The sequence below is a fragment of the Pongo abelii genome, chromosome 23 (genome assembly GCF_028885655.2).
Source record: "Pongo abelii isolate AG06213 chromosome 23, NHGRI_mPonAbe1-v2.0_pri, whole genome shotgun sequence".
Taxonomy (NCBI): Eukaryota; Metazoa; Chordata; class Mammalia; order Primates; family Hominidae; genus Pongo; species Pongo abelii.
This window is the reverse complement of record NC_085929.1, coordinates 38,583,785-38,688,040: the sequence shown is the minus strand read 5'-3', so window position 1 is coordinate 38,688,040 and position 104,256 is coordinate 38,583,785. Positions and strand designations below refer to the sequence as shown.

Sequence of the window (104,256 nt, the reverse complement as noted above, 5' to 3'; positions counted from 1 at the left end):
TGAAAACTAATTTCATTTTTTAAATTGGTATTTCTCCACTTACTAGTGAGATTGTATATATTTGCATGTATTTATTAGCTATTCATATTTTTTCTGTGAATTACTTGATATCCTTTACCAATTCTCTAATTCATTTACAGATATTCTTTACATATTCTATATATTTATTATTTGCATATGAATAGCAAGTATTTTTTCTTAAAGTCTATGTCTTGCCTTGTAACTTTATGTTGTCTTTTATTGTACGGAAGCTTTAATTTATATTTAGTTAAATTGTTTCTTTTTTTCTTATGACTTCTGGGTTTTGTGACTTACTTTCAATTGTCTTTTTAGGGTTTTGTTGTCTTGTTTTGTTTGAAATGACATACTGAAATCCTACATTATATTGCAATTTACTTTTTTCTCTTTATACTGCATTGTGGACATTACTAAGCCTAACTAATGTAGATCAAATGTATTTATTTTAATTTCTGCCTAATTTATAATATTGAATGTATTTCCTTAGCAATTCCCGCTTTTTCTTTTCTTTCTTTTTTTTTTTTTAAGACAAGTTCTTGCTCTGTCACCCAAGCTGGAATGCAGTGGCACTATCATGGTTTGCTGCAGCCTCCAATTCCTGGGCCCAATGATTCAGTAAGGCAAGAAATTAAAAGAAAAAGAAAAACTTCTGGGCCAAAGAAATCCTGCCTCTGCCTTCCAAGTATCTGGGACTACAGGCACATGCCACCACACCCTGTTTTTTTCAGAGATGGGATCTTGCCATGTTGCCCAGGCTGGTCTTGAACTCCTGACTTCAAGTTACTCACCTCAACCTCCCAAAGTGCGGGGATTACAGGCATGAACCACGGCATCCAGCCAACAATTCCCCTTTAGATGAACATTCAAGTTAAGTACTCTTTGCCACCACAAATAGTGTTGTAGCAATCATCTTTTACACTGGATGGTTTCATTTCTACAGGACAGAATCTTTGTAGTGGTATAACTTAGCCATAGCTATGTTTACTTACACTTTTAATAGATACCGATTAGTTACTTTCCAAAAAGTTGAAGCAATTCACATTCCTATCAACAGGGAACAAGTAGGAGGACCGTTTCCCCTGTAGGCTCAGTAGCAACAAAAGTTGTTGCTTTTTCAAAAAAAAAAAATACATATTGCTAATTCCCTTGGTGAAAAATCTCACAGGAGTGCTAACTAATCAGTTATTTTAACTTCAATGAGTTGCCTATTTATAACCTTTTCCTATTTTTCTATCAAGTGGTTTAAGGTGAGGAACATTCTTAAATAAAACAGGAAACCTAAAAATAATAAACACATTTTGTATATCAAAAGGCAGTGCAAATGAAATTGAAAATGTGGAGTCCAAAAGATATTACAAAACACGAAAAAAAAGAGCTCCCATAAATAAATGAGAAAGAGACAAGTAAGCCCAATTGTTGAACTGCATTTGGATAGGAAGAAACACACTTGGGCTTCCCTGCTATATATATAGATATATATATATGTATACATATATATAGATATATATATCGATATATATGTATACATATATACACACACATATATGTATACATACATACACACACATATATGTATACATACATACACACACATACATATATAGTGTGCATATATAGTGTGTGTATATATATAGTGTGTGTGTATATATATACTGTGTGTGTGTATGTGTGTGTGTGTGTATATATATATATATATATATAAAACCTCCTTGGAATAGACAATGTCTTCATACAGAGGACACAAAAATTACCAATCATAGGAGAAAAAAGCAATATACTGGACTACATCAAAATTGAAAACTTCTAGCTAACAAAAGTCACCTTAAAGGAAGTGACCAAACAACCCACGAAATAACTGAAAATACTTAGAGTACGCACACGTCTGACAAAGGAGTTGTATCCAGAATAAAAAGACCAACAGGCCAACTTTAAAACTCAAAAAAAAAAAAAGACACTTGGAGAAGAGCTTCAAGGTGACTGACTAGAGGTGCCCAACATTCGTCTCCTCCACAAAGAAGGAGCAAAACAGATAATCACACGTCAAATAGAGCATCTAAGAGAGAATGCTGGAATTCAGCAGGGAAGTGACAGGAACCATCCGAGGTACAGAAGGAGAGAAAAGCAAGACCAGATGAGCTCCCCAGTACAGGGGAAAAGGTAAGCGAGAGATTCCCAGGGGTCCACATTCCCACCACAGATTCCTGTAACCCTGGCCATGGGAGAGCCCCTCAGCTCTTGTGGGCCCTGAGACAGCATAGGATGCTGCCTGTACTTGTCCACGTGATGGCATTGTTCCAGCAAGGGAGTCATGCTGGGTACCACATACACACTTTAGATCCAAGCAGCTCCAGCACGTGCCATTTTGAGAGCCCAGCCCCCATGAGGATTGCCTCTTGCCCTGGGGCCCAACAGGCCTGCATCTCCACATCCCTAGAGCCCCCCTGACATCTCCCCTTAACCACTTGGAGGGCTACAGCAGCATGATGCCAGCTAGACCAGCGGTGTGACTGGGTCTCCAGCACTCTAGCCCACACAAGAATCCTACACCCCAGGGAATGGGCAATGCAGTGCACCAAGGAGGCTAGCTCCATGACAAAGGAAACCCAAGTGCATGAGCCTGAGAGCCACCTGCCTGTGGCTGCTGCCACTGACAGCAACCCCACGTCCCACCCCTAGCAGCAGGGCTGACACACAATTGCACGTACCTTCATTGTGTCTGGGAACCACCCCACCCAGATGCTGTCCCAGGGCTTGAGGGAAGACTTGCCCCACTTGCCACCGCTGCACTTCCAGGCAATCACCTGGGAGCCTGGGGATTGTTCTGCCCCACCTCTTGCCATGGGCACAGGCATCAGGAGGCCCGCAGCAGACCCAGCGCCACACTGTGACACAGGCTCATACAAAAACCCCTCCCTGGGATGCCCCTACCCCCAGCCCCCACTGCAGCTATGAGGAAGGAAGCTCTGGCCACTCCCCCTGGTGGCATCTGCTCATTATGGAGTCCACACACCCCTCACCCTCGCCCCCACAGGTAAGGGGACAAGTGACATCCTGTGACCAGCAGCAGGATCCCTGGAGGACACCAGCATCTTGGGTTTGGTTTTCCCACCAACCATCATGCAGTCATGGGGATGAGTTTATCAGAGGGCATTTATGCCACTAGGAGGAATTTTCATGGACAGGGATACGTGGTCTCCCTGGGGGAGTTGACTCAACACTGATTGCTTGATGATACCATGGGGTGATGCAGAGAGTACCCTCTCCCTCCAGGGAGAAGCTGGTTACCCTAGAGTGCAGTGTCCTGGGAACCTTCCCATTAACCTAGCCCTGACTCCGGGAGTTTCAGCCCCATCTTCCCAGGTCTTGCCCCAATTGGGATGGACCTGGCCAGTGAGGCCCGGCTGGTCCCCCTCAACAAAATGGAAGCTCCATCCTTGATCCCTGGACCCCTCAACCTGGTTTTACATTGGGTGGGTCAGGTGGGATAATGGCTACCATTTCCTTATGCAAATGGGGGACATGAGAGAGTCTCCAGAGTGTGGTCCTTAAATACCTCCTCCTACTAAGGGAAGTGGGATCAGTGGGGGATCCCAGGCCTGGGGCAGGAAAGGGACATGACAAGACAGGACCTCTCATCCTCTGAGAAATCAGGAGCCACTGAAGCTTCCGGAGCAATGAAAGAAAATGAGGTGCCCCCTGAGGAGGTGTTCAGTGGGCAAATGTTTATGTTTCGTAGCCACATCGTGATCACCAATTCAGTATAACCGCAGTGGATCCCACATGTCAGATGTCCTCACATGCTGGAGCTCACTCTGGCTGTATGTTGTTCTGTTCACCCTGGAGTATGGCCGAGCACCAGATTGTCCATTATCAAAGTGGTGAATAAAAGGGAAGAATCTACATTTCTTCTTTTTTTCCAAAGCAGGAAGCACACTCCTAGGTTCATAGCTGCTGGGCCCTCCCTTCACTGACACACTGCAGCTCTCACAAGAAGAAGGTGAACGGAAGCCTCAACCCTCTGTCTTCCTTCTCATCTGAAGCACAAAGTTATCGATCATCAAACACAGCTAACGTCACTAAAAGAATGATGAACATGGGTGGCTTTGCTGGAAGTAACCACATGTCCTAGGAAGCAGTTATGCCAATGTCCAGCCTGAACCCCACTGAGCCTCTTGATGCTAGAACAATTTTTCAGGAAAAGAGAAGCTAAACGAAGCACTGGGTTCCTGCTCAGGGAGGCGGTGGCTGCATCCTGACCGTGGGAAGGTCTCAGGACCAGCTCTCCGCTCCTGCCACTCCTGCCTTGCCAGGAAAAGCCTGACAGCAATTTGGGAGACAGCTGCAGATAGAATGGGCCTAAAAACACATTCACCACTGATAACATCAAGTATTTACTCCACATAGAAACTAAAGTTAAATCCACAAATACGTAACGCACCACAAAGTCAACTAAAAATATACACAATGAAATTCACAAGACATTTGGTGAGACCCTTGTTAACTGTTTTTCGTGTCAAGAAATCATTGATTCTCTCCATTTAAGTTTGTGATGGCTTTCGCATTTGCTTCAAACTATTGTCTGAGGGAATCGTTTACTCTGTTGTGGGTGAGTCAACATTATTTGAAAATCAAAAATTATGGGGACTCGGTGATGGGAACCTTGGGGATATTATTATTCTTTTGTCTCCCTATTGTTGTGTTCAAAGATCTTCATAATAAAATGTACAACTTATAAAGAGGTTGAAGCTTGGGGACAGCATCCAGGGGTGGAGTGGACCCTGGCAATGTGCCCAGGAGGTCCATGGAGATGAGGGAGACCTGGGTGATCCCCTCTCCCATGGGCTTGACCTGTCATGTTCTGGAAATGGATCATGCAAAGGTGGAGGGACTGAGATGCCTGAAATTCAGTTCAGCTCACGGCTGGGGCAGGGATGGCTGAGACTGAGCTCCATAGGGGCTTTCTTTCTGCTCATTGTGGAAAAATCCCCCAGACCTTGCATCTCTTGTCCTTGCCCTTGCTGGGCCACATCGCTGCTCTGGTGAAGGCAGCTGCTGTGTCCCTGATGAACAAGAAACAGTGGGGGTCCCAGGCCCAGGCATTATGGATTAACCAAAGCAACCAAGGCCTCTGAGAGGCCAAACTCCCCACTATCAGGGACTCTAAGATGAGGGTGTCTCTGAATGAGAATGCAGGTGCACATGGTGAGGGGTTGAGGGGACTGAACAATGGGAGGGAGGTACAGGGGGAGTGGGGCCTGGCAGGATGGGGTTGTTTGGGGCAGTTGAGACCCCTTGGATGCCTGACCTTGCCTGTAGCCCCAAGGTCACACTCACCCTGCCCTGACCTTATGTGACCCAGCCCTGACTCTAGTCCAGAATAAGACTCTGACAGACTCCCCCCGACAACCACAGGATGCACATTCTGTGCCTGGGATGGTGCCTTTGCTCATTTGACCGGATCCTCCCCTCACACAGGCTGACCATCACAGACTCAGCCACATACCAAGCACAAACTCACTCCACCCCAGAGCCTGACTTTAGAATTAGAAACTTTATGGTTGAGATCTCAGCCATGTGCTGGTTAACTCTGGACCTCACCCATGTGATTACAACTGATCATCTGTGTGCCTCAGTCTCCTCCCGAGTCCCAGAGCTAGTGACATGAACACCAGTATCTTGTAGGAAGAAGGCACTGAGGTCCCAGAAGGAAAGTGAGGTACAGAGACCAGGCTTAAGTGACAGGAAGCGGCAGCTGTCTCAGCTGTTTTGGAAGCCTGAGAACTGATTTCCTGGACCTAAAGTAAGGGATGCTGGCCTCATGCCCCCTCAGGCCAGGACCCTGCACTGCCTGCCTGTGGCCATATTTAGACAGCATATGGCCTCTGCTGGCACTGTCTGGGGACAGCAGAAAAGAGTACTGGAGAGTGGACGTGGGAAGATTCTATGTAAAATTCAAGAAAAGTAAACTTTCAAAAGAGCCCGTGGGGCCCTCCCAGGCCTGCCAGGCCAGCTCGCAGCTCCAGGTGGGGACCCCAAGCATCTCAGAGCCACAGAACAGCCACGGCAATGTCCCCTGGGAAGCAGCACCACTTGCCACTTGCTTTGGCTGTGACCTGCATCTCGGGTCTGCTCTCTGTGCATCTTGGCTAGAAGACAGCTGGGAAAGAGGCTACACTCTTCTCCAGGGAGAGGGGCCCAGTGGAAACTGCATTAACCAGGCACACACCAGCTGCCCAACCTGCTCAGGAACGGCATGGGCCACATGCCTGACCAAAGGCCTCTCCCCAAACCCTCTTCTCCCTTGGAGACCAGGACCCTGGAGTCGCTGTCTGGAGATCTGGCCAATGGACCCCAAGGTTGTTTGTGGTTCCCTTGGAAGAAGAGGCAAAGGGCCTGAATGCCTGCAGCACATGCCCAGGGGCTAGACAAGGACACTGCCCTGGAGAGGGCTTCCTTCAGACCCTGCTGTGGGGCTTGTCACTCTCCATGCCTTCTCTGCTGCTTCCCTGCTTGACTTCAGCCTCACAGCATGTGGGGTATAACTGGCATGAAGGGCAGGAAGGTGAGGAGGAGGTTCCTAGGCAGGTGCATGGCTGCAGCACAGAGAGACCAGTGCTCACCAGGCCTGGTGCTTGGCATACTCAGGGGCCTGGAGGATGGGTGCATGGAGTTGGTTTGTGGGAAAAATGAGGCCTTGTTGTGGCAGGGGATGGGGAGCCGCCTGGGCCTGGCCTTCGGTCTGGTAGAGATGAACACCTCAGGCTGTGCAGTACCTGGCCCTCAGTCTGTCAGAGATGAATACCCCAGGCTGTGCAGCAGCTTCAGTGTCATCCAACACCACACTGCCTAGGCAACACCTGCCCACAGTGGCTTGGACAAGATGCCCCTGTCAGCCCCTGGGCTGTAACTCAGTGGGCCAGCATCTGCCCAAGCCACAACTCCTGGGAGGGGCTGGCCATTGTCCCTCCTGACTCAGTTGCTCTCAGCTCCCTACTGTGCCATCGGGTGCTCTCAGGACAGATGCTTCCAGGACAGGCTCTTCTACAAAAAAGGGGCTACCTGCTGGGCCTGGAGTCACACCATAGACAAGGAGGCTTTTGGACACCTAGGCAGGGTCACTCTGCACACATCTCATGAATGAAAATCCTCATCAGAAAATACATCACCGTTCCTCCAGGATGTGACTGTTTCTAGAGAGGGCCTTGTCTCTACCTCCTACTCCCTCCTCCACATGCTACAAGAAATAGAAGCAGCAGCATAAGAAAATGAAGAGGAACAAGAAAATGATGATAAGGAGAAGAAAAGAAAAAGAACAGGCAAGGGAATCAGGAGGCCTATTATAGCTTTTGTCCCCTCCCTGATTCATGAAATTTAAAAAAGCCCAAGACTATCCCAACAAAAAACAAGCAAAAAGATACACAAATAGTCACTACCCAAACTTTGTTAATAATGACACAATGCTGCCACTCACGCCTGGCTCAGGACCTACCAGGAGGAGGGCGCCCTCCAGATTCTGCAAGAGAAGCGGAGGAGACTCCTCCTTCCCCAGGCTGCGCCTCTACTGCTGCCACAGAGGCCCACAGCTTCCCACCCACCCCAGGCCAGGCCGAGCCGGGCGGGTCAGCCCTGCAGTGCTCCTACCCACCTTCCCAACCTCCAGACTTGCTGCTGCTGCCACCACTAGCGCTGATGCCAATACAACCACTGTTCCTGGTGCCCTCAATCCACTGGTCCACCCTACAAGGCTCCTACCATCTGGACACCACAGCAGCCCTGCCCTTGCCCAGGCAGCAGCCAGCCGCCCTCCTACTGCTCTGGTGCTCTGCAGTCTCCATTGCTGCTCTCCTACCGCTCTGGTGCTCTGCAGTCTCCATCGCCACCACCAACCACAGCAAGGTGAGCTGCAGTGCCCCCAGCTCCAGCCTCCAGCATGGAATAAGTGGCTCCTCCTCCTGGCATGGAACAACTGGGCAGGCAAAGTCAGATAAGCCTAGAATAGGATGCAGAGAGTGGTCGCATTAGAGTCTCACCTTGTCATGCTGGCCACTGGGTGGCAGGGGCCGGTTTTAGCAAAGGCACTCACACCTACCCTCCAAAGTCCAGCCTCCCTTTTTGGCCCAAGTTCACCAGGAACTAGGGCCTGGGGTGGGGACTGGAGACACCACAGTACAGTGTCCAGGCTTCCCACTCCACACGAACCGCTGGGCCCACCCTGGCTGCGCTCCTCAGGAAGCAGAAGCAGCAGAAACTCAACCCCAGCCAGCCCTCCCCACCCAAGTGCCAGTACCCGTTCCTGACACCTCCACCCACAGGGCTCTGTCACTCCCTGATGTCCACTACTGTGTGCCCAGGGGTCCCAGACGGTCTCAGCAACACATGGTGAGAGGGTGCGCGCCTGGGAACCACAGTGAGTCTAGGGGCCGGGCCGTGCTCAGGATCCCCGCAGAAATGCTGTGTGCTGGCTAGAAGCAGGAGGATATGGCCCTCTAAAGACTGGAGTCCCTCTCACCTCCTCTGACCACCGCTGTCACTGACACCTCCGCTGCCCGCCACCAGGGGGGCAGTGCAGCCCTCGATAGCTCCCCCAACCCTCCCCCACAGCCGGCAGTGTAGCACCCGATGGCAACCCCAACCCGCCCCTGCCTCGGACACTGCAGCACCAATGGTGCCCGCAACCCACCCCCTGCCTTGGGCAGCGCAGCCCGGGATAGCGCCCCAACCTGCTCCCTGCTGTAGGCAGTGGCTGTAGACAGTGTAGCCATGGGTAGCGACCCCAACCAGACCCCTGCCGTGGGCAGTGATGCCCCGATATGGCACCCAAATCGCCCCCTATCGCGGGCAGTGCAACCCTGGATAGTGCCCCTACCTGCTCCCCACCAGGAGAAGCAGCCCAGGACAGCACCCTCAACCCACTTCCTGCCTCCAGGCAGTACAGCCACAGATAGCACCCAAACTTACTCCCCACCTCGGGCAGTGCAGCCACAGACAGCTCACCTAAACCACCCCCTGCCAAGGGCAGTGTAGCCCCCCATAGCACACCCATCCCGCCCCTGCTGCAGCCAATGCAGCCCCAGATATCACACCCACCCGCTCCCTGCTAGGCAGTACAGACCCCTGATAGCACCCAACCCACCCCTCCACCACAGGCAGTGTACCTGGCCCTCAATAGTGCCCCCAACCAACCCCCACCCCCACCCCCTCTCCATGGGCAGTCCAGCCCCGGTACCAATCCCAACAACCCCCCGCTACCTGTCTCAGTGTAGCCCCCAGAGAGGGCCCTCAACAGCCCCCTCCGCACTGCCAGCAGTGTAGCACCCTATAGTGACCCTAACCCATCCCCCACCACCAGCATTGCAGCCCCATATAGTGCCTCCAACCCGCTCCCCACTGTGGGCAGTGCAGCCATGGATAGTGCCCCCAACCACCTCCCAGATGCAGGCAATGATGCCCTGGATATCACACCCGCCCCCATCCACCACAGGCAGAGTAGCACAGGATAGCAGCACCCACCCTCACCACCAGCAGTGATGCACCCACTAGCCCCCCACAACCTGTCCCCAACAAGGGCATTAGGGCATTGCAGCACCCGATAGTTCTACCAACTCACCACCTCCCCTCGGCCGCGGGCAGTGCATCCCCAGATAGTGCCCCCAAAACACCCCACTGCCGCAGGAATTACAGCTTGGGATAGCGCCCCAACCCATCTCCAGCCATAGGCAGCGCACCCCCGGATAGCGCCCCCACCCCACTCCCCTCAGCGGGCAGTGACGCCGGAGATACCACACCCAACCAGCCCCCCAACACGGGCAGTGACGCCCTGGATAGGGCCCCCAACCTGCCCCCCACGCCACAGACAGTACGGCCTGGGGTAACGAACCTATTCTGCCACCTTTTCACCATTCTGGCTGCGCTGTAGTCACCCTCGCGGCCACCAACCGCAGCAGCGAAGCGAGCCACTGTAGGTTCCAGCCTCCAGCATGCGCGGTAGATGACTCTAGCCTCTGGCATGCGCGGCAAGTGGCTCCTCCTCCTCCTCCTCTAAACCCGGCATGCCGACGCAGATGAGCCTGGAAGGGCGAGCCGCCCCTCTTGGCATCCTTTACATACTGAGTTTAATGCAAATGAAGTTTCTGAACTACATAGTCTGATCGGATGAGAGAAACCTCTAGGCCTACTCTGATTGGACTTTGTTATCATGTTCTGATTGGTTATCCTAAGACTTGCTCTCATCCAGTCAGAACATGAAAATAAAGCGCAATCAGAGTAGACCTGGAGGTTTTTCTCTCATCCAATCTGAACATATAGTCCAGAAACCTTACTTGCACAACCTCTCTCTTGTGTGTGTGTTTGGTGGGGGGGGGGGGGGGGGGTCTTGCCATTCCGGGCACTTCTGCGTCTGCCAGCCCATGTGCTCCATGCCCAGATTAGAGGAGGAGTCACCTGTCCCACGCTGGAGGCTTAAAAGCCTGCAGCAGCATGGCTCGGCTCGCTGCAGTTGGTGGCGGTGAGGGAGACTAGACTGCAGCCAGAGTGTAGAAAGGTGGCGGGGTAGATGAGCTATCCAGGGCGCACTGCCTGCGGCAGGGGGCGGGGAGGGGGACAGGTTGGATGCACGATCGATCGGGAGCTGCACTGCCTGAGGTGGGAGGGTGGGCGGATTGAGGGCGCCATCGTGGGCTACACCCCGGTGGTGGCAGGCGTGTTAGGGGCAGTATTGGGTGTTGCACTGCCTACAGCGCGGGAAGGTTGGGTGCTTTATCGGGCGTCATTTCCCGCAGCCGCGGGGAGGCTTGTTGGGGTCGCTATCCGTGGCTGCACTGGTCGCGCTGGAGTACGGGTTGGGGGCGCTGTCTGGGACATTAGTGCCCATGGCGGGGAACTTGTTGCCTGTGATATCCGAGGCGTCACTGCCCTTGGCTGGGGGGCTGGTTGGGGGCTCTATCTATGGGCTACACTGCCCACAGCCAGGAGCGTGTTAGGGGCGTTATCGGGGCGGACTGCCAGTGGCGGGGGTGGGGGTGCGGGTTGGGTGCTATCGGGGGGCTGCGCTGCCTGGCAGGGAGTGGGTTGGGTGCGCTATTTGGGGTTGGACTGCCGGCGGTGGTTGACTCAGTGGGGGGTGCGGGGCAGGGGGGATGGGTTGGATGCACTATAGGGAGCTACACTGCCCGAGGCGAGGGGGAGATGGGGGCGCCATCGTTGGCTACACCGCCTGTAGTTGGGGGCGTGTAAGGAGCAGTAGTGGGTGTTGCATTGCTCATGGCGGGGGAGGGTTGGGTGCGTTATCCCGGGCGTCATTTCCCGCAGCGGCTGGGACAGTGGAGGGGCTTGTTGGGGGCGCTATCCATGGCTGCACTGGTCGCCGCGGGGCACGGACTGGGGGCGCTACCTGGGACATCAGTGCCCATGGTGGGGAACTTGTTGGGTGTGTTATCCGAGGCATCACTCCCCATGACTGGGGGCTGGTTGGGTGCGCTAGCCATGGGCTGCACTGCCCACAGCCAGAAGCGTGTATGGGGCATTATCGGGGGCGGACTGCCAGTGGCTGGGTGGGGAGGCGGGTTGGATGCTATGTGGGGTTGTACTGCCCGGCAGGGAGTGAGTTCGGTGCGCTATCCGGGGTTGCACTGCTGGCGGTGGGTGGCAGATTGGGTGCCCTATCGCTGCACTGCCGCGGCGAGTACCGGGTTGGCGGCGCTATCCTGGGCTACACCGCCGGTGGCGGGGGGGCGTTTTAGGGGCGCTATCTGGTGCTGCACTGCCCGCGCAGGGGTTGGATTGGGTGACCTACTCCAGGCGTCACTGCCCAAGGCTGGGGGCTGATTTGGGGCGCTATCCCGGGAGTCATTTCCTGTGGCGGGGGACTGGTTGAGGGCGGTATCCGTGGCTGCACTGCCCACAGCACAGAGCGGGTTTGGGGCGTTATCGCGGGCTGCGCTGCCCGTGGCAGGGGGCAGGCTGCCAGCACCATCGGGTGCTGCATGTACTAGGCACGAACGAGTTAGGGGCGCCATCTGGGACTGCACTGCTGGTGACGGGCGGTGGAGGCGTCAGTGACAGCGGTGGTCTCCAAGAGAGGAGCGGTCCTCCTCTTCCCGGCCACCTCCTCCTGTTTTTGCCCAAGTGCGGCGGGCGCACAGCGTTTCCTGAGCGCGGCAGGGGCCCCAGCCCCGTGGTGCTTCCTGGACCCGCCTCTTCTTGCTCTGTGTTGCAGAGACCGCCTGGGACCCCCGGGCACGCAGTAGTGGACACCACGAGGCCACAGGGCCCTGTGGGTGGAGGCATCAGGAACGGGAACCGGCACTTGTGTGGGGAGGGCTGCCTGGGTTGGAGTTTCTGCTGCTCCTGCCTCCCGAGGAGCGCAGCCAGGATGGGTGCAGCGGTTCCTGTGGAGTGGGAAGCCCGGGCACTGTGGTGTCTGCAGTCCCCACTCCAGGCCCCAGTTCCTGGCCAGCTTGCGCTGAAATGAGAGGCTGGACTTTGAAGTGTGGGTGTGAGTACCTTCACTGAAACCGGCCCCTGCCACCCAGTGGCCAGCATGACAAGGTGGTGCTCTAATGCTACCACTCTGCATCCCGTTCTAGGATTTTCTGGCTTTGTCTGCCCGGATGCCCAGTGCCCTAAGAAGGAGCCACATGCCACATACTGGAGGCTAGAGCCTGTGGCACCATGATTTGCCTCCGATGGAGGTGGCTGAATTAGGCTTCCCAGAGACTGTGGTGTCCCAGTCCAGGATCTGTCTATGTGCTGTATTGTGTGGCCACTGGGACTTTGCAGACACAATGCTGATAAGGGGCCTGAGGTGAGAGACAATTCTGGGTTTTCCGCATGGCTCCAGGGTGGGGTCTTTATAAGGTAAAGAGGAAGGCAGGAGGAGAGTCACAGTGAGAGGAGGAGATGTGGGGATGGAGGGAGAGAGAAGGAGGGAGGAGTCCAGGAAGAGGAAGACAGAAAGGGAGGGAGAGAAGAAGAGCAGGAGAGAGATCTAAAGATGCTGAGCTCTGGTTTTGTAGTTAGAGGAAAGGGTCAGGAGCTGGGGGCGTCCTCTAGAAGCTGGAAAAGTTCTGGAAATGGATTTGTCTCAGAGCCCCCGGAAGGAGCCCGGCCCTGCTGGCACCCTGATCTTAGCAGCCCAGGCCTCATTTTGGACTTCCGACTTCCATACCTGGGAGAGAATAAATGTGTGTTGTTGTTTTCTTTAATTTTTTAGTATTTATTGATCAATCTTGGGTGTTTCTCGGAGAGGCGGATGTGGCAGGGTCATAAGATAATAGTGGAGAGAAGGTCAGCAGATAAACACGTGAACAAAGGTCTCTGGTTTTCCTAGGCAGAGGTCCCTGCGCCCTATAGCAGTGTTTGTGTCCCTGGGTACTTGAGATTAGGGAGTGGTGATGACTCTTAACGAGCATGCTGCCTTCAAGCATCTGTTTAACAAAGCACATCTTGCACCGCCCTTAATCCATTTAACCCTGAGTTGACACAGCACATGTTTCAGAGAGCACGGGGTTGGGGGTAAGGTTATAGATTAACAGTATCCCAAGGCAGAAGAATTTTTCTTAGTACAGAACAAAATGGAGTCTCCTATGTCTACTTCTTTCTACACAGACACAGTAACAATCTGATCTCTCTTTCTTTTCCCCACATTTCCCACTTTTCTTTTCGACAAAACCGCCATCTTCATCATGGCGCGTTCTCGATGGTCGCTGTCTCTTCAGAGCTGTTGGGTACACCTGCAGAAAGGCTGTCACTTCACACTTGGAAGATTGCACAGTGGCCAGGCAGAGGCGCTCCTCACATCCCAGACGATGGGTGGCCGGGCAGAGGTGCTCCTCACATCCCAGACGGGGCAGCCAGGCAGAGGTGCTCCTCACATCCCAGACGGGGCGGCCGGGCAGAGGCGCTCCTCACATCCCAGACGATGGGTGGCCGGGCAGAGGCGCTCCTCACATCCCAGACGATGGGTGGCCGGGCAGAGGCGCTCCTCACATCCCAGACGGGGTGGCCGGGCAGAGGCGCTCCTCACTTCCCAGACGGGGCGGCCGGGCAGAGTCACTCGTGACAGCAGCCATGGGCAAGTCAAACAGGAGCCGTGGGAGAGACTCACCCAGGATGCCCCTCGGCCCCTCCCTGGCCCCACCCACAGTGATACAGGCCTGACTGCTGCTGGTGCCCCCACTTTTCTAACTCCCTACAGAGCAGGGACCATGCAAGAGGGGCTGGGTGGGGCTGGGCTATGTTCTCTGTCTCCACACCTTCCTCTCAGAGAGCAGCTGGAGCCCCAGAACCTGGGAGCCTCACAGAGAAAGTCCTGATGTGGGACCTGGTTTTCCACCCGAGACCCAGGATCCAATAAAGAAGTGTTTCTATAAATGATGCGTTCTCCAAAGAAGGCCAGTGACTTTCTGTGCCAAGTACCTGAGAGAATCGCCATGTCCTAGAACTGCCAGGCAGCCCTAGGTGCACAGGTCACCTGTGCATGTGTCAGAGACCAAATCCCATCAATACTGAGGCCTTGGTTAAGACAGGTCCTCCCTTTTAGTTGTGAAAAGATGCCTGGCTTCAACATTGAGAAAACCAACTCTCCTTGACCAAATGCTTTGCATATTCTCATAGAAATAAGGGAACACTGGTCAGGCACAGTAGCTCACACCTGTAATCTCAGCACTTTGGGAGGCCAAGGCAGGCAGATCATGAGGTCAGGAGATCAAGACCATCCTGGCTAATACGGTGAAACCCCGTCTCTACTAAAAATACAAAAAATTAGCTGGGCATGGTGGTGGGCGCCTGTAGTCCCAGCTACTCAGGAGGCTGAGGCAGGAGAATGGTGTGAACCCGGAAGGCGGAGCTTGCAGTGAGCTGAGATCGCACCACTGCACTCCAGCCTGGGCGACAGTGTGAGACTCTGTCTCAAAAAAAAAAAAAGAAAGAAAGAAAGAAGGGAACACCTATTACCCTCCTTGCACTGCTTCCTGCAGAGCTCAGATACTGTCTTTCACAAGCATCCTGAGCCACCTGCCGGCCTTTGTGTGTGTTTCCTTCCTGGCTTCCAATTTTTTTACGCCTCTGAACCTGCTGTAAGGTGAAGAATCGAGGTGGGCCCCAAATGTAAGACCTCATGAATTTGACGGTGCTACAGTGTCCTGGACAGTCCGGCTCTCAGGGCTGGAGCTGGGTAGAGAAAAGAGGACATTCCAGGGGCCAGGGGCAGGGGAGCTCCAGGCCAAGAGTAGGATTTCAAGGCTAAAGAAACAGAGGCCGTGGTGGGTGGGTAGACGGTCTTGACCAGGGTAGGGACAGAGGGTGCGTCTGAAGGCTCAGCCAGGGACAGCTTCATCCAGGAAGGAGGCAGCAATTGGGGGCCAAGCTGCAAGGAGGAAGAGGTGGGGAGAGAGAATGTAGAAAGGTGTTCAATGACCAAATGCCTGCTGGCCTGTTTCCTCAGGAGACACCCCTGGGAGTCTGGGAGTCTCTCCCCCTGGGCTACTATCCCACTGGGTGCCAGGAATCCCCCCTTACGCACACTAAGAACCCAGAGTGAGTGTCAAATTATATGTTAGCTAAGAAATGAAGAGAGGAGCAGGATTTCTGATTGGCAATGAGGATATTTATTAAGGGTTTACTGGTACAGGGAGAAGGGCTGGATGATTTGGGGTGGGAGGGGATCCCTGCTCTGGGATCCTGCAGCTCCAGGCCCCCATGGGTGGGGCGAGTGTCAGGGGCCTAAGAACATTCTTCAGGGGCCTCTGTCTTCTCCACAGTGCTCTCTTGTGTGTGACCTTACAGCTGTAGCTGCTGCGGGACCTCCACTGGTCGGGTGTCAGGCTCAGGTCGCTTCTGGCTGTGTACTTGTTGCTCTGTTTGGAGGCCTTGGTGACTTCCATACCCTGGGTGATGGGTGCTGTTTGCCTTCCAAGCCACCGTCACGGCTCCCGGGTAGAAGCCACTCATGAGACACAGCAGTGTGGCCTTTTGGCTTGGAGCTTCTCAGAGGAGGACAGGAACAGAGTGACCGAGGGGGTGGCCTTGGGCTGGCCTGTGGGGTGGGTGAGAGGCAGGAGGTCAGCATCCTGTTGTGTACCTGGGAGCCCCTGACCTCAGTGTGTGAAGAGGGGTTAGGCCCCCCCAGTGCCAGTGCAGGACCCCTCAGACATGGTCCACAGTGTCTCAGAAGAGTGTCACACAATGTTCCTAAAACAAATCTCTGTCATTCAGGGAACCTCCGAGCCTGTCCCCTGCCCATCGCCTGTTCAGAAATCCTTTCTAGGCCTTGGGCTTTTGTACAGACAACAGACCCTCAACCGCCTGCCGTTGCCTGCCACGCATCATCCTGACGCAGTCCGGCTCTGGCTGTGTTCTCTGAGCTCTGTGAGCCTCCTGTTAAATTCAGTCTGGGGACTTTTCTTACCTGACACAGCTGCTCTGGGTTGGAGGAGAGTGAGTCTCTCACCTAAACGCTCTGTTTGTTCCCAGATCGGTCTCTCCTGAGCCTCTGCAGTGGGGTCAGGGCCTTTGCTCACCCAAGTCCCACTGTCTGTCCAGGGTTCTCTGTCTGTGGAGTCTGTGTTAGAGACCCTCTGTGTTTAGGGCTGATCTACAGCTTTTCTGCCTTGGGATCTGCCTGTCAGATTTGAATTCAGGAGTTCTTGGTTCTAGGGGTGCCTCCCACAGAGACTCAGCATCCACCTCCCCGAACAGCATGTCCTTCTGTGACCCTTTGCCCGGCTGCTTCATGTCCACAGCCTTCCTCTCTCTCCTGACTGGGCTTCCTGAGTCCCAGGCCAGCACAGAGCTCTCTCCCTGGGAGCCCATGGAAACCTGGAGAGGGCCCTGCACCTCCTACCTTGCTCCTAGCCTGGATCTGGAGTCCCACAGCCCAAAGGACTAGGCCCTGAGACTCTGACTTTTCTTCCCCAGTCTCGGCTTTGAGGGTTCCAAGTCCTTCTAAAGTCTTGCAGGTGGTCACTCCCTCAAGCATCTCATTCTGTCTTCTCCATGGGATGAGGCCTCAGTTTCCCCTGCATAAATTTCATTAGGCAGACAGAAGCCCAGATGGGCGAGGACAGAACAGAGCAAGTTTTAGGGAAGCAACCTGGCCCTGACAGACAGATGGACAGACAGATGAACACCCATAGGTCATCCGGCCTAGTGCCATACCTCTGAGGTCAGAGGTGAAGGGGTCACGGTGACCCACTGAGGCAGGCAGGGATCTGAACAGGGAGGGGAGAGATCTTTGCCCAGGGCCTGGGCTCCTCCAGGGTCTTTCTCCCTTGAGAAATCCTCACCACAAGCCAACACGAGATACAGAAAAGAAGAAAAATAGAAAATTTCTCAGTACCTTAGGGAGAGCAGGGAAGGAGAGGGAAGAAGAGACTCACCTAGGACAGTCAGCCAGGTCCTCCATGAAACACCCCACACTGTGACACAGACTCACAGAAAATCTACTCCCTAGGACCCCCTACGCCCCCCTCCCCAGCCCCCACTTGCAGCCGTGATTCAGGAAAGCCAAACCACTGACCCCGGTGCGCATTTGCTCAGCAGAGAGTCCACACGTACCTGCCTGCCCTTCTCAAGCTGAGATGGGACAGTTGACCCCATGCATGCAATGACAGGACATCTGGAAATGCAGAGGCCAAGGAAGTTCGTGTCTTGATCAGGTTTTGCCTTTGACTGTGGCCCAGGAATCGGGGGAATGAGCTCTTTGGAGGGCATTTGCTTCCCTAAGGAGGGAAGTGGCATGAAAGGGGACAGGGATTCTCTACACTATAGGGTTGTAGTAACCCTGATCTCTTGGTGTGACCACAGAGCAAGAGCAGGGAGGCATCCTCAGGTGTCCCCAATGCCCCAGAGAAGGGGCAGCTTGGCCCAGAGTCAGCAGCCATGGGAACGTCCAATCTGACCACAACCACAACTCCAGGGGTCTCCCTTCCATCCTCCCTGGTGTTGTCTTAGTTTGGGATGGGTCTCACCAGGTGCTAGTAAGAAAGTCCAGCCTCAACCTCCAGGGAGAAGTTGGAAACAAGCCCCTATCACACTCTCAGGGTCTCATGTCCATTTTTGGTGTGTTTGGAGTGTCTGACTCAAAAGGACTGTGTGAGTAGCAGCTGGAGTGTGATCTCTAAATCCCGCTTCCAACCCAAATGTCCATCAATGATAGACTGGATTAAGAAAATGTGGTACATATGCACCATGGAATACTATGCAACCATAAAAAAGGATGAGTTCATGTCCTTTGTAGGGACGTGGATGAAGTTAGAAACCATCATTCTGAGCAAACTAACACAAGGACAGAAAACCAAACACTGCATGTTCTCACTCGTAGGTGGGATTTGAACAATGAGAACACTTGGACACAGGGTGGGGAACATCATACACCGGGGCCTGTCGTGAGATGGGGGGACAGGGGAGGGATAGCATTAGGAGATATACCTAATGTAAATGACGAGTTAACAGGCACAGCACTCTAACATGGCACATGTATACATATGTAACAAGCCTGCACGTTGTGCACATGTACCCTAGAACTTAAAAGTATAATAATAAAAAAAAAAAATGAAGTAAAAAAAAAGAAAAAAAAAAAGAACTTGGCTTCTGGACTGTGGGTGTGAGGAAAGAAAAGCTCTTTGCAGCCAGCACTGTGCCTTTAACCACCCTCTGGGTGAGTCCGGGGCTGTGCAGGGTAGGCATTTTCCTGGATATGGGTATGAGAATGATTTCCTTTTATAACATTAATGATGGGACCCATATCTTTACATTCGCTAAGATTTCTGCTGCAGAGCCACGGTGCCCATTTTATGCTCTTGCAGATTCAATTATCGATGACCAAGGCTTCCTGAGTCTCTATCCTGTGATTAATCTTGGCATTGACAAATCTACAGTTTCTCCTGAGCAGGGCAAATAAACTTTTAGCCACACAACCATTTAGACAATCACTTTATGCTCAATGCTAGAAAGTTTTCTGCTTGCTACAACATAATGGAACAAAGTTACAGCAGAAAAATATGGAACATCTCAAACCATGAATGTCAATTAAGTAGATTAAGAAGAAATTGCCTTTTAAATACTAAAAAGTATTGTTACAGTTGTCCTTTGGGTTTTATGGGCCGTGGCTCCGTGTCCCTCCCACACCTGAGTGGCTTTTGCTGCCTCTCTGTGCCCTGGCTGCCTCACCCTGCACCGTGCTACTGTCTCATTGACATCACATCTCTTCTGCAAATCTATCTCGCTGTCTGTCTGTTCCTTCTTCCCTGGAGCAGCTGAAAGGATCATCTTGTGAATTTGACTCATTTCCTAAGTCATTCTTACACTCTTCATGTTGTATCCAGCCTGGTTTTGGCAGAAAGTTTTTCTCACCAGAGGATACACCAGGGCTGAACTCTGTCTTTACATGTGGATGTGGACTGACCCAGAATCCAGCAAAGAGCAAACCCCAAATGATTGCTTTATGACCGGATCCAATTCATTCCAATCACGTAAAGTTAACCTGGCTCCCTACACACTGTCTCCCAAGCCTTGTTTTCTTGCTCAGACACTGAATCCCGAGGAGTGATCTCGTCCCACTGTACATCATTTTTTAATAGACCTAAATGTAGGTCTTTTAAAAATATACATACAAAGAAAACAAATCTTCATTTAATATGTGATACACTTTAGGAGGGGGAAATAGATTATATTCAAGTTATTTGAAATTTGAAAACAAAGCTGTTATTTTATGAATTAAGTACAAATTAATCACTAACCTGGCCATTTCCATGACACCTGCAGATTCATCAGTTCTCTGGGTCAAGACCTGAGTCTCAGCCTGGAGGACATTATGTTAAGCAAATAAATCAGGTCTGGAAAGATAAATACCGCGTGTTCTCACTCCCATATGGGAGCTAAATGAAAAATGCTGAGCTCACAGAAGCAGAGCATAGAATTGTGGGTATAGAGGCTGGGAGGGTAAGGGGCAGGGGAGCTTGGGGAGAGGTTGGTTATTGGATACAGAATTACAGCTAGATGGGAGAAATGGGCTTTGGTGGAGGCTGGGAAGGGTAAGGGGGAGGGGAGCTTGGGGAGAGGTCAGTAATTGGATATAAAATTACAGCTAGAGGGGAGAAATGGGCTCTAGCACAACTGTGGGGTAAATATGGTCACTTACACATGATTGCATATTTTCAAAAAGCTAAGAGGATTAGGAAGGCTCCCATCACAAAGAAATAATAAATGTTGGCCGGGCACGGTGGCTCACACCTGTAAATCCCAACACTTTGGGAGGCCGAGGCGGGCGGGTTACCTGAAGTCAGGAGTTCAAGACCAGCCTGGCCAAAATGGTGAAACCCTGTCTCTACTAAAAATACAAAATATATATATATAATATATATATAAAAAAATAATAATAATTAGCCAGGCATGGTGGCACATGCCTGTAATCCCAGCTACTCAGGAGGCTGAGGCAGGAGAATTGCTTGAGCCCAGGAGCTAGATGTTGCAGTGATCCAAGTTTGTGCCACTGCACTCCAGCCTGGCTGACAGAGCAAGACTCTGTCTCAAAAAAAAAAAAAAAGAAAGAAAGAAATGTTTAGAGTGTGCTAATTATCCCGACTTGATTATTACACACTTTATGCATGTATCAAAATATTACTGTGTGCCATAAATATGTACAATTATTCCATGTCAACTGAAAGTAAAGAGGAAAAAAAAGTAAACCAAAACAAGACCTGAGTGTCTCAGAGTCCTCTAATCCCATGAGGAATCATACTTAAAGCTGACCAAAATTAGGTCTTTATTTTTAATTATGCAAAAAGAGAAAATTCCTTTAATATGTGCCAAAGGGGATAGGGAAAATGATAAGATTATATTCAAATTATTTGAAATTCGAAAACAAAGCAGTAAAGATCCCACTACACAGAAAGGCATGAAAATGAAAAGATTCGGGGTTGATTCAAATGGAAGAAAGCACAACTCACTTCACAGGTAACAATTTTTATTTGAGAACACAGGTTTCACAAGAAAATCATCTTTTTTTTTTAATTGTGACTTTTATCTTAACAGTCTGTGAAGTACTCGAGGTCCAAGAAGTTTAATGGTCACTTGTCAAAACAGTCATTATTCAATTTTTTTCCTATGAATTAACTTTTTTCAAAACCAGAAGTAAACCAATGAAAATAAGTAAAAATTACCTCGAATTTCCTCAATTACCTTTGAGTCCGATGTATATGAATTTAAACCATTTTGTAAAACTGCAAATCCAATCATACTTAATACTTTAGGTTTCCAAGCAAAGCTTGAAGCCTACAACGTATTACAGGAATTATCTTTACTGACAACTGATGGAAACATCTCTAAAATAAGCTTTTGAAGTTAGTACACTAAGCCTAATTTAATCTAAAGGCAATTTAATCTTACCTTCATATGAAAGAAAAATACACTGTCAGGATGAAGGATTTACTGAAGTTACCATTAACTGGAGAAATATCACCAGTAAAAACCTAATTCCCTGTTATAATTAAATCAAAGCCTCATTAGGTTAGAGGGTGTGGAAGGGCGTGACCCAGTGGGAGGTGGGAATCTCACCAATAAAAGGCCGTCGTGTGCCCCTTCCCCACAAGACCTGAGCTCCCAGTGGAAGCAGCTGCAGGACAGAGGAGCTTCCAGCAGAAGAGGTGAGCCTATGCCTGTGTGTGTGTTTTTCCTCCTTAGATTTCTAGAAATGGGGATTATGACTTGGGGGGATGAATGAGAGAAATTCGTAATTAATGAATTCAACAAAGGCCGTCTGCCTCAGAGTTGAAAACCAGTCACCCTGGACCCCCAGTCTAGGAGTGGTGGCAGTCAATTTGGTATTCATTTCCAAGGCTGGAGAAGGATGTGATTTTTTTTTTTTTTTTCGGTGAGGCAGGGGCTTAACTCTGTTGTCCAGGTTGGAGTGACCTGGTATGATCTCTGCTCACTGCTAATTTTTCTATTATTTGTAGAGACGGGGTCTTCCTGTGTTGCCCAGGCTGGTCTCAAACTCTTCGGCTCAAGGGATCTTCCAGCCTTGGCCTCGCAAATTGCTGGGATTACAGATGTGAGCTACTGCATCCAGCCCCTCTTTTTTTTTTTTTTTTTTTTTGAGATAGTGTCTCACTCTGTTGCCCAGGCCGCAGTGCAATAGCAGGATCTTGGCTCACTGCATCCTCTGCCTCCCAGGTTCAAGCAATTCTCCTGCCTCAACCTCCCAAGTCTCTGGGATTACAGGCGTGTGCCACCACGCTTGGCTACTTCTTTTGTATTTTCAGTAGAGATGGGGTTTCACCCATCAGGCTGGTCTCGAACTTTTGATGACCTCAGATGATCCACTCACCTTAGCCTCCTAAAGTGCTGGGATTACAGGCATGAGCCACCGGGCCCGACCTCCCAGCCCATAATTCTTATGTTCATCAATCAATCTCTTGCTCGGGCTCCCCAGGAGGAGGTGAAATGACCCCAGCTTGCTGTTCCTCACATGGGTGCTGCCATGTCACTGGCTCAGGCTCAGCTGCTGGGTCACCAGGAGAATGGACCCTTCCTCCACCTCCGCTCAGAACACAGTGATGATTCGTGACTTTCTTTCCCAATAGAACTTCAAATCTCTGAAGATGGGGGGTGGGGGGATGTGCTTGAGTGTTTGTACTCATGGTCTTGTTCTTGGAGTGACAAAGCTGGAACACAATACCTCTATGAATGAAAAGGTTGTCACTTGTCACAACTAACAGGCTTTCACCTCACGGAAATTTTCTTCCCTTGTGTACTTTTCCCCTGGCAGTGGACATGGCTGCACTCTTCCAAGAAGCAAGCAGCTGTCCCGTCTGCTCAGACTATCTAGAGAAACCAATGTCCCTGGAGTGTGGATGCGCCGTCTGCCTCAAATGCATCAATTCACTGCAGAAGGAGCCCCATGGGGAGGATCTACTTTGCTGTTGCTGTTCCACGGTCTCTCAGAGGAACAACCTCAGGCTCAATCGAAAGCTAGAGAGGCTGGTTTCCCACATCAAGGAACTGGAGCCCAAGCTGAAGAAGATTCTGCAGATGAACCCAAGGATGCGGAAGTTCCAAGGTAAGGAATCTGTATACCCTGCCCCCTTCCCAAGAACAGACCAAGAAAAATCATTTGTGCCACTGGCCCCTCATTCCATATGGGGATTAGCTGCTGTCTGGCACCTAAAATTGAGATGCTTCTTCATCAGATTCTCAGCCCTGACAACACATAGAAACACCTGGTGATGTCAAAAACAGAAACAAACAAAAACCCGATGTCTATGTCATGGGTTAGACAAGGGATTCTCTAAACTTAGTGTGCTCAGATTACCTGGGGATCTTGTTAAAATGCAGATGCTGAACTGGGAAGTCTCAGGATTGATCCCGCTGGCTTAGGGACTTTGCTGAGTAGCAAAAATATAGATCAACTGAATTTGAATTTCTCTCTAGCAAAGGTTCCCAGGACTCTGACATTAAAATGGGCCTGGTAATTCTAATGCACGGCGAATATTGGCACCCATTGTACAAACGACCTCACCCCAGGGTTGGGAAGAGTTTGGAATGGAGCACCTATGGTGTTTGTTTCTGTGAGTGTGGGGAGAGTTTCAGACAGTGGTCTCCTCATCCATGCGCCATCGGCTTCAACAGTGGTCCTGGCTACAGAAAATACTATCACTCTCCATAACTCTGGAGAAAAGGGACATTTACATGAAGAGATTATGGTCAGCCTGGGCACAGAATTACACCTATAAATGGTAGTGGGCCACTATGATGTCCCCAACACTGGTAGCTTCTGCCCTGACATCCATGATCTCTACTCATCCACCTACCCATACCTGACTGTGTCTCAGCCAAAATATGGAGGACAGATTCACCCTGTCCAAGTCATGTTTGGAACCCTCTTCCTCCTTCCTTATCCATGTCCATTCATTTCATTCCCTAATTCACCGTCAAACAACAATCAATCTCTTCAAGTCTTACTGTAGTCTATAAAATCTATATTGGTGATCATATCAGTTTTTTGACTTAAAGGATCATACGTTCTGTAGATTTTTTTTTCAGAATGTTCTGGACAATTAATTTTCTCTAGGCCAGATCACACTGCCTCCTTCCTCTGTCATCACATTGTCAGCTGCAAATATATCCCATCTGCTGTCAGAACTGTGCACAATTAATTTGTTGACAGACATGGAAAACAAAGGCCTGGAATCATGCTCTAGATACTATTTAAATTGAAGCAAAAAAATGTGGAAACAAACATCATTTAATATCGACCACTTGCATTGTCTTACCATTTATTTGTTCACGCATCAAGGTGGTAGAAATGGGGTCATGGTGTCTGCCTTCAGAGACCCTCCACTCTAAATGAAGAAAAGTCCGATGAAGCAAACACGTGACATAAAGTAAAATAATTGCTACTGTGAATAAGAGTCGGGTATTGCCACAAAGCATACCTATGAGAATTTGAACTAGTCAGCGAAGTTACCTCATGAAGTTTGGATTTTGGGGGAAGAAGAGAATTAAGGAAACTAAAGTCAAGAGATATTTGGGCCTTTGAAGTAGAGGAGAGGCATGGGGTTGGCTTCTGTCGATTTGCTGAGCAACTTTTTTCCTTTTCACAGTGGATATGACCTTGGATGCCGACACAGCCAACGACTTCCTCCTCATTTCTGACGACCTCAGGAGCGTCCGAAGTGGGCGCATCAGACAGAATCGGCAAGACCTTGCCGAGAGATTTGACGTGTCCATTTGTGTCCTGGGCTCCCCTCGCTTTACCTGTGGCCGCCACTACTGGGAGGTGGACGTGGGAACAAGCACAGAATGGGACCTGGGAGTCTGCAGAGAATCTGTTCACCGCAAAGGGAAGATCCAGCTGACCACAGAGCGTGGATTCTGGACTGTGAGTTTGAGGGATGGAAGCTGCCTCTCTGCCAACACGGAGCCGCTGACTTTCCTCTTCGTAGACCGCAAGTTACAGCGAGTGGGGATTTTTCTGGATACGGGCATGCAGAACGTTTCCTTTTTTGATGCTGAAGGTGGTTCCCATGTCTATACATTCAGGAGCGTCTCTGCTGAGGAGCCACTGCGCCCGCTTTTGGCTCCTTCAGTTCCACCTAATGGTGATCAGGGTGTCTTGAGCATCTGTCCTGTGATGAACTCAGGCACTACTGATGCTCCAGTCCATCCTGGGGAGGCCAAACAAACCCCCACTGCAAAAAAACAAAAAACAGGCTAAGAAAATTACTTGGATGGGTAGACTTAGGAACTCTCTACTTGGTAAAAGCATTATACAAAGTCACAGGAGAAAAATATGGGATATTTCTTGATTATACTTAATCCAATTTGATTAGATTATAAATTGAGTCCTAAGTATTAATTATTGCCACCATCAAACTCATTGAGTCTTATGGTTCACATCTTGTTTCCTATAGAAATGTCTTGTATTCTGGGATCAATTTCCAAATGCTTTACTTTTTTATTTCTGTAAGTTCAAATTAATGTATTATAGAAGTTATGAGTTAAATAAACATTGGAATATCACCTAATGGATTATGTGACTTTCTTTCCTCAGCCTCCTAAGTAGCTGGGATTACAGGCACCCACCACGAACCCCAGCTAATTTTTTGTATTTTTAGTAGAGACAGGGTTTCACTATGTTGGCCAGGCTGGTCTCGAACTCTTGACCTCATGATTCACCCGCCTCAGCCTCCCACAGTGCCAGGATTACAGGCGTGAGCCACTGCACCCAGATGGAAAAATTAGCTGGGCATGATGGGTGCCTGTAATCCCAACTACTCGGGAGGCTAAGGCAGGAGAATTGCTTCAACCCGGGAGGCAGAGAGATTGCAGTGAGCAGAGATCGTGCCATCGCACTCCAGCCAGGGTGATAAAGCGAGACTCTGTCTCAAAAAAAAAAAAAAAAAAAAAAAAGGTAGTTATTTGGTTGTGGGTGGGTCAACATTAGCTGTATTATCCTCCTGTTTCCTTATTTTTGTCCTGTCAGTTTTCTGTAATATCTTACAAGGCAGTAATGAGAGGGCTTAGTCTTGGGACAGCACCCAGGGGGACATCCAGAGAGGAGTCTGGCGTTCTACCCAGCAGGGCCATTGAGAAGGTGGAGACGAACATGGTTCTCTTTGCTGCAGAGGCTCAGCCTTTACATCCATGAAATGGGGCCGGAAAGAGTGGTGAGAATCAGGACCCTTAAGTTTCCTTCCAACTTGTAGGTTGTGATTTGGGGTTGGGGTGGCTGTGATTAAGTTCCAAAAGAACACATTTATCTGCCGCAAGGTGGCTCTGTCCCAGGCCTGGCCTGGCCACCCAGCAGCTCTGGTGAAGGCACCTGTGCTGGAAACACTGAGGGGGGGCCTGACAATGCCCAGGACTGATGAGGAGGGCTGGGAAGTGCATCTCCCAAAGCCACCTCACCTGCTGTCAGCTACCCTGGGATGAATGTGTCTCTGACCTCAGGCTGTAGGGGCACAGGGTGGGGGCTGAGCCACATGAGTGAGGGAGAAAGTAGGGCCTGGTGAGATGGGGTCTAGGGTAGCTGAGTCCTGTGAAAGCCTGTTCCTGCCTGTAGCCCTCAAGTCACATTTACCCTGCCTTGACCTAGTGTCCCCTGGCCCCGATTCCTAACTGAATAGGATTCTGACACAGCCTCCATCAGACAACCAATGGATGCCCATTCTGTGCTGGGGATGGTGCCCTTCTCATTCCAAGACTAGAGATGATTCAACAGCTTGTGATTCTCCCTCATTTGGAACCCCACTGGGCCCAATCTGTTTTCCATTGCCAATGCTCTGCTGCTAAAAGTATACCATATCAAGCATCCTCCCTAAAGACTGAGGGCCCATCGTGGAAGAGGAGGGCACATGAGATTGTAAGAGCTGGACTGGGGGTGGAGGCCAAAGCAACTCTATCTTGGGTGCTGATATTTGCCGTGTTGGCCTCTGATGAACCCCTGTTCCAGGAGGCCTCTAAGAGTTCCAGTTTACCTGTTGTTCCTGCGTAAGAGCAGGTACTTGCCATGAATCCTGCCTTTTGGTCAAACAACCTTGATGTTACTCTACTTCAATCATCCTACACATCCCTTGTAATTCACCCTTTCTATATAGTATATAAGCCCTAGAGGGTCTGGGGGATAATGGTGCAGGGATTCACTATCTTCTCTTACCACAACTGGAGACATAGACAGGGCTTCTGTTCATAAGTCCCTATTAAATGTTTCTAAGAAAGTGGATTTGTCAGCTTCTTTCTTCAGCCTCTCAGCCTCCTGGGACTTTTAGGGATATGTTTTCACAGCCCTGTCCCCTAAGAAACAGGGATTCACTGCAAATGTTGAAAAACGAAAGGTTCACCAAAAGCATTCAGGAGTAGCTACACTTGTGTCAGACAAAATAGACATTAAGTCAAAAAACATAAAAAGAGACATAGCAGGTCGTTATATAATGATGAAGAGATCAAAGCAGCAAGAGGATATAACAATTATAAATATATATGCACCTAACTCAGGAGCACCCAGATATAGAAAGTAAATATTATTAGAGCTAATGAGACTCTAATACAATAATAATTAGGGAATTCAACACCCCAGTTTTAGAAATGCCTAGATCATCTAGGTAAAATAAAATAAAATCATGTAAAATAAGTCAGATTGAAGCTGCATTATAGGCTAAGTAGACCTAACAGATGAACAGCTGCAGAATCTACATTCTTCTCCTCCACGCATGGGATCCTTTCCAGGATGGACCACATGTTAGGTCACAAAGCAAGTCTCAAAAATATTTAAAAATTGAAATCATATTAAGTAATCTTCTCAGACCACAATGAAATAGAACAAAAAATCAATAACAAACAGAGTTTTGGAGCCTACAAAAAGAAATAAGTTAAGTCACATGCTACCGAACCATTGGGTCAATGAAGAAATGAAGATGGAAATTGAAAAATGTCTTGAAACAGATGCAAATGAAAACACAATATACCAAAATCTATGGTGTATAATAAAAGCAGTACTGACAGGGAAGTTAATAGCAATAAATGCTGACAGCAAAAAAGTAGAATGCTTTCAAATAAACAAGCTAACAATGTACCTCATAGAACTTGAAAAGCAAGAACAAACCAAACCCAAAATGAGAAGAAAAGAGATAAAAAAGATCAGAGCAGAATTAAACAAAATAGAGACTTAAAAAACTCACAGTGAAAGGAAAAGTTGGGTTTTTTGTCTTTCGTTTTTTTGTTTTAGACAGGGTCTCGCTCTGTCACCCAGTCTGGAGTGCAGTGGTATGATCCTGGCTCACTGCAGCCTTGGACTCCAGGCTCAAGCAATCTTCCCACCTCAGCCTCTCAAGTAGCTGAGACTATAGGTGCACACCATCATGTCCTGTGAATTTTTCCATTTTTTGTAGAGACGAGGGTCTTACTGTGTTGCCCTGGCTGGTCCTGTACTCCTGCTGCAAGCGGTCCTCCTACCTCAGCCTCCCAAGTGCTGAGATTACAGGCATGAGCCACTGTGCTCAGCCAAGAAGTTGATTTTTTGAAAAGATTAACAAAACTGACAAACTGTGAGCTAGGCTAACTAAGAAAGAAGAAGAAGAAGAAGACCCAAATAAATTAAGAAATCAGAAATGAAAAAGGAGACATTACAACTGGAAACCCAGAAATACAAAGGATCATTAGAGACTATTATGAGTGACTATATTTTAATACTGACAAATTGGGAAGCCTAGAGGAAATGCACAGATTCCTGGGCACATATAACCTACCAAGATTGAATCAGAAAGAAACAAAAAACCTGAACAGACCAATCGCAAATAATAAGATTGAAGGCTCTCAAATTGGAAAAGAAGTCTTATTGGCCTTACTTGTAAATGATATGATCTTATATTTGGAAAAACCTAAAGACCGCACCAAAAAACTGTTAGAAATGACAAACTTAGTGAAGTTTTAGGATATAAAATCAACACATAAAAATCAGTAGCAACTCTATATGACAACAGAGAACAACCTGAAAATGGTGAAATCCCATTCTTTGCCTATTCCCACATTTATTCCCAGTATGGCAGCCAGAGGTCGCCCAAGGAGAGCTCGGGGTGTAAATTGACTTGGTGAATCTCTCCGGTCTCTCTTTTATTTCTATTTTGAATGCCCACTTTGGACACTCCTGAGGTTATCAGAAACAATGTTTCCAGCACAGGTGCCTTCACCAGAGCTGAAACAATGAGGTTGTCGTTGGATGTATCAGTATACAATAGAAATATGATGTGACTCATCTATGTAATTACATGTTTTCTAGTAGCCACGGTGAAGAAAGTGAAAAAAAATCAAGTCACAATTATTTTAATTGGCAAAATGTTTTGCCATTTAAACATGGGTTTACACGATGCAGTTTTCAAAGATCATTTTTGGGGGGCAGTGGGGTGGTCTCCCTATGATACCCAGGCTGGTCATGAACTCCAGGGCTCAAGCAATCATCCCGTTTCAGCCTCTCAAGTAGTTGGGACTGCAGGTGCCTGACACTCAAATATCTTAACGAGATAATTAGATTCTTTTTCAGCCTTTCAAATCCAGTGTGCATTTAAATAAATGTATCCACACATTTGTTTATAAATGTATATATACACATTTAAATACGTAAACTTTTATATTTATATATATTGCGATGCAATGGAAACAGTAAAATTATCAAAGTTTTTAAAAATCTTAGTATTAATACTGTAACTAACAAAACGACGACAAAAACAGGATCTTGTAAGGCTCTGCTTGATTGTATGTGAACAGTTTTAGGGTTTCTTTTAAACCAAACTTCTAAATGTGCATTTTCACAATCTTGGAGAAAAAGTCCCTTTAAATAAATGGTCACATGAGTGTGATTTTAGAAAAAACATCTTAGTTTGATAGATTTCTTTGATCAAAACATGAGGAGATATTATTCTCATGAGAAAACTACTTGACACTAGCTCTATTCATAGATTAATCTTAATGCCAGATATTTCGTTGTAACAGTTTCAGCCCTAATCCTGAATCTTTTTATTTTTCCTAAGCAGATGGCTACAGAAATCCCAAATCTTATCAACACCCATAATATACATGGCCTAATTTAGAATGAGATGGCAATATTAGTCTATATCAATTTTAAAAACCCTTAAGTTAAAATAATCTTTACTTGGGGTAACCTGTTTACAACCTCAGTTAAAATTACGGCATAATTAAATGAAAATCTCACTGGATTAAGGAAGATAAGCAGGATGTAAATGAGGGGGGAGGAGGGGCTCTTGCAATAAAAACCCCTTGTAAGTGGCGCTCACTCACAACTGAGCTGTCGGTGGAAGCTGCTGGAGGCCAGGGGAGAGCCTAGTGGAGGAGACACACATCCAGGCTTATGTAGTTTTTCTTGACTTACTAGGTTCGTACCAAGGGCAGATATTAGAGAGCAAGGGCTGGAGGATGGAGTCACTATGAATTCGGCAACATTGTTTGAGGCCAGCTCAATGCCAGGCACAGTGTGTGCACTTAGAGAGATCCTGGGTCCTCTTCTAGAAGCAGACAGCAAAACTTAAATTTTCAGTACCCAGTCTGGAGAAATGACAGTCTTCATTTTCCTTAATCATAGTGTGGCCAGCTCGATGAGATGATGGAGTTTCTCTCTTTGACCTATTCAACCTCTCAGCTACTTAGGAGGGGTTTTTGCCACAGCCAGATTAGAACAATTTTGCAGGGGATAGGGGTGTTGGAGGTTCTCCAAGTCTAGTCCATAGCTGTCCAGTAGAAATATAATGTAATCCACATATGCAATTATAAGTTTTCTAGCAGCCACATTAAATTACAAAATGTAAATTTTAATACAAAAAAAGTGTTATTTCAGCATGTGATCAATCTTTAAAAGTTCCTTTTTTTTTTTTTTTTTTTTTTGAGACAGAGTCTCACCGTGTTGCCCAGGCTGGAGTGCAGTGGTGCGATCTCAGCTCTCTGCAACCTCCGTCTCCCGGAGACGATTCAAGTGATTCTCCTGCCTCAGCCTCCTGAGTAGCTGGGATTACAGACGTGCGCCACCAAGCCCAGCTAATTTTTTTTTTGTATTTTTAGTAGAGATGGGGTTTCACCATGTTGGTCAGGCTGGTCTTGAACTCCTGACCTCGTGATCTACCCACCTCGGCCTCCCAAAGTGCTGGGATTACAGGCGTGAGCCACCACACCTGGCCAAAGTTCTGAACAAGAGAACTTACATTCTCTTTTTCTCATACCTCTTCAAAATCCAGTGCACATTTTACACTGAAGGTGTGATACCCTAACTTGCATTAACTTCATTGACTCTCTCTTAGCTAAGAAAGCCGGACGGATTCCATTCGGCTCCTTCATTTGCAAGACATTAAGGGCTCCTTACCCACTCCCTCCCTCAAGGACTTAACTTGTGCAAGCTGACTCTCAGCACATCAAAGAGTGCAATTAACTGATAAGGTACTGTGGCAAGCTATGTCCACAGTGCCCAGGAATTCGCTCAGGTGATAGTACTCTAAAGCCCCCACATTTGTGTCTGGAGCCCCCACTCCTATCACCTTGTGATGAATTTAAAGCCCCTGCACCTGGAACTGTTTGTTTTCCTGTAACCATTTGTCTTTTCAACTTTTTTGCCTGTTTTACTTCTGTAAGATTGCTTCAGCTCAATTCCCCCTCCCCTCTCTAAACCAAAGTATAAAAGAAAATCTAGTCCCTTCTTCGCGGCTGAGAGAATTTCGAGCGTTAGCGTCTCTCGGTCGCCGGCTAATAAAGGACTCCTGAATTAGTCTCAAAGTGTGGCGTTTCTCTATAACTCGCTTGGTTACAACAAAGGCACATCTCAATTCCAATAAGCCCCATTTGGGGTGCTCAAGAACCACATGTGGCTGGACCGCTGGGCCCAGACCCTTCACAACACCAGCTTCTCAACTGAAGAATCATGTCCTTCATTCCAACTAGCATTTCCGATATTAGAAGTTCAAGGCCGTGACTCTTCTTATATGTATTTTATAGTGTTTTTATCACCTATCACTAGTGATTGTTTATAGCAGGCACGGATATGTCTCTATGCATGTAAAAGTGAAAGAGCCCAAAGGAGTATTGTCATTCAGTTCATTGAACTCCAATATCATGTACCTTTTCTGCAGACACCGGCCATGGCAGAACATTTTAAAGAAGCAAGTCGATGTGACGGCTGCCTATCTTATCCTGAAAAACCCACTTACTAGCCAGGCACATTGGCTCACGCCTGTAATCCCAGCACTTTGGGAGGCTGAGGTGGGTGGATCTCGAGGTCAGGAGTTCAAGACCAGCATGGCCAAGATGGTGAAACCCCGTCTCTTCTAAAAATACAAAAATTAGCCAGGTGCTGTGGCAGTGCCTGTAATCCCAGCTACTCATGAGGCTGAGGCAGGAGAATCGCTTGAACCCAGGGGCAGAGGCTGCAGTGAGCCAAGATGGCACCACAGCACTCCAGCCTGGGCAACAGAGCAAGACTCCGTTTCAAAAAAAAAAAGGAAAAGCAAAAAGAAAAAAAATAAAAACCCACATACCTAGAGTGTGGATATCTCTGCTGCTTCCACTGTATCAGTTCACTTCCAAAGGAGCCCAATGGGGATGATGTATTGTGCGCCATCTGCTCTGTGGTCACTATAAAAGACATCAGGCCCCATCTCCTGCTGGGAAAACTGGTCTCCAAAATCAAGGAAGTAGAGCCCCAGCTGAGAAGAATTCTATATTAAAACCCAAGGATGCGGAAGTTCCAGGGTAAGAAATCTGTATAACCCGCACTTGGCCCACCAACAGACTTGGAAAAAGCAACTGTTCAAAAGGCTCTCTATTAAATAGGGGCATTAGCTGAATTCTGGCACCTAAAATGTGTATGCCCACCAAACAACAGTTCTCAGCTGTGAGTATAGATTAGAGACAACAGAAGATTTTGAAGAAAATAGAACATTTAGGTCATACCCTAGACCTGTGCTGCCCGGTATAGTAGCCACCAGTGGCTATGGGGCCCTTGAAACATGGGTGTACCCCATGTGGAAGTGACAATAATTCTGGATATATGGGCTTATAATATGTTATTTAAAGTATTGTTGAATTTTTTTTAATGTCTACAGAAAAATTTAAAATTACCTGGAGATCTTTTATAAAATGCAAATTATCATTCTATTGGACTAGGCTGGTTGAGAATCTGGATTTCTGACACACACAGACACACACACACATACACACAAATTTTTTTGAGATGTGGTTTCATGTTGCCCAGGTTGGTCTCAAATTCCTCGGCTCAAGCGATCCTGCCACCTCAGTCTCCCAAACTGCTGGTATTACTGACATAAGCCGCCGTACACAGCCTGATCTAATAATAGTATAATAAGTAGTTTTTCCATCATCTAGAATATTCATTAGATATCTATATTTGAACAGAGTCTGCTAAATTTTATGATTTTGAGAGTAAACAACAGACATGGTTTCTGCCTTCAGGGATCTTATGTACTAAAAGAAAAAATGTTGAATAATCAAAATTTAAAAAGAATGCTTACTATGAACAAGAGGGATTTGTTACAATTCTATTTCAATCTTCTGTAAGAAATTCTACGGAATCAGGGAACGCAGGGAAGTTTCTATTTGCTGATTTACCTTTTTTCTTTCCACAGTGGATATGACGCTGGATATTGATACAGCCAACAATCGACTCATCATTTCTGAAGACCTGTGGAGTGTCCATTATGGATTTCTTAGAACCGCAGAGAGTATGCCGAGATTCAAACAAGTCATCTGTGTCCTGGGCTCTGCTCGCTTCACCTCTGGACGCCATTACTGGCAGGTAGACATGGGGACAGGCAAATAATGGGATTTGGGTGCCTGCAAAAATCTGTTAATCGACAAGAGAATTGTGTTGTCTTCAGAACTTGGCTTCTGGACTGTGGGTGTGAGGAAAGAAAAGCTCTTTGCAGCCAGCACTGTGCCTTTAACCACCCTCTGGGTGAGTCCGGGGCTGTGCAGGGTAGGCATTTTCCTGGATATGGGTATGAGAATGATTTCCTTTTATAACATTAATGATAGGACCCATATCTTTACATTCGCTAAGATTTCTGCTGCAGAGCCACGGTGCCCATTTTATGCTCTTGCAGATTCAATTATCGATGACCAAGGCTTCCTATCTGTCCTGTGATTAATCTTGGCATTGACAAATCTACAGTTTCTCCTGAGCAGGGCGAATAAACTTTTAGCCACAAAACCATTTAGACAATCACTTTATGCTCAATGCTAGAAACTTTTCTGCTTGCTACAACATAATGGAACAAAGTTACAGCAGAAAAATATGGAACATCTCAAACCATGAATGTCAATTAAGTAGATTAAGAAGAAATTGCCTTTTAAATACTAAAAAGTATTGTTACAGTTGTCCTTTGGGTTTTATGGGCCGTGGCTCCGTGTCCCTCCCACACCTGAGTGGCTTTTGCTGCCTCTCTGTGCCCTGGCTGCCTCACCCTGCACCGTGCTACTGTCTCATTGACATCACATCTCTTCTGCAAATCTATCTCGCTGTCTGTCTGTTCCTTCTTCCCTGGAGCAGCTGAAAGGATCATCTTGTGAATTTGACTCATTTCCTAAGTCATTCTTACACTCTTTATGTTGTATCCAGCCTGGTTTTGGCAGAAAGTTTTTCTCACATACAGGATACACCAGGGCTGGACTCTGTCTTTACATGTGGATGTGGAGTGACCCAGAATCCAGCAAAGAGCAAACCCCAAATGATTGCTTTATGACCGGATCCAATTCATTCTAATCACATAGAGTTAACCTGGCTCCCTACACACTGTCTCCCAAGCCTTGTTTTCTTGCTCAGACACTGAATCCTGAGGAGTGATCTCATCCCATTGTACATCATTTTTTAATAGAACTAAATGTAGGTCTTTTAAAAATATATATACAAAGAAAAAAATCTTTATTTAATATGTGATACATTTTAGGAGGGGGAAATAGATTATATTCAAGTTATTTGAAATTTGAAAACAAAGCTGTTATTTTATGAATTAAGTACAAATTAATCACTAACCTGGCCATTTCCATGACACCTGCAGATTCATCAGTTCTCTGGGTCAAGACCTGAGTCTCAGCCTGGAGGACATTATGTTAAGCAAAATAAATCAGGTCCAGAAAGATAAATACCGCGTGTTCTCACTCCTATATGGGAGCTAAATGAAAAATGCTGAGCTCACAGAAGCAGAGCATAGAATTGTGGGTATAGAGGCTGGGAGGGTAAGGGGCAGGGGAGCTTGGGGAGAGGTTGGTTATTGGATACAGAATTACAGCTAGATGGGAGAAATGGGCTTTAGCGGAGGCTGGGAAGGGTAAGGGGGAGGGGAGCTTGGGGAGAGGTCGGTAATTGGATATAAAATTACAGCTAGATGGGAGAAATGGGCTCTAGCACAACTGTGGGGTAAATATGGTCACTTACACATGATTGCATATTTTCAAAAAGCTAAGAGGATTAGGAAGGCTCCCATCACAAAGAAATAATAAATGTTGGCTGGGCGTGGTGGCTCACGCCTGTAATCCCAGCACTTTGGGAGGCCGAGGCGGGAGGGTTACCTGAGGTCAGGAGTTACAGACTAGCCTGGCCAAAATGGTGAAACCCTGTCTGTACTAAAAAAAAAAAAATTAGCCAGGCATGGTGGCACATGCCTGTAATCCCAGCTACTCAGGAGGCTGAGGCAGGAGAATTGCTTGAGCCCAGGAGCTAGATGTTGCAGTGATCCAAGTTTGTGCCACTGCACTCCAGCCTGGCTGACAGAGCAAGACTCTGTCCCAAAAAAAAAAAAAAAGAAAAGAAAGAAAGAAATGTTTAGAGTGTGCTAATTATCCTGACTTGATTATTACACACATTATGCATGTATCAAAATATTACTGTGTGCCATAAATATGTACAATTATTCCATGTCAACTGAAAGTAAAGAGGAAAAAAAAGTAAACCAAAACAAGACCTGAATGTCTCAGAGTCCTCTAATCCCATGAGGAATCATACTTAAAGCTGACCAAAATTAGGTCTTTATTTTTAATTATGCAAAAAGAGAAAATTCCTTTAATATGTGCCAAAGGGGATAGGGAAAATGATAAGATTATATTCAAATTATTTGAAATTCGAAAACAAAGCAGTAAAGATCCCACTACACAGAAAGGCATGAAAATGAAAAGATTCGGGGTTGATTCAAATGGAAGAAAGCACAACTCACTTCACGGGTAACAATTTTTATTTGAGAACACAGGTTTCACAAGAAAATCATCTTTTTTTTTTTAATTGTGACTTTTATCTTAACACTCTGTGAAGTACTCGAGGTCCAAGAAGTTTAATGGTCACTTGTCAAAATACTAATTATTCAATTTTTTTCCTATGAATTATGAAATTTTTTCAAAACCAGAAATAAACCAATGAAAATAAGTAAAAATTACCTCGAATTTCCTCAATTACCTTTGAGTCCGATGTATATGAATTTAAACCATTTTGTAAAATTGCAAATCCAATCATACTTAGTACTTTAGGTTTCCAAGCAAAGCTTGAAGCCTACAACATATTACAGGAATTATCTTTACTGACAACTGATGGAAACATCTCTAAAATAAGCTTTTGAAGTTAGTACATTAAGCCTAATTTAATCTAAAGGCAATTTAATCTTACCTTCATATGAAAGAAAAATACACTGTCAGGATGAAGGATTTACTGAAGTTACCATTAACTGGAGAAATATCACCAGTAAAAACCTAATTCCCTGTTATAATTAAATCAAAGCCTCATTAGGTTAGAGGGTGTGGAAGGGCGTGACCCAGGGGGAGGTGGGAATCTCACCAATAAAAGGCCGTCGTGTGCCCCTTCCCCACAAGACCTGAGCTCCCAGTGGAAGCAGCTGCAGGACAGAGGAGCTTCCAGCAGAAGAGGTGAGCCCATGCCTGTGTGTGTGTTTTTCCTCCTGAGATTTCTAGAAATGGGGATTATGACTTGGGGGGATGAATGAGAGAAATTCGTAATTAATGAATTCAACAAAGGCCGTCTGAGTGTTGCCACAGAGTTGAAAACCAGTCACCCTGGACCCCCAGTCTAGGAGTGGTGGCAGTCAATTTGGTATTCATTTCCAAGGCTGGAGAAGGATGTGATTTTTTTTTTTCTTTTTTCGGTGAGGCAGGGGCTTAACTCTGTTGTCCAGGTTGGAGTGACCTGGTATGATCTCTGCTCACTGCTAATTTTTCTATTATTTGTAGAGACGGGGTCTTCCTGTGTTGCCCAGGCTGGTCTCAAACTCCTCGGCTCAAGGGATCTTCCAGCCTTGGCCTCGCAAAGTGCTGGGATTACAGATGTGAGCTACTGCATCCAGCCCCTCTTTTTTTTTTTTTTTTTTGAGATGGTGTCTCACTCTGTTGCCCAAGCTGGAGTGCAATGGCATGATCTTGGCTCACTGCAACCTCTGCCTCCCAGGTTCAAGCAATTCTCCTGCCTCGGCCTCCCAAGTCTCTGGGATTACAGGTGTGTGCCACCACGCTTGGCTACTTCTTTTGTATTTTCAGTAGAGATGGGGTTTCACCCATCAGGCTGGTCTTGAACTTTTGATGACCTCAGATGATCCACTCACCTCAGCCTCCTAAAGTGCTGGGATTACAGGCATGAGCCACCGGGCCCGACCTCCCAGCCCATAATTCTTATGTTCATCAATCAATCTCTTGCTCGGGCTCCCCAGGAGGAGGTGAAATGACCCCAGCTTGCTGTTCCTCACATGGGTGCTGCCATGTCACTGGCTCAGGCTCAGCCGCTGGGTCACCAGGAGAATGGACCCTTCCTCCACCTCCGCTCAGAACACAGTGATGATTCGTGACTTTCTTTCCCAATAGAACTTCAAATCTCTGAAGATGGGGGGTGGGGGGATGTGCTTGAGTGTTTGTACTCATGGTCTTGTTCTTGGAGTGACAAAGCTGGAACACAATACCTCTATGAATGAAAAGGTTGTCACTTGTCACAACTAACAGGCTTTCACCTCACGGAAATTTTCTTCCCTTGTGTACTTTTCCCCTGGCAGTGGACATGGCTGCACTCTTCCAAGAAGCAAGCAGCTGTCCCGTCTGCTCAGACTATCTAGAGAAACCAATGTCCCTGGAGTGTGGATGCGCCGTCTGCCTCAAATGCATCAATTCACTGCAGAAGGAGCCCCATGGGGAGGATCTACTTTGCTGTTGCTGTTCCACGGTCTCTCAGAGGAACAACCTCAGGCCCAATCGAAAGCTAGAGAGGCTGGTTTCCCACATCAAGGAACTGGAGCCCAAGCTGAAGAAGATTCTGCAGATGAACCCAAGGATGCGGAAGTTCCAAGGTAAGGAATCTGTATACCCTGCCCCCTTCCCAAGAACAGACCAAGAAAAATCATTTGTGCAACTGGCCCCTCATTCCATATGGGGATTAGCTGCTGTCTGGCACCTAAAATTGAGATGCTTCTTCATCAGATTCTCAGCCCTGACAACATACAGAATCACCTGGTGATCTCCAAAAATAAAAATAAAAAGGCTGGGCGCGGTGGCTCATGTCTGTAATGCCAGCACTTGGGAGTCCGAGGCGGGTGGATCACGAGGTCAGGAGATCGAGACCATCCTGGCTAACACGGTGAAACCCTGACTCTACTAAAAATAAAAAAATTAGCCAGGCATGGTGGCGGGCGCCTGTAGTCCCAGCTACTCGGGGGCTGAGGCAGGAGAATGGTGTTAACCTGGGGAGGCGGAGCTTGCAGTAAGCCAAGATTGCGCCACTGCACTCCAGCCTGGGTGACAGAGTGAGACTCCGTCTCAAAAAAAAAAAAAAAACCTGATGTCTATGTCATGGGTTAGACAAGGGATTCTCTAAACTTAATGTGCTCAGATTACCTGGGGATCTTGTTAAAATGCAGATGCTGAACTGGGAAGTCTCAGGATTGATCCCGCTGGCTTGGGGACTTTGCTGAGTAGAAAAAACATAGAGAAACTGAAATTGAATTTCTCTCTAGCAAAGGTTCCCAGGACTTTGACATTAAAATGGGCCTGGTAATTCTAATGCACAGTGAATATTGGCACCCATTGTACCAAACAACCTCATCCCAGGGTTGGGAAGAGTTTGGAATGGAGCATCTATGGTGTTTGTTTCTGTGAGTGTGGGGCGAGTTGCAGACGCTGGTCTCCTCATCCGTGTGCCATGGGCTTCAACAGTGGTCCTGGCTACAGAAAATAGTATCACTCTCCATAACGCTGGAGAAAAGGGATATTTAAATGAAGAGGTTATGGTCAGCCTGGGCAAAGAATTACACCTATAAATGGTGGTGGGTCCCTATTATGTCCCTGACACTGGTAGCTTCTGCCCTGACACCCATGATCTCTACTCATCCACCTACCCATACCTGTGTCTCTGCTGAAATATGGAGGACAGATTCACCCTGCCCAAGTCATGTTTGGAACCCTCTTCCTCCTTCCTTGTCCATGTCCACTCATCTCATTTCATTCCCTAATTCACCATCAAACAGCAATCAATCTCCTCAAGTCTTACTGTAATCTATAAAATCTATATTGGTGATCATATCAGTTTTTTGACTTGAAGGATCATATGTTCTGTAGATTTTTTTTCAGAATGCTCTGGACAATTAATTTTCTCTAGGCCAGATCACACTGCCTCCTCCATGAGAACTGGTGGCTTCACCTGTCAACCACATACCCAATGCGTTAAATTATTGACCTTTGTATTTGCTGCCCTTATTCTCTACAATCAGTCAGTTATGACGAACAACTTTCTCTTTTTTTTTTTTTGAGATGGAGTCTCGCTCTGCCGCCTAGGCTGGAGGTGCAGTGGCGCGATCTCTGCTCACTGCAAGCTCCGCCTCCTGGGTTCATGCCATTCTCCTGCCTCAGTCTACCAAGTAGCTAGGACTACAGGCACCCGCCACCATGCCCAGCTAATTTTTTTGTATGTTTTTTAGTAGAGACAGGGTTTCACGTGTTAGCCAGGATGGTCTCAATCTCCTGACCTCGTGATCCGTCCGCCTCGGCCTCCCAAAGTGCTGGGATTACAGGTGTGAGCCACCGCGCCCGGCCAACGAACAACTTTCAAATACCTTTCTCTTCGCTCCAAAATTTACCATTGTTTTGCTTAAGGTCTCACCTCCCATGTAGGATGGAAAACATTCTTTCTTCTAAGGCCCCCCTCCTCCTCCTGGCCTTGGAGCCTCCTAATGTCCAGGACTGGCACCTCTGTCATCACATTGTCATCACATTGTCAGCTGCAGAGATCCCCTATCTGCTGTCAGAACCGTGCACAATTAATTTGTTTACAGACATGGAAAACAAAGGCCTGGAATCATGCTCTATATACTGAATTGAGCAATACAAGGTGGAAGCAGAAACATATTTCACATCGACCATTTGCATTGTCTTAATTATCACTCATTTTTTCACCCATCAAGGTGGTAGAAAGGGGGCATGGTGTCTGCCTTCAGAGACCCTCCACTCTAAATGAAGAAAAGTCCAATGAAGCAAACATGTGACATAAAGTAAAATAATTGCTACTGTGAATAAGAGTTGGGTATTGCCACAAAGCATACCTATGAGAATTTGAACTAGTCAGAGAAGTTGCCTCTTGAAACGTTTTGATTTTGGGGGAAGAAGAGAATTAAAGAAACCAAAGTCAAGAGATATTTGGGCCTTGGAAGTAGGGGAGAGGCATGGGGTTGGCTTTTGTCCATTTGCTGAGCAACTTTTTTCCTTTTCACAGTGGATATGACCTTGGATGCCGACACAGCCAACGACTTCCTCCTCATTTCTGACGACCTCAGGAGCGTCCGAAGTGGGCGCATCAGACAGAATCGGCAAGACCTTGCCGAGAGATTTGACGTGTCCATTTGTGTCCTGGGCTCCCCTCGCTTTACCTGTGGCCGCCACTACTGGGAGGTGGACGTGGGAACAAGCACAGAATGGGACCTGGGAGTCTGCAGAGAATCTGTTCGCCGCAAAGGGAGGATCCAGCTGACCACAGAGCGTGGATTCTGGACTGTGAGTTTGAGGGATGGAAGCCGCCTCTCTGCCAACACGGAGCCGCTGACTTTCCTCTTCGTAGACCGCAAGTTACAGCGAGTGGGGATTTTTCTGGATACGGGCATGCAGAACGTTTCCTTTTTTGATGCTGAAGGTGGTTCCCATGTCTATACATTCAGGAGCGTCTCTGCTGAGGAGCCACTGCGCCCGTTTTTGGCTCCTTCAATTCCACCTAATGGTGATCAGGGTGTCTTGAGCATCTGTCCTGTGATGAACTCAGGCACTACTGATGCTCCAGTCCATCCTGGGGAGGCCAAACAAACCCCCACTGCAAAAAAACAAAAAACAGGTTAAGAAAATTACTTGGATGGGTAGACTTAGGAACTCTCTACTTGGTAAAAGCATTATACAAAGTCACAGGAGAAAAATATGGGACATTTCATGATTATACTTAATCCAATTTGATTAGTTTGTAAATTGAGTCCTAAGTAGTAATTATTGCCACTATCCAACTCATTGAGTTTTATGGTTCACATCTTGTTTCCTATAGAAATATTCTGTATTCTGGGATCAATTTCCAAATGCTTTTTTATTTCTGTAAGTTCAAATTAATGTATTATAGAAGTTATGAGTTAAATAAACATTGGAATATCACCTAATGGATTATGTGACTTTCTTTCCTCAGCCTCCTGAGTAGCTGGGATTACAGGCACCCACCACCAACCCCAGCTAATTTTTTGTATTTTTAGTAGAGACAGGATTTCACCATGTTGGCCAGGCTGGTCTTGAACTCTTGACCTCAGGATTCACCCGCCTCAGCCTCCCAAAGTGCCGAGATTACAGGCGTGAGCCACTGCACCCAGATGGATTATGTGATTTTCTAAATGATAGGAGTACAGTAGATTTTATTCATAGTAAATGCGTGAGCGTGTGTATGTGTGTGTATGTGTGGGTGTGTGTGTATTTGAACAGAGAGCTGGATAAATGCCTATGTCCTATCCAGAACTGAAAAGACAAGTTGTTGCCATCATTGCTCAGTACAGGTAACATTTTCCTGGATGTGCGTTCATCTACATTAACAACGATAATTCCCCCCAATTAATTATTATAATTATTAATTATAATTGTTACAATTAATAAACCTCTGCAGGCTAACAAAGCAAAAAAAAAAAAAACCACACATTACTAATATTAGAAATGAAAGAGGGGCCATGTCTACCAAACTGTTGAGCATTAAAAGGATAATCAGGGACTGTTACACGTGACTCTATTCCCACAGTTTGATAAACAGGTGAAATGCATCAATTCCTTGAGAGACACAATCTTCCCAAGGTCACACTAGGAACAGACAATCTGAACAGCCTCTGCCTATTAAGTGAATTAACATTAAGAACATTCCAAAAAAGACAACACCAGAACCAAATGATTTCTCTTATGAAATCCACCAAATTCTTATGAATCCCAACATATTTTCACAATATAATCCAAAAATTGTGCTCCTAGGTATGTACTCGGCTGAGATGAAAAGTTATGTTCACAGAAAGCCTGCACAGAAATGTTTACAGCAGCTTTATCTATAACCACCCAGACTAGAAGCAAGATGTCCAAGAGGTGAATGAAAAAAAATAATCATCCATAAAACACAATATTATTCTATGATTTAAAGGAGTTCTCCATCAAGGCATAGAAAAGACAATGGCATGTATCAGAAAGACTGTGAGGGCATGCCTTCATTGGATGAGACCACACAGAAAGGCAGCAGAGCAGGGTGACTATATGTTAATTAGTGAAGTAAGTTCATCTGAAAAAGCTACATAATACTGGCTTGGTGCAAAACTAGTTGCGGTTTTTGGCATTTAAAGAATGGGGAAACCGCAATTACTTTTGCACCAACCTAATACATTACTCCAACTATATGACACTCTGGAAAAGGCATAACCAACGGGACAGTAAAAATATCCATACTTGGCATGATTTCTGGAGAAGAGGACAGAGATTCCTAAGTAAAGAAGAGGGAATTTTTGGAGCGGTGGGAATATTCCTTATGAGATCAAAATGGTAAACATAACATAGTAAATATTTCAAAATTCATAGAAATGTGTAACAGGAAGAAAGAACACTATGTGAATGACAGACTTTAGATATTAATGTATCAATATTTGCCCATTAATTTTAGCAAATATAACACAGTAATGTAAGATGCGAATATTAGGTGGAATTATAAGGTAGGATGAGAGAATACAGTGATATGGGAACTTTGTGTATTACATGCTCAATCCTTATGTCAATCTAAAACTCTTGGTTAAAGAAACATATTCATTTTTTAAATTGTAATATAGCACGACTGTTTCAGGGAGATCTCTTCACAATAATGTTCAACAATTGAGTCATGTTTAGATATTAGCTTGAAAGATTGTCTTACTATTAAATGTGAACCAAAATCGACTTTTAAATGTGTATTTAATTTTGTGATTTCAGCAATACTTCTTGACTAGGCGAGCAAAAACTTTGGCACATTTGAACATATGGCTTAACTTATTCATAGCTTCCTCTTACATATAGGACACTGCATATAATCCACAATTGTTATTCTTAAATCAATGTAATAAATTTCCACGGTACCTTCATGTGGGTGCACCTGGTGGTTTGCCCAGAGTCCAGGTTGTGTCATGTGCCTCTTGGTGTAGACACTGTGTCTTCTGAAAGTCTCTATCAGAGAAGATCCTGGTTAATCTTTTCGCAATGCAGACAGCCATTGACATGTTACTGACAGAAAGACCAGAGGGAGAATTGTGATAATTGGTTCTGACTTCTGATCCCATTGTTTACTGGCTTCCAAGCAGAGCCATCTCAATCAAAGTTAGGTCTCAGGAAGAGCATGGAGTTCAGTGAGCACTTTATACATGGATTAGAAAGATTAAGTGGGTGAGGACAGGCACGGTGGCTCATGCCTGTAATCCCAGCACTTTGGGAGGCTGAGGCGGGCAGATCACGAGGTCAGGAGATCGAGACCATCCTGGCTAACACAGTGAAACCCCGTGTCTACTAAAAATACAAAAAAAATTAGCCAGGTGTGGTGGCGGGCGCCTGTAGTCCCAGCTACTTGGGAGGCTGAGGCAGGAGAATGGCGTGAACCCGGGAGGCGGAGCTTGCAGTGAGCGGACATGGCGCCACTGCACTCCAGTCTGGGTGACAGACCGAGACTCTGTCTCAAAAAAAAAAAAAAGAAAAGAAAAAGAAAGACTGTGTGGGTGATGCCTTCACATAGATGAGACGACACAGAAAGGCAGAGGGCTGGTGTAGTGGGGGCCTGGACCCCAATCCCACTGGAGCCACATGGACCTGGGAAGGTCATGTAATCCCTCGGTCCTCAGATCTCTGCACTGTCATGTTAAACTTTTCATAGGGCCTACTTACTAATATCACAGTATGGGGCTAGAAGAATCACTAAATGCAGGAGAATATTAAGAAAGAGGATCAGAACTTCAGTAGTGATATGTAAGGGTTTACTAAATGCCAGAAGGAATAAGCCGGAGACTTAGTAGTGGCTGAACACAGAGAGGCTGCTTGGGTGGCTCCAGGCCAGTGGAGGGCGGTTCCCTGTTTGTCTTTTACGTGGGTGTGATGCCTTACAACTTCTGGAGGACATCTCCTGTTATCTCCGGGAATCCCCACATCAGCCCGGCAGGGTGGGCAGAGGAGGGGCTGAGTATCACTTAGAGATGGTGAGTGATTTGCACAATCCCATTCTAATGAGTGAAGGATCTGGGGGGAGAAATGAATTTGGTACCCTAGAGACAGAGTGCCCTGGACCACTGATCAAAGGGACCCCTTCACTCTCTTTCTCCAATCCTTTTATTCTAAGTTGTGTGGAAAGACAGAGTTCGTGCTCAGGAAGAGTTGCCTGAGATGAAGACAGGTCCCTAATTAATAATTAACCACAGGAAAAACACCCACCTAGCAGCAGATGGCTCTGGGGCCAGGTGTAAGGCCCCCTCCACACAGGGTTCTCACAAAGCCTGTAACTTCCCTTTTCTGCATCCCTCCCCACACCCCTCCCAGCCACCCACCCACGCTCAGCTATGCTTTCTCTTGCTTTCCAAATAGCCAAGCTAGAGGAATACAGACAACTGGGCACTGCAAAGAGTTTCTTGGGAAAACCAAACCAAAAGGAACAAGAAACATGACATGATTCATAATGGCCAAAAGGGGCAAACTATCTAAGTGTCCATCCGCCAACAAACAGATAAATAAAATTCTGTTGTTCCATACCGTGGAATATTGTTCACCCATAAAAAGAGGTAAAAATAATTAGTTTTCAAGAATAAAAATAAACAGAATAAACAATGATAGCATATGACTATAAAGGCAACAGAAAGAAAAGGAATGAAGTACTGATGCAATTTTTATGCTACAACACGGATGCACCTAGAAAGCATGATGCCAAGTGAAAGGAGCCAGGCACAAAAGGCCACATGTTGTGTGATTCCATTTCCATGAAATGCACAGAACAGGCAAATCCACAGACAAAATGGTGATGAGTGGTTGCCAGGGAGGGGCTGCAGGGAGAGGGGAATGAGATGTAATTGCTAATCAATGCTCCTGCTAATCAATACTCCAGCACCACTCCTGATTCGCTATGTGGTCAGTTTATCTCACTTCCCTGTGCCTCAGCTTCCTCATTTGTAAAACGGTGTGACAACTACCTACCTCATGGGGTGTTAAGAATAACGCCCAGAAAGCACTTAGCACAGTGCCTGGTACATGGCAAAAACACAATAGCTGGTCACCTTGTGGGGGTGGTGGTTGCTGCCAAGGCTCAAATCAACTGGAAGAATGGACAAGGAGGAGGAGGGGCCAAGGCAGAAAACTGATCAGAAGGCAGAGGTGGACAGGGGCAGGGACATCTTCAGATCTGGGCACTTGCTGCCCCACATACTGTAGATGCTAAGCTGGGAGGCAGGGACATGCGAGCCCAGCCGCAGTGTGGGAACCACCAGGCCCTGAGTGTATGCACACGGCTCAATTCCAAGCCCCAAGGGGACAGACATGGAGATGAGGGCACTGATGACCCTCATGCCTGTGCTGGGGCCATTGTGGAAGGGAGAAAGGGCATGAGCCCAGCAGACCTGGCAGAGTGTTGGGGAGGGAAGAGGGCACTGGATTCAGGAACAAAGACTCCAACAGGTGGAGTGAATGGCTGGCTTGAGAAGGAGCAGGTGTTGCTCACCTGTTCGCACCTGGCAGGGCTGACCTTGGGGTCACAACCCATCCCAGCACATGCTTTAAGAGGATTTCAGAGATTTGGGGCACCAACTCTAGACCTTTGATGATTCAAAACTCCCCACTCCTCACGTGGCCGGGCGAGGTGGCTCACGCCTGTAATCCCAGCACTTTGGGAGGCCAACGTAGGAGGACTGCTTGAGTCCATGAGTTCGAGACCAGCCTGGGCAACATGGTGAAACTCCATCTCTATTAAAAGATGAAAAATTAGCCAGGTGCGTGCCTGTAGTCCCAGCTATGCAGGAGGCTAAGGTGGGAGAATCACTTGAGCCTAGGAGCTCAAGGCTACAGTGAGCCGTGATCATATCACTGTACTCCAGCCTGGGTGACAGAGTGGAACTCTGTCTCAAAAAAAAAAAAAAAAAAAAAGGACTCCGCAGAAAATGCAAAATGGCAATACCCACCCCTAATTCAATCCCAGGGTTCATGGACGAAGAGAGCACCAGCCGTGGGAGAAAGCATCAGATGCCACTTAACAGCCTTATTATGCAGACAAGCACGTGGCAGCTGGAGAGCCGAGGGAGCTGCCCAAACCCCACAGCGAGCCTCCCTTCTCTTCTCCAAAGAAGAGGCCCCATTTCCAAATCACCTCAGGCCAGGTTTGCAGGAAGTGAGCAGCAAGTCTCCAGAAGGGGCGGGGCACGGTGGCTCACGCCTGTAATCCTAACACTTTGGGAGGCGGAGGCAGGCGGATCACCCGAGACCAGGAGTTCGAGACCAGCCTGGCCAACATGGCGAAATCCTGTCTCTACTAAAAATACAAAAAATTGGCTAGGCATGGTGGTGGGCACCTGTAATCCCAACTACTCGGGAGGCTGAGGCAGGAGAATCGCTTGAACCCAGGAAGCAGAGGTTGCAGTGAGCCAAGATCACGCCACTGCACTCCAGCCTGGGTGACAGAGCAAGACTCTGTCTCAAAAAAAAAAAGAAAGAAAAAAGAAAAAAAAAGAGGGGAGTTAGGGCACTGCATGAAGTGATCCACATACACTATAATCTCATTTAATCCCACAATCCATTGAAAGAAATAGTTTTTTTCTTTTCTTTTCTTTTCTTTTCTTTTTTTTTTTGGAGATGGAGTCTTGCTCTGTCACCCAGGCTGGAGTGCAGTGGCGTGATCTCAGCTCACCGCAGCCTCCACCTCCCGGGTTCAAGTGTTTCTCCTGCCTCAACCTCCCGAGTAGCTGGTACTACACGTGCACACCACCATGCCCAGCTAATTTTTGTATTTTTAGCAGTGATGGGGTTTCGCCATGTTGGCCAAGCTGGTCTCAAATTCCTAACCTCAGGTGATCTGCCCACCTCAGCCTCCCAAAAGTGCTGGGATTACAGGTGTGAGCCACCACTCCCACCCCTCCACTCAGATTGTCTAAAGGGTTCCTAACAGCTCCCCCTCCCACTGTTTAAAGACGCTGACATTGTTTTTTTAAAATTTTATTTCTATTATAAGAGTAAATCTAATATTGAGAAAGACCAGAGCAGAGATAAAAAGAAAACTGAAACATGAAAAACAATAGTAAATACAGAAACCAAATATGGTGGGTTGGTTGCTGTTTTGTTGTTGGAATTTTTTTTAAAACGAACTGAATTTGTCATCCTCTGCACAAACTTCACAAAAGGAAAAGAAGAAAAAGAAAAATAGAAACAAAAGCAATAAAAAAATGGCAAAGTGATACAAGAACCTTTTTTTTAAAAAAAAAAAGGAATATATGCTTACAGTAAAAGATAATTCAAAATATAGAAGGGTACAAAGTGAAAAATAAATCTGTTTTTACCCACCTCCCCGCCCCCAGCCAGTTATTCCTTATCCTTAGACCTATTAGCCAGAGTTTGCTACTCTTGGCAGAAGGAAACTTTTTATTGCGTTTTTCACATTGCAAGCGATGGTATCCATTTTCTGAAGGAGAAGATGGAATTTAGAAAATTCCCAGCAGCATCTAATTTGCTAAAAGATAATGAACATCATATGAAAGAATTAAGTGCCTTCCTGGATCCTGACAAAATAAAGATATCAATCAAAGAAACTCCCCAAAGGAGGTCCAGATGGCCACGCAATTGAACTTTATCATGCTCATAGGTCTGGCAATCCCCAATGCCCTTAAAATACCCAGGAAAACCATCCAACAGAAAGCAATATCTGATAAATATAGTGATTCTTTATAAAGCCAACCTGAAACTGGAGGAAATCTTGTAAAACTGTTACCTCGTTCAGTAATCCTAATGAACACAGGAGCAAACTTTCTCCTCAACCAATCCTTTAAACGCAGCCACAGATCCATCTGAATTCAAGGGGTCTTTTGCAGGCAGGATAGTGCAGTATCTCGCACAACATATGAGAGTATCATTCATCATATAAAGTGGATCATCCCAAAGCATTTGACTATGTCGTAATTCCAAATTTCAGAAGCATGTGAAAAATCGATAGGACACTGCTATGGTCCCAATGTTTGTGTCCCTCTAAAATTTGTGTTAAAACCAGCTGGGCGTGGTGGTTCATGCCTGTAATCCCAGCACTTTGGGAGGCCAAGGTAGGCAGATCACTTGAGGCCAGGAGTTTGAGACCAGCCTGGCCAACATGGTGAAACCCTGTATCTACCAAAAATATGAAAAATTAGCCAGGTGTGGTGGTGCGTGCCTATAATCCCAGCTATCCAGGAGGCTGAGGCAGGAGAATCACTTGATCCCAGGAGGCGGAGGTTACAACGAGCCGAGATCATGCCACTGTACTCCAGCCTGGGCGACAGAGCAAGGCTCTGTCTCAAAAAAAGTAAATAAATAAAAATAAAAAAAGTAAAAAAATTGTGTTAAAACCGAATCCTCACTGTAGTGGTATTAAGAGGTGCGCCCTTTAGGAGGTGATTGGGTCATGGGGGCTCCACCCTCTTGAATGGGATTAGTGCCCTTATGAAGGAGGCTTGAGGGAGTCTTGCTCTCCATGTGAGGACACAGAAGGCACCATCTATGAGGAGGAGGTCCTCACCAGACACCAAATCTGCTGGTGCCTTGCTCTTGGACTTCCTAGCCTCCAGAACTGTGAGCAATAAATTTCTGTTTGTAAATTACCAGTCTAAGGTATTTTGCTATAGCAGCCCAAATGGACTAAGACAAACATACTGGCCTTTACCTAAACCACCTATGAAATTTGAAAGGCTGAAATATTAAGAAATGAGCAAAAGGTAACTGAAATACCACTAAAGTCAGATGCCAGTCTATCTGTGTCCTTTGTTATTTAATATAACATAGAGTGGTGGTGAGGGCAGGAGAAATAACTGATTTCATCAGGAAAAAGCAAATTAAAAGACTCACTGTTGTTACTCAAAAAGAGAGGCTTGGAATAAGATTGGCACAACAGGATGCTACTGCGTTCCATCACAGCATGCTCCTGAAAACCAGGCCATAAATCAGATCCTTGAGAAGCAAATCCTATTTACCCAATAGGAATGATGTTATAATTGAATCAAGCTTGCTTTGCTGATCAAGGATTGGGCATTAAACTAATCCTATGTAACTTCTCCTCCCCTGCCCCGATGCAAGCTGTCATGACAGCCAGCCACAAGGAAGAGAGACTTCTGTGGCTCTCTCCAGCCCTCCACCACTGTCTCCTGGGCCTCAGCACCTCAGGAGGAAAGGGTAACTCTTTCAACCTTGTGAGGAACATCATGAAGGACCACACTCAGAGGTCTTCCCTGCCACGCTACCTCCCATGACCTAGTAAATGTTCAGGTACTAGTGCATGCTGCACATCTCTTCATTCAACAGATTGCTGGCTTTGTGTGTGCCTATGGTCTCACACATGAAAAGCAAAACAGAATTGTAGACAACTAACTATACAACGCAGTGTGGCAAGCTTTCCTAGAATATGCTGAGATAAAAATGAAATATTATATTTCACTGAATCTTAAACACCATTATTTTATGTATCAACAAGAAAGAAAAAAATACTTCCAACTACAAGATGCCATCAATGGCAAAGTGCATCCTGATTCCAGAGATGAATAAGAATATCTGTGTTAGAATGGTGAAATGTGGTAATTAACTTTAAAAAAAAGTGATTAGTATTATCTCTCATCATGAACCAAGCCTTACTATGGATGCTGAGAAAAGGTAGCAATTATTTCTGCTGGAGTGACTGGTGGAGGTATCACAAAGGAGGTGACATTTGACCTGAGTTTCAAAGGATTTTGTCAGTGGGAGAAAGAGTGGGAAGAGCGTTCCAAGTTGAAGGACTAGCATGAGCAAAGGTATAGAGGCAGAAAAGGGGTCCATGTTTATGGGCCAGCTAATATATTCTAAGTAGTTAGAATATAAAAGGTGCAGGGAGAGAGAGCTGGTGCTAAAGCTGGAAACATTGGAGCCACATTGTAAATGGCTTATAATACCAGGCATGGGAGTTTGTACCCCAGAGGTAACAGGAAGCCATTGAATGCATTGAGCTGGCAGGGGGTGGGGGGGTGACATGATTTGGAAAGGTCAGTTTGGCAGGGTAAATGAAGGATAGCATGGAGAAGTGTAAGAATAGAGGCAGGAATAGATACAAGTGAGACCACAACCAGCCAGGTTAGGGGTGGGTGGAAAGAAAACCATACATTCGGATCTTCGCGATGACGTCAGATTTTTTAAAGGCTAAGGCAACCATACGGCAATGAGAATAAAATATCTACAGTCATATACAACAATATGGGTGAATTTCACAATGTTGAGTGAAAGAAGCCAGACACAAAGAGGACAGACAGGGATTCCATTTATATCAAGCCCGAGAAGGGGCAGAACCCAATCTACAGTGTTAGCGGTCAGCATGGTGGTCATCCTGGGGAAGGTTAGTGACTGGCCAACAACATGACTTTTAGGTGCTGGTAATGTTCTGGTTCTTGATGCTGGTTACATGAGTGTGTTCACTTTGGGAAAATTCACTGAACTGTCTGTTATATTTCAATAAAATTTATGAAACATACTTAGGGCCATGGAAAGAACTGGAAGTCAGGATCTGGAAGTCAGCAGGTAGCAGGAAGCTGTTGGACCCTGCAGGCGCTCAATCACAGAATGAGCTGAAGCGTTGGGATAATGCCATGGACCACAAAAGGGACTTCGTATGGTGCATTAGGAGAAAGCATGGATGGATGTTGAAAAGAATGCAAAACTTTCTCATCTCCAGGCCTGTCACAGAGACACACAGGATGTACTGGTAGAGAATGACTAGCAAACAGGAGATAGTGGAGCAAGCATGAAATGAAAGACGAGGAGACTGTTAGAGGGCACCTAGATGCTTTCAATGAGACTATGTCTCCAGGGCCAGAGTAAGTACCTGTCAAGACAGCAGGACACTGTAGCTGGGATCCAGAAAGAGCACCTGAAGGATCTTTGGGAGATGAGTAACGGGAAGGGTTAAGTAGCAGGGATGCAGCAGGGTTCAGGTTTCCTGAGAGCCCAAAACAGTGACTTCAGCAATAGGGGATTCGGATATTTATCATCAGTAGCGTTTGAGAAGAGCTGATTGTACAAACGACGTGTGATCACACAGAGGACAGCAGAGCTCCGTAGGAGTGGGTGTGTTCACCAAGAACCGGCCCAGTTACAATCACCCTTATTCATGGAATTATTCATCTGACAGCTCAGAGAAATTAGGACATAGCACATATCAAGGTTTCAGCACAGGCTTTAGGAAGACTTTTCATGATTTTCAGGAGTACAAGACAGAGAAAGGAGGACTACAGAATGTGGAAGTTGGGAGCAATTTTCAGTAGGTTTAATTGTAGGAACAGAGGGGGCAGATGACCCCCAGTGTGGGCAGTCACAGGGCTGTGCCTTTGGCATTCTCCTATTTAACATTTTGACTAATGCTTTAGGATGAGAAAGAAAATCAGATTGTGGAAGGACAATGGCATTAACTGAGAGAGACGGTGAATATGAGTGACAACAGACTCACCATGTAGGATGCCTTCAACAGGCTGCAACATCAGGACATGGTCAAAGGTGAAATGTTTCAATCCTATTCAGAAGCCTCCAAATTAAACAGCTTATAAGTAACATTAGAGAGATGTGGCTTGCTGTTCATTTAAAGCATCAGCAACAATATCCCCATAGAAAACAAACCTAGGGCTCTTGGAGAACCACAAGCTTCCTATAAGCCAAAGGGGTGATGCGGCTGCTAGCAAAATGTGGGTAAATCTGGACTGCAAGGACAGTGGTGACAGCAGTCCAGAGGTCTAAGCACAAAGGGGCAGCCCTGCTCTTCTACATCCTTCTTGGCCCAGGTGGAGAGTTTGGTGGTTGGTTTTGGGTAATGTTTTTGAGGAGAGCCATGAGCAGACTTTAGACTCATGATCAGGGGAGGTATGGAGGCATTTGTCCCACAGAAGACTTGGCTAGAGGTGGAGAGTGAGGAGGGTGCCTAGGAACTGTGTCTGGGAAATAACTGCCATGGGTGAGAGGGTGCACTGTGGACTCCTGCCACAGGTTAAAACCGGGTAAAAGCTAAAGGAAGGCTGACTGGTGGAGCCTAAGAAAAAAAATGTGAAAACCTCATGAATCAAGTCATGAAGTGGGAACCTCAGCAGGCACTGATCTTGCCATCTTTAGCAGTAATATAATTATTTATTACATGCCTAATAAGTACCTAGTACTGTGTTAGGAATTTTATTTGCATTATCTTACTTAATGAGGGAGATAATTACATGTAAAGTGCTTAAAACAGTGTCTGGCACAGGTGAATGCACACTATCGTTAGCTGTTGTCACCATCGAATCCTCACAATAACTCTATGAAAGAGGAACCATTATTGTCCCCATTTTACAGATGGAAAAAGTGAAGCTCAGGAGGTTAAGTGACTTACTCAAAGTTGCACCACTAATAGTTAGTAAGCCAGAAATTGAGGCCAGGGCTGCCTGACTCCAAAACTCACTACTGTCCCTAAAGGGTAAAGAGGGACTCATATGTTTGGACGGAGTAGGAACAGAGGCTTCCTAAGCCTATTCTTCATCTAAGGCTCTGTTCTAAAACTGTGCCTCTTGTCCATCCTGGGACCCCTTTGTTAATAATCAGATTTTTTTATTTTTTAGAGACGGAGTCTCGCTCTGTCACCCAGTCTGGAGTGCAGTGGCACAATCTCGGCTCACTGCAAGCTCTGCCTCCCGGGTTCATGCCATTCTCCTGCCTCAGCCTCCCGAGTAGCTGGGACTACAGGCACCCGCCACCACACATGACTAATTCTTGTATTTTTAGTAGAGATGGGGTTTCACCATGTTAGCCAGGATGGTCTCGATCTCCTGACCTTGTGATCTGCCCACCTCAGCCTCCCAAAGTGCTGGAATTACAGGCGTGAGCCACCGTGCCCAGCCAATCTGATTGTTTTTGAAGCCTCTAAATGAAAGGGGATTTTATCTCTGTTGCCAGTCTGTGTTTTTCTGGAGACCACCCAATTACAAGCTAAATGTCCCCTCCGTGTTCATTCAGGACCTGTCCCACTGACCTGAATCAATCTTCCACAGTTCTCAAACCATATGAGGAGTATGGGTAGAGGAGGCTCCGGGCTCTGCTGGCCTGCCCTAGGCTTGCTGTTGACTCTTGAAGGATTTAGTCACAGACTCTCCAGGCCAGACACTCTCCCCACTGATAACCCAAAAGATCCAGATTCTCTTTAATTCAGCGGGGTACCCTGGCCAGCTCATTTCACTTCTTGCTGATGTGGACCTTCAGCAATGTTCTTTGCCTCATTAAGGCTGTCCTATTCAGTTCCATAAAGGCATCGTCAAGAAGAGGCAAGTGGAGCAGAGACAAATGCAGGAGTTAGGGGTCAGACAGGACTGGGTTTGGGCCCCCTCACTGCCTCTGCCAGGTATCATTAGGCACACCATTTCATCAAGCTGGACCTTAGTCTCTTAATTTGCAAAACTGGGATCCTAACACCAATTTTTCAGGCAGATGTGAAGATTAAGATGATGCATACCAAGGTGTCTGGCACAGAGTAGGTAGGTGTTTAATAAATGGTAGCTATTGTTCAAGCTGTGCCACCGGACCACATTTGATGCCTGAAACCTAATTTTATGGTTTAAAAAACATGCCTTGTGAAAAGGGATATCCAACTTAGAATCATTCAGTTAGTCTTTTTTACAGCCATCATTCATAACTTACCATTTTTTTTTTTTTGAGATAGAGTCTCGCTCTTTCACCCAGGCCAGAGTGCAGTGGCGGGATCTTGGCTCACTGCAAGCTCCGCCTCCCAGGTTCATGCCATTCTCCTGCCTCAGCCCCCCAAGTAGCTGGGACTACAGGCACCCGCCACTGTGCCCGGCTAATTTTTTGTATTTTTAGTAGAGATGGGGTTTCACCGTGTTAGCCAGGATGGTCTCGATCTCCTGACCTCATGATCCGCCCACCTCTGCCTCCCAAAGTGCTGGGATTACAGGTGTGAGCCATTGTGCCCGGCTCATAACTTACCATTTTTAAAAAAAGCAAGGAAATGAAAACAAATAGTGTTACTTCAAGAAAAAAAATAGGCTGCCAACTACTTGGTTGAAAGAAACATTTCCATATAAGCACGAATGAGAAATAACATGGAGATGTTTGCAAAGATGGCATGTGTGTCTGTGTGTGTGTGTAAACCACAAGCAGACACACACACAATTGCAGCTCCACCCTGCCAGTCTCAATCCTATATATTAGTTTGGTGCAAAATAATTGTGGTTTTTGCCTCTACTTTCAGTGGCAAAAACCGCAATTACTTTTGCACCAAACTAAAATATATATATGTACTATACATATGTATGTATGCTTGTGCATGTGTGTGTGTGCGTGTGTTTGTGTGTGTGTGTAGTTTGTTTTGTTTTAAAGAAGAAAGTAAGATAAGACCTTGCTGCTGTTAGGAGTTAGAGTAGAGGCAGGCATGGATGACAATCAAATTGGGAAAAGGGTGTTAAAAACTGGACACAGTTCCTGGGAGGAGGCAGCACTGGAGGGCAGATCTGAGCAGCTCTGGGTGGCAGGGGGTGTCAGCCCAATAAGGAAGGAGAGTAGACAGCAGTGAGAGGCCTGGTTAGCTTCCCAGTGTCAGGATCCTGTTCCAAGGGATGGAGTGTCTTGTTGACAGGCAACCAGATGGACCATGGAGCCCCAAAATCCCCAGAAAGGAAGTGGGCACCATCTGTCAACCTCTGAGCGGGGGTTTGGAGACTGACTTCCATGTGTAGGCAGAGGGTTTGGGAGAAAAGATTGCTAAGGAAACAGGATTATGGAAACAAGATAATAACTTAAACCATACAGACCTGGGCTAATGTGGATGTTTCACCACTTCCTGGAGGTGCAACCTGAGCACGTTGCTTTCTAAGTCTCTATTACACCTCTTAGAAGGTAGATGTGTTCATGGGAATCAAGTGTTTTCCACATCCTGGGACTTGGCCAATGCATTTTATTCCAATTAATAAGAAGCACAATGATTACTCTAGCCAATTCTCATCCTCTCTTCTGCTTATACCCTGGCCTGCCCACCAAATGTGCTTATTGTAGTAGAGTCTCCTAACTGGTATTTCTGCTCACACTCTTTCCCCGTTAATGATTCTCCACTCTGCAGCCAGGGTGATCCTGTTAAAATACATCAGATCACGTCACTGCTCTACCCAGTAGCCCCCACAGGGTCCCACCTGCCTTTGACCTTGGGTCCCATTGCTTTTCCCTTTGCCCGCTCTGTTCCACCACATTGCCTTCCACACTGTTCCTTGAACATGCCAGGCACACTCCTGTCTCGGAGCCTCTGCTCTTGCTGTTTCTCTGCATGGAACACTATTCGCCTTTCTTAACTTACCTTCTTTATGTCTTTGTTGAGAAGTCACCTTAGTGCGTCTTTCCCTGACCTCCCTGTTTCAAATTGCAGCCCCACGCTGCCAGTCTCAATCCTCTTTCCTGTGTTTTTGTTCACCAGGGCACTTTTGATAAACAGACATACTAACATATCTTCTTCCTATTTATTGTCTCTCTTTCTCCACTAGAATGTCAATTCCACAAGGGCAGGGATTTTGGTCTGGTTTTTGTCCTTCCTATATCTTCAACTCCTAGGACACTGCCCAGCAGATAGTATGCCCTTCAAAACACTGGTCGAAGGAATGAATGATTATCATAAAGCAAGAGGCTGGACCTCAGCTCTGGAGGAACACGCATTCTAGGCTGGTGACTGAGGCAGGAGCTCAGACTCAGGAAGCACATCAGGGACCCAGTTGCTCAAACTGTAACACCAGGCCAGAGTAAGATCTTGGAACCAGAGTGATGCCCAGGCATCAGGAGTGGGCTGTGAGATCAGAGATTGGCCTGGAGCCATGCTGATGGAGAGTGAGATTGGTGCCCCCTGGCTCAGGGCAGATCCCAGGTCATGCATCTTGGGGCCAGGTCACCCTACCATAAGTGGAGACAGAGGGGCTGTAGGGCAGGATGTCAGGCAGGGTCTTTAACTCCCTAGTAAATGTCAAGCAAAGTTACCCAGCTTTCAACTTATTCCCAGATGTAGGTGTCAGTGGACACTCTACATTGGCACAGCTCACAAGGAGAACACAAATGACTAAAGGAAAGAATGAAAAAAACAAGGGAAAATGCTCATTCAGAAACCTGAGATGAGGGTTTGAGGAATGGCAGGTGCCAGAAGCCTAGGACTAGAGGATATTTGTGATGTCAAGTGAGACAGCAGTTGAGCAAATATATGGGGATTATACTTGTCCTCTGGACCATTTCTTTCCCTCCCTCCCTCCCTTCCTTCTTCCCTTCCTGGAGGAGACAATCTGGTGAGCTCTGCTCATGCAAACCCTCCAGCTTGGGGAAAAGGAAATGCCAAGTGGAGCTGGGAGAGGTGGTGTCTACAGAAGCCTAGAAAGAGAAGTTAGGGCAGGGAGAATTTGGCCTAGTTTCCCTGGCTCTGTCCAAGGTACTTTCTAGCAGTTCTGCTCAGCCTCCAATCTCATCTTCCTGTTTCCTAGTAACTCAGCCTGGATTCAGGGCTGCCGTTGCCTCACTCCAGTAGAGCTGGTGTGTGGCCATCATCCACTCCAAATCCCTCACCATATGCCGGAGGGAATCGATGACCAGAGCAAGTGAGTCAGGGCAGTGCTCCTCCTGCAGAGGAAACTTTCAGTCCCACATCCCTGGCTCCCACTGCACTGTGCACGGAGTTCCTGCTGGCTCTGGATTCTGGTCCTCTAGTAGCTCTGTGTGCTTCCACTAGCTACAGAACCTCTTTGCGCATCAGTGTATTCACCTGTAAAGTAAGGGTGAGTAATGCAGTATGCTTACAGGGCCGTTGTGGGGATTACATTATAAGGCGTATAGTAAATACTCAGCGAAGGTCAAACTCCCATTCTTGTTACAAGGTCGTCGATATCTCCCACAGTCCCTGGTTCAAGCTCAAGTGTGTTTTGTGATTTGATGTCCTACTGCATTCCTCGCATTAATCAGCCCCTGGGACTTTAATGACCACGATTCCCATTCTTTTTTTTTTTTTTCTTTTTTGAGACGGAGTCTCGCTCTGTTGCCCAGGCTGGAGTGCAGTGGCGCGATCTCGGTTCACTGCAAGCTCCGCCTCCCGGGTTCAAGCCATTCTCCTGCCTCAGCCTCCGGAGTAGCTGGGACTACAGGCACCTGCCACCACGCCCGGCTAATTTTTTGTATTTTTAGTACAGACAGGGTTTCACCGTGTTAGCCCGGATGGTCTTGATCTCCTGACCTTGTGATCCGCCCGCCTCGGCCTCCCAAAGTGCTGGGATTACAGGCGTGAGCCACCGCGCCCTGCCGATTCCCATTCTTGAAGTATGCAGAGGCACAAGGAACCCAAGGTCTTGGGTCAGCTCACTCGGGTACATCTGGCCCGGGACTGCTTTGGCTAAGATTGGCCAGTGAGACCTGGCAGAGAGAGGGCCAAGTCCAGGGGAGCCCGCGGCCCCGCCCTGGCCTGAGGATAGTGCTCCCACCCCCCGGGAGACTTCTAGGACGGGGCTCATCAAGAATGGGGATGCGGGGAGGTCAAATGCCTGGAGGGGGCGGTAGCGCACATAAGGTTGGGACCCCAGCTTTGCCTGGGGTTGGCAAAAGGCGGTCGCCCCTTCCGGAGGGGAGGAAAGGGGTGTCTTCAGGCAAGGCCCTAAGGGCCGGGCAGCCTGGCATCAACGGGCGTTCGAGCACCGGCGGGCGTCTTCGGTGACCCTCTGGACTCGGTCAGGGGCTGGTGGGAGCCAGAGCAGAAAGGGAGAGCGGAGGCTGCAGATGCCTCTGGGACGCCTTCGTGGAACGTTCGCCTGCCCAGACCTTCCCGGCCAGACCACCGTGCAGGTGCTACAGGCAGCGCTCGGCGGAGCGGCGGCGGCCACTGCGCGTGTCAGTGCGCGGTCGCGGTTCCCAGATCGCTGTTCCCGGGCGCTGTGGTGCCTGGAGGTCAGCTGTTGGCGGGCGGCGGCAGCAGGAGCGGCTGAGGGCCGGGGGCGTATGTGTGCGTGTGCTGGGAAGGTGGCCTTCCCCGCGGCCGTCACAGCGCCAGCGCCTCCCCCTCCCCGGGCGCGCAGGGCTAGTCCCAGTTGCTGGAGGCAGCCCGAGCCGCCGCTGAGCAGCCTCGCCTTCTCCTCCCACGTTTCCTGCCGTCCGCCCTCCCCAAGTCGGGCTCCAGGGAACAGAAGAAAAAAGGGGTCAAAGGGGGGCTACAGGTCCCCTGCACGGAGCAGAGAGAGAGCAGGAGGCCCAGGATGTGCAGATGTGCCGGCTGGAGTCTCTGCTGCAGGCCACACCCTGCGCAGGACCATGTGGCCAAATGGGGCACAAGGGGAGGCCTGGGCCAGACTCTGTGGCTGCAGCTTCAGGAGACACTCCACCTGCTTTCCGGGTGCATTGGATGAGGACAGCACTGTCCTTCTCTGGAGGACCTGAAGTCCTAAACTGGACCAGGGCTAGGAGAAAGGGCAGGAACCAGGAGGAAAAGGATCATATGAGCAGACCACCCTAGAGAACCTCTGCAGCCCTCCGCAGGCCTCTAGTCGGGGTTCTGGGCCTCCTCTGCACGTATCTCAGAACAATGGACCAAATCTACCCACATAGGTAAATCCTCATACTGGGAAACTTAAGCCTTTACTGGACAAGCAGCTTTCAGAACTGACGCATGCTTTATGGTTTACGCCTAAGCCAGCAGAGATTCCGAGTTCAGTGTGAACCTTGGGTCACAGAGTCAGAAAATAGGAGAGGTGGACCTCCATCCTGAGATCTCTGACTCCCACTGGGAGGCGACGTCTGTGTGATTCACAAGCACTTGAGAAAATGACCCAGGCAGGAGATGAAAATGCAAAAAGCCATCCTGCCAGCACGGCACACCCACGTGAAAGACCCGTGTGCCAAACATGAATTGTGGGGTTATGGGGTAAAACAAGAGATCCAGAATCAAGTACCCAGAGGTCACAGGGAGGAGAGGGCTGGCTCTCCTTGGGAGACCAGCTGTGGGATCGCACAGGAGGCAACGGCTGATCTAGGCCTCCAGAAGAGGCCAGCAGTGACCTGCGAGAGAAGCGATGAAGAGGAGGCACAGAGGCAGGAACACGGAGGAAGGTGGCCAACACGACCAAGAGACCACCGGTGTCGCTGATGCCCAGGAGAGACATCACACCATTCGAGGGCACGGAGTAAGCTCACAAAAGGGGAGGGTAGGCCAGGCACGGTGGCTCACACCTATAATCCCAGCACTGTGGGAGGCCAAGGTGGGCGGATCACTAGAGGTCAGGAATTTGAGACCAGCTTGACCAACATGGCAAAACCCCATCTCTACTAAAAATACAAAACATTGGCCACGCATAGTAGTGGGCGCCTATAATCCCAGCTACTTGGGAGGCTGAGGGAGGAGAATCGCTTGAACCCAGCAGGCAGAGGCTGTAGTGAGCCAAGATCATGCCACTGCACTCCAGCCTGGGTGACAGAGGGAGACTCTGTCTCAAGAAAAAAAAAAAGGAGCGGACAGGAGGGTTAGGGCACTGCGTGAAGTGATCCACATACACTATAATCTCACTTAATCCCACAATTCATTGAAGGAAATAGTTTTTTTTTTTACTCTTTCTATCTATCTATCTATCTATCTATCTATCTATCTATCTATCTGTCTATCTATCTATCTATCTATTTATTTGAGATGGAGTCTTGTTCTGTCGCCCAGGCTGGAGTGCAGTGGCAAGATCTCAGCTCACTGCAACCTCCACCTCCCAGGTTCAAGTGATTCTCCTGCCTCAGCCTCCTGAGTAGCTGGGATTACAGGTACACAGCACCACGCCTGGCTATTTTTTGTATTTTTAGTAGAGACGGGATTTCACCATGTTGGTCAGGCTGGTCTCAAACTCCTTGAGCTCATGATCCACCCGCCTGGGCCTCCCAAAGTGCTGGGATCACAGACGTGAGCCATCGCATCTGGCCTTGAAGGAAATAACATTAACCCCTTTTACAGACAGGGAAAATGAGGCTCAGAGAGGTTAAGTTGCCCAAGGTCATGTTGCTGGAAAGTAGCAGAGTGAGGCTTGGACACAGGCCTGGCTCCACGGTCTTTGGCCTGAACCACGGTGCTACACTCCCTCTGGTGAAGAGAAGGAGCCCGCTGCAGAGGAGCTCCCACAGCTCACGACTTCCCAGAGTGGACGCATGCATCCCTGCTGGCCCCCGAGGGCACCCGGGGTGGTCTTCACTGTAGTAGTCACTTACTGAGCTTTGAGAGACCCTCTTTGTGGTAGGCTACACAAAATCAGGCTACCCTGATTTTCCTTTTATGGTAGTGACGTAAAGGTGCCTTCTGAAATAAGTCCATTGAAGTTTTAAAACCTGAACCAGTTAAAGGAAATTGTTATGTCCCTGAGACAGGTGACACACACACAGGACAGTGACAGTGCTGTGTGGACAGTGATGCTGGGAAAAAGTGCCGCACACCGAACTTTCTCTCGGGGGCAGAGGGAGGAAGCCAAGGGGACCGAGGCAGGGTGCCCGTAACCTGCAGGGCTTTGCTGGAGTACTCTGTGAGCAGCAGAGAGAGAACGGAGCAACCGGAAGGGAGGTGCCGGGTGAAGAATGAAATGGGGCCGAGGGGCGCTGCACTCCACTGCGCTCACAGCCACAGAAATGACAGGAAAGGGTCAGAGTCATGAGGCATTTCAGAAGCAAAATTAAGAGGACTTGGTGAAGGAAGTAAAGGAGGGGCCCAGAGCTAAACACACCAAGAGACCTGGGTTTCAGAAAACAGAATGACTGACGCTTCAGCTGTGATACAGACAGAGGAGGAGAGTTGGCTTTGCGAGAGGCAGATGATAAGGTGCTCTCTCTGGACACGCAGCAAGTCAGGAGCCCCTGGGACACCCAAATGGGATCAGAACAGAAACCTAAGCAGAAAGACAAGTGTAACAAGAACAGAGGTGGAAACTGAGGCCATTCGAGGAGTGGAGGTCCTCAGGGACAGCATGTAGGGCATTTGGGGTATTGTTGTTGTTGTTTAAGATGGAGTCTTGCTCTGTTGCCCAGGCTGGAGTGCAGTGGCACAATCTTGGCTCACTGCAACCTCTGCCTCCTGGGTTCAAGTGATTCTCCTGTCTCAGCCTCCCAAGTAGCTGGGACTACAGGAATCTACCACCACGCCCGGCTAATTTTTCATATTTTTTTGTAGAGACGGGGTTTCACGTTGTTGCCCAGGCTGGTCTCAAGCTCCTGAGCTCAAGCAGTACTCTTGCCTTGGCCTCCCAAAGTGCTGGGATTATAGCCATGAGCCGCCGCATCCAGCCAATCGCAAAGTTTCTGAAGTAAGGAATGGGATGCTATTCCATCCCCAACTAATTGTCCCCAACCGCTTGTAGCGGCTTGGTTTGTCTCTGCTTCGACAAACACAGAGGTCTAAGCTCACGCTCTCACAGTTACACTCACATATGTACACTTTGGCTTTTTCTCTTTTACTTTTTAAAAAATTTATTTTCTGGCCGGGCACCGTGGCTTACGCCTGTAATCCCAGCACTTTGGGAGGCCGAGGTGGGTGGATCACAAGGTCAGGAGATCGAGAGACCATCCTGGCTAACACAGTGAAACCCTGTCTCTACTAAAAATACAAAAAATGAGCCAGGTGTGGTGGTGGGTGCCTGTAGTCCCAGCTACTCGGGAGGCTGAGGCAGGAGAATGGCGTGAACCTGGGAGGCGGAGCTTACAGTGAGCCAAGATAGCGCCATTGCACTCCAGCCTGGGTGAAATTGCGAGACTCTATCTAAAAAAAAAAAAAAATTATTTTCTATTTTTTTTCCCCATGACATAGCTCCTGGAGATCCTGAGAACATGTGCCCTACAGTTTGGCTTTTAATCTTATGATTGCAAAGCTGGGATCATGCTGCAGACACCACTCTGCAACGTATCCTTCCCACCAACCCAGCACCCACCCAACCCCCTCAGTGTGGGCCATCTTTCCCATTCGGGACACACAGCACAGTCTTCTTTCTTCTCTCATCACCTCACAGGCCTGAACAGAGGGCCAGAGAGGTGGAGTCTTGCAATTTACCTGCTCAGTCTCCCATCATAGGACCCTGGACAAGTCACTCCTCTCCCAGAGCCTCAGTTTTCCTGCAGGAAAGAGGAGGTGCTCAGAGACAAGGTGGATGAAACAATTTCTGGGCTTCTTGTATCTCAAAAGAAATCCTCTTCCTGCGGCCGGGCACGGTGGCTCACACCTGTAATACCAGCACTTTCGGAGGCTGAGGCAGGTGGATCACCTAAGGTCAGAAGTTCGAGACCAGCCTGACCATCATGGAGAAACCCCATCTCTACTAAAAATACAAAATCAGCCAGGTGTGGTGGTGCATGCCTGTAATCCCAGCTACTTGGGAGGCTGAGGCAGGAGAATCGCTTGAACCCGGGAGGTGGAGGTTGCGGTGAGCTGAGATCGCGCCACTGCACTCCAGCCTGGGCAACAAGAGCGAAACTCTGTCCCCCCCAAAAAAAAAAAATCCTCTTCCCCTGTCAGGCCTTAGTAGTAGCACCCTTGGGGCAGCCTAGAGTGGGGCAGGTTCCTGGGGGCGGTTCTGACCTACGCCACATTAATGATGTCAACCAAGTCCATTCCCATGGGACCAGGCCACTGGGACAAAGGGCCAGGTCTCCGGTCTTCCATGTCCTACCTCTACCTCCTTTGCTTCCTCCAAAGTGCCCAGAGAAATGCACATGGCCCACGGCTGCTGCCTTCTGAGGTCTCCTGGCCATGCCCCAAGTAGTCTGGGAACCCATGCCGAGCCTGGAGAATCCTCACTCTCTCACCTTCCTCTCCATTCTTCAGGGGAAAAAGGACTGCAAAAGAACTGTTGGATAAACCTGGATTTGGATGCAGGCTTTCTACCTTGGACGAGTTACCTAAACCTCCTGCATCTCGGTTTCTTCTTTGTCAAATGGAGACAATCGTTCTTTCTTTAAAGGCTTTACTTTGAGGATGAGGTGAGAGGGAAGCCATCCTCCTCCCTATCCCCCAAGGATCACTGGCCAGTGAGATCCAGCTATTATCACCTCTGGTGATGCTGATTGCCAACAACCCAAGGACCCCTGTTACTGAGCTCTAACCAGACCCTCCCTCTCTTATCCAACACACACTTTCAAGGGAAACAGAAATCACACAGAGGAGGCCAGGTGGGTGTGGTGGTTCGTACCTGTAATCCCAGCACTTTGGGAGGGCGAGGTGGGTGGATCACCTGAAATCAGGAATTCAAGACCAGGCTGGCCAACATGGTGAAACTCTGTCTCTACTAAAAATACAAAAATTAGCTGGGCATGGTGGTGCACACTTGTAATCCCAGCTACTTGGGAGGCTGAGGCAGGAGAATCGCTTGAACCCGGGAGGTGGAGGTTGTAGTGAGCAGAGATTGTGCCATTGCACTCCAGCCTGGGCAACAAGAGCGAAACTCTGTGTCAAAAAAACAAAAAACAAACAAACAAAAAAAGGCTGGGTGCTATGGCTCACGCCTATAATCCCAGCACTTTGGGAGGCCAAAACAAAGAAAAGAAATCACACAGAGGAAATAAATTGGCTTGCTCTATTCTCAACCTCGGTTCCATCCGTCCACTGGCTAACTCAGAGGACAGCCCAAGTCCAGCCATGACCCACTGTCCAGCCTCCTTTCCTGTGGGGAACCAGCTGAGGTCTCCAGGATGACACGCAGGCCCGAAGTCTTACTCCCAGTCTTGGCACTAACTTGCTATGTAGCTTCAGTTACTTCTCCACCCTGAGCTCATCTCCTGTGGCTCCTCCTGCACTCGAACCCCAAACCCCAAGGCATCACCAGCTCTGAGCAGGAGGTCTGGAATATAATAGGTGCTAAGTGAATGCAGTACAAATAGTTGCTTTTTTTTTTTTTTTTTTTTTTTTTGAGTCAGGGTCTCATTCTGTCACTCAGGATGGAGTGCAGTGGCATGATCATAGCTCACTACAGCCTCAACCTCCCGGGCTGAAGCAATTCTCCCACCTCAGCCTCCCGAGTAGCTGGTACTACAGGTGTGGATCACCACATCTGGGTAATTTTAAATTATTTTTTGTAGAGATAGGTTCTTGCTATGTTTCCCAGGCTAGTGCCCAGGCTCTTAATTTTAAAGACTTGGCAAAGTTGACAATCTACAGGAACATGGGACCACCTTTTTCCTCCCAACACCCCACCGTCCTGAGTAGCTCCCATCTGCCCCTTTCTGTGTAAATTGTGGCTGGTTTAGCACCTCCAAGGGCCTCTGGGCTTCTATGATGGTCAACTCTTTGGTGAAACCGTGAGTGCAGATGAGGAGAGTGTAAAGACATTTCCTGCTATATTAAAATAGTGGGTTCATCAAGAAGGCTATATCCTGGCTCTGATTTTAATTGTGATGAAAACAGTATTAAAAGCAAAAGCTCTCCAGGACCTACATCTCAAAGGAAGAATCAGGACTTGGGGCTTAAAGCCGCAAACATTGCCTGGTTGTGAGGCCAGGTACCAATGTTGGTGGAGGTTTAACTGGGGAGGAATTTTTATCATGATCATTGTTTGGTTAGTGGTCTAGTTTTGATGTTCCATAGATTTTTTTTTTTTTTAAGACGGAGTTTTGCTGTTGTCACCCAGGCTGGAGTGCAATGGCGCGATCTCAGCTCACTGCAACCTCCGCCTCCTAGGTTCAAGCGATTCTCCTGCTTCAGCCTCCCAAGTAGCTGGGATTACAGGCACACACCACCACGCCTGACTAATTTTTGTATTTTTAGTAGACACAGCGTTTCACCATGTTGGCCAGGCTGGTCTCGAACTCCTGACCTCAGGTGATCCACCCACCTCGGCCTCCCAAAGTGCTGGGATTACATGCTTGAGCCACCACACCCAGCCAGTTCCATAGATCTTGAGGGGTCCTTCCCAGCCTCACTTTCTCATAAGCCCTGTTAGTTGTGGTGCATGGTTTTGGAGAGCAGAGAGCATCAGGAACATGCATATGATGTCAGATCAGAAACTGTACTGATTGCTGTACTGATTGTTGTTATTGAATGCATGCACCCAGGTGTGTGTTTGTGCCATTCCCGCTTCCAGGAACGCTTGATTCCATCACCTGGAAAAATCTAGGTGATACAGTTTGGCTCTGTGTCCCCGCCCAAATCTCATCTCGATTTGTAATCCCTACAGCTCAAGGGAGGGAGGTGATTGGATCATGGGGACAGCTTCCCTCATGCTGTTCTCATGATAATGAGTGAGTTCTCAGAGATTTGATGGCTTTATAAGTGTTTGGAAGTTCCTGTCACTCTTCTCTCTCCTGTCGCCTTGTGAAAAAGATGCCTGCTTCCCTTTCCACCATGATTGTAAGTTTCCTGAGGCCTTCCCAGCCATGTGGAAACTGTGAGTCTATTAAAATTCTACACTCTACTCTCTACTCTACCCTACCCTACCCTACCCTACCCTACTCTACTCTATTCTGAGACGGAGTTTCACTCTTGTTGCCCAGCCTGGAGTGCAATGGTGCAATCTCGGCTCACTGCAACCTCCATTTCCTGGGTTCAAGCAATTCTCCTGCCTCAGCCTCCCGAGTAGCTGGGACTACAGGCGTGTGCCACCATGCATGGCTAATTTTTTGTATTTTTAGTAGAGACGGGGTTTCACTGTGTTGGCCAGGCTAGTCTCAAACTCCTGACCTCAAGTGATCTACCCAGCCTCAGCCTCCCAAAGTGCAGGGATTATAGGTGTGAACCATTGTGCCTGGCCAAACCTCTTTCTTTTACAAATTACCCAGTCTCAGGGAAGTTCCTTATAGTAGGATGAAAATGGACTAATACACTAAGTCATCCAAAGTCCAAATCAGGCAATCTCTGAGAAACCCACCAGATCCTTCCTGTAGCGTTGACTCTCACCAGCGTGGGGATTCCACGGCACCCTGGGGTGCTTAAATCCAGCCTCATGCCCTCTTTCCTTGTCTGTCTTTCTTTATGAGGCTGTGGTGACTGGACTGTGGGTTTCTCAAGCGCATCATACTCCCAGTGCCCTGCGCAAGGCCTGGACTCAAATAAGCCTAGGCTTGTTAAATACTATTTATGGGAGGCCACTGACTTGGACTGAGCTCCTGTACGGGGCCCCAACAGACCAAACCCAAATGGAGTCACTCATGCTTAAGTTCCGTGTCTTCAAATAGAAACTAAGTTGTTGATTTGACCTTCCAAGAAATCAGAAGAGAGATGATAGCCAAATCCCCAAACAAGCCAGTTTTAGCCAGCATAAGAAAGTTCTCTCTGCTTTAACCCTTACAAGGAAAGAAACCTGACGCTAACCAGCAACCCCCTCTTTTTTTTTTTTTTTTTTTTTAGATGGAGTCTTGCTCTCTCACCTAGGCTGGACTGCAGTGGTGCCATCTCGGCTCACTGCAACTTCCGCCTCCCAGGTTCAAGCGTTTCTCCTGTCATAGCCTCCCGAGTAGCTGGGACTACAGATGCATGCCACCACGCCCAGCTAATTTTTTGTATTTTTTGTAGAGACGGAGTTTCACCGTGTTGGCCAGGATGGTCTCGATCTCCTGACTTCATGATCCACCTGCCTCAGCCTCCCAAAGTGCTAGGATTATAGGCGTGAGCCACCGTGCCCAGCCAACCAGCCCCGCTTTTTCTATTATGCCATTCCCTTGTTCCTGTTCAACCTACCTTATAAAAATTGACTGTGCTGCCATGCCCAGTGGAGTGCCTTTTCCAAATCTCTAGATGAAATGCTACCTGATTTATGAATCACTAATAAAAGCCAATTTAATCTTTACATTGGTTGAAATTTTGTTTGTGAACAGACCTCACCATGAAAGTAATAGGAAGCCAATAGCTGTTTTTAAATGGACACGACACATGCTGGTACTTGCTGTGTTAGTGAACATTGTTCTAAGTACAGTGATGTGTCACTTAACAATGGGGATGCATTATGAGAAATGCATTGTTAGCTTCATCATTGTGGGAACATCTCAGAGTGCACTTACACAAACCTAGATGGGACGTCCTACTACACACCTGGGCCACATGATGCAGCCTATTTATTGCTCCTGGGCTACAGACCTGTGCAGTATGTGTGCTGAATACTGCAGGCAACTGTGACACAATAGTATTTGTGTAGCTAAACATCTAAACAAAAAAGGCACAGTAAAAATACAGTATAAAATATATAAAAAGGTACACTTGTATAGGACAGATCCATTATAACTTTATGAGATTATAATGTATAATGGGATGAACTACCATTGTATATGAGGTCCATCCTCTACTGAAAGATCCTTATGGGGCACATGACTGTATTATAAACAATGGCAACAGGGATAACAGTGAAGTGGCTGCTCCAGTAATATTTAATATACATTTATGTAGAGCATCTTATGCACCTGACTTTTTTCTAAAATGTTTATAAATGTTAACTCATTTACTACTCGGAACAGCACTGGAGGTAGACTCTGATATTATCTGCACTTTTTTTTTTTTAAAGGCAGGGTCTTGTTCTGCCACCCAGGCTGGAGTGCAGTGGTGCAATCACGGTTCATTGCAGCCTTGACCACCTGGGCTCTCAAAGGATCCTGTCACATCAGCCTCTTGAGCCCTGGTGTTAGCTGGACCACAGGTGTGTGCCACCATGACCAGCTAATATTTTGACTTTTTGTAAAGGAGAGGACTCACTATGTTGCCCAGGGTGGTCTTGAACTCCTGGGCTCAAGGGATCCTCCCACCTCAGCCTCCCAAAGTGCTGGGATTACAGGTGTGAGCCACTATGCCCAGCCTTATTACCTGCATTTTGAAGAAGAGGAGACAGTGACTCAGAGGGGCTCTTGTGCAGGTCATGCAATGGGAAGATATGCCACTGAGGAGGAAGTGGCTGGAAGACTTCAGCACATCAACAGATCCAAATGACAGCTATGCAGCAGCAAGAGCCTGGAAAATCCAAGAGTAGAGGACATCTTGTAGCCCACCCCATGAGGTTAGCTTTACCCTGATTCCAAAGCCAGACACACACAGTGCAAGAAAAGAGAACTGCAGACATTTGTCAGTGGGTGAGGACAAGGGCCGGGGAAAGCGTGTCTGTGGGTGCATGTGTGTTAGGTGTGCATGTGCATTTCGGCTGTGAGACAGACTATGGATGAGAGATGGAGACGAGGTGTGAGTGTGAGAGAAAGACTGGAACAGAGAGTGGGAGAGTATATCAGAGCGTGTGTGACAGAAGGTGTGTGTATGTGCCTGTGTTGGAGAAAGAGTGGGTGTGTCTTTGTAAAAGAGAAAAGGTTACATACAGAGGAAATGCATTTTTGAGAAAGTGAATTCCATTATTTATTACTGTAGTTGCATGTGTCACCAAGAGCTCACGAATGAGAAGAGATCCCAGCTGTTTCCCATCAAACCTGACCTACTCCTTTCCTGTTTCCAAACTCCAGCCCCACCAGGCCCTCTTAGGGCCTGTTCCCATCTCTAGCTGGACCACAGACCCCAAAGCCAGGGAAAGGTCTTTCCAGCTTCCTTCAATCCCTAGTTCCCCAGACCTGTGCTGCCCCATTTAGTAAAAACTAGCTGCATGCAGCTACTTGAATGTAAACCACTTATTCATATACTTAAGATGACAAATTCAGTTCTTCATCTGCACTACCCATATTTCAGGTGCTCAACAGTGACATGGAGCTGGTTCCACTCCTTTTGAACAGCACGGAGAACATTTCCATCATCTCAGAATTTGGATTGGACGCCCTGTCAGAGACCTTTGACACCATGTAAAAAATGAGAAGACCTGACTGCCTCACCCTCATCCCAGTAAAAGAGCTCTGTGGGGACCTTCATCTCAGAGCCAGGGCTGGAATCGCACTGGGTTAGGGGCATTTTTCTGACTTCAGCTCCTCCGGAGAAAGATGTCCAGTTCTGGCCAGGGGCACTGGCTCACACCTGTAATCCTGGCACTTTGGGAGGCCAAGTCAGGTGGATTGCTTGAGCTCAGAAATCCAAGACCAACCTGGGAAACATGGTGAAACCCTGTCTCTACAGAAAATACAAAATGTAGCCAGGTGTGGTGGCAAACCTGTGGTCCTGGCTACTCAGGAGGCTGAGGTGGGAGGATACCGGAGCCTGGGAAGTTGCTGCAGTGAGCTGTGATCGCACCACTGCACTCCAGCCTGGGCAATAGAATGAGACCTTGTCTTAAAAAAAAAAAAAAAAAAAATAGATGTCCAGTTCAGAAACACACACGCACACGCACACGCACACACACACGCATCCCTCCCCTCCATCCAGACACAGGCTGCCCACTGAAGAAGCAGAGCTCAGGAGAGGTTTTCTTTTTTCTCCTTTTAAAAACCTTTTAATTTTGAAACAATTATAGACTCAGAGGAAGTTGCAACAATAATAATTAGAATCCCCAGAACCCTCCCCGGCTTCCCCAATATGACACTTTGTATAACTATAGCGCATTAGCAGAGTCAGGAAATTGACACTGGTGCAATCTGTTCACTAAACACCCTGTTGAGTTCTCACCAGTTTTTACTGGCACGCATTTGTTCGCTGTGTGTGTGCATCTATGGTGCTATGCAGCTTTCTTCCATGTATAGATTTGTGCAACAATCAACACAGTCAAGATACAAAACTGTTCCATCACCACAAAATAACTGCCATGTGATACCCCTTAATCATGGCTCCTCACCCCCTATCTGATAGGGGGCACCTTGAGAGCAGAAACCCAAGAACCTGCCCCTCCCCATCCACCCTGTCTCACGGTAAGGGCTGCCCCTCCCCATCCACCCGCTCTCACGGTAAGGGCTGCACAGAACCCAGGCCCTCTCTGGGCTGTTGCCCCAAGTCCCTCCCAGGTGTGTTTGAGTGGCTCTGGCTGCATCTCTGTGCTCAGGGTGCCTCATCCTGACCTGCACCACTGTCTTATTGACGTCACATCCTCTTCTACACATTTATCTTGCTGTCTGCTCTCTCCCTCTTGCCTGGAACAGCTCATAGAATCATCTTGTGAAACTGGCTTTTCATAAGTCATCCTTGCTCTGTTTCACATTGTGTCCAGTGTAAAACACGTTTCTGTTTAAGGCAGAGATTTTCTCACTCGGAAAATACACCAGGGACAGACTCTGTCTTTACATCAGGATATAGTTTCTGTTTATGGAAGAGATTTTCTCACGTAGAGAATACCAGGGCTGGACTCTGTCTTTATATCTTGAATCTAGCAAAAAGTAAGCCCTAAATGATTCCTTTATAATCAGAATGCAACTTATTCCAATCACATTCAATATTCTGTCTCCCAAGCGTTGTTTCCTTGCTCAGACATTGAATCCCAAAGAGTCATTTTACCCCAGTATGCATCGTATTTTAATAGGACCAAATTTAGATCTTAAAAAATATATCTGTGTGTATAGATATATGAATTAAAAATATAATATTTCTTCTTTCTATATACATAGGATATATATTTAATGTGTGATACATGTGTAGGAAGGGGAAATAGTAAGATTATATTCAAGTTATTTAAAATTTGAAACAAAGCTATTATTCTATAAACTAAGTACAAACCAATCACTTAGGCTTTGGTATCTGCAGATTTATTCATTCCTCTTGGTCAAGACCTGAGTCTCTGTCTAGCAAAATAAATTAGGTACAGAAAGATAAATACCACGTGTTCTCACTCATATGTGGGAGCTAAAAAAAAAACCATTTTGAGCTCACAGAAGCAGAGACTAAAATTATGGGTATAGAGGCTTGGAAGAGCATGCGGGGAGGTTGGTTACTTAATAAACAATTATATCTAGATGGGAGAAATGCCTTCTGGTGTTCCATGGCACTGTAAAATAAATTGGGTTAACTCTATTGTGTATTTTCAAATAGCTAAAAGAGAGGATTCTGAATGTTCCCAACATAAAGAAATAATAAACGTTTGAGGTGATGTTATGTTAATTTCCTTGATTTATTACATTGTACACACATATCAAAATATCACTTTGTATGCCATAACTATGTACAGTTACTACATGTCAATTTACAGTAATGAGGAAAAGAGAATAAATGAACGAAAAACAAGACCCACGTCTGAGTCATCTAATGTCATAAGGACCCATATTTATTTATTTACTTTGAGACAGGGTCTCTCTCAGGTCTCCACAGGAGCTAAGACTACAGGTGCACACCACCACACCACCACAATTTTTGTATTTTTTTGTAAAGGCAGGGTTTCACCATGTTGCCCAGGCTAGTCTCAAACTCCTGGGTTCAAGCCATCTGCCTGTCTCAGCCTCCCAAAGTGCTGGGAATACAGGCAGGATCCACCACACCCAACCAAGGAATCATATTAAAGCTGACCAAAATTAGGTCTCTTTTTTTTTTTTTAAAGAAGAAATTCATTATTATGTGATAAAGTGTGAGCTAAGGAAAGTAGTAAGATTTTCTTGGTCATGGATACGTATTTTTGTGTATGTCTGTTGTTAAATGCACGCACTGATTTGTAACAAAATGGACCTCACCTCAAGTCCATAAGAATCATACAAAATGGTATCTAATGACATTCCTGGAACATCAGCCAATATTATTATTTACGTAGAATGCAGTCACTGGGTCCTGAGGATTTCATCGGACGTTGGTTGCTGAAACTGAACTTTATCGGGTCTTTTCCTCTTCCACTGTGGTTTTCCACATTTCAACGTGTCACCTAACTGTCCTCAAACTTTACCTAAATCTTTGCAACTAAATGGAATCTTTATTCCCCCCTCTTCTGCTTTTCGAAGCAACCCTTTTCTTCCTGTGATAACACTCCCTGTGGCGCCTTTTGTGGTCACAGGGTTTGTAAACATTCAGACTTTTTGCAACTGCATATACTTTTATTCTTATTTTTCACTCTTCTCCCAGTTGCTGCTTTTTCTTTTAACCCTTTGAGGGAGTTAATTAGCCCCCTCTTCAACTTTTGTGGTGCACCTATTTATATTTGAGCCTCTGGGTTTTTGCTCAAATTGCTTTTCAATTTACTCACTGTTGAGGAAAGACATTATTTGGGGTTTGTAAGGTGTATCAAGCTTTTCTAAAGTGTAGACTTCTCTATACATAATTGCCTGTTTCCTAGAGTAGTTATCTGACAAGTCTATTCAAACAGAGAGAAACTGGTCATGAAGAGCTTTCTGTAAACCTTTCCTCTAGAAGAAATGTCTCTAGTCACACACTGCTTTCTCCCTTCTTGATTTTGTATCAGTCCAAAGCTAATCTGTCCTCACTCTGGATTGAATGAACTTGTGCCTTCTTGGGCATCATGTGTTACTAATTATCCCTCTCTTCCAATTGTAAATGTGTTTTCTTTATTGCTTCTTACCATTTAACATAAAAGTATACTCATCTTTATGGGGAGGGAATGAAAGCTTTCTTAACCATATATCTCCCTTTAACTATTCCCACATCTCTCTTTTCAGCCAGACTTTTAGGAGGAGAAGCCCTCAGTTGATGCCTTTACTTTCTCACCTCTGGTTCACTCTTTCCCAACTGCTGACGCTCAGCTTACTCACACACATCCCCAATCACTGAGCTGCCACAGGCAATGGCATTTGTGGCTTTTCTGCATTCTTGGCAAAATGTGACTCTGTTGATTGGGGTATTAGGTATAAAGAACCTACTGACCAGGCCCTGTGCTAGGTGAGGCCATTACAGAAATGAGAAGCAGACAGCACCTCCCTTCCGATGAGACTCACCAGATCAGCCATTTCTGATGAACACTCAGGTGCCCTGACTCTCACTTTTCACTTTTGCAGGCTTTACTTCATGCCACGTACATTTCCCTATTCCCCAAGTCTCCTTTCTCTCCAAACCCCTCCCCTTATTAGACACAGCTTTTTAAAGCAATCACGGTCACACCCATGGCTTCAATTGTTTTCTGTATGCTGTTATGACAATAGAATTTAATTGTTCTTATATAACAGTTTTATTTTATGTGACACCTCATTTGCTACAACCATAAATTCAAAGTTTCCCTAAGAAAGTAATCACTAAAAAGTTGTCATGTTCTTAGTATGTAAATTTGAGGAAATTTCCTTACTGGTTTGAGTTACTGTGTGTGTGTTACTTTTGAAAACATGAGTTGGGATGTCACAGAATGGACTTAGCCTACAGAGGTTTATATCCAATTTTCAACCAGAGGGTTCCATTTCAATGTGACACTTAAAGAGTTCAAAACTGTCTCATTCCCCACACCTCTTCCTCTTCCTCCATTCTCTGTCTAGGGGAGAATCACTGCTATTTACACAGTCCATCAAACTAGGGCCTTAGCAGCCTGTTTTTCCTTCCCCTCTTCCTCCACGTCTAATCACCAAGCACTTCCTGTTCTATCTCCCAAGTGATCACAAAACTTTTCCTTCCACTTCAGTCACTGCTGCTGCCTTTAGCCTTACTGTTCTCCAGATGAACATAGGGTCTCTTAATTAGCCCCATTGCTTTCATCAAGCCCTCTCCATTGCACAGAGTGACGTCACTGCAAACACATAGGATAGAGACTCCTCACCCATGTGTGGTTCAGTGACTCTCGTCTCCAGAATAAAATTCAAACTCTACCCCAGCATCTAATTTTAGATCTGCATTTTTATTGCAGATTGATTCACTGTCCAGCAGTGTAGCCTCAGATAATTAAACCCTCTAAGCCTTTGTTTGCTCATCTGCCTGAATTCACTGAGGGTTGGGACTGTTTCACACATGCAGTATTGGCACTTATAAGAGACTTAATGCTGAATGAAGGGGAGGCATTTTAAAATCCACATCAAAAAACTGTTATTCTTTAAAAAAATACTAATCTACAAGGTCACTTACCCTCCAAGCATGACGTCTACCTTTACTTTCTGAGAATCATGATCGGCTTGTGGGGATCAAGATTACTCAGGATTAAATCCTGGCCCCATCTTGAGCAGTCATGGAAACTTGGGGAAGCTACTTAACTTCTCCATCTAGACTGATTCTGTAAAATCCATAAAATGGAGTGGTTTCTGGGGGTTAAATTAGTATACCACAGTTGGAACACTGTCAGGCTTGCCAGATATTTACTATTCATCTTCATCAAATGAGGATAGTGGTATCCCACTGTGTGGTTCTCAATTTTGTGTGAGAAAAACATGCTTTATGCATTGTTAGTAAAAGAAATATCTGAATATCCCTGCCATGGAAGAAACAAACAAATGGAGAAAAGAGAGTTGGTAGGTCCTAGCATTTCAGAACTGGGAAGGATGAGTTCAGTCCCTATTTTATACACAAGGAAGGGAAAGTGTGATGTGTCCTAGGGTTTCATTCAAGTCACAGTCATCACGCTTTATCGCGAGTGGGACCAGGGCTCTAGGAGTTGCTATGGTCAAGTTGAAGACAAAAACTAACACTTGTAAGACAGGAAAGAAGCATTTACTTACAAAAGCAGTCCGAAATTTGTGTATAACTACATTTGGTGAGCAAATGAAAGCTGCCAGACTCAGGACAACAGCGATGCTAATGGAACTGACTTAAGTAACCGGGGTTTTCTATTGAGTTCATTGCCCAGGGTGACTTCCAACAACAACCCCCATCCCGCTGCACTTTTCTCAGGACTGGAAAGCTCAGGCAGCCCAGGACGAATAGTGCAGTCACCGCAGAGGGGCAGGGCGGCTACAAGGTGGGCAGCAGCGGGGATGGGCATTGTGAGGCATGGGGTGGGTGTGTGGGGTCGGCCACTGTGAGCCACTAGCCTGACTTGGTTGTTTCCTGGCAACCAGGTGACATAGGAGGCTTTGTGGTTACTAGGCAACGGCCAGGGCCAGCAGCCTTCAGTTCGTAGCTGGCAGTAGAAGGAGGAGGAGCTCCCACTACATTCTGTCACTTGTGCCTCTTGGACTTTTTTGTGTGTTTAGGTGCCCAATGGGGAGCAAACTGACTTGCTGCCTGGGCCCCAGCGGTGGCCTCAACTGTGACAGCTGCAGGCCAGATGTGGGACCCTGCCATGAGTGTGAGATTCCTGAGACTGTGGCAGCCGCAGCACCAGCATCCACCACTGCAAAGCCTGCCAAATTGGATTTGAAAGCCGCGAAGGCCCAACACATGCAGTACCTCAGCCTCCCGAAGACGCCGAAGATGCCAAAGATGCCCAAAGGTAAAGAAGCCATGGGTGCCATTTGCTCTCTGGCATCTCTCTGGCCACCACCGCCCCCACCCCTTTGTAGTCCCTCACCCTCAGACACATCCTCAGCTTTCAGCTCCCTCCTGCCTACGGCCAGCTTTCCCAGGGCTAGGCATGGGAGACAAAGGCTGGTTCTGCCTCTTGTCTTTGTTGTTGAGCCTTCTTTGTTGAGGACTTTTTGGTCTAGTCCCTCCCTTTTCTCAGTAAAATTTCAAATACTCCAGTTTTGGAGTCCCCATCCCATTCTCTATCCTTACCTATCCAGCTGGTCTGGTACCTAAGTGAAGGAGCCAGTTAAGGGCCCAATTGTTTCTTTTCTCCCATTCCTTAAGGTAGCTAATAATTGGGATAATTTAGACTCAAATATGTAGAGACTTCTTAAACTCAAAATACAGTTTTCCATGGAAGAGATTATATAGTATTCTTAATAGACGGTTTTAAGTCACATTGACAGAAGCTGCTTTATTTCTTCCAATTGTAATTTGAAGAAAGAAGGAAAAAAAATTGGGGGACATACTTAAAATGACTGCAGAAGGTAGGAAATGTTACTGCCAGAGCTGTAAAGAAGTTGTTTTTGTGTTGGTTTTACCCAAAAGAGTTTAGCCATGGAGCTCTGATTACTTTAAAATTCCCACTTTGACATGAGTGTCTCTCCAGCCCTAGAACAGTGTAGTCCCTATTTCATAGACAAGGAAGGGAAAGTGTGATGTGTCCTAGGGTTTCATTCAAGTCACAGTCATCACTCTTTATTGAGAGTGGGACCAGAGCTCTAGGAGTTGCTATGGTCAAGTTGAAGACAAAAACTAACACTTGTAAGACAAGAGAGAAGCATTTACTTACAAAAGCAGTCCAAAATTTGTGTATAACTACATTTGGTGAGCAAATGAAAGCTGCCAGACTCAGGAAAACAGAGATGCTAGTGGAACTGACTTTAGTAACCGGGGTTTTCTATTGAGTTCATTGCCCAGGGTGACTTCCAACAACAACCCCCACCCCGCTGCACTTTTCTCAGGACTGGAAGGCTCAGGCAGCCCAGGACGAATAGTGCAGTCACCGCAGAGGGGCAGGGCGGCTACAAGGTGGGCAGCAGCGGGGATGGGCATTGTGAGGCATGGGGTGGGCGTGTGGGGTCGGCCATTGTGAGCCACTAGCCTGACTTGGTTGTTTCCTGGCAACCGGGTGACATAGGAGGCTTTGTGGTTACTAGGCAACGGCCAGGGCCAGCAGCCTTCAGTTCGTAGCTGGTAGTGGAAGGAGGAGCTCTGACTACTCTCTCACGACTGTTTTTGTGCCTCTTGGTGCTTGTTGTGTCCCTTTCTTTATGAAATAAGACAGAAGGTCCCCACCTTCATAGACAGAGAGAGATCCCATCTTATTTGTTTTTAAAAATAAATTGAAAAGTGAGGGGGAGCCTTGTGAGGATGATGGGAGAGGGCTTCCAAAGAGGAAATTCTTCTTTGGAATTCCTGAAATGGGAAGGAACTTGTTTTGGGAAAAGGACAGAAAGACACAAAGGTGGCTGCAGCAGAGTGAAATGAATATGATGGGCTAAGGCCTTGTACATGTAGTGAGCGTTGACAAAGAATATGGACTTTAGTTGAGATGGGAAACCACTGGAGGATTATAGCCTAGGGATTACTGTTAATTCTCCAAGAAAAAGACTGACCAGCGGCTCTGTGAGAATATACTGTAATGCAGGCAAGGGTGGAAGCAGGGAGACCAGCTAGGAGGTTGGTGGCGTAGTTCAGGTGAGAGTCAACAGTGAAGAGACAAACAATAATGACCTGAAATAAGCTGACCTGAGAATCTTTAGATTCAAGTGAACCTAAAAGTAGGTAATAAAGTGGTAAATAGACAAGTCACAGAAAAAGAAATGCAGATGATCCTTAAACACATCTTCACACATAAGAGAAAGGCAAATGACAACTGTACTGCAGTGTCTCTCCTATTGAGTGAAATTCCAAAAACGTGGCAATACATTCTTTGGTTTGGCTGTAAGGAAAGTTGCACGCATATATTGCTGGTGGAAATGCAAAATGGCTTGACTCCACAAAGCAGAATTTGGCACAATCTCACAACCTTGCAAATGCATTTAAACCGGAAATCCTACTTTGAGGCATTTTATCCTGAAGGTATACTCCATAAATATGAAACAACCTATGCACAAAGTCCTTGTTGCATTATTTTCAATAGCTCAATATTGGAAATAACTGAAATGTCTAGTAAGGGACTAGTAAAATTAACTGGTACTTCCACCTAAAGGAGAACTATGGAGCTGTAAACAAGAGTAAGATGTCTTTTTACTGCTATGGAGTGATTCCCCAGATAGGTTACACAGAAAAGCAAAAAGGGAGAACATGCAGTAATATACATGAAAAAAGCAGGGGGAATAATGTGTGATTATTAAAACAAACAAAAAAACAATGCTGGGGAATTCTTGATGCTGACCTGTGACTGTTTTCTCCTTAACTTCAGTGGGTAGCCAAAGTGTGTATTTTCTCAAAATGTTATTTTGCTATGGGTTTTCCAAAGGATGTTAACTGTTTACTTTTCACCCAGAAGCTTTGTTTTGTAATTGATTGTGCATTATGTAGTAAATAGACTGCTCTTGCATTTTATTTGATCCTCTCAATGTTTTAAGTTAGGTGTAATATGGGAATTTTCCTTGTGTCACATATGAGAAGGCTGGATATAAGAAGTATAAAGTGAGTTTTTCAAGGTTTGAAAAAGTAAGAGTCAGATCAAGAATGTAAATTCTAGACATGGCATATAAAACTAGAATTTATTAAAAGGTGCATATGAGCTGCTTTGGATACTACCTCTTTTAAAAAATTTCCTTTAGTTTATTAAATTAGTTAAGCCTCAGGATTAAAACAGTAACGTTAGATAATGAGAAATAAAATGGAGATACTTGTAACTCGGTAATGCTTTTTATTTTTAAGAGACAGGGTCTTGCTTTGTCACCCAGGCTGGAGTGCAGTGGCATGATCATAGCTCACTGCAGCCTCAAACTCCTTGGCTCAAACAATCCTCCCACATCAGTCTTCCATGTACCTAGGTAAAGAAAAGCTCACTACCACACCTGGCTAATTTTTAAAACATTTTTTGTAGAGAAGAGGTCTCACTATGTTGCCCAGGCTGGTCTCAAACTTCTGACCTCAAGCAATCCTCCTGCCTTAGCCTCCAAAAATGTCAGGATTACAGCCATGAGCCAGCACACCTAGCCCAGAAATGTTCCTAAAACTCTGAAAAATGAAGTTAAATGCTATTAACACATCTATAAATGGATAGAAATACACTATGATATATCAAATGTCACAGCTCAGTCATGGTCACAACATTGATTAAAACGTTAAACAGTTTAGGTAAGTCTGAGAACAGAGAGGGAAGTACACGATTGCTTTGGAAGCCAGAATTAGGATTGTCAGAGCTGGGAAAGCAGAAGCAAGGCGTGAGTGTGCACAGGACCGGGGCACGCAGCAGCTCCATGATATGCTGTGTGTCCTCTTACATGGCAGGCCACCTCCAGGCCAGCAGATGAGAATCACCTGATGAGTGGAAAGAGTGGATTTAGGTAAAATCTCCGACTGTGCATCATAACTGAGAGACTTGAAATGTTTGTCTTATGGGTCATAAAGCTAATCAAAGTGAAAATGCAGGGATAATAGAGCAGGTGAGTAAATGCAGTAAGCCACCTGCCACCTCTCCAGGGCATCAACCATCCCAAAGAAATACTGGGGCAGCAGGATTTGACAAAGCTTGTGAGAAGAGCTCTCAGTTCAGGGTCCACGGCATGATTTAGAGGACTCAGGTGTTGAGGGGTCTCTGTCCCCAGGGAACAAACTACATTCTTGCCCCAGATCTTCATGCCTCACTGTGGTAACTCTGGGGAAGTCACTCAAAACGTCTAAGTTTTAATTCATTGAATTGGAAAATACGGGTTTGTAGCCCCTGCTCTGCCCGTCCCTTGGGGCTAATGTGGGGATCAAAGAAATAACAGATCTCTTTCATGAGCTAGAAAGCATCATGCCCATGGAAACAGTGAAGTCACTTTCTACCCTCCCCTGCCCGGGAGCCATACATGCTCCCTCTCTGTATTCAACCACTACCAAGTATCTGGATTATTCTTCCAGACATTGAATGATTGAACACTGTTGGGCATTTACAAAGCATGAGTCTTCTTAAGCCTTTATCTGTATCTCATCCTTTTTAGCCCTATAGATCTTAGTAGGTCTATAGCATAGATCTACTAACATTCCCACATCTCAGAATAGGGAACTGAGGTACAGAGGGGTTCATTTCGCTCTCCCAGGTATGTGCAGATTCTAAGTAGGATTTGAACCCATGCCATTCTTGGTGACTTGGATCTGCTGCTTTTCTGTATTGTCTCATCTAAATAAAGGTATCTGCCTGCACAAACAGTCCGTTTTAAGTGCAATGAACCTTGCAAAATCTTCCTAGAACCCAAATCTAATTCAGGTAGAGTTGAAAAGCAGACGGCGAAAACCGGGATCAAAACTTTCACCTGTGAATTAGTTTTTACTAATTTCTCTGCTGTCCTCTGCCAGTAACATGTCAAGCACTGTCTTTATTATAATCCATTTCCTAGAATCTATAAGAAGTCTGCTCTACCTTGCAGGTTTGGACGCCCACTCCAAGCGCTGGTTAAAAATAATATGGAGACGGCACGGAATTTGGCCTCTAGAAAATATAGGTAACGTGGAAATTAAATCATTAAGTTCATTCAAGCAAATAATTCTAGTTTATTCATTCAGTGCTCCATATTAGAGAAACTCAGTAAATGCTATGTCATGTTCTTCATTTATTTGTGCCAATTTAAATGCATTAAATCAATGGTAGATGATACAACTACACAAGTAAAGTAATATTGACAACTTAGAGTTCAGTTCTTTTGTGTGTGTGTGTGTGAGAGAGAGAGAGAAAAGGTCTCATTTGTCGCCCAGGAGTGCATTGGTGCAATCACAGCTCACTGCGATCTTGACCTCCCCAGGTTCAGGTGATCCTTCCACCTCAGCTTCCCAAGTAGCTGACCATAAGGCACATGCCACTATACCAAGCTAATTTTTTTTTTCTTTTTTTTTTTGTAGAGATGGGATTTCACCATTGCTCAGGCTTAGTTCAACTTTGATAGTGAAGGACATCTCAAATGTTTAGACATTTGCTTTCAGTTTGGTCAATTATGAATACAGCTATTATAAAAACCTTCTTGTGTCTTCTTTGGAAACACAATTTTTAAAATGTAACTGAAGAAATACTTAGGATTATGATTACTTGCTTGTATGGTAAGACTACATTTTTCTTTGTAAGAATTTCAGTAGAATTTACCAGTGAAATCATCTCAATATAGTGTTTTAGTTTTTTGAAAAGATATTAATCATTGATTCAATTTCTAAAATAAATATAGGCCTATTCAGATGATCTATTTCTCCTGAGTTTTGGTCTTCTAAAATAGATTTTAACAATTAGCTCATTTCATCTACTGTATCCAATTGTGAGCACAGACGTGTTCAGGATATTCCTTTATTATTTACTATTTTTTGATCTGACTCCTCTTAAACGGATATTATGAGTATACTGTGACTTCTTTCTTTCCTTTGTGGGTAGCCAAGGTAGAGGTTTATCAATGTTACTGATCTTTTCAAAGAACTGGCTTTTGGTTTTGTAGATTTTCTCTGAGGATTTCCTGTTTTCTATTCCACTGTATTCTGCAATCATTTATTTTTCCTCTGTTCTATATTACACTGCTGTTTTTCTCTCATTGCCCAAGTTGAAGCTTAGATTATGAATTTAGATATTTCTCATTATTGACACAGCATCCTGAATGTAACTCATTGAATGTAATCTCATTAAAATGCACACTTAATAATTAAAATGATAAATATGCATGCTTCACTACAATTTGAAAAACACAACAGGGTAGATGATCAATGTAGTGGCAGGATATGTAGAGCCACAGAAGTTAAATGATCTTGTAACATTTCATAAAATTGGGGATTTGCCTGGACCTTCAAATGGGGAGGAGGTGTGACGAGATGCTGTCGCTGAACCATACAGTGCCATTCTGTATTAAACTGTTCTTCAGGTGACATTGATGAGGTTGCCCTAGCTGGAACGCCAAGGCTCTTTCATTTCTTTCTGCCCCTCTCCTTTGCCTTCCTTCAACATCAAGGAGAATGGTCCAGCAGCAGCTCAGTGCGTACCTGTCAATTGCCCACCTCCACACTCCAGCCCCGGTCCACATCCCCCAAGGCTCCTTGTGGGATTCCTCAGCAGCACCAATGCACTGACTGTCACTCTATCTTCTCCTAGGTCCCACTGAAGATGTGCAGGCATCTGCACACAGCGGTGTGGAGGAGAATATAACGTCAGATATTGTAAGATGTATTTCTTTCTCTGGAAGAGAAATGCTTTTTGTTTTTTCTGGGGCTTCTAGAATATCAAGTGAATATCATTTTTTACTGCCATCATGATTCAGGTCTCAGTTGGTCATGGACTCTAGCGACCGGTCACTGGAGGTTATGACCAACTGAGGCCTGATTGACGATGGCAGTCAAAGGACGGCATCACTTACAAGCTGTTTGGTAGTGAGCGTATTTCTCAGTAGCAACCTTTTCTCCTTGAAAAATAATTTTGTATTTGCCAGCCAACATGGAAACTTGCTAAATATTCCAAAAAGCCCAATGCATTTTCCACAAGCATCCTCTATGCTTTATTTGGGGGCCAGTGACTTGATCACTGTTTGACATCCAGTTTTTTATTTCACCAAGTGAATAAAAGGCCTTTGCCAACAGAACCCAGCATGATCTGATCCTCATGGTGTTTCTTTTTCTTTTCTCTTATTGCAGGAAATATCTGAGGCCGAGCACGACCACCGTACGTATTCTTTTTTTTAAAAAAAACTTTATTTAGATGTAGTTGACATGCAAAACAATTCACCCATTTAATGTAAGTGATTCAGCGTTTTTACTATATTCACAGGGTTGTGCAACTATTGTTACAATCTAATCTTAGAACCTCTTTATTCCCCCTCAAAGAAACCCCACTAGTAGTCACTCCTTTGTCTTTCCCAACTCCCACACCCCTGGATCTAGGCAGCCACAAATGTACTTCCCGTTTCTATAGTACAGTGCCTTTCTGTGTTAACCGATTCTTAGGGTGACTATTTCACATTCATGAGGTTGCTGTAGCTGGAAAGCCAAGGCTCTTTCATTTCTTTCTGCCCTTCTCCTTTGCCTTCCTTCAACACCAAGGAGAATGGTCCAGTAGCAGCTCAGTCCATGCCTGTCAACTGCCCACCTCCATACACTCCAGCCCCGGTCCACATCCCCCAAGGCTCCTTGTGGGATTCCTCAGCAACACCAATGCACTGACTGTCACTATGTTCTCCTAGATTTGGTCAAAGATCTCAATGAAGGCTCATCTGTCTGTCTTGAAGACCTCGTGACACAGGAGATGGTAAGATGCATTTCTTTGTCTGGAAGAGAAATGTTTTTTCTGAGTCCTCTTGACTTATTAATGAAATGAAGATATAAAAATCTGACCATGTATATTATAGAAGACAAATACAATTTTTTTGTTGGCTGGAATATCAAGGGAATATCATATTTGATTGCTGTTGTCCATCAGGTCTTGGTCATGGACTCTAGCGACCGGTCACTGGAGTTTATGACCAACTGAGTCCTGTTGGATGACGGTAGTCAAAATGAGAGCATCACTTACAAACTATCTGGTAGTGAGCATATTTCTCAGTAGCAACTTTTTCTTCTTGAAAAATAATTTTATGTTTGCCAGCCAACATGGACTTGCTAAATATTCCATGAAAACCCATTGCCTTTTCCACAAGCATCATCTATGCTTCATTCGGGGGGCCAGTGACTTGATCACTGTTTGACATGTTTTTTTCTACTGTCACCAAGTGAATAATAGACCTGTGCCAACAGGGCCCAGCATGATCTGATCCTCATGGCGTTTTCCTTTCTCCTATTGCAGGCAAAGGAGAGATGCGAAGATTACCTCTGTAAGTATATATATAGATAGATAGATAGATATACGTAGATATATATATATGTAGAGATATATATATATGTAGAGATATATATATATATATGTAGAGATATATATATATTTTTCTTTTGAGACAAAGTCTTGTTCTTTTCCCCTAGGCTGGGTTAAAATGGCACAATCTCGGCTCAATGAACCCATCAGCTCCCAGGTTCGAGGACTTCTCCGGCTTCCGTGTCCCGAGTAGCTGGGATTACAGATGCCTGCCATCACGCCCAGCTAAAATCATTTTATGAATGCATATTTCCATCTGGGTGAAAAAAAATCATAAGCCTCTCTCCCTTCCTACTGAGCACCTGTGAACAGTGACCTGCAGTTTGTGGCTGCAGCCAGTCCTCATGGAGCCTGGTGTTCCTACATTTCATTCTGAGGCTCACATTCTCAGTCACTCTGCAGGAGAACACCCGCCCCATACTGGGTCATTACAGAGTGGGCCAATCCATCTGCTGCATCTGAGGAGCTGGGTCCAGCTTCTACGGTGAATCCATATATTTCTGTATTTCCTGGATAAGGAAGAGGAAAGGAGCTGAGCTGGTGGAGGAAGAAGAGCTAATATTAACTGACTCCTTATTTTGTACCAGGTACTGTGGTAGTTACATATTTTATCTCATGTAATTCTTACCAAACAGTAAGGGGGGTTGGGAGTGATGGAGACAATATTGATGTTATCTCCATTTTAGGGTGAGAAAATGAAGGCTCAGAAAGGTTATATTACTTGCCCAAGATCACTCAGCTGCTAAGAGCCAGGATATGAAACAGAAGTTTTACATTAGAAGGGTTCAAATTTATTTTCAATTTCCCTGCTCCATTCTGAATAGGTATTGGCATTTACCTTTGGGCTATGTAGAACAAGTGCTTTGTCACCAAAACAGCTATTGTGAACTCTTTCTGCCCTAGTAGGATTCATGCATTTTATCGTCTTCAAAGTAAAAAACTTTAAGAGCCAGGAATCTGCCACACTGACTCTCAACTTAAATCTCAGCCACTTTTACCTTAAAATTCAGACTTGTGTAGACATCTCTAGAAGACTTGGTGGACTAATCTTTAAGAGTTCGTTTGCATGAGGGAGGAAGAGGAGCCCAAATTTGGACCAAAGACATGCCTAGAAGTCGGAGCAGGAGGGTCAGCAGGAAGTCTGTTTCTTAGAGTTCCTCCAGCCCAGTCTGAGTGGTAGAAATCAGGAACTGAAAATAAATCTGAAAGTTGTTTGAAATCATGGTAAGACATGGGTAACATAATATATTGGGGGTTTGTGTTATAAATGAGGCTATTTTCATATGTTTAGTATTTTGTATTTTTAGTAGAGACGGGGTTTCACCATGTTGGCCAGGCTGGTCTCCAACTCCTGATCTCAAGTGATACCCCCACCTCAGCCTCCCAAAGTGCTGGGATTACAGGCGTGAGCCACCGTGCCCAGCCATATATATTTATATATATGTATATACACACACACACACTTACAGTGGGCCGGGCACAGTAGCTCATGCCTGTAATCCCAGCACTTTGGGAGGCAGAGGTGTGCGGGTCACGAGGTCAGGAGATCGAGACCATCCTAGCTAACATGGTGAAACTCCATCTCTACTAAAAATACAAAAAATTAGCCGGGTGTGGTGGCGGGCACCTGTGGTCCCAGCTACTGGGGAGGCTGAGGCATGAACCCGGGAGGCGGAGCTTGCAGTGAGCCAGGATTGCGCCACTGCACTCCAGCCTGGGCGACAGACTGAGACTGCCACAAAAGAAAAAAAAAAAAAAAAAAAATATATATATATATATATATATATATATATATATATAAAATATATACGAAATACATATATTATCGGGGGACCTGCCCCGATAATCACGTAGGTTCTTTTCTATTTTTCCTAAGTGTCGGCTGGCTTGAGAAATAAAGGGACAGAGTACAAAAGAGAGAAATTTTAACACTGGGCGTCCAGGGGAGACATCACACGTTGGTAGGATCCATGATGCCCCACAAGACACAAAAACCAGCAAGTTTTTATTAGGGATTTTCAAAAGGGGAGGGAGTGTGCGAATAGGTGTGGGTGACAGACATCAAATACTTAACAGGGTAATAGAATATCACAAGGCAAGTGGAGGCAGGGCGAGATCATAGGACCACAGGACTGGCGAAATTAAAATTGCTAATGAAGTTTCAGGCACCATTGTCATTGATAACATCTTATCAGGAGACAGGGTTTTGAGATCAACTGGTCTGACCAAAATTTATTAGGTGGGAATTTCCTCTTCCTAATAAGCCTGGGAGCGCTATGGGAAACTGGAGTTTATTTCATCTCTGCAGCCTTGACCATAAGAGACGACCACACCCCTGGGGGGGCCAGTTCAGAGACCTACCCCTAGGTGCGCACTCTCTTTCTCAGGGATGTTCCATGCTGAGAAAAAGAATTCAGCGATATTTCTCCCATTTGCTTTTGAAAGAAGAGAAATATGGCTCTGTTCTGTCTGGCTCACTGGTGGTCAGAGTTTAAGGTTATCTCTCTTATTCCTTGAACAATTGCTGTTACCCTGTTCTTTTTTCAAGGTGCTCAGATTTCATATTGCTCAAACACACACGCTGTACAATTTGTGCAGTTAATGCAATTATCACATAGCCCTGAAGCGACATACATCCTCCTCCGCTGACAAGATTAAGAGATTAAAGTAAAGACAGGCATAGGAAATCACAAGGATATTGACTGGGGAAGTGATAAGTGCCCATGAAATGTTTACAATTTATGTTTAGAGATTGCAGTAAAGACAGGCACAAGAAATTACAAAAGTATTAATTTGGGGAACTAATAAATGTCCATAAAATCTTCACAATCCACGTTCTTCTGTCATGGCTTCAGCTGGTCCCTCTGTTTGGGGTCCCTGACTTCCCGCAACAATATATAAATATATTATATATATAATATAGAAATACAGATTATATATATTAAATATATATTATATTAAATATATAATAAAATATATTATATTATATATAACATATAATACATAAAACTATATACTATATAATACATATAATATATAAGTCTATTATATATAATATTATATTATATATTATATTATATATAATATATAATATATATTATATTATATATAATATATAATATATATTTATATTATATATATTTATATTATATGTTATATATGTAATATATAAAACATATATTACATATATATGTAATATATAAAACATATATTACATATATATGTAATATATAACTATATAATATATAACTATATATTATATATAACTATATATTATATATAACTATATAATATATAACTATATATTATATATAACTATATATTATATAACTATATATTATATATAACTATATATTATATAACTATATATTATATATAACTATATATTATATAACTATATAATATATATAACTATATTATATATAACTATAACTATATAATATATATAACTATATAATATATATAACTATATAATATATATAACTATATAATATATATAACTATCTATTATATATAACTATATAATATATATAACTATCTATTATATATAACTATATAATATATATAACTATCTATTATATATAACTATATAATATATATAACTATCTATTATATATAACTATATAATATATATAACTATCTATTATATATAACTATATAATATATATAACTATCTATTATATATAACTATATAATATATATAACTATCTATTATATATTACTATATAATATATATAACTATCTATTATATATAACTATATAATATATATAACTATCTATTATATATAACTATATAATATATATAACTATCTATTATATATAACTATATAATATATATAACTATCTATTATATATAACTATATAATATATATAACTATCTATTATATATAACTATATAATATATATAACTATCTATTATATATAACTATATAATATATATAACTATCTATTATATATAACTATATAATATATATAACTATCTATTATATATAACTATATAATATATATAACTATCTATTATATATAACTATATAATATATATAACTATATAATATATATAACTATATATTATATATAACTATATAATATATATAACTATATATTATATATAACTATATAATATATATAACTATACTATATATAACATAATACATAACTATATAATATACATTATATATAACTATATAATATACATTATATATAACTATATATAATGTATATTATATATAAATATATAATATATTTATATTTATATTTATATATAATGTATATTATATATAAATATATAATATATTTATATTTATATTTATATATAAATATTATATATTTATATAAATATTATATATTTATATAAATATTATATATTTATATAAATATTATATATTTATATAATATAAATATTATATAAAATTATATAATATAATATATTTATTTATTATATTTATATTTGTATTTATATATATTTAATATATATAATATAATATAAATATTATATATTTATATAAATATATTTATATTTATATTATAATATATTTATAATATATATTATTATTTATATTAAATATAAATATATATTATATATTATATATATTATGTATATAAATATATAATATATATTATATATTATATAATATATATTATGTATATAAATATATAATATATATTATATAATATATAATATATATTATATATATAAATATATTATATATATATAATAAATAGATATTTGTTTTCTTTGAGACGGAGTCACATTCTGTCCCCCAGGCTGGAGTGCAGCGGCGCAACTGCAAGCTCCGCCTCCTGGGTTCACGCCATTCTCCTGCCTCAGCCTCCCAAGTAGCTGGGACCACAGGCGCCCGCCACCACGCCCGGCTAGTTTTTTGTATTATTTATTCATTTTTTTAGTAGAGACGGGGTTTCACCGTGTTAGCCAGGATGGTCACGATCTCCTGACCTTGTGATTGCCCGCCTCAGCCTCCGAAAGTGCTGGCATTACAGGCGTGAGTCACTGTGCCTGGCCAGGTTAAGTTTATTTTTTAAAAAACAGCTTTATTGAGACATAGTTGACATGCAAAACAATTCACCTATTTAATATGGGTGATTCAGTGTTTTTACGACATTTACAGGGTTGTGCAATCATTGTTAGAATCTAGTTTTAGAATATTTTCATTCCCCCTTTGAAGAAACCCCATAGCCGTTAGTAGTCACTTCTCTCTTTTCCCCAACCCCCATACCCCTGGCCCTAGGCAGCCACTCATCTACTTCCTGTTTTTCTAGATTTGCCTACTTTGGCAATTTCTTTTTTTTTTTTAGTTTAATTTCTACTTTAAGTTCAGAGATACATGTGCAGGATGTGCAGGTTTGTTACATATGTAAAAGTGTGGCATGGTGGTTTCCTGCACCTGTCAACCCATCATCTAGCTATTAAGCCCTGCATACATTAGCTACTTATCCCAATGCCCTCCCTCCTGCTTCAGCCCCCGAGAGCCCCACTGTGTATTGTTCCCCTCTCTAACACTGTACATATTTTAATACCACTCCCTTCCTAATGACAAATCTAAGTGATGAGTCAGGGAAGATTCTCTTGCCTGCTTTTGTCTGGAGAACCTCCCTGGCTTCAGGTTCCTGATAGGTGTGAGGACCTGGGGTAGGATGTGAGAAACAGATGGCTCACTGAAGAACTGTGATCATCTGCTAGGGTCTCTGGAAACAGCCATATCATTTAGATGGTGTGGGTTTGTGTGCAGAAGGGCTGGGAGGTAACTAGTAGTGAGTTAATATGTAGTGATTGTGAGTGTGTTTGTCAATGTGTGTTTCCCCCAGAAAATGTGGACCCACATGCACAACACAGTACAAGTGTCACTGTTTTTGAATTCCTGGCCTATAGTGATCCTCTCACCTCAGCCTCCCGAGTCATGTCATTCATCTAACAGAAAGGAAGAAAAAATCCCACCACCACCATACACTTCACATAAATCACCTCTTTCCTCCCTCATCTCAGCTGTACCGGAAGGCCAGTTGAATATCCTACTTAGATATTGTGGGATGGAGAGGGTACAGAAAAGAATGAACCCAGATTTTGACCTCCTGAATGGAAGAGGCAAACATGAACCCAGAAATGGGTCCCAGTGTTGATGCTCTGTGTTACTCAACTGTGTCACTCAGGCATGAGATAAGGTGTCCCCACACCAGGGAGTTCCAGCACTTATGTGTACACTTGAAACCGTAATGGCCTATAAAGCATGCCAAACATTGACCATCATCCAAGGGGGCCTCAGTGGTCACATAACCCAGGGTAGCAAAAGATACTGGAACAGCAGGCGTTAACATGGGCATTACTGTGAAATACACATAGAAAGCCCACAGGCTTTTGGTCAGCTCACAGATTCTGAGAAGTGTAAGATACCACATAGAACAGTGCACATCAACATCTGTTAGAGCTGGGGTCATTCCTCAGCACTTGGTCAAAGCAGGGGAAAATCAGGAAGATAATTGTATTGTATTTAATAACAAGACCACCTCAAGCCTCAGAAATGCTCCAATCTATAGCAGACAGACAAGGGCCAGTGCCACATCAGAATGCAGAGGACAACGTTGTTGTTAGCCTGGCGCCCATCACCCTCATTGGAGACCTCCTGCATAGCTAGCGTAGTGAGGCTCAGCACTCACCATGTGCTGATCCCCATGATGGACCGTCTCACTGCCGGGGGCTGGTGGGAACATGAACAGCCACTGACTCAATGGACGCACAGACAGTGTAAAGAAAGGGAAGACCAGAAAGAGAAATATCACAGGGTTAGCACTCACTATCTCTAAATAATAGGGAAATGCAGCATTTTAAGAGCTTTTTTTATTTGTCTTTGTAACAAAAGATTAGTAAAGATATAATACAATTATTTTGCCTACCATTCTTTCAATAAATGAGTAGAGTGACAGTCAGTGCACTGGTGCTGCTTAGGAATCCCATGAGGAGCCTTGGGGGATGTGGACCGGGGCTGGAGTGTATGGAGGTCGGTGGTTGACAAGCAGGGACTGAGCTGCTGCTGAGCCATCCTCCTTGGTGGTGAAGGAAGGCAAGCAGAGAGGGGCGGAAAGAAATGATGACTGAGCCTTGGCTTTCCAACTAGGGGAACCTAGTCAATGTGAAATAGTCACCTAAAGAATAGGTTAATACAAAAAGACACAGTAATAGCTTCATTTAAGACATTAATAAGAAATGTCACCTCTTGATTAGCCTTTCTATTCCTCACAGCATTTGACTCATCTGTATACTTTACTCCTGCCACCTCTCTCCTTCACCAACCTTTTCTAGGAAAGGCCTCAGAGTTCATCTTCCACAAGCCATCTTTAGCATAGAGAGTGGGGCAGGGCTTGTTCCTCTGAAGTTAGACCCTGGCCCAGCCACATGTGACATTCAGTTGTGGTAGGAAGCTGGGAAGGAAAAAGCTAAAGACATCTAACATTTGTCTTCAGATAATGTTACTAGAGATAGGAAACGCCATGTTTATGTGGAGACTCAGTCTCTTTTCACTTAGCCTAGTCATAGTTTCTGTGTGCTCTGCTCAGGAAATCCTGTAAAATGCAAAGGGTACAATAGGTTTGCTTGAGGGACTGAGCATCAGGCTGAGCTCTTGGCTTCCTTCCTAAGAGGATAAAGGGTAGGTCAAGCTTCACAAGGTGGGGAAAGACAAACTCAACACTGGGAGAGGAGAATCTCCATCATGCCCTGTTGATGCTACCGTTGAAATAGGTTTTTGTCAAACACCGCATATTCTCACTCATAGGTGGGAACTGAACAATGAGAACACATGGACACAGGAAGGGGAACATCACACTCTGGGGACTGTTGGGGGGTGGGGGGAGGGGGGAGGGATAGCTTTAGGAGATATACCTAATGCTAAATGACGAGTTAATGGGTGCAGCCACACCAGCATGGCACATGTATACATATGTAACTAACCTGCACATTGTGCACATGTACCCTAAAACTTAAAGTATATAATAATAAAATTTAAAAATTTAAAAAAAAAAGAAATAGGTTTTTGTTTGCTTCTGAAAACCTTCACACACAGAAAGCCAAGGTAGTTGCTTTAAGTCACGATGAATATGAATAAAGTGGACCACATGATGATTTGAGGTTTCTTTTGGAGCAGGCATTCTATGAAATACATTGCTTTTCAGTAGAATTTGATTGTCCTGTATGTGTCAGTATCTTTCAATGAACAAAACAGAACAAAACAATGAAACTGTTTGATTTGGCAATGTCACTTGTTCACCCAAGAAGTTATTTTCTCATGACCAGATTGTCCTAGACATCTTTCATCTCTAGAGAATAGTTTCCCCATGGTGCTTCAGGGGCCCTGCTATGTGTGATTCAAGGAAAATATCAGTGTTACCAACACTGAGGTTCTTAGAATTCATGGACAGCTGCCCAGTGGGCTCCATGGGAGAGAGCAAGAGAGAGCCCCGTGCTAGACCTGAAGGGGAACATGATTTAGAGGATCAGAAGGAAAAAAAATGAGGATATTGGGACATTGTTGGAGGAGAAGCTCAAGGTTGCAAGGTTAGGGGCATCAGTTCAACATCATTACCGGGGCCCAGGCAGGATATAAGACCCCTTCTGAGTCGGAGTGAGCAGGACCTGGCCTTCCTGTCTGCCAAGAGTATGGTGTGAACATCATCTTAAGTGCCTCGAGAAAGCAGCTTCCTTATTGTACCATGTCTTCCCCATCTCTTTGTGTGATGATGGCAATGACACCAGTAGAAATTGGTGAGAGGGGCAGAACAGAAATCAGGTCCCCACTTTTCTGACACAGCAGACAGGACACGAGTCAGTAGGGATGGACTTCAGGGTCAGGCCAGACACAGAGATGTCCCGGACCTGATCTTCCTGGGGCTGGGACAGATAAGTTTTCATTTTTCACCTCTTCTGGAAGTCACCTGGGGAATGGTCCTTCAGTAGACACTGTTGGCCAATGGTTGTCTGGCCCAGAAATATGTTTCAACTAGACGTAGCCCCCTAGTTCTTGGCCAGGGCAGTGGCAGCGCTTCCGAGTAGCAGGGGAGGTGGGGAGGGACACGAGTTCCAGTGCAGGGTGAGCTCAGCAAAGGGGTGGGGACTGACCCTAGAGTCCAGGTCATCCTTGCAACTCTTCTGTGGAATCCACAACACCTCAGTTTCCCCTTACTTTGGAGATGGTTTAACATCTTCAGTATCAAACTTGGGGTCTTCTCACAGATGGATAGAGGAAACCTGGCCATGGGTGTTTACTGCCAGGGCAGTGACTGTCTCTTCCTCATTTGTTCTTACCCCAGAGCTCAGTCCCAGTGAAGACACGTTAGGCCCCATGGATGTTTTAATGAACACACCCCAGGGATGAGTTCTAGATCACCCCTGGGCTGGGATCTAGTGCAGGTGTGGAAAGGTTTTCTTCACAGCCTGTCCAGCCTTTTGAGCCCCATACTCATCCTGGAGCCTGCCCAGCTTATGATTCAGGGTCCCTGGAGATGAGGGTGAACTCCTGAGGACAGCGAGTTGCCCCTACCTCTCTGCTCCTGCCATTCTGATCTTGTCTAGACAGGGTGAGCAGGGCCATGCTCTTCCACTGGGTGCAAGACCGCCCCCTGCTGGAATCCCTCTGGACCTGGATATTGTCCTCATGGTCATATCCCCAGCCCCACACAGTGACTGGCCCTTGTGCAGATGCCCAGGAAGTAACCTTAAATGTATGCTAGGATCAGAGCAGCAAACGATTCTGCAAAAGAAAAAAAACACCAGGATAGGGGAGTCTTGTCTTCCTCATTTCTGGATCTCTGGAGCTGTCCCGTCTAGTGTGGTTCTCAGTCATATATGTGCCTCTTCATGGTTAAATAAATTTAAATATACACAATTAAAAATTCAGAACCTCATCACAACAGCCACCATGCAATGACCCAGCTGCCACATGTTTATACAGCTCAAGTTTTCCTTCTTTCCACCCTTTGATGAGAACATAATCTTCAGGCTGGTGCTGTTACCGGAAATTCTAGGGGTGGTACATGTGCTAAAAGACTTTTAGTTTTGAGGGAAAGGAAAGTGGGAGATAAACCAAGTATATAATTTTTAAGAAATGGGCCTTTTATTTTAAATGTGGGGACATCAGCAGTGGACTTTATAGTCCTTGGTGCCTTCTTACTGAGAAATTTCCTTTAGCACCTACTTTTATTAGTTTTTATATAATGCTCAACCTTGTTTCTTCCTTATTCACCTGGCCTTGTTTCTTTCTCCCTTAGCTAAGAGAACCAGACAAACTCCATCTTGGCTCTTTCACTGGCAGCCCCTTCCTCAAGGACTTAACTTGTGCAAGCTGACTCCCAGCACATCCAAGAATGCAATTAACTGATAAGATACTGTGACAAGCTATATCCACAGTACCCAAGAATTCGTCTGATTGATAACGCCTAGAGCCCCGCGTCTATCACCTCGTAATAGTCTTAAAGCCCCTGCACCTGGAACTGTTTACTTTCCTGTAACCATTTATCCTTTTAACTTTTTGACTACTTAACTTCTGTAAAATTGTTTTAACTAGACCCCCCCCCCCTTCCTAAACCAAGATATAAAAGTTAATCAAGTCCCTTCCTCAGGGCTGAGAGAATTTTGAGCGTTAGCTGTCTCTCGGTCGCTGGCTAATAAAGGACTCTTAATTCATCTCAAAGAGTGGCGTTTTTCTAACTGGCTCGGGCACAACATTTAGACCGAAGAAAGCCAAACACCATTTTATATTTGACAACGCTTCCTGCATGTTTATACCACATAAGCTAGATTTCACCTTTATATTAGTGTTATTAATGTTAAACAGTTTTAATAAAACTTTGTAGACATATTTATTCAATTTTTAATGTCTGACCATAAGATTTTTATAGACTTTTTTTAACCTTTTATAATTTTTGTCAAAGAGCAGGTTAGCGCTTTAAGAAGAACCCATTGTGTTTTTATTTTAATGTCCAGTTCACAGCAAAACTGGATGATACCCCTTTAACTTTAGCCAATATGTTTACACACAGAATTTTCTTTACAATTAATGTTTCAAAACTTGCTTAAACCTTCAAAACAATTTTTGTAACCTTTTAATGTAGGTAAAAATCCACAATCTTATGCTTCCTTATAATCCTTTTACCAAAGGCATATTTTACTTTCCTTATACACCTTGCACATAAACTGTTTCTTCAATAGTTTTACATTCAGGAAGACTAATTCATTTAAATTATACAACATTTCTTGCATAAATTTCTTTTTCTAACACTTATTTTCATGATTTTTCAGACAATTCTTCGACATGTCTCAACTTTCTGACTTATTGCAAACATCCCTTTCTTTAAACAACTAGTTAATTTATTTCAGGACAAGAATTTTCCATATAACATTCCTTTTTATATAAATTCTGCACCGTCACTTTTTTTCTTTTTTCTTTTTTTCGAAGATGATAACCATTCTTTTCCAAAGCAAACTTCCTTCAGGTCTGTGCACTAGACTGTCTAAGGCCACAGATTAGAAGTTACTATCATACATGTTACACTGTTAATTTTTAGCAAAACAACTTTACTTTTGTTGAAAACCTTGTAAGTGTGGGATTTCAATTATCTTTTGCTATTAGTAAGACCTTTTTTAGTCCAAATTAACTTAGAATTGGTATAGATGGCTTTTTTTTTTCCTGGTTCTGTAAGTACTTCAAGGCTTGGCTGAGTGGCAAAGTTGAGCAGACCAATTATTAGGCAATTTTCCTAACTCTGCTTCTACAAGAGTTTTCCTCAGTTACAGAATACCCATTGTGTTTTTTTTCCTTAATCACCTGGGAGGAACTATCATCCTGTCCTGAAGGTAGTTCCTCCTAGGTCTGGTCGGATCTTTGTATGGTAATTAAGATTTAAATCTCCTGTTAGGAAATCTGCTGGGTTAAGGGAATTTTCAGGGGTTTATATTAAATCATCTTTTTCTAACGGAGTAGCCCCATACTTTAAGATTTTTGAATTATTAAGCTCCTTTTTGCTTTTTTTTTTTTTTTTTTTAACTTAGGATACTTCTGAACTGGTGAGGTGTGTTCACAATGAGGTTTCCTCTAAAAGTTATTTTTCTACTTTCTTCTGTCAGCAAAGCAGTTGCCGCTACAGACTGAATGCATTTGGGCCATCCGCGGGTTACTGGGTTCAAGGAATTCACACCAAATCAGAATCAAAACCAAAACCAAAGTGCAGATAACGGCACGCCCGTTCGTCAAGCAATTTATACCAAGTCAAAATCAAAACCAAAACCAAAACCAAAGTGCCAATAAAGGCACACTGTGGGTGATCAGGCCACGCTTACACCCAAATGGAGTGGACAAGTTCCCAAGACCGGTCCTGTCAAGCAATTCAAGTCAAAATCGAAACCAAAACCAAACTGCCGATAAAGAGACGCCCATTTGTCAAGTAATTCAAACCAAGTCAAAAGCAAAAGCAAAACCAAAGTGCCGATAAAGGCACTCCGTGGGTGATCAGCCACGCTTCCACTCAAATGGAGTGGGCAAGTTCCCAAGACCGGTCCTACCGTATTCCAGATATCCGGACTCCTAGCGCCAGTTCCTTCCTGGTGCTCAGCCACTGCATTGATCCTCTGCGGGGGCCTGCCGTGCACTGCTCTGACGAGGCATTCCACTGGGGCAAATGCCTACCCAGGAGCACGCTCAAGAACCGCGTAGCTCAAGCTGGCCGGAGTCCCCTGCAGGGATGCTCCACAGGGCAAGCATAAGCCACCTAAGGGGTTGCTTCACTTTGCGGTCAGGGAACCAAGAAATGTAGTAGGATGAGCCACAGACAAAACTCAGACACCGGGTTAAAGAAGGAAGAGGCTTTATTGGGCCGGGAGGTCAGCAGACTTGCATCATAAGAACAGAACCGAGCTCCCCAAAGAAAGAGTTCCTGGCGCTTTTAAGGGCTTACAACTCTAACGGGTCCACGTGACAGGGTCGTGATAGACTGAGCAAGCATGGGGTACGTGACTAGGTGGGGGTAAGCAAGGCAAGTATTTCTCCACACCATTGTCTGTGATCTATAGATAGCACAAGCGATTAGGGTGGGGGTTAATCTTTAGCCTACAGGCTAAAGCAACACCAGAGAGGATGGAAGGGAGACCCCTGGAGTTGTGGTTGTGGTCAGATTGGACCTTCCCATGGCTGCTGAGACCCTGGGTCACTGGGGACACCTGAGGATGCCTCCCTGCTCTTATTTTGTGGTCACCAAGAGACCAGGATTACCTCAACCCTATAACGTAGAGAATCCCTGTCCCCTTCCATGCCACTTCGCTCCTTAGGGAAGCAAACGCCCTCCCAGCTCATTCCCATTCCTGGGCCACAATCAAAGGGAAAACCTGATCCAGACATGAACTTCCTTGGGCCTCTGCATTTCCAGACATCCTGTCATTGCATGCGTGGGGCTGACTGTCTCATCTCAGCTTCAGAAGGGCAGGCAGAGTTGTGGACACTCTGCTGAGCAAAAATGCCCACCGGAGTCAATGGTTCAGCTTTCCTGAATCACAGCTGCAGGTGGGGGCTGGGGAGGGGGGCATAGGGGGTCCTAGGGAGTAGTTTTTGTATGAGCCTGTGTCACAGTGCTTGATGTTTAGCAGAGACCCAGCTGACCGTCCTAAAGAAAGGTGCAACCGAATCTCACTTCACAGGGCCTTTATAACTGAATGACACAACATACTTAGGTATCTGGTCCTTGATATCTGAGAGATGCTGAGTAAATGAAAATGATCCTTTCTCCCTCTCTGATACTTAACGTGGCCCCTTACATTGGGCTGCTAGTTCTGGAGGGTTGCAGGGAAGCAGGATGGCTCACGCTGCTTTCACCACAAGCTCTGGCACCCATTAAGAACCAACACAGCATGCATGGAGCACACACCATACACCAGGCTTGGTGCTAAGAGCTTTACATGCTTGATCTCATTTAACTGCCCTTAGAAATCAGGGGATGATCCCCATTTCACAGAATACTGAGGTTCATCAATGTCAAATAACCTGCCTGGAGGAGTCAGGTCTGAGAACAAGGTCCGTACTCATGACCACTGGGTGGAACCCTTCTCAACGTGGTACCCGTGGTCCCAGAGTCACAGGCCTTCTTAAGATGTGAAATTTGATTAGAGATCAATTTTCTATCTCTGGAATCATCATATCCCCTCTCAATTCTTGTGTTTACAGGCAAGGACGTGTCAACATAGAGACTTAAGAGGACAAAGTGAACTTCCTGACTCCCAACAGGCAGGAGTCCTGCCAAAGCCAAAATGTATGTGTCACCTTGCAAGATGACGCACCAGGAAGAATGGGGAGGAGGGAGGAGGAAAAACTGCTGATGAGGCTGACTCGCTCTTTGGGGCCCGTCATATCAGCAAAGCCAGCTCTTTTGAGATGGAAGAACAAAGATGTTTCTCCTCTGTGAGGAGGTGACAGTGGTGTTCTGGGTGAAGGAGAGCAGCTTTGTTGTGGAAGGAATCTGATTTGGAAGGAGGCCCAGTTGTCCAGCAGGTGCCTGCTCCCTTTCTGCTCTGGCTTCCAAAGAGCTCTCTGCAGAGCTCCTTCCCGGAGCTGCTGGCAGGAGGTCCTTTGCTGGGGGGGTGATCCATGGGGACGTCTGGAGCAGTGGGAGCCTATCTTGGGACCTGGACAGGAGCTGCTCCACCTCAGCACCCGGGCTATGAGGCACAGGGCTGGGCACCACGAGGGCATGGGTGAAAGCAGCATGGATTTGGATTTCAGAAGAACTGGGCTTGAGTCCTAGTTCTGCCATAAACCATGTGACTCTTAGGCAGTCACTTTATGTTTTTATTTTGTTGGCAGTAAAACTGTCATTACCTACAATATGGGAATTGTAAGGAACTACTGAGAAAACAAATCTCAAAATGTTCTGTGCAGACTCTCAAATATTGTGCAAATATTAAACTGTTGTAAAATCCAGTCTCTGCCTTAGAGATTTTACAATCTGGTGAGCAGGTAAACACAAGTACACATAACAAGAGAACAGTCTCCATTTAGTGCTGGGTGATGGGAACAGAGAGCAAATGCTTTGAGTTTGGGGTAGTGGGCTGGGGTGATGAGGGAAGGCAGGAATGCGGGAAAGGCAGACCTTGAATTTTTTTTATTTTTTTGAGAGGGAGTCTCGCTCTGCTGCCCAGGCTGGAGTGCAGTGGCGTGATCTCAGCTCACTGCAACCTCTGCCTCCCGGGTTCCAGCAATTCTCTGCCTCAGCCTCCTGAGCAGCTGAAATTACATGTGCCTGCCACCACGCCCAGCTAATTTTTGTATTTTTAGTAGAGATGGGGTTTCACCATCTTGGCCAGGTGGTCTTGAACTCCTGACCTCGTGATCTACCCTCCTCAGCCTCCCAAAGTGCTAGGATTACAGGTGTGAGTTACCATGCCTGGCCTTGAATGGGTTTTTAAAGATGGGAAGACAAGGGTCACTGGGCGCTCCCACAGGGGAGGCATGAGCCAAGGTGCAGCAGCCACTCTACACACGACCTGCTTTAGCCATCAGGTGCGACAGAGGCTGCACACCGGTGACAAATTAGAGAAATCCAATCTGCATGTATGTTTTACTTGTACCACACAGTGTTTGTTTAATATCATCTGGCCACTTAAGACAGGGAGATCTAAAATGAAAAATCCAGATTTCCCATTCTTTTTCTTTCTTTTTTTTTTTTTTTTGAGACGGAGTCTCGCTCTGTCACCCAGGCTGGAGTGCAGAGGTGCAATATTGGCTGACTGTAACATCCGCCTCCCAGGTTCAAGCAATTCTCCTGCCTCAGTCTCCCGAGTAGCTGAGATTACAGGCGTGCACCACCACGCCTGGCTAATTTTTGTATTTTTAGAGGAGACGGGATTTCACCATATTGGCCAGGTTGGTGTCGAACTCCTGACCTCGTGATCTGCCCGCCTGAGCCCCGCAAGGTGCCAGAATTACAGGCATGAGCCACTACGCCTGGCCCAGATTTCCCATTCTTTTTAAAAACCAGAAGACCTGGCCACACTGGGTCCTCTTCCCCAGCCAGTAGTGATCCTCTGGAGTTTCTGAGAGGGTTCATGCCACACCCACTCTATCGCCTGCTACCTTTCCCACCTACTCCAGTTAACTCACTCCATCACCACCTGACCTGTCAGTGTCTGGGCTTGTGATTCCTGTGTAAACAAAACCTTCTATTGGGAAGAAAGTTTTATGAAGGGAGCTGTATGAGGGGAGACATGGGTCCCTAGACACCCTAAAGGAGAGACTGAAGTGGACCCAAGCTATAAACCCTCCCCTGTCAGCCAGCTTCCAGCTGCCACCAGGCCTACTCCTGCACACCTGACATCTTTGCCCACAGTCATCGATGCAGTCACTTTCTTCACTGCCTCCTTCTTCTTCTCCTTCTTGTCACTGTTGAGCTCTGCCTTCAGCTCGAAGATCTCCCCTAAGGAAAGGAGGCAAGCATGAGTGACCCCTCCCTACCCTGGCAGGGGACAATTCCCGGTATCTAACTTCCAAAAGAACCAGAGGGAGGCACGTAAGACATCCTATGCTGTTGGCTGAGAGCAGCTTCAGGCGCCTGGCCTCAGGTGGGCCAGGCAACAGTGAGGGATGACTGTTAGGACAGGAATTAACAAGATGGAAACTTGTAGGCCGGGTGCAGTAGCTCACACCTGTAATCCCAGCACTTTAAGAGGCTGAGGATCGGCCAGGCACGGTGGCTGATGCCTGTAATCCCAGTACTTTGGGAGGCCGAGGCAGGCGGATCACGAGGTCAGGAGATCAAGGCCATCCTGGCCAACATAGTGAAACCTCGTCTCTAATAAAATACAAAAAATTAGCCTGGTATGGTGGTGCATGTCTGTAATCCCAGCTACTCGGGAGGCTGAGGCAGGGGAATTGCTTGAATCCGGGAGTCTGAGGCTGCAGTGAGCTGTGACTGTGCCACTGCACACCAGCCTGGGCGACAGAGCGAGACCCTGTCTCAAACAAACAAAAAACAAACATGTTTTTTGTAGGAGAAAGATTTAAATCCTGGTTCTGCTGCCTGCTAACCCCCAGCAAGTTGAAATCACTCTGAGCCTCAGTTTCCTCATCTATAGAATCAAGATGATGATGCCTACTTCACAGGGTTGCTGGGGCCATGGACATAACGCATGTAAAAAACAAGGCCGGGCAAGGCTGAGGTGGGTAGATTGCTTGAGCCCAGGAGTTTGGGTGAGACCAGTCTGGACAACACAGTGAAAACCTGTCTCTACAAAAAATATAAAAATTAGCTGGGCATGTTGGCATGCATCTGTAGTCCCAGCTACCTGGGAGAATTGATTGAGCCCAGGAGGTTGGGGCTGCAGCTCCAGCCTGGGGGACAGAAACCCTGCCTCAAAAAAAAAAAAAAAAAAGAACAAACACAGTACTGGCACGTAGTACATACTGTACAGATGGCAACTCCTCACTTCCTCCGACTTGGAGGGTATCTTGTTGGTTAAGACCATGAGTCAGGTGAGCCCCAGCCAGGGGACCCGCACAATTCCCTCCACCTCTCTAAGCTGGAGCTCCCTCATCTGGAAAGTGGGGGATGATGCTGAAAGTTGCATTAAAGACTCTAAAGTGTGGAAAGCACTCGGCAGAGCCCCAGACACCCAGTGAGAATTCAATGAGCAGTGGCTCTGGTGCTACCCACCTACTGAACTCAAAAGAGGTACCCTGGGCTTCTGCGAGCTCCCAGGCCAGGCCATGCCTATGCCCATAGCTGCCCAAGGCAACTCTCCTGCCTACCTGGCTCTGGAGAGGAGGGAAGCAGGCAGGCCTCCCTTTAGGTGTGTCTGAGGGTGGGTTGTGGGGCAAGGTACTAGAAAGGGCCCACTAAGGCCCGAGGCCCAGTGCCTGGTTGGAGCCCCTGAGGACCAGGGTCCTCAGGCTGGGCTGGCAAGCAAGGGGCAGCCCGCTCACCTCTGGGCCTCGCGGTCGTCCTTGGGCGTATAGTTGGCGAGGCAGTCCAGGATGAAGATCTGGCCCCACTCGGTGCACTCAATCAGGGCTGTCAGCAGCTTGTTGATGGACTGTGGGTTCAGATGGAGCAGGTTGCTGCTGGGGTGAGACTCGGCGATTTCTGAGAGCGCTGCCACTGCGTTGGCCACCACCTGGTTGAGAGGGTGGCAGGGGCAGAGGCTGGGGGTGCTGCTCACAGGCCAGGGGGCAGTGGGATAATGATGCTGGCTGGTCAGAAGTCAAATATCCTGAAAGGAATATGACCTAACGAGGAGGGTCTGGAGCTGCAATGAGACCAAATCCAAGCACTCACTCTGCTGACTCCTCTGCAAACTGGAACAAAAACAAGTGTGCCTGCCATTTAGAAAAACAAGAAAGACCTAACTCCAAGTGCCTAGCCACAGAAAGCATTCCCAGCTTCCTAACACAGCAGCGCGTGTCTACCAGCAACAGCAGCTCACTTCAATGCTTGTCAGCTGTGCTTCTCAGAGCTAGGGGATTCCTGCAGAGCTCCTCGAGGCTACTGGGAGTGGATGGGGGCTGGAGAAGAGGGGCTTGCCAGGTGAAGCTCCAGGCCCTCAATCCATTTCCACTAGAGCAGGTGTTTTGTCTTTTTGTTTGTTTTTTGGTTTTTTTTGAGACGGAGTCTTGCTCTGTCGCCCAGGTTGGAGTGCGGTGGTGTGATCTCAGCTCACTGCAACTTCCACCTCTTGGGTTCAAGTGATTCTCATGCCTCAGCCTCCCAAGTAGCTGGGATTGATTACAGGTATTCACCACCATGCCCGGCTAATTTTTGTATTTTCAGTAGAGATGGGGTTTCCTCATGTTGGGCAGGCTCATCTCAGACTCCTGACCTCAGGCGATCCTCCCGCCTCGGCCTCCCAAAGCTCTAGGATTACAGACATGAGCCAACGCACCCAGCCTATTTTGTTGTTGTTGTTGTTTTTGAGATGGAGTCTCTCTGTGTTGCCTAGTCTGGGATGCAGTGGCTCAATCTTGGCTTACTACAACCTCTGCCTCCTGGACTCAAGCAATCCTCCTGCCTCAGCCTCTCGAGTAGCTGGGATTACAGGCATGCACCACCATGCCCAGCTAATATTTGTATTTTTAGTAGAGATAGGGTTTCACCATGTTGGCCAGGCCTTAGTGGGCCCTTTCTAGTAGCTGGTCTCAAATTCCTGACCTCAGGTGATCTGCCTGCCTCAGCTTCCCAAGTTGCTGGAATTACAGGCGTGAGCCACTCACATCCAGCCTCAGGCAGCTGTTTGGTCTTTTTTTTTTTTTTTTTTTTTTTAAGACGGAGTCTAGCTCGTTGCCAGGCTGGAGTGCAGTGGCACCATCTTGGCTCACTGCAACCTCCGACTCTCAGGTTCAAGCGATTCTCCTGCCTCAGCCTCCCAAGTAGCTGGGACTACAGGAGCATGCCACCACGCCCAGCTAATTTTTGTATTTTGAGTAGAGATGGGGTTTCACCATGTTAGCCAGGATGGTCTCGATCTCCTGACCTCGTGATCTGCCCGCCTCGGCCTCCCAAGTACTGGGATTACAGGCGTGAGCCACCGCGCCCGGCCCATTCTTCATTTTCTTTGTGACTTCATAATTGAGCTGGGAGACTCTCTGGCCACAGCCCTGTTCATTTTGTGTCTTCTCTACTCTTCAAGACTGAAACAATCCTGGACCTCCAGAAGTCTTGGCAACAGGGTTTCTGCATCATCTCAGCTCCTGCAAGCACAGTCATGTGGCCCTCTGGTGTTGTGGCTGTGGCTGTTGCCTCTTGGTCAGGCCCAGTAGATGCCGTGATTAAGCGAGTGCATGTGTTACCACGTGCACAGAGTATGTGTGAGACAGCAAGAATTGTTTCCCCACTGTCATGAGCACAGGAGGTGGCCCCAGACACATTATTGACCATGGGAAGGTTCCCCATCCTGACCTGACCTTGGTCTCCTTCTCCACGGAGCTCCATGTCCACTGGGCTCTTCTTGTCTTCTCACCAACATGGATATGTTTATTGTGTCACAAGCTGGCTGAGCCTGAGCACCTCTGTTAGCCTCTCAGGAGGTATATCAGGTCTTCTCAGTAGGCAAACAGATCTCTTGCATCTGTGGGAGTGGGGGCATATCTGCAGGTAATAAGAGCATCCAGCAGCTTGGCTGGGCGCAGTGGCTCATGCCTATAATCCCAGCACTTTGGGAGGCCGACGCGGGTGGATCACAAGGTCAAGAGATCAAGACCATCCTGGCCCACATAATGAAACCCCATCTCTACTAAAAATACAAAAGTTA

General features: G+C 45.9%; 3 protein-coding genes, 1 long non-coding RNA gene and 1 pseudogene across 7 annotated transcripts; 3 read left to right on the top strand and 2 right to left on the bottom strand.

The window, feature by feature from the left end:
* Positions 1-11,676: 11,676 nt before the first annotated feature.
* LOC100455919 (ret finger protein-like 2) lies at positions 11,677-25,536 on the top strand. The gene is made up of 5 exons (XM_054543364.2): positions 11,677-12,511; positions 12,603-12,820; positions 21,514-21,659; positions 22,784-23,074; positions 24,618-25,536. The coding sequence occupies exons 2-5, from the start codon at positions 12,702-12,704 to the stop codon at positions 25,229-25,231; spliced, it is 1,170 nt and encodes a 389-aa protein (XP_054399339.2). The 5' UTR covers positions 11,677-12,511; positions 12,603-12,701; the 3' UTR covers positions 25,232-25,536.
* On the bottom strand, positions 15,739-17,419 carry LOC134761221 (immunoglobulin lambda constant 3-like; annotated as a pseudogene).
* A 12,445-nt stretch (positions 25,537-37,981) lies between the features above and the next one.
* Positions 37,982-41,382, top strand: LOC100436237 (ret finger protein-like 3). Its single transcript, XM_024239992.3, has 2 exons — positions 37,982-38,354; positions 40,769-41,382. The coding sequence occupies exons 1-2, from the start codon at positions 37,982-37,984 to the stop codon at positions 41,380-41,382; spliced, it is 987 nt and encodes a 328-aa protein (XP_024095760.3).
* LOC129052641 (uncharacterized) lies at positions 40,425-75,773 on the bottom strand. Its single transcript, XR_008517732.2, has 5 exons — positions 75,157-75,773; positions 68,546-68,689; positions 62,819-62,880; positions 43,651-43,794; positions 40,425-41,356 (listed from the first exon to the last, which is right to left on the bottom strand). It is a non-coding gene; the product is annotated as an uncharacterized LOC129052641 (long non-coding RNA).
* Positions 75,503-94,666, top strand: C23H22orf42 (chromosome 23 C22orf42 homolog). 4 transcript variants are annotated; one of them, XM_054543366.2, is made up of 9 exons: positions 75,536-75,869; positions 80,536-80,610; positions 82,227-82,291; positions 82,763-82,790; positions 83,308-83,372; positions 83,907-83,934; positions 84,080-84,559; positions 84,983-85,196; positions 94,245-94,666. In XM_054543366.2, exons 1-7 carry the CDS (start codon positions 75,638-75,640, stop codon positions 84,163-84,165), a joined length of 579 nt encoding a protein of 192 aa, XP_054399341.2. In that variant the 5' UTR covers positions 75,536-75,637; the 3' UTR covers positions 84,166-84,559; positions 84,983-85,196; positions 94,245-94,666. The 4 variants fall into 4 exon arrangements, with proteins under 4 accessions (XP_054399340.2, XP_054399341.2, XP_054399342.2 ...); XM_054543367.2 differs by having other exon boundaries at positions 84,961-85,196; XM_054543365.2 differs by lacking the exon at positions 84,983-85,196 and having other exon boundaries at positions 75,503-75,869.
* The last annotated feature ends 9,590 nt before the right edge of the window (positions 94,667-104,256 follow it).

Coding starts and splice junctions, on each gene's coding strand:
- C23H22orf42 (XM_054543365.2), top strand. CDS start 75,638: ATGGGGAGCAAACTGACTTGCTGCCTGGGCCCCAGCGGTGGCCTCAAC. Junction 80,611..82,226: donor TTGGCCTCTAGAAAATATAG/GTAACGTGGAAA, acceptor ATCTTCTCCTAG/GTCCCACTGAAGATGTGCAG. Junction 83,373..83,906: donor ACCTCGTGACACAGGAGATG/GTAAGATGCATT, acceptor CTCCTATTGCAG/GCAAAGGAGAGATGCGAAGA.
- LOC100436237 (XM_024239992.3), top strand. CDS start 37,982: ATGAAAAGGTTGTCACTTGTCACAACTAACAGGCTTTCACCTCACGGA. Junction 38,355..40,768: donor AAGGATGCGGAAGTTCCAAG/GTAAGGAATCTG, acceptor TCCTTTTCACAG/TGGATATGACCTTGGATGCC.
- LOC100455919 (XM_054543364.2), top strand. CDS start 12,702: ATGGAGGTGGCTGAATTAGGCTTCCCAGAGACTGTGGTGTCCCAGTCC. Junction 12,821..21,513: donor ATGCTGATAAGGGGCCTGAG/GTGAGAGACAAT, acceptor ATTAAATCAAAG/CCTCATTAGGTTAGAGGGTG. Junction 21,660..22,783: donor AGGAGCTTCCAGCAGAAGAG/GTGAGCCTATGC, acceptor TTCCCCTGGCAG/TGGACATGGCTGCACTCTTC.